At 39.0% G+C, this 123,896-nt stretch overlaps 4 protein-coding genes across 4 annotated transcripts; 1 reads left to right on the top strand and 3 right to left on the bottom strand.

The window, feature by feature from the left end:
- Positions 1 to 8,136: 8,136 nt before the first annotated feature.
- Positions 8,137 to 29,791, bottom strand: LOC135463548 (isocitrate dehydrogenase [NADP], mitochondrial-like). The gene is made up of 10 exons (XM_064740808.1): positions 29,703 to 29,791; positions 20,685 to 20,850; positions 18,924 to 19,084; positions 17,673 to 17,816; positions 16,516 to 16,652; positions 15,313 to 15,464; positions 13,237 to 13,349; positions 12,075 to 12,172; positions 11,039 to 11,131; positions 8,137 to 9,640 (listed from the first exon to the last, which is right to left on the bottom strand). Exons 1-10 carry the CDS (start codon positions 29,736 to 29,738, stop codon positions 9,562 to 9,564), a joined length of 1,179 nt encoding a protein of 392 aa, XP_064596878.1. The 5' UTR covers positions 29,739 to 29,791; the 3' UTR covers positions 8,137 to 9,561.
- Positions 29,792 to 32,106: 2,315 nt separating this feature from the next.
- LOC135463534 (NAD(P) transhydrogenase, mitochondrial-like) lies at positions 32,107 to 53,523 on the top strand. The gene is made up of 17 exons (XM_064740791.1): positions 32,107 to 32,201; positions 33,583 to 34,247; positions 36,558 to 36,745; positions 38,570 to 38,725; positions 39,547 to 39,751; positions 41,663 to 41,730; positions 42,487 to 42,649; positions 42,987 to 43,058; positions 44,472 to 44,702; positions 45,075 to 45,251; positions 45,652 to 45,759; positions 46,772 to 47,017; positions 48,081 to 48,269; positions 49,632 to 49,783; positions 50,369 to 50,633; positions 51,033 to 51,244; positions 51,635 to 53,523. Exons 2-17 carry the CDS (start codon positions 33,614 to 33,616, stop codon positions 51,785 to 51,787), a joined length of 3,219 nt encoding a protein of 1,072 aa, XP_064596861.1. The 5' UTR covers positions 32,107 to 32,201; positions 33,583 to 33,613; the 3' UTR covers positions 51,788 to 53,523.
- Positions 53,524 to 57,570: 4,047 nt separating this feature from the next.
- LOC135464190 (uncharacterized oxidoreductase YtbE-like) lies at positions 57,571 to 69,636 on the bottom strand. The gene is made up of 7 exons (XM_064741695.1): positions 69,569 to 69,636; positions 65,493 to 65,675; positions 64,842 to 64,970; positions 64,329 to 64,436; positions 60,470 to 60,688; positions 58,400 to 58,547; positions 57,571 to 58,243 (listed from the first exon to the last, which is right to left on the bottom strand). Exons 2-7 carry the CDS (start codon positions 65,666 to 65,668, stop codon positions 58,184 to 58,186), a joined length of 840 nt encoding a protein of 279 aa, XP_064597765.1. The 5' UTR covers positions 65,669 to 65,675; positions 69,569 to 69,636; the 3' UTR covers positions 57,571 to 58,183.
- Positions 69,637 to 76,470: 6,834 nt separating this feature from the next.
- LOC135463631 (putative extracellular sulfatase Sulf-1 homolog) lies at positions 76,471 to 118,053 on the bottom strand. Its single transcript, XM_064740976.1, is given in 20 exon segments — positions 76,471 to 77,059; positions 77,939 to 77,996; positions 78,910 to 79,030; positions 79,369 to 79,511; positions 81,897 to 82,174; positions 83,156 to 83,301; positions 84,110 to 84,264; positions 86,314 to 86,418; positions 88,771 to 88,933; positions 91,098 to 91,278; positions 92,196 to 92,258; positions 93,297 to 93,422; positions 94,093 to 94,268; positions 95,472 to 95,622; positions 96,122 to 96,217; positions 96,863 to 97,088; positions 97,870 to 97,923; positions 97,926 to 98,108; positions 100,738 to 101,187; positions 117,894 to 118,053. Coding segments are annotated over 19 exon segments (2,745 nt in total). The 5' UTR covers positions 100,949 to 101,187; positions 117,894 to 118,053; the 3' UTR covers positions 76,471 to 76,950.
- Between the last annotated feature and the right edge of the window lie 5,843 nt (positions 118,054 to 123,896).

The following is a 123,896-nucleotide window of genomic DNA, read 5'->3' as shown; positions in this document are numbered from 1 at the left end:
AAAAAAAGGAATTTTGATATATCTATGGCTGTATATATATATATATATATATATATTAGCAAAGTTAAATTGGCTCTTAAGTTGTTTGAATTATTTTATATGGTGTGATGTACCTGTAAGTGAAATGGGGCTTAAATTTCCATTCATGCTACATGTGTGCAAGGTTGAAAATTTGACCGTTGAAGATAAGGGTGGTGTATTTAATTAATTGAAGGAGCCTCCGTGGCTCAGTCGGTTAGCGTGCTAGCGCAGCGTAATGACCCAGGAGTCTCTCACCAATGCGGTTGTTGTGAGTTCAAGTCCAGCTCATGCTGGCTTCCTCTCCGGCCGTAAGTGGGAAGGTCTGCCAACAACCTACTGATGGTCGTGGGTTTCCCCTGGGCTCTGACCAGTTTCCTCCCAGTATAATGCTGGTCGCCGTATAATGTGAAATATTCTTGAGTATGGCGTAAAACACCAATCAAATAAATAAATAAACAATTAATTGAAAAACATGAACAAGCTACAACATATAGTGCTAGTTTTTCATACCTGATTTGTGGACACGCATCTCATTGTGTTTGCTGAATTAAGATGTGACTCTTATTTTAATATTAAAGAGCATGCCATATCTAGTATTGGCTGTAAACCTTGGCAAAACTCATACCCAACAAAAGAAAATGTGTTGTTTGAACTCTGTCCATATTTTTGTTCATTTATCTACTTCTACACAAGAAATTACATAATCCACTTTGGAAAGTGCCATATTTTCTATTACAAGGGAAGGGGAATTCATGAAAGGAGTTTCTTTGGGGGATGGGAGGGGATTTTGGGGGCTGTTTAATTGAGTGCATTCAAGAGCTGTTTGTTTTTTCTTGTGGTTTATTTTGTGTGGTTTCATTCACGTGTGTCCTTGTGGGTTAATTCTGTATGAAGGTTTTGCAACATACCTAAGTTGTGTGATCAGAGTTCAATTCCAGCTCATGGTGGTATCCTCTCTGGTACTTAGTATCCATCTCATACTTAGATAGGGTTGCCAGAAATCTGCGGATTGACGTGGGTTTCCCTTTGTTTTCTCCCAACATACAGTACTCCTGGCCAAGATGAAATATTCCTGAGTAGGACATTAAATACCAATCAAATAAATCAAAGGAAAATGTTTTGAAATTTTAACCAGTAGATTTTGGGATTGTATGAAAACACACAAAGATGTATGAAATATATATATTTATTGTGCTATATACAGAATTGTATGAAGCTGTCCAAGTCTTTGATATTATACGTTGATATTTTGTTTTCAGTTTTTAAGATTCATGTCTTGCTTATCACTACTCTTCATTGGATTGTCCAGATATATAAATTGTCTGTCTACAGTAGCTAGTGAAGAAGGTGCAGAGTTGACAACCTTTCAAAGCTTTGTGACAGAGTCAGCATTTGATTTGTGAAGTATTGTTGGCATTGGTATGTAACATTGACCTGCAAAATTCTTCTCGGTGTTTACTGAGGTTCGTCTCCAAAATGGCGATCCCTTCTCCTTTTTAGAAGCAAAAAAGAAGTGTAAATTATTAAATACATATATATTGTTTCATGGCTTAACTGAGTGACTTAGCATTGCAACAAAATAGACTTGTTCTTCAGTACCTGCCATCATGCCCAGACATTGCCAAGTGAAGTGACATCATTACATTGCTAGTGTACATAAACATTGCCAAGTGAAGTGACATTATTACATTGCTTATGTACAAAAACTTTCACATTGCCAAGGTACATAAACATTGACATTGCCAAGTGAAGTGATTATTACATTGCTACTTCACAAAACATTGACAGTGCTGAGTGAAGTCTGACAGTAATACTTGTTGATTTGAACATCAAGCAATGCTTGTGACATTCCATGCAAGACTTACATATAAAGAGCAATGCAGTTAATCTGTCCAAAGGATACTAAATCGTTAGTGATTTTTGGAAGATATGTTGTAGATGATATCAATTCATTGTCAGCCAGTTGGTTTCCTGGTGGTTGTATGTTTCAGTGAGCATTTGATTTGTTAATGATTTCTTCAGATCTGCAGGGCAGGTTTTATATGAATTATCTCCCTTTGTTGTGAAAATTGGACAAGTTTTGAATATGGCAGTAATAACTCTGGTAATCATAAAGTAAAGTCAGCATTTAATTTGTTAATGATTTGTTTAAAGTTCTTCTTGAAAAAAAAATACTGTTAATGATTTGTTTGAAATTCTTCTAAAAAAAAAGGTGTTAATGATTTGTTCAACGTTCTTCTTGAAAAAAAAATACTGTTAATGATTTGTTTGAAATTCTTCTCAAAAAAAAAAGGTGTTAATGATTTGGTTGAAGTTCTTCTTGAAAAAAACTTTGAAATGCATCATTGTAAGCCTACACTCCTGATATGAGTGGCCAATTTTTGTGTCGAGGTTAAGACCGCTGATATTGTGAGTGTGGCGTAAGCCCTACATGTACCTGTGTTTATTTCATTAAGATTGTTCGACCAGACACAAGTAAGCCTACACTCCTGATATGAATGGCCAGTTTTTGTGTCGAGGTTAAGACCGCTGATATTGTGAGTGTGGTGTAAAAAAGAGGTATGGTATGCATGTAAGCCCTACATGTACCTGTGTTTATTTCATTAAGATTGCTCGATCAGGTGTCTGATTTCATCATGATTTTTGATGTCATTAGATCTTTATGTGTATAGGGTAAACGCACACATATTTTAACCCAGTTAGTGCCTTGAGGACTATGGCAGGGTATATATTTCTTCATAAGACATGTTGCTGCTACAGTTATACCAATGGATGGCAGTCCATGGGTACAAGATTTTATTACCCTTTATAGATTATGATGCTGAGTTTTGGTTTACAATATTTGCTTTCTTTGAAAGAGTGTTGATTAATTTTTATTTGTCTGCAAGACAACAATGCAAGAAAATCAGGGATCGGGGTTGGAATTTAATGGGGTTTTTTTTAAAGAATTTAATGAAAGTGCGAAAGGGTAGTATTCATGGTTAACACGAATTGGTTACACTGTAACGCTGAAAATTGTGTTAGGGGCCTCAGTGGCATTGTGCTTAGAGTTCTAGCACAAGACAGTGATCCAAGAGCCACCCACCAATGCAGTCGCTGTGAGTTGAAGCCCATCTTATGCTTGGTTCCTCTCCAGCCCTTTGCAGGAAAGTCTGTCACCAACCTGTGGAGGGTTGAGCGTTTCCCCCGGGCTCTGCCTGGTTTCCTCCCACCATAATGCTATAAGCAAAATATTCTTGAGTATGGCGTAAACACGAATCAAAATAATTAAATACCGGTAAACAAAATTGTGCTAGGTCTTCATGTGTCAATGGGGAGGCGGTATATTTTTTACACCTGTGAGGTGGTGCTACAGTGAAGCAGCACCTCGAACCATTGTTACCTCAAGAACGGATTGTAGAGTAACGTCTACAAATGTATCAGTTTCTGTTGTAATGTCGTACTGTCTTTGATGTGATGTCATCATGATGAGCTGGGAAGGATCATTTGAGGTCAATAAAATGACATCAAGGTCTTTGCTGCCGTGCGTTGGACAGGTCCACCCAGTGGTTTGTGTCAGAAGTGCGAGTTCATGTTGGTGAGTTGTGACAGGTACATGTGACAGACTCTGCTGCAGCGCGCTATCCATTGTATCAATGGAATTTCAAATGTCAACAACCAAGGAAAATTTAAAACATCCGTGAAATAAGTGTTATGACTGTGCTTTGAATGTGTCCAAGAATGTTGTCTGATGCTATGTAAAATTTCTTCTTTTTTCCTGAAATATATCTGTAAGAAGAATATGTAGAGATAGACGTATCAGTATCAGAGACAACATTTTCTATGTATATTAGAAGGTAATGAGGTAATTTATTCCTGCAATTTCAAGTCTCCCTTTAGTGTTGAACTATAATTGCCATTATTAGCACAGTGGAAATTTTTATTGTATGCCAGTTATCAATGTTTTGTATTGAATTTTGTATTTTTATTTGTGGAGAAACAGTGTAACCAGTTAGATGTATTTGATTTTGTAAAATTAGCAGTGCAAAGTACACTTATTGTATGGTACACTGAAAGAAATGGCTTCCTTTGTTAATATTGTGTGTGTGTGTACAATCATATGTAGTTGCATATGTAGTTTTGCAACATTTGATTTTGTAGATTAGCAATGCAATGTACAGTGTAGCTCACTACGTGAAATAGCCAATCATTTTTAATTTTTTGCGTTAATGATTTCATGTTTTATTGGGACTCTTTCAAGTCTTTATATATGTAAACCTACCACGTGATTGTTTTGATTGAAATTGAGATTGTTTTTAAGAAAGCATTAGGCTTTTTCTTTTTGCTGATATATCAAAGCTGTATACTGAATTAATAAGATTTTGTTGTTGTTGTTTTCTCCCACTCTTACAATCCAAATTTTGCTTGCATGCAAATTCAGTACAGTACTTAAGTTATGTAAATACAATTTCTGAGGATTGGAAAGGAATGTCTAGATGTTAGAGTTCGCGCTGTACAACTGTAAAAATGGCTAATCATAGCTGTCGTACAGCTGTTAAAAGGTTCCTGAATTATAGTAATATTAATCTAACAAACCTTAAAAACTAGGATATCATCATACTGTGCAGGAAGAATGTTTCAACCCCAGAACTAATATTTGATAAAATTTGCCTTCAAAAATACTTTTTTTTTCTGGAGGGGTAAATACATTCCAAAAGAATTCTGATTTAGATGCCTTTGAAGAGCTAGGCATCATAAAGATACATCTGTGATAATCACTTATGTAGGTCAGTGGTATGGTAATAGTGACATACTAAGTATCATATGATTTGTGAAATTTGTGAAATCAGGACTAAATATTGTTACAGTAATTGTGTAACCCAAGATTTAGTTAACTGCTGCATTGTATGGAACTGATGTATGTTGTGATTGACATTTGGAGTTAAAGGGATACAAAATCAATTCTGATTGGCTGGTGTGATACAGAATCGATTCTGATTGGCTGGTGTGATACAAAATCAATTCTGATTGGCTGGTGTGATACAGAATCGATTCTGATTGGCAGGTGTGAGAGAGAGGAATGTCCAGGGTGTGCTTTTCCTTAGCTGAATTTCAGGTAAGATTTATTCAAGTGTGACCAAGGCTGTATGGTTTAACCCAGGAAACCCTATCTCCACTGTCAGCCATTCAGTGTCAGTTTTGTACCCCCTTAAGCCATTTTCATTCAAGTTGGCGGACTTCTAAACTCTCAAAGCTTACATATATTAAGGAGAATTTCAAAAAAGGCTTGACTGAACCTAGTTTGAATGTAAATTTCAGTTATTGCTCAAATTGTGGTTGGTATGTGTTATTTGGGTCTATGTATTGGAGGAAAATGACAGAATTTTGTACAATAAATATATTCTATCATATGGAAATATATTTTGTACATCTTCATTTGTAAAGAAGGCTGTATTTCACTCAAAGGTTAACATTTTTCAAGGAACCAATTCTCATCCACGATAAAGGGGTGATAGAGAGTGTTTTGTGAAGTCTGATTAATCAATTTCTTGCCAGAAAAACTGTGCGCATTTTCACCTTGATTTTTGAGACAAATCTACATTGGTTGGGTTGGCCAATTTCAGGGCTTCCAAGAAAGTATAGTTTTATCAGTCTGCACAGAATAATGCCTTCAGAACATGCTTGAATTAACACCTTGCGAACATGCAGACAGGTTGAAGAATTACAGTAAGTATGATTTTAAGGCCTATATATGCTTCTGAACGTGCATTTTTTACATTTCCAAACTTTAGGCGAAATACAGCAGCCGAAAAATTTGAACCAACGTGATTCATACTCAGGCAAACGAGTGGAGCATGCTTGTCTTAAGAGTCATCAGACACATTATCAGGTGTTCATTTTGATCTCAGACACAAGGTGTTTATTTTGATCTCAGACACAAGGTGTTTTCAGTTTGATCTCAGACAAAAGGTGTTTATTTTGATCTCAGACACAAGGTGTTTATTTTGATCTCAGACACAAGGTGTTTTCAGTTTGATCTCAGACAAAAGGTGTTTTCAGTTTGATCTCAGACAAAAGGCATTTATTTTGATCTCAGACACAAGGTGTTTTCATTTTGATCTCAGACACAAGGTGTTCAGTTTGATCTCAGACACAAGGTGTTTTCAGTTTGATCTCTGACACAAGTTGTTTATTTTTATCTCAGACAAAAGGTGTTTTCAGTTTGATCTCTGACACAAGTTGTTTATTTTGATCTCAGACACAAGGTGTTTTCACTTTGATCTCAGACACAAGGTGTTTATTATGATCCCAGCCTCAGGCAATTGAATAAACATTCCATCCCTATGTTCTCAGGGCCTTGGTGGCAATGAGGTGTTGTCGGTATTCATGTAGTCTGGCATGAAGCTCGCAGGAGATCCTTGGCTTCCACCATGATATGACCAGTACAACTTGGCCAATTGTTAACTCTGCCCATTATATACTGGCTGCGGTGTGAGAAATTCTTTAGGGTGTCGTTAAAAAGTAAATCAGTTACCACCAATCAGTTGGTGGTTTACTCCGAATCGTCGAATTTCTTCAATCTTGGCGACATGCTCCTTACAGCGCTTGCATCGCTCTCTATGTTCACTTTTCATCACTGCTACCAATAGCAACTTTTGTACAGAAATCTTGAACAATGTTGAGGTCACTGGGGTCACGGTGAGGAGACAGAAGGTCAGAAAACACAAACAATCCACCTCAACCTTTGTTTCCAAACAATAATGCTTTTTACACATAAATTCTCTTTATCTAAAACATGTATAACATGATTCTGAACCAAAACATGAAACAGTTGTATTGATGAATGCTAATTAAATAGCTGGGCGCGAGGACATGAGGTGAGGTTCCATGGGCTCCAAAGGTCGAGCTTGGTGGCAATGGTGTTAATTGAGCATAGAGAGCGGCACATGTGCCGTAAGGAGTATGGTCTTGTGGAGCAGTCATACCATGCACCAGGTGTAATATCCATGGCAACATATAGTGAAGAAATACATCACCATTGAAGCAGAGTTGTGACAGCTTCATAAGACAGGCCCCAGGACAAATAAATTCAGATTGTTAGGCCATGATTAAAGAAATGTTTGTTCAGGGTAACCTGACCAACCATCCAAAATGAAACCCTGAATCTTACTGGAAATCTTTTTTTTTTCCTTTCATTGTTAATTTGTTAAAATCATTAACTAGCCCAAAAAATTTCTACTTTTCTCACAGCATCAAATTATCTTCGAGTGACCCTGATGCGACAGTATACGGACAATGGGTTAGCCAGCACTTGGCCTTACCTTTCTGCTAAATGCACATGACCAGACTTAGGATTGAGAACAGGGCGCCGTATTTATCAAGTGACTTTAGTCATAAATTTCAATTCCTTAAAAAGCCACACTCAGAACAATACGAGTTCAAATTGTGATTAGTACATTGTCCTGCAGTAAAGAATCAGTGTACAAATTTACACATTTCTAAATGAAAGCATTTTATTTGTAGCTGTGTTTGAATGTTTAAGTCGTCCGACGTTTGATAAACACGAGCCCTGTGCCCAACTGTATGAAGACTTCTTAACGCTACGAGCTTAACAGCCAAACGAGGGGTCCAGATCTCCAAGTTATAAGTGCAAGTGTTTGACTGGTCTTAATTCTCAGGATAGATTTCGGATTTCATTTGCCATGGGTGCATTCAGCCAGCAGCTTGTGTGTTTGATTTATTTATTTATTTATTTGATTGGAGTTTTATACCGTACTCAAGAATGCTTTACTTATATGACGGCAGCCACATTATGGTGGGAGGAAACCGGGCAGGGCCCGGTAAAAAGCCACAACCATACGCAGGTTGCTACAAGACCTTTCCACATATGGCCGGAGAGGAAGCCAGCCTGAGCCGGCCTTGAACTCACAGCGACCACATTGGTGAGAGACTCCTGGGTCATTAGGCTGTGCTAGCACGCTAACCAACTAAGCCACGAAGGCCCCTTGTGCGTCTAAATCTTGTCACGTTACACCAAGTATTCTTCATTTGGCCTCTAACTTCAACACTTTTCTAACAGTGACACGATTTATTCGTTCATAGTTATCTGATGGAAGAAAGAGTCAAAACATAACATTCTGAAATAACACCAGTTTATTCCAGATCTTCAGCTTTCAACCTGCCATTACAGAACACTATTTTCTCAGCACTACTAGTACTTCTGCAGATGCAACCGTTTCTCAACACTGTTTTAAGGACACTTTTGCATCAATATAGGTCTGTCCCAATCACCTGAAAATCCCACTATCTCCCCCCTCCATCCTCATCTTTGGATGATCTATCACAAAATAAACTTGCTGAAAATTGTGCAATAGGTCAGGTTAGGTTTGCAACAATTATTTCCATTCGATCCCAATTTCTCTCCGTAACAATTTCATAATAAAGTTCAGATTACATGTCCTTGAACCATGCAGAGGTCATCCTTTGGATTTGGAGCATATTTAAAACCAGAACCTTCCAAAGATTGCCACAAATTCATTAAACTGTGGCAGCATCCTGCACAACACATCTTGATTAATACAATGCTACAGGTACTGGATTTCCCATGAACACTTGTCTGGATCATTTGTAAATAGAGGTATCTAAATATTACAATGTCTGCTTTCATGTTTAACATATTTCAGCACTTGATTAAAAATTACTTTTTTCTTCTAGTGATTCTGAAAATATGAAAACATGAGTGACAAGCTGCCTATAAAAAGGAGAATATAAATACAGACCTGAAGCTTGATTCACGCAAGATAACCACCGGTAACGCTTTAAAAACGAAACCTTGAATTGGCCAAAAACACTCAAATACAGCACACTATATGATACATCATACAAAAACAAGCTCTGTACAGCATTGAATACCAAACTTATTCACACTCACCTTCCCACCCTGTTCAGAAGAAAAATGGATAGGCCAGTTTCCATAACAACTAAGACTACATAATGGAGAAGGTACATGTCTACCAGTAATGTAACTGTGAGCACAAACCAGCCTTGACTGACCAATCAATGGCCACCTTTGAAGAGAAACCTTTCCTGATTGGTCAGGTGAAACTGGTGACAATGTTTTCAAATAACCACAAGCACTGTATTTTCGTTGTTTATAGATTTCAATCCGATCAGTCATGCATATTTTTAAGTAGAACTTGATTAAGTTTGCTGGTGTTGCGGGCCCTGTAGACAATTGTCAAGGCAACCATCATTCTTGAGACCTTGCTCCTAAGGGAACTGAAACAGTTCCACCTACAGTAACAACAAGACAATGACAATGAGAAAAAATGAAAGTTTAGGGAATCTTTCTTCTGAGATTACTGTGTCATCGTGGCCAGCCTCAGAATGGAGCGAAGACCGTTACGTTTCTGAGGTTGACGGTGAAGCGAGCACTCTGGTTAGGCTGATACAGATTCTGTGCAGGAAGTAAAGTCTACAGGTTAAAAATTCACTACAATGCACCCGGTTTGTCCAGACTAAAAAAAGAAAAAGAAACAAGTTGCCTAATGTTTTCTATCATCACTTGTTTTGACGATCAAACTCCTCTCGTATGGCCCCAAGGAAATCCATGGTGTTTAGATACTGGTCTGGTGTCACACTGTAAAACAGAAAGCAATGCCATCCTCACTCATTCATTTCACAACCATGGGGTTACATGCCATTTTTACATTTTTTTTTCTTGTGTATTTTTTAGCTGAACACAGAATAACACGTGATAAATAAGCAAAGTATCTCTGAAGAAATTCATTTTGACGATCTCAATATTTTGTCTTTAAGTCATCTGCAGGAGACATTTGCCAAAGTATTTAAATCGTCAAAATGAGACACTTTGCTTATTTATTATGCTAAGCTGTTCAGCATATTAACTAGAATCACACATGAGCACATCAATATATCTTACATCTAAACGAACAAGAAGTATAGTTATTTATTTGCTTGGTGTTTTACGGCGTACTCAAAAAATTTCACTTATATGACGCCCGCCAGCATTACGGTGGGAGAAAACTGAGCAGAGCCCTGGGGAAACCAAGCGGACCCAGGTTGAAACCCACGACCATCCGCAGGTTGCTGCAGAACCTTCCCACATACGGCCGGAGAGGAAGCCAGCAAAGACCTGGACTTGAACTCACGGTGACCGCATTGCTGAGATGCTCCTGGGCTATTGTGCCTGGCTTGCTTGCTAACCAAACATCGTCAATGGAGGCCCCACAAGAGAAATCTAGTACATCTAGTACAGATCACTGGCAAGTAACCTCAAGACATCAAAACAAATGGCTTGTAATCTCAAAACAGGACACGTATCACAAAAAAACAATTCAAGAAGTAATTATTTTTGACACCCAATAATACTGCAAGTCCTTCCATGTTATTCTGTGTGATTCTTTGACAAGTGTCCATTTAGCATTAAATATTCTAAACGTGTGATAATGTTGCAAATACTGATATTTCAGCTTTTGTAAAAACATAAAGTTGCTGTTTTAAACTTGTTTTGATATGCAGTATATGACTGAAGGAAACTAGAGCTCCCAGAGCTCATTGTCAGCTACCAAACAAATTTCCTAGTTGGAAAATAGCATAAGCTGGATTTTATTTATTTATTTGATTGGCAGGCTGCCGACAAACGTTCCCACGTACGGCATCATGAGCTAGACTTGAACTCACAGCGACCCCATTGGTGGGAGGTTTCTGGGTCATTGGTATGCTAACCACCTCGGTAATGGAAATAGCATAAGCTGGATTTGAACTAGTGATCGTAGTGCCTAGAGTCAACAATATTTGCTGACATACAAACAGCACAAAGCGGATTTAAACTCGTGATCTTATTGCCCAGGAGCTAATTGACTGCAGCAAGAACACCCGTTCAGTCCACTAAGAACCTGAGAGACTCAAACCTCCGTCATACAAGTGAAATATTCTTGAGTACAGCATAAAAACATCAATCAAATGAGAGACCCCTGAGGTAAAGAGAAGACTGGTTTATTGATCAATGAATTACTTTTTGATGCCATAGATGCAGCCTGCCAAATCCTTTGTCATCTTTCCGCTGTGAACAGTTTCCACACATGCCTTCTCCAGACCACCAGCGAATCTGAAAAAAGAAAAAATAAATATGACGAAAGAATATTTGATATTTTCGTAATGACTTCCACTCCACCAAAGTCCAGTGTAAACTGGATTGAAGTCAGATGTTCTGTTCCTTTAACTGTGCATTGCAGTCTGAATAACCTGGTCACGTTTGTCTCGTGTAGACAAGGCAGTATGTGAACAAACAATATAAATCTCTTGCTGTGATAGTACTCATAATTCTGTACACACATTCTGTAATATCACCTAAACTTTTACGTCAGATTATAAGCAGCAAAGAAACCAAGGTGAAACTGGCTTCTGTTCGTAAAATTACACCTCTAATAAAGAATTGTTTACATTTGTTTTAAATTTATTTATTTATTTATTTGATCGGTGTTTTGTATGCCGTATTCAGGAATATTTCACTTATACAACAGCGGCCAGCATTATGCTGAAAGGAAAACGGGGACAAAGTTTAAAAAGAATTTATATGCCATTCTGTTCTCGTGATGATGCATAATGCAGAATAGCATTTAAAAGTCAACACCACCATGCACATTGACATCATCAAAAAAGCAGCCCTCTTAGCAATTCTAATTAGTCACAAGAGATTTCTGTCACTCAAGCAGGTAGCTATTTCTGTTGACATCATATGAACCCTCTTTCCCCATTCAACCATGTGATAAGGATGACACATGTTTCCAGTTTCTCTAATATGGTGGATCCCATAATCTCCAAGAAATTTACCAAGCACTTCAGAACAAAATGTTTGTGGCTGCTTTCATCACTATTCTAAAGTTACATTATTTGTTGTATTTTCTTCTCAACAGAGGATTTGTAGTTGGACGTCTGGTATTCCGCGCAACTTTTCAGGACATCTGCATTATGACACTTCCACTTTCTGACCCCTCTTGTCTATGTAAGTGAAACTTTTCACTTGGATAAATCAACAACCAGTCACTTACTTGATCAGATCGTTGTTGTTGTCAAGCTTTCCACGATGTTCCAATCCGCGAGTCCATGCGAAGATACTGGCCACTGGATTGGTACTGGTTGGGTTGCCCTGGAAACGCAAGAACCAACAGAGATAGAGAATAGAGAAATACAAAATGAGCAAACATCCCATCACAAATGAACAAATATCCCAATACAAAATGAGCAAGCTTTCCAATACAAAATGAGCAAGCACCCCAATACAAAATGAGCAAGCATCCCAATACAAAATGAGCAAGCATCCCAATACAAAATGAGCAAGCATCCCAATACAAAATGAGCAAGTATCCCAATACAAAATGAGCAAACACCCCAATACAAAATAAACAGGTATCCCCACACAAAATGAGCAAGCATCCCAATACAAACTGAGCAAGCATCCCAATAAAAAATGAGCAAGCATCCCAATACAAAATGAGCAAGCACCCCAATACAAAATGAGCAAGCACCCCAATACAAAATGAGCAAGCTTTCCAATACAAACTGAGCAAGAATCCCAATACAAAATGATCAAGCACCCCAATACAAAATGAGCAAGCATCCTAGCACAAAATGAGCAAGCTTTCCAATACAAACTGAACAAGCATCCCAATACAAAATGATCAAACACCCCAATACAAAATGAGCAAGCATCCCAATACAAAATGAGCAAGCATCCCAATACAAACTAAGCAAGCATCCCAATACAAAATGATCAAACACCCCAATACAAAATGAGCAAGCTTTCCAATACAAAATGAGCAAGCTTTCCAATACAAAATGAGCAAGCTTTCCAATACAAAATGAGCAAGCATCCTAGCACAAAATGAACAAGTATCCCAACACAAAATGAGCAAGCTTTCCAATACAAAATGAGCAAGCATCCCAATACAAAATGAACAAGCACCCCAATATAAGATGAACAATACAAAATGAGCAAGAATCCCAATACAAAATGAGAAAGCACCCCAATACAAACTCAGGAAGCATCCCAATACAAAATGAGCAAGCATATCAAAATAAATGAACCAGCCACCGCCATAAATGTACAATCTAGATCAAAACAAACCATTTCAATTCAAAATGATCCATTTTGATAAGCATTACAATGTGTTTTCCCCTTAGCTGAAAACCAACATTTCTTATTTTTATTACCTTTTGATGTTCTCTGTAATGTCTTGTGACAGTTCCGTGCGCAGCCTCTGCCTCAATCGTCTTTCCGTCGGGGCACATCAACACACTAGTCATCAGACCCAGCGACCCATAACCTGGCAACACAACAGATCAGTATAAAAACACTATCATTTTTCACACTACACCGCATGCCATTCACTCGCAGAAAAACTCCACTATACACTATGCCAAAAAGGACGACGTGTTTGACAGATTTGACCAGTAATCTAGCAACAAAACACATTCATGTAACAATATTCTTCCTACATGAGTGCAAACTACACAGGATACCACTAAATCACATGATACCTTAAATTATTACACCCCCTGTAACTGACTGGATAAAACCAAAGCACCTAGGGTTCAACAACAGTACTTAGTATCGCACCCGATGACAACAACTGTAAAATACCAAGCTCAACTGTGCTGCATCACATTCATGTTTCTTCGTGACGCGAGTTCCACACCATTTGTAATCCATTTCAAATGTCTTCTATTTCAGTCCGTTTGTACATTCTATCTGGTTGAGAGGAAATCAACTTGCTGTCACGCCTTAGATCAATGTGTGTAATTCTGTATAACACAGTGCAAAAGTGAGTGTACTACTTGTGCTGAGTACTAGTGTTACTGTAGTCAATACAGATAGGGAGTTGTCACCCCTTTGCGACTTCGTTCTGTGACGTAGGTGCCATGAAAACGACATCGAGTGTCTTTTGGTTGTCACGGCAGCTCAGAACTTGGGTTGTTGCGAGGTTTTGAGGATCCGTGGTGGTATGTATTTCTCAGGATTAGCTCAGATAATGTTTTTACTCTGTAAACATGTTTATTTTATGTTACCTAAGTGTACAATGAGTGTGAATCTGCGTAGAAGTTGAAGTTATTGATAACTGACAGGAGATGTCACAGTTTGTCCACTTTTTGTGACTTTAATGACGTAAATTCAGATAAACGATTGTGCGCTAAATATAATATCGTTCTTTGTTTTTAGTTTCACGTGTAAGGAGCTTTTTGAACCGGATTGATGTATAGTTTTGTGGAGCGTGCGAATTTGCTCAAACGGTATACCTACACAACGAATAACAGTTCTAATAAAGCAGCAGTAATCAACCCATGGATTGACTTTGTCATTTCCTCATTGTGAACTCACAGCAGCATTCGTCGCACACTGATGCGGTAGCTGCTGTCATAACTAGATATACATCAACTGCCTCCAGCCCAAAAACTCATGAATCACAAACATACTCTGCATCATGCAATCATATTAGACACCACACCAAACAGACATTACCAGTGACCTGTGTTTGGGTATGTTTTTTTTTTTTACGTTGTAATTCAAATTATACCATTTGTACGACAATAGTGGAGGAGGAAACTTGATTGGTAAGCAACGAGTAAACTATATCACAATGTCTGAACTCAGTGGAAGGAAGGCCATCTCTAGCCAACTACGACCAAGGGGGTCGTGAAGATCTTCCCTCTTTGTTTCGGTACATGCAACTAACTACTTTGGGCACTATGTTTTAGTCTGGGAGTCTGAACCTTTTTCACTTATTGTAATAAATATTGTGTATTTACAAGGCAATACCACCACCTCCAGCCTTTTGAAAGATTACAGTTGCTCTATCTGGGGTCAAAATGTATCTGGGGTTTTTCAAGTTCTTCAGACCCATGACCTTGGCAAAATTCAAGGTCATCAAACATGACTTAAATTAAAAGTCTGAAATAAAATGAATTCCATTCACAGATATTGCCATACAGTATGGAAATGGATAAAATATATCCAATAATAGTCATTTATGTGTCTGAAATTGTCATATTTGCATGATACACATGCATATTTGTGATGACTGACCTGAAACACTGCCAAATGTGTTGCCAAATAGGCTGCTGGTAGACAACCATGTCGTCTGTTGACAATCACAATGCCCGTAGACAACCACTCTCTCTGTTGACAATCACAATGACTGTTGACAATCACAATAACTGTTGACAATCACAATAACTGTTGACAATCACAATGCCCATAGACAACCACTCTGACCAGTGGCGCTGACCCACCTTGAGCGACGACATCAGATTGCACGTCACCGTCGTAGTTCTTGCACGCCCACACAAATCCGCCGGAAGACTTGATGCCCTGGGCAACCATGTCATCAATGAGACGATGTTCATACCAGATCTTGTTCTTCTCAAAATCACCCTTGTACTTGCTGCCAAAAAAAAATTCAATTCAATATCATACAGAATTAAAATTATTTCAGCTTCTAGTGAGTAAAACAAATCTTAATGCAGGGTAATGAGGGGAGAGGGCAACTCAACCCACAGGTAAAGGACCAAAATGTCTATGACCAGCCACAAGCAATCCAGATTTTGACAGCCGACAGCAAAATGCGACAAAAATTCACACCCATTCAGCACTTTGAGATCACATTATATTCTGTGAGCAGGGCTTTAACAAAAGTTTTCATAATAAGGTAAGGCAAGTGTTGTGAAGATATCAAATTTTCTTCAGGTATTTTTTTTTTCTTTTTTTTTTTCAAATGTAGGTACTAACAAATGTCTTTCAATACATGGGCCACACATTTACAAAACCTCCATGCAGTACAATGTGGAATGGAAGAAATCCTCAAGGAAAATTAAGAAAGTTGTGGTACCACAAAATGTGGTAAATACATTATCTTGCATAGCTTTGCATGAACTGACCAATCAAGAGCATGTTAAGTTTGGGTCAACCATGCAAAAACATATTAGCTACTGTGTAAAATCTACCATTTAAAATATTTCATTTATTTGTTTATCTGATTAGTGTTTTATGCTGTACTCGCATATTTCACTTATTCGACGGCGGCCAGCATTATGGTGGGAAGAAACTGGGCAGAGCCCACTGTACTCGATGTTTCACTTATACGACAGCAGCCAACATTATGGTAGGAGGAAACTGGGCAGAGCCCACTGTACTCAATGTTTCACTTATACGACAGCAGCCAACATTATGGTGGGAGGAAACTGGCCAGAGCCCACTGTACTCAATGTTTCACTTATACGACAGCAGCCAACATTATGGTGGGATGAAGACAGGCAGAGCCCACTGTACTCAATGTTTCACTTATGTGACAGCAGCCACCATAATGGTGGGATGAAGGCAGGCAGAGTCCAGGTCAGACCTATGACTATCCACATGTTGCTGGCAGACCTTCCCAGCCGGTATGTCCAGCCAAAAAAAGATTTGAAAAAATCTGATTGTTAGAAAGGGCCACAAACCTTTGGTAAATCTCCTCAAATATGTCCTTGAAGCGTCCGTCATAACGTTTCAGGATTGTGTTCTTTGTGCTCATGTAGAGCGGCCATTTCTTCATCAAAGCATATTGCATACAACTGTGTGCAAAGCCACGAATTGACTGAAACAACAACAACAGTTATTCTTGTTAAGAAGGTTTGGTCATGGGCTGCACTGTTCAGCAGTAACAAACAAACATCAACAACATCTCAAAGATACATACATGGTCAGTTGAAATAATCTCTTTTAAACAAAATATAATAATTTTTTGTGCAAAAATGCAACTGAGAATCTTTGGATTCATTACATACATTTATTGGTTTCATTGTTTTCTTACTTGTAATTTACAAAAATCTGGGCACATTAGAAAATCTGGGCACAGTTTCAAAATCAATTGAACAGTGTGCGTTTTTAACTGTTTCCTTAAATCTGAACCATGATTTCTTTTTTTTTCTTTTTACAAAAATGCAACTGGTAATCTTTCAGGCTTCATTATGTGTGTGGACAGTGCCATCAATATAAAATCTAGTTTCCACTCAGTTAAGAATGCAAACACTGAGCAAAATTACCTCTGAATAATGGCAATGTGAATTTCAAAGACATCAAGTTTGCAGTTGATGATCGAAATACACATGATCGTCCTATTTCAAACTGTGAAGTGAAGTAATTCTTCAAATTCCTTCTTGATTTGAAAAAAACACTATCATATAAAGGGGGATAACTCTAAATTTTAACATGAACTCATTTCTGTTCTGCTCGCATAACTACAATCAATGTGAATTTTTCCGTACATTTGTGGTTAAAACCAAAAAGATTACTGACCGAAACACAATGTCACATGCCATCACAGGGACCTATAAAATGCCGAACAGAAGGTCCTTGACGCAATTTTATTGACATCAAATCTTCCTTTCCCAGCTCATCATAATCACATCACATTGAAAACAGTATCATGATACAATGAAGACTGATACATTGTAGATGTCCCGCTACAATCCATTTTTGACGTACTAATGGCATAAAGTCCTGCTTCACACTCGCAGGACCTCGCGGGATTAAAAAATATGCCGCCTCCCCATTCAAGAAATAATACAGGAATATCATACGTGTGGTAGATAAGTGCTCGTCGCTATTTCTGTACCTCATCTGTGTTGTACATTCCCATGCCGACTCCGCCTTCTTTGAAGTCAAACACCTTCATCTTTTTCACCTCGCCACCTTTGGCAGGTGTGAAAACCATCTCAAAGGTTCCAGGCTCGGTCACAACAAAGTCTGTGGCTTTGTACTAAAGAAAGACAAACAAAGGTCAAACTATAATATAATAATGAAGTCAAGATATCACCACGTAAATGTAACAAAGGTTTCACAAGCTTTCGATCCACATGCTGGGATCATTATCAAGCGACTAACCTCTTTATTTGAAAAAAATATAAATGGTATACAGTGTAATGTTTATGTATACAGGAGCCAATCATTGGTAGTGTTTACCCGTAACCTTGACTTCACTGATAATATTGAACCCACGTAAAACTAGGAGTCTTAAGTAGTATATATAAAGCTCCAACTGTTAACAAAAATACTTGAGAAAAGAAAATAACCAATCATTCAAACAAAACTGAAGATGGAGCAATATTTATATCTGCTTATTGATCTGATTTGGCAATAAAAATAGACTAACTTAAATGACCTAAAAATTCGACCACAAAAGAGCATTTTTGGAGGAAAATAAATGTCATGAGATATTACTTCTGGTGCTAAAATTTACACTTTCCCAGCAGGATATCACTGTACATGCAACTTTCAAACACCTCTCAAAGTACATTTCTAAAACCAACAGAACTCCCAGGTTCTGGGAAAATGTGAAACTGAGTCATCAACAAAATTTTAGGTCGTTTAGGGTACTTAAGCTTCATGAAAGAGTAGAATTGTATCAGTCTAGTGCTCAAAACATGCAAGAAGATTTACTCTCATTCCTCTACCTTATAGCTCATTAACAAGCAACTTTCAGAGCAATTTATGCACATTTTTAAGAGGATTTTGGAGAACTACATTGGCTGGATTGGGCCTTGTCACGCTTTACAAAACAATCTACACAAAATAATGCATTCAGAACATTCTGAAGAATTACAGTACCATTTTACAATGCTTACAAACTGGTCTAACGGTATCCAAAGACAAACATAAATGACACAGCATTTCATCTGAACCTTGCAATTTCATTAAATCTTATCCAACATTCCTACATGTTTAACAGAAATGTCCAGAGCCAATTACTATTACCAACGTAAAATTTGTTCATTTATTTTTGGCTACAGGAGATCAATAAATCCCGTTTTTTCGCTGAAACAAATTGTTAACCAGCTAAATCTTCTTTGACATGATGCTGCTTTACCTGGTCTCCATGGGCGTGTCTGCCAATGATGATGGCCTCTGTCCAACCAGGGACAAGACGGGGAATGTTCTTACAGATAATTGGCTCACGGAACACTGTTCCTCCCAGGATATTTCGGATTGTGCCATTTGGGCTGAGCCACATCTTCTTAAGGTTAAACTCTGGAGGAGAAAAAAAAAGTGCTAATATAAGATTCACGTGTGGAAATCAAGATTACAAACAAGATCATTCAAACCCCACTGCACTGAAGTGAAAAGGAAAAAAGTCAGTTATGAAACAGTTTTCACTGTTGCTGAATTAAGCTTGCAGCTTATTTGTCCATTTCACTGAGAATACTGTGAATCCACTTTATTCAAAACTATTTATATTTATTCGATTGGTGTCTTACGCCATACTCAAGAATATTTCACTTATACCACGGTGGCCAGCATTATGGTGGGAGGAAACCGGGCAGAGCCGGGGGGAACCCACGACCATCTGCAGGTTGCTGACAGACATTCCCACTTACAAGAACTATTCATAAGTAGCTATCCTAAAGTGGAAAATCTTTCACCTGTCCTCATTTCTCAATCTTCACTTTGAATAGCAAATGCATTCAAACTGAATTCTATGAATAAAACAGTACACCTCAAATGAAAGCTTCACACGTGACACAAAGCTTCACATGACAAAGCTTCACACATGACATAAAGCTTCACACGTGACAATGCTTCACATGTGACAAAGCTTCGCATGTGACAAAGCTTCGCATGTGACAAAGCTTTGCACGTGACACAAAGCTTTGCACGTGACACAAAGCTTCGTGCGTGACACAAAGCTTCACATGTGACAAAGCTTCACACGTGACAAAGCTTTGCACGTGACACAAAGCTTTGTGCGTGACCCAAAGGTTCGCGCGTGACCCAAAGCTTCACGCATGACACAAAGCTTCACGCATGACACATAGATTCACACGTGACAAAGCTTCGCACGTGACAAAGCTTCACACGTAACAAAGCTTTGCACATGACACAAAGCTTCACGCATGACACAAAGCTTCACGCGTGACACAAAGCTTCACACATGACATAAAGCTTCACACGTGACAAAGCTTCACACGTGACACAAAGCTTCACACATGACACAAAGCTTTACATATGAAATAAGTTCAAAATTTGGGCATTAAGAAAATAATGGTCACACCTGTAACAATTCAAGCGATTAGATGGTAATTTCTGGAATTTTACAACTGAATATACTAACTGATGTAAAGCCATGATCAAGAATGTTTCATTTACATGTATACGGTGGGAGAGGGTTTTCTGGAGAGGAGGAAACTATAGTGCCCAGAGAAAAACACCAATCTGTGGCAAGGTTACTTACAAACTTTCCTACGTATAATGGCAAGATTCCCACCACAGTTAGTGTTAAATGTGTATGCCATGGTGGAACATCTCCAACACACTTCATGAAAGACCACATGAACATAAAAAAAAAAACACCAACTGCCACTAACACCTAGTCACCTCAAAAATATTTACTTTAATTCCTCAACCTTTTCGCATATGAAAGAAATTTTCAGTGCAATTTATGCTCATTAATAATTAGATTTGGATAAAAAACTACATTGGTTGGATTGGCCAATTTGAGAACTTCAGAAAAAGTATAATTTTATCAGTCTACACATAATAAAGCCTTCAGAATAAGCTTCAATAAAAACCTTGAAAACATGTGAAAAGGTTGACGAATTAGAGTTTATTTCATATATACTAGTCTACTGACCTTTGACCCTTTCCTCATCTGGAGTGATGGTGGCACATTTGATGCCAACACTGTGTTCTTTGATGGCATTGGCTGCGTCGATGGTCACCTGATCGTCAGTGGCATCTCGGTGAGGCAGTCCCAAGTCGTAATATTTACAATCAACGTTCACGTATGGGAAAATCAACTGGAACAAAGGCCACATTTCAAACCATAAGTCATTGCATTATATCATAGCATTCTGGAATTCATGAAAAATAACAGCAATGGAAAAACTGAGTACAGTGGAAAACTAAAACTGCAAGTCCATGTGGAGGCTGCTACACAGGACATTACACACAATACGGCAAAACTACACAAATGCTGACTGGGTGATTTTTGGTTCATTCATTGTATTCATTGATTTTGTTAACTGATTTTCTCTATAATTTTTGCACCCATACATGTACATGTATAATGGTGGTCATGTTTATGAAACGGGATAGCTCAGAGTAAACTAGCAACTAAATCATTTTAACAATACAGCATATTAAAGTGTTCAACCGCTTAGCAAATTTTGCTTAAAGGACTTGATGTGCATATGATTGAGTGAGCGAGTGCTTGGGGTTTAACGTTATACTTAACAATTTTTCAGTCATGTGTCGACGAAGGAGTCCTTAGAATGCATGTAATGTGCCTCTTTGTTGCAGGACAGATTTCCACCACTCTTATCTAGTGCTGCTTCACTGAGATGACACTGACGGCAAGAAAGCCGAGTCACCTGAGCCATTATTTTGATAGACGTCAATCAGTCATTGCACTATCCCCTGAACACCAAGCAAGGAAGTTACAGCTGCCTCTTTTAAGGTCTTAGGTGTGACCCGATCCAGGATTGACCCTGGATCTACCGGCCCTGAAACGGACGCTCTACCAACTGTAGGGGCCCGTTAATGTGCGTATGAACCATTATGGATAACAGTCCCATGGTTTGGCAGTACTTAAATGTACATGTGTACTGGCCTATTGTAAATCAAGCCAGAGTTTAAACGCTCTGCAAGCAAGACTCTAAAATATATGGAGTCAATTGGTAAGAGCAATTTGGGTGCTGCGAGAGTCGCAGAGGATTTACGACTGTTTGATATGCCTGGTGCATTTGTCAACTGTAATGTAATTGTATGTGGAAAAGCGCGCCTGTTTCTGCTGCACGCTCAGACAGGTATATATGGTTACACACACAAGTGTAGACGATGTTTACCTGACAAATTTGTCAATTGCCATCTTCAGCAAAAAGCAATAAAATTCTCTGACCCAAGGCACGAAACTACAACCCTGAATCACTGCACTGTGTAAACGGAAATCTTAGACTTACACTTATCTGCCTAAGGGCGGATGTGGATTAGCTAATGTGCCACTGTCAGTTACACGGATACCTATCCAGGTAAAAGCACGAAAACATGATGTGCATGATCCTGTGAGAACAGGATTCTGTTTTTGTGCATTGAAGCATTTCAAGTTTTGTATACAACTGTAAGCTTTCTAGTTTTAGAGCCATTTTTCAATGTATTTTGTCTCTATAGTGTTTCATATTGATCCGTAATGAAATTTGCCCCACAGAATGATAGTAATTAGGGCAAATGGAGAAACCTGTCAACATTGATGTTTATCTACCTTGTCAAGTTGAGGTCTTTTAATTTTAAATTAGCATTTTTTTTGACATAACATGTTATAAAGGTGCCTTAATTCGTCAATGACTTTGAATTTGAAAAGGAGTATTTTTTTTTGTACCATAAGCAATACCACATGTACAACTTCAAAAGGTGAAGGCTGTCTTTATTACTTTGAAAATAAATTAGCATTTTTACACTGAATCCAAAGTTCTCACTAATTACAACATGCATGTAATTGTACGTGTCTGTCGCAATTAGCAAATATGCAGAATTTAATGCAGGTACAAGCAAGCCTCTAAGGACACGCGGCAATTCTGCTACATATATTACACACATCCTTAACTCCACAGAGGATCCCTGATCCCTGAAATCATTAACAGTTGTGCATACACAGCTGTTTCTCAGGTGTACGACAAAGGTATTGCCTCTATAGCTACACACATCTATATGGTGCCTGTCCCAGACCACATGTACATGCATAACCCACATTATCACACACTCCAGATATGTTCTATTGATAGATACCCCACTATCAGGCCCGATCGAGTTACGCTATGCCCTTTGCGTTGCCCCAGAATGCATTATAGAGGTTTAAGGGGGCGTATGATCAACTGCCCGTTAGCTGAACACGGCAGGTATTGACTAGACGCACTACTGTTTTACAGACCTGCGGGTTTCAGGTCCCGACTTACTACATGCGTACTAATTAACAGCAAGAATATTATTCATACCTTGTTCAAATTATTTTTTTTCCCTTGATTAAATTTCAATTTATCATATTCATAAATATGTGCACAAGATAATATGCATATAAATGCATATACACCAGCAAGATTTTTTTTGTTTTTTTGTACACCTGCAGAATATTACTGTAGTCGTACCAGAGATGCCATATGGTAATATTCACAGTCACTGTTCTCATTTTATTAAATTGGCATAATACATCACTTTGGTTCACTAACTGCCACATAAAGATTCCCTTAACTACATCAAACTTTTTAACTGTAAAATTAATCTCTGTGATAATTCACAGAAATGCATCCTACATACTGTACATGTGCCTTTCGTGTTATGGCAAGCTTCAATCTGAACAGCCTTATGAAGTACATGTAGGTAAACCAGCCCAGGCTAGCACATTTATAGTAGGCTGGAGAGTGACAAAAAGTCAAAGCTTTCTCAAAAATCCAACATAATGACTTCATTCTTTCCAAGAAGATTTCCTAAACAATTTGCACTCAACCTGCACTCAGAGAAAATAAAGATTTGTATACAACATAGATGTACGAAAATTAGGAACACTACGGTCGCGTCTCCATGTACGTGAAGGTGTACACAGATCTTGTCTGAGGTACATATAGACGTTAGCAATACAAAGACAAACCCTACACCGGGAGTCTATAGCCTTAGGTCACATGAACACCAGTGAAATATATGGAGACACTCAATCGACATCTGAATGACCTTCATTTATCCCAGACGACCTTGGGACAGACAAGCCATGCGGACCAACTGTGCAACATTATAAATTAAAAATTTCCAGCACATTAAAATGACTAGTACCTGATCTGGTTACTTGTTGATGAACATCTATACCGTTGCAAACTTTATAGCAGTAATTTCTGAATACAGTATATTCATTAACCATGTGCATTTATTAATACCTCAAGTATACTGGTATATATACTTGTATATACAGGATATCTCTATATAGCAGCACACAGTGTATAGATAACAGCTGTATCAAGCACCCAGGGAGTTAGCCAGAAATGCGAAAGAGGGTCTCTGTAAAGACAGAGAAATTTTCTTCCAGTATGCTTCTGAATGCAAATGTAATTGGGTGAGTGAGTGAGTGCTTAGGGTTTAGCGTCCTACATACATAAGGAATCCTTAGAGTGCATGTAATGTGCCTCGTTGTTGCAGGACAAATTTCTTTTATCTAGTGCTGCTTCACTGAGATGACTTACCGAAGGCAAGCAAGCTGCCCTACCCAAGCCACTGTTCTGATACTATTCAACCAATCATTGCACTATCCCCTTAATGCTGAACAACACGCGAGGAAGCTGTAAGGTCTTAGGTTTAACCCATACCTGAGAGATGAAATCTCTATTTCTCCTGAGAATGCATACAGAGAGAACCTTGTGAGGTCATGAGCAGCACCGGTATTCAAATCCCATGAAATCGTGAGAGAAAAAATGGATTCTTCGAAAGGGGTGAACGGTTTCAAATGGCTACTTTATGGTGGATTTGCACCTTTCGATTATTTATTGCAACACTTATTTCCACACGTACTCTAAGGTAAAACTATTCTGGGCAATTTTTAAGACACATATGGAAGGAAAGAAGGACCTTGGCTGTGACAACCTCACATATGTAATAGTTCAGCCACATCATGGCGACAGACGGAAGGAAGACAAGAGGATGTATGTCCTGCTGAAATCACTTCATACCGTGTGCATGTATACTGATGAGCAGTGCTGCATGAAACTGCAGAATCAAGGCTCAAGAGATACATGTACCATCTTGCAGCTCTCGTAATTTCTGCGATGTCATCTAGACCGTTCATCAGTAAAGAACATGCACAGCAATTCCAGTGTTCTTGTATGCGCATGTTCTAAAACAGACAACACACATATAGCCTAATTTGTACACTGACGGACAGGAACCATTATGCTAATTAACTGATCAATTTATTATCTACATGCAGTATTCAACAGGGATTTATTTCTTTATTATTTATTTGATTGGTGTTTTACACCAAACTCATGGGCCATATCCAGAAAAACACTAGAAGTTCCGATCCCAAACTTTATTAGTGACTATTTGTGACTGTGCATAAAGAAATTTTAAAAATGCAACTCAAAACGATGCTTTCCAAGACCGTTTAAGTCTGTGAATGAAAGAAATTTACATGAAAACTTACCTTTTCAATAGTAAACCATCATATTTTTGTTTAATTTACTTGTTAGATTTAATACAGCGTGTTTAGATTGGGCAGCCAACAGTTTGGGAGCCCTGGACTTCAACTCAGTGACAGCGGTAGCAAGAGGAAAGGAGCAACAGGTAGTTATTTAAGATGATAAAGATAATAAATGTACAGGTCTTCTCCATAGCAAACTTTCTGTGCTTTCAACAAGCCTTCAGTTCAAGTATTTCTAAATAAAATACTAGAACGAACTACTTTTCCGGACTTTGAAGGACTTGTCTACCTTTATCTGCTAACACCTACCTGTACACCGATTACTTTAGATTACCTACATATACATCAGGTACAGATCAGGTTTAGTCTGGTTATATTCTGTTTTTATCAAAGACTGAAGAATCCTTGTGAATGTAGCTGTCCCACATATCTAAATATCAAGATTATCAGTTGGAAACTACACAAAAGGAGCATCCAAACACTGCCAGATGTTTTGTTTATCTTGTACAATCCATAATTTATCCACCAATATCGAGAAGATATTATTTTTTTTCTACTCAATGGTAATTATAACACTAAAATAACTAATTTTAAAAGTGGTAAATGAGCAAATCTGACTTAAACTTACAAACTTACATCTACGTGTTAACTGGTCAAACATACAATTTCATTCATTTATACTTATTTCACGGCCATTGTTTTATGGCCATATATTTGACTTATAGAATGATCATCAGGATTATGGTGGGAGGAAAGTGGGCCTAACCTGGGGGGTGGGGGAGAGGGGGTGGGGTCATGAATGAAACTTACATCTACATGTAAACTGGTCAAACATACCATTTCATTCATTTGTATTTATTTGACTGCTGTTTTATGCCATATATTTCACTTATACAATGGTCACCAGGATTATGGTGCGAGGGACGTGGGCCTAACCTGGGGGGTGGGGGGGAGAGGGGGGTGGGGTCATACAGTTTGAGTATAAACAATTTGCATGAACAGAAGATTAAACAGCTTTTCTACATACATGTACTAACCTCAGCAGAATTTTAGTCTGTACAATCTCCACGTCTAAATAGCAAGATTTTATCAGTTGAAAACTAAATAAAAGGAGCATCTAAACACTGACAGATGTTTTGTCTATCTCGTAAAATCCACAATTTATCCACTGATATCGAGAAGAGAATCGTGTATCAATTCGCTGAGATATAATTATTTGCTTAGTGTTTTCAACCTGCAGATGGTCGTGAATTTCCCCTCAGGCTCTGCACGGTTTCCTACCACCATAATGCTGGCCGACGTCGTATAAGTGAAGTATTCTTGAGTACGCAGAAGTACGTAAAACAAAAGTCAAATAAATAAATAAATAAATGCTTGGTTTTTCAATATTACAATATTTCAGTGGGCCAATACAATGCTGTCTCAATGGAAAACCATGACAAGACATCAAACATGACACTAATGTGCAAGTTGACACCAGGCAGACCTGTACTTGATCTATCACCTAAATTACAGTATGCTGGGCATAAACTAACGAATGACAAAACTGGCTAATTTCAAAACCTAAAACGCCTAACCAGAACTGGTATTGAACTCTGGTCTCTTGTTCGTAAGGCAGCTGACTATCCGGTCCAATAGTTGGACACACTATGAAGTAAGCGAGGATGTACATGTATCTATGACAGCTACCCTAATTCTTCAACTTTTTCAAACACTTCGACTTTTTGAATAATTCCGAGACAAACATGGGGTGTAGAGAAGTAATTTACACAGTTTTATGAAGTCCCATCTTTCGTGACACACAGGACTTTCAGTGTCATTAACACAATACTTGTATGCATACACATGTAAATTCCATTGAGAAATGTGCTTTAGTGGTTGAAAAAGCTGAAGACTTGCAGGCTAGATACTTTACTCCTCAACAAATCTTGGCAAACACTGATGGCTCAAAGCTGCAAGCCTGACAACTTGCTTTGCTGATGACACATGATCGTGACAAAACATGCACTCTGTACACACCTGGGTTTGACCCCAGTTTTAACTTTGCCAACATAGTTTATTTTAATGTTTGACCTCAATTGCACCCGGTTGTCAATATTTGGAGGCATTGCTTAAGCCTTAAAGGATGTGTATGAACATGTCAAAAAACAATTAAGGCACGTTCAGGGGGTTTTTGTGAAAGAACTTGAGATAAAAATGGATTCCAACATCTATAAATAAGTGTGATCATTCAGATTTTGAGTTGGCTGCCAAACAGTTCACCTCTATGAGAAGCATGAATGCAAAATTTCAGCTCAATACATGATGTACTGAAACATTTAACTGAAATATGAAAAAAAAACCAAAACAGACGTGACGGTCATGAATTTTATCGCTTACGGTGATTAACACACATGCAGAGCATCAACTATGGAAAATCTCCTTTACGTTACTGTGCTTAATACATATATGCAAAAACCTAAGGGACTATTTATTTATTTAATTGGTGTTTTACGCCGTACTCAAGAATATTTCACTTATACCACGGCAGCCAACATTATGGTGGAAGGAAACCCGGCAGCACCCAGGGGAAACCCACGACCATCCTCAGATTGCTGACAGACCTTCCCACTTACGGCCGGAGAGGAAGCCAGCATGAGCTGGACTTGAACTCACAGTGACCAACTGAGCCACGGAGGGACCCCCCCCCCCCCCACCACTTAAGACACTAAGTTGTGAATTTTCTAATTTATATAATTAATATACAAATGGCACATCAACTATAGAACATTCACCTCATGTTATGTGCTCTACATGTATGTCAACTTTGAGCTCAAAACTTTTTAAGATAACCTCAAAGCATTTGCCCTACCACTGACTTTCACTGTTTCATTAAATTCAAACGGTTCTGCTCTAGAGCAGAGATAAAAATGAATAAATACTGGTCATGTCATGCTACATGAAGACTGACCCCGTATATCTTAAAAATGATCTAAATTAGGCACAGATAGTTATCTATGTTTCACAGTCCAATAAAAACATGATTAATATCAGTGCTTTTTTTTCCCTTACCGTTTGACATACTAGAGCTACACTATAATCATTATTTGAAGAAAATAGTATAAAATCAATAAAGTTTTTTTAAAATTTCCCTCTTCCCAAGAGAGGGTTTGAACTCACACCTCATATGTGTCCTGGTTGGAGTCACACTCCTTAACAATGAGTAAGATCCACTCACTCTCAAAATGGAGCTACACGTATGTTCACAAAAACTTATCTGGGCATGGGCACTTTCACCCCTCTTTCACAATACCTGATCTTTACTTTGTACTTTACTTTAATTTTTGAGCTAAAAAGTCATGAACAAGTACAGCTAAGTGATTTGACACAAAGTTACCAAAACCTGTCATATGCATGTACACATATACTAAAGTCCCATTGTCAATCCTAGGTCCTCTTTCCTGGGATGGATTATTTTTTTTATTTGTTGAAATTACCAAACTCTCAGGGGCTACATGCAACTGAACCGGATGCTGTTTGACAGGAGGCTAATACTGTGTCAGCTGCTACATCATAACTAAGGTAATTACCTGTAAATAAAGTTGGTGGGAGGTACAGGTATAAGGTGAGTATTACCTTGAATCGGGGGCAACATTTCATCGGTTATGTGTTTGGCTAAACCAGTGTCAGATGAGATTGGTATTGAGACTTAAAGTCTACTTTCACTTTCAATGCCTTCAGATTATAGTTTTAAATACACAAGGTCTCAGATGTTTGATATGGCCAATTACTGGATTCATTTCCACTATGATTTGACTTTTCATTACATTTGATAAATACATGTGACAGAGCCTGTTCCCTGACTGTTCAACACGTGGGAGGACAAATCTGAATGCAACTGATCAATCTAAATGATTTTATACTAACTGTAAAAACTGTAAAAAGCATTATGCTGGCCATCATCGTATAAATGAAATATTCTTGAGTTCGGACTAAAACTCCTATCAAATAAATGAGTAAATAAATTGCAAAACTACAGTGTATATCTGTTGGAATTTCTGACAGTCCACTCTTATTTACATCTGATTATATATGCACTACTGAGTGAAAAAAAAGGCTTGGGGTTTAACATCCTACACATACTTAACAATTTTCAGTCATAAGACAACAAAGGAATCCTTAGATTGCATGTAATGTTGCACTATCCCCTTCATGCTAAATGCCAAGCAAGGAAGTTACAACTTCGTCTTTTAAGGTCTTAGGTGTGACTCGAACCAGGATTGATCCTGGATCTACTGCTCCCGAACCGGACGCTGTACCAACTGTGCTATTGGGACCGGTCAAATAAGCACTACTCAAAGATTTAAGAATATGAAGTTTGAAGATGTCCTCAGACATTACTTCTACTCATCTGCAAGCTTCATGGTCACATTCAAATTAGTAGAATTAGGATAGATTTCGCAGATTTCTCCATTTTTTTTTCTCAATATAACTCACCTCATCCTTGATTTTCTCCCAAATAATTCTGGTCATCTCATCTCCGTCTAAATCTACGACAGGATTTTTCACCTCGATACGCTTCTGGGTGGAGTCTGGAGGTGGAAAATATGGGGAAAAAATTGATCAACCTACTACAGCAATTTTATCACTATATAAGTTTACTGTTTTCTACATTAAAAATAAAATTCACTTTTTTTAATGCTTTCTAATACAACAGTGAAATATACAGTGATGTTGAATAACATTTAGCAGTAATTTTCGTATCTTACAATTTAAAGGGATGGTGAATCATTGCTGACTAGCTGTTGTGAGAGGCAAGAACATGCAGGCTGTCCTTGGACTAAGTTGAATTTAAGGTATGGTGCATTAACTCATGCAACTTATTGTAATGAGCCTTTAATAAAGCCTTTATGCTTTATCCCTGGGAATCCTATTTTTGCTGTCAACCAATCACAGTCACTTTAGTATGCCTTCAACGCTGAGTATTTAAAAACCATCTTTAGGGGCAGTAAAGACTGAAACAATCTTATAAATCATATAAAACTATCAATTTCCACCTTTAGATCCAGATATTAAGTTTTTTTTTTAATTTCATTACAATAACTTCATTCTTGTTTTAGATAAAAAGTATACACTTATATACAATGTTCTTATAAAATGTCACAATAATTTCTCTATCCTTTTTTATATGTTTGTAAAATGCACATTGCTGCATACATATGCAATGTTTTTTCGATTTTCAACTTCGTCATTGTTTATTGTTTAGTCAGTGCTTGGGGTTTAACGTCGAATTGTTTATTGTTTAAAGGGCCTAAATGCAAAACTTAACAAACTGTCAACTTATCTGTGTTACTCTCTCTAAATTAAGTTTTCAATTTAGTTTACAGTTTGAGCATGAACAATATATATGTAGATGAAACAGCTATTTTACACAGCCTCAGCTGAATTTTAGTCTTTAAAACATCAACGGTGTTTTTCCGTATTATGTCTGCTACGTAATAAACAACATAAAAATCTCTCCTCAAGCCAGACTAAACTAGAATATATTTATTTGTAAAAATAAAGCTAACATGAGGTAGGTTGTATGCTCTGGAACAACAATCTTCTACAATATGTGATAATATTTAGGCTATCTGAAGTATTGCTCATGCTTTATCACCTTGTTGAAATGTATCATTATAATTCATTGAAATGTCCTTTCTCCAGGTCACATTTTCATTCATGCATGTATTTACAGAATATAAACATATCAATGGGCCTACATCATCAGCTAGCAATAAGTTTGCACCAAACAGCATGTTCAACAGTTTAACCAGCTCCAAATCTGTTTGCTCACTACTTGACTTGTTTATGTTTCTCCTCAGTGAATAGTGACAGCTGCGATAACACTATTTTAGAGATAAACATCATGAACAATTATTTATGATTTTCATAAAATACAGTGTTAACTGAATTAATAATTATAAGCGGTTGCAAATGTACAGTAGGTGCACATATAGCACCAGCTGAGAACAACCAAGTTTTCTTTTTCTTTATTTTTGCATTTTAGTTGTCACAATTGGATAACCTTGGAATCTTTTTCCGTAAATACAATTTAAATCCATTTACGGTTTTGCAATTTGTAAGGACACGGAAATCGTCTTAAACTCTTGAACCCAGCAAGATAAGATAATCCCATCGGTCTTAACTGGTGATCGTGCTAATAAGATTGACATAATCCCATTATAACTGGCGTGTTACATCCCCGTAACACAGTTGGTGGCGGGGGAAAAACCACTGGCGTACTTTAAGGGACACAAACCAACGTCAGAAAGATAAAAACCGACTAATTTTGTCATGATGACGTGCATGATCGACTTTCAGAGCTCGCAGAGAAAAAAAAAAGATGCATAACTGCCATAAGAATAAATTAAGGAATAAAATACGTAAAAAAACAACAATGAACCACGGCGAAATTTTACTCATTGTAGTCAATACTCACATTCTCTTTCCTGGCTCGGGCTTGCGGCAAGTGGAGATGTAAATTTCGGCAGAGAAGCCGGCAACCGGCATACTGTCCTCAGAGCATTTGCAACTACGTTCGCCATCTTCCACGTCTTTGCTCGAAAAGGTAGTAAGAAGTCTGGAGCTAGACCATATCGATTTCGCAAGGGGGGATAAGCGCTATAAGAGGAACCCTCAATTTCCTGCAAACATATACCTAGTTATGTTTTCCTCGATACTACAGCATTGTAAAGAAAACCAAAATAATGTAGGTCCAATCCCACAAAATATATTTGTAAAGAAACGTTTTGTTTAACTGGGGTTTTCATGATTAACCGTAAACCCCTCTGAGGTTTGAATAGTTTCGTCTCTTGACCTATATTTCTAACTTCGCCGGGTCGCGCGCAGAGCATGCTGCAGGCTCTCTGGTAAATGTGCCGAGTTGGCACTAACTTTTTACCACGCTAGGGGGACCTCTGGGATAATATTTGTCCAAAGAACAAGCTAACAGTCGTAAGTTTATCAAATAATGCAACAAATTATGCCTGACTTTGCTTATGACGTATGTAAATTCGAGCTTTATCCGTACATCTGTCTTTGTTGACCTCAGCTTCACGCTCGCCGGCTGGAAAAATTCAAGGTCTTAGTTGCAGAAGAATCTGTACATTGAGCCCGATCAACCAAGGTTACACGTTTGATCTTGTCCGCCTAAAGCATTCACACTAACTCTGTGTGTTCGATTGATCACGACGGACAACAGTTTGGCCGCAAAATGTGCAAGCCTTTTTGCATTTTTGACCTGGATAAAAAATGTATGTCTTCCGTCGGATATTTGTTACTTTCACCGGAAGTTGAAAGTTTCAACGTTCACAGTTTGCATCCACGTCAAGACGCCTACTGTAGCTTATCAGTTTTAGTGTAAGACTGACACAAATATAGTTGTAATCTTCTGTTTTTCTAAACTCGTGCGTCGTCATCCCCTTTTTTTTTATACCTGGAGTTATCACCGAGGCTTTAAAATACAGGCCCTGGCTTCAAATTCTTGATGTTAAACCTCTAGATTCAGGAATATTGAAAGGCTCTCTGCTACATACATGTACATAAAGGTATACAAGCCAACTATCTCAGTGTTGCTGTGTAGGGGGCCTCCCTGGCTCAGTTGGTTAGCATGCTAGCGCAGCGTAATGACCCAGGAGTCTCTCACCAATGCAGTTGCTGTGAGTTCAAGTCCAGCTCATGCTGGCTTCCTCTCCGTACGTGGGAAGGTCTGGCAACAACCTGCGGATGGCCGTGGATCTCCCCCCACCCCCACAGTGTTGCTGTGGTGAAGGAATTGTGACTTGTAACCTGTCTCTGTACGGGCTGTGATTACATATACTACCACAACCCTGTCTTGTTCCATACACTTGCCTTGAACACCTCTGTACTTCTCTTGCTGGCTTCAGTATAATACTGTATGGCACCAAATAATTTGTCTGTTGGTAGTCCAAGTACGTTGTCTCAGCAATGAAATCCTGCTAGGTGTTCCCATGTGTCGTCACTAATAAATCCACACAAGCATGGAACTAGTGGAAACTGGATAAATTCCAACTCCAACCGCCATGTCCGGATCCAGCTCTTGCTGCTTCATCTGCAACAAGTGAAGACGTTTGTCTGGTACCTGACAAAGGTCGGTGGTGTATTCCGGGCAATGGATCTGGTTTCCTTCCATCATAAACTTAATTGCAGTTAGCATGCATAAGTGAAAAGTTCTTAAGCACGGCGATAATCATTCAATTAGTATTTTAATATATATAATAAGACCTTTGTGCTGTTTCAGAGCAGCTTGTGTTTTGCTGCCGCAGCTTAGAAAAATCTTATTAATGAATCCCTTTGTTGTCTTTTCCCTATGCAGTTCTAGCCCTTAGTGACTGGGTCTTGCAGACATGAGTCTGGCACGGTTGCACCATGCGGTGCTGTTGGCTGATAGCCTGGGCAGTCGCGTGAGCGGACTGGGGTTGAAATGTCGAAGAGGGCTGAAAACAGCTTCCCGGATTTACCAAGAAGCTCAGGTGAAGGATGCGGAAATCTCAATCCCCGGAACACCCTACAAAAATTTGACGATTGGTGTTCCGAAGGAAATCTTCACAAACGAGCGGCGTGTTGCCCTTATTCCTGCAACCGCCGCGACTTTGACCAAGAAAGGATTTTCGGTAAACGTTGAGGAAAATGCCGGAATTGAGGCAAAGTTTCTGAATGAGGACTATGCAGCAGCAGGCGCCAATATAGTAAATAGAGACAAAGCTTTTACGTCTGACATTTTATTAAAAGTTCGGGCACCAGAGACGAAAGAAATTGAATTCCTTAAACAGAATGGCACTCTACTTAGCTTTTTGTATCCAGCCCAGAACAAAGAGCTGGTGGACTTGCTAGCAAAAAAGAATTTGACCGTATTCGCCATGGACTGTGTACCTAGAATCAGTCGCGCCCAGGTGTTTGACGCTCTTAGCTCCATGGCAAACATCGCAGGCTACAAAGCTGTCATTGAAGCCGCTAACAACTTTGGCAGGTTTTTCACAGGTAAATATTGTGCATGTATTTCTTTCTGTCCATAGTTATCTAGAAAATGCAATGATTCTTCAACATTTTAGGTTTAAAGATAAGGGGATGTCCTGTACAGTGTTCTTACTTTCTCTTGTCTGTTTTTCTTAGTTTTATTCAGAACTACTTTTCTAATTTTTCATGAGCACTGCATTATACAGTAAAACCTGGTTTTATCTACCTAGTGATGGATTCCTTGATCACGTACATAATTAGCTCTCATAATGCGGCTTCTTTCACATCTGTCATATTTTCTTGATCACATAATCAGATAGTTTACTCGCATCAGTGATTAAATTTCCTCTTTGATTTCTTATCACCTACACAAGGGGGAAGGAATAAGCAGTCCCCATTCACCAATTACAACTGTAGGGACAATTTTGGCGAGTGCCTGGTGTTCCTTTGGTCTTTGTTCTGGCAAGTAAAGTGTCAACAATGTTTATTTATTTTTCATGAATTTCAAGCAAGGATATGATACTTGCTCTAGTGTGGATTTAAGGTTACAACAACAGCGCAACCCACCATCAGCCGCAGACATCAAGTTGTCTGAGCTATCGAATGCCTGAAATTAATCTCTGTCAAATTTCTCCGATAGTCCATAGTAAAAGAAATGCTGATGCGACATGCTCATTTGAATCGTTTGTAGCAGAGTGACGTTTTTGTTAGCACAAAAATCCATGCAGCACCGATGAAATCCGCTTAACCAATACCTTATGAACCTCCAAATCAGAAGAGTGCTGAAGATACAGTAGTTTCGATTGGCACGTGGCTTTTAACTTTTTTTTGTCGCGCTGGGCGGTGTGAATGAAGTGAAGATTGATTCCATTTCCTCTTTATTCATTACGATTAAAAAAAAAAAAAATTAGCAGGCTGGTGAGGTATTTGTTGCTTAATGGAGATTTGAACACTGAACTCAGAGAATATGATTTCACAAAATGTCCTCTTTTCAGAGAATTATTCACACACGTCCACAATTGTCTTTCCGCTAGTCAATCACCTGACAGACTTTTAGCGGTTCAGTACCTTGTATTGAATTCCATCCTTCTGACTGAATTATAACAACGCACGTAGAAACTGCCCTTGGTTATTTTCATGCAGATTTTTAAAAAATATAGGGCCTATGAGAGTGCCCATGGGGGCACTCTCGCATATGCCGGAAGTCAGGGCTAGAAAACACTCCTTTCACCCAACGTTTACCTGCGAAGGGAATGTACCACCAGAGCTCCAACTCTCATCTCCAGTATGTGAGCGAGCACCCCCGTGCAGCATTCCGAAGAGCTTCTGTCTTTCACAGGCCCTACGGAATGGTTAAAATTTATTCCACTATGTAAACAAGATGAAGCTCAAATTGTCATCATCTGTATTATCTGCTGTGTTGTGAGTTTGATAACCATCCTCTTTCTCTATACAAAGATCAGATATACTCAACATATTGTCACAAAAAGAGAAAAATAAGTTGTGGTCCCAGTATTGTGACTTGGCCCCAAGACAATTTCAGATTAGGGACCAAATAGCCACTGAACAAATTTCTTATTGTTTCACCCTCTATACTGTTACTTGGTGTTTTCTTTTATCATGGTTTCCTTTTTTTATGATTTTCTTGTAACCTGGTGTAGGTCAGTGCCTGGTGTAGGTCAGTGCACGGCCCGGCGTGGGTCGGTGCCCGTCCCGGTATAGGTCAGTGCCTGGTGAAGTGCCCGGTGTAGGTCAGTGCCCGGCCCGGCGTGGGTCGATGTCCGGCCCGTTGTAGGTCATTGCCTTGTGTAGTGCCCGTTGTAGGTGAAGTGCCCGGTGTAGGTCAGTACCCGGTGTACTGCCCGGTGCAGGTCAGTGCCCAGTGTAGTGCCCGGTGTAGGTCAGTGCCTGGTGAAGTGCCCGGTGTAGGTCAGTGGCCGGCCCGGCCCGTAGTAGGTTATTGCGTGGTGTAGTGCCCAGTGTAGGTGAAGTGCCTGGTGTAGGTCAGTGCCCGGTGTAGGTCAGTGCCTGGTGTAGGTCAGTGCCCGGTGCCTGGTGTAGGTCAGTGCCCGGTGTAGGTCAGTGCCTGGTGAAGTGCCCGGTGTAGGTCAGTGCCTTGTGTAAGTCAGTGCCTGGTGCCCGGTGTTTTTCAGTGCCTGGTGTTTTTCAGTGTCTGGTGTAGTGCTCAGTGTAGGTCAGTGATTTATTCGTTCATCCATTAACCTGACCACTGCCCTACAACTGACAATTCTTGAGCAGGGCGTGAATCCAATCAATCAATCAATCGTTTTTCTTGGCAAAAAAAAAACACATTGGTTTACCTTTGTTTTCCAGGGCAAATTACTGCAGCAGGGAAAGTACCGCCAGCCAAGGTCTTGGTGATCGGTGGGGGTGTAGCTGGACTCTCGGCAATTGGAACAGCCAAAAATATGGGAGCCATTGTGCGAGGATTTGACACAAGGGCTGCTGTGAAGGAACAAGTGGAGTCCTTTGGAGCTGAGTTTCTCAGTGTTGAGGTTGAGGTTAGTGGGTAAATTAATGCCAGCAACTTCACTGTATGTAGCATGTTGAATATCATACATGTATCCGTTGTACATGGCGGCCCTAACAAGTTGGACAGATTATTTACACTTTTCATTTCAAGACTAAATTACTTTAGAAGGTCAATAAAATAGTTCCATTTTTAATAATGTGTTTTTTTTCAATGAATTGTCAACTGAAGTTTTAATATACAGGGTGTATATTAACCTCAAGCACCATCTAGCTTGAGGTTGAATGCTTGAGCTACAGAGCGGTGTGTTGCCCCATCTCTTCCAAACATAAAAACTAATTCAGCTCTTTCTTGTACTGTTAGTGTATTAGTCATAATTGACTCTGAAAGAGAGAAAAAAAATTTAGAATCAGTATTAAATCTGAAGAACAGAAAAAAAAATGAAAATCAGGATGTTGCATGGCTTCTGGGACACCCTGTATTGTGAATCCTGTTTTGGCATCCAACCTTTACATTTTATGAATGTCGATTTAAAAATGTCTTGACTTCTGAGATAACAGATTCTGAGCTAAAAATTGAGGTTATTGTGCATGATGCATACCATTCAATTGTGTAACTTTTTTCTCTCGGAGCTCCGTGCATATTAAAACACAGAAAACCTAATAAGACATGTGTTACCACAGCTAAGCGTTGCCTGACCCCAGGATGGGAAAACAATCTTAAGCCTAGCTTAATGTAAAAGAAAGCTAAAATATGAAGTAAGGTGCATGTAATGGACAACTGAAAACTGTGCACAAAAATATGTTTATTTGTATTTTCAGATTTTTTTGGAAACCTTGTGATGTCAGAGTTCCTCTGATAGTATTGTCTATATAGCCCACCTTAGCATTAAAATGTTTGTCTGCCTCTTTTTGCAAAAATCTAAAAAAATGAATGTATTTTTATGCAGAGTTTTAAGTGGTCTATTTAGTGATACCTACTTCGATTTTTATGGGTGTTTTCCTTTTTTACAAATCTTAACTTGTGGTTTTAGTTTTAAGCTTAGTACATGTATGGGTTACTCTTTTCCCTAGTTGTTAGAGTGCTAGCGAGACACAATGGCCCAGGAGCCTGTCACTAATGCAGTCTCTGTGAGTTCAAGTCCGGTTTTTACTGGCTTCCTATGCAGTCGTATGTGTATTGGTTTGCAGCGTGCGAATGGTTGTGGCTTTTCCCTGGGATCTGCCCAGATTCCTAACACCTTGATGTCAGTCACTACTGTACAAGTGAAATATTCTTGAGTTTCTGTTCTCTCATGTTTCTCAAGGCAAAAAAAAAAAAAAAAACACACTTCCAGCAGACAAAGTGTTATGAAGTTTTTAAGGCAAGGAGAATAAGACATGTTGTTCATTAAAAAGCATTGCACATAAGATGTATCATTGATATTAAACCACAGTGGCATGCCCAACCCCCTTTCCCGAACAAGTTGTGAACAAAGATGTGTATTTCCAATTCTTCTCCTGCACTTTTCCGACAAGCAAGGAATATTAAAATAGTCTGCTCACTCATATACACTGTCACAGTTTCCATGCAATTAGTGCTCCGAATTTGATAAAGGTTAATGTTCAGTGCAGCGCAGCTTCCCTTTGTCATACCTCGGATCAACTGAAAATAAAAAAAAAAAAAACAGCCTGACATGTGTAGAGGTTTAGCGTAGACATGTTTGATCATTGGTTTTTATGCAAAAACTGCTTAAATTATTGTCCAATTTTCATGATTTTGATGAAATTGTGTGTACAGATTTGAAAACAAGCTTGATCCATGTTTTGCATATTTAGAATGGAATGTAAATAAATTTTCTGACTTGCTTGCTCAGGAATCTGGAGAAGGTACTGGTGGTTATGCTAAGGAAATGTCCAAGGAGTTCATCGAGGCAGAAATGGCCCTGTTTGCCAAACAGGCCAAGGAAGTGGACATCATCATTACTACAGCCTTGATCCCTGGGAAACCAGCACCTAAACTTATTACAAAGGTCAGTGTGGGAAATCGGCACCTAAACTTATTACAAAGGTCACTGTGGGAAACCGACACCTAAACTTATTACAAAGGTCACTGTGGGAAACCAGCACCTAAATTTATTGCAAAGGTCAGTGTGGGAAACTGGCACCTTAACTTATCACAAAGGCCAGTGTGGGAAACCAGCACCTAAACTTATCACAAAGGTCGGTGTGGGAAACCAGCACCTAAACTTATCACAAAGGCCAGTGTGGGAAACCAGCACCTAAACTTATCACAAAGGTCGGTGTGGGAAACCAGCACCTAAACTTATCACAAAGGTCAGTGTGGAAATCGCCCCCTGAACTTATCACAAAGGTGTGGGAACCAGCACCTAAACTTACCACAAAGATCAGTGTTGGAAACCAGCCATGATCTTTTCATCAAGGTCAGTGTGGGAATTCCTTTCATGGAACTCACGAGAGTTTTGAACTTTGAGAGCAAATTTTCTAAAATAATGTATACTAAAATTGCACGGATTTGGAAGGGTAGTTTGGTCTAAGGCACATTTTTTTATAATTTTGACAAAATGTAATGCAGTAATTGTAGACAAGTATTAAACTTGTAATTTTTTTGGTGTTATGTTAAAAATTTTACAATTGATAAATAGTTCACATACATGTAGAAATATTAATTATTTGGAAAGTTTGTGGAAATTTTCCTTTTGAATAAATGTGAATGTTTTTATTTATCTCACATGGGGAGAGTTTTTTTTTTTTTTGTTTGGAACATCTCTGCTGAGGATGCCATGACTACACAAATTCTAATCCACTTAATTTATTACCCATGATTCATCAGGCAATGGTGGAGTCGATGAAGCCAGGTTCAGTCATTGTGGATTTGGCGTCAGAAGCGGGAGGAAATTGCGAGACGACCAAACCAGGCGAGCTGTACCGTTACCATGACGTCACCCACATTGGCTACACAGACCTGCCGAGTCGTTTGCCGACGCAAGCCAGCACTCTGTTCTCAAATAATATCTCCAAACTACTGCTCTCGTTTGGTTAGTTGACACAATTGCTTCTTTGTCTCCTAATTCCTCAACCTTTTCGCATACAAAAGAGCATCTTTTAGTGCAAGTTATGCGCATTTTTAGTTTGATTTTGGAGACAGAGCTATGTTGGTTGTATTGGCCATTTCAGGGCTTCAGAAAGAATATCAGTCAACACAGAATAAAGGCTTCAGAATATCCTCGAACAAACACCTTGAAAACATGTGAAAAGGTTGAAGAATTACAGAAGATTGTATAAGTGTACATTGTAATGTCGCATAAGTGTTTTACCTCTAGTAAAGACGATTAGACAAAACATAGAAAGCTAACCAAGGCATTGGATAGATGGAATGCAAACTTCAAATCTGACTCAAAGTCAGTTTGAGTTCGTCATCCTCGTGTTGGCTTCATTTGCGGTTGTACATGTGAAAGCGTTTCTGAAAACTGCGGATGTTTGTGGGTTTCCCTGCGAACGCGGCTTCCTCCCATCATCATGCTGGCTGCCATTATGTAAGTGAAATATTCTTGAGTACGACATAAAACACCAATCAAATAAATAAATCAGGAGGTTTGTTAACTGGATATGCCAGGCTCATGTAAGTGTCTGGCCAAAGTCTGTGGTTAATTTTGGGAGCATTGTCTCCACCACCCACAAACCAAACTGACCTGGAATCAAACCCAGGTTGGGCCATACCTAAGACAGGCACACAGCACTGAGAGGTTCAGCCGAGGACAGCTAGTCACTTTTTTTCACTTGTAGAGATGAATTTAATTGCCTGCGAAATAGGCTGACAATATAGGGAGCATTAATTGCAGGCACAGATTTTTCTGTTGATCGTGATCAGTAGGTTATGTCAGGTGATCTAGTAAACCATGTGACACAAATAAAATGTCACAGGTTAACACAATTCCGCATTGTTTAATTGGTCAGTTAGATTGTCTTGATCGCTGAAATTCACTGGAGCGGACACACTGCGTGGACAAGGTGAATTCTGTGCCTTGGCCGGCGCGAACACACTAATTCTTAGGAATTTACAAACTAGACCTGTATGAGCAAAATAATCTGTCTAGAGTGTCCCAGGCTTTAAAGCAGGGAAACTGGACTGGTTTGCCCAGACCGGATGGGGTATCCCGTTGGGTGTCTTTGGCATGATACTTCAGTCGAGGCAGCACTTTGGCGTCATGGGCTTACCCTGCCACAAGAAAGCACAATATATATATATATATATATATATATATATATATGTGTGTGTATATATATATATATATATGTATATATACACACACACCTAATGATTTCTCTTCATCATATGACTGAAAAATCTTTAGTACGCCAAATCCAAAAGCATACGGCCATACATACATATACATGTATGTACATACATACAAAGCTGACTCTCTCACCTAAGGGGGAAAATTTTTGAGTAAGGCATTAAAACACTGGACAATAAATGGATGCTATATAACCAGCTCAAAGAACAACATTGATAAGGCCGTGCCATTTTTAATTGTTTTATGGGCAGAATAAATTTTTTTTCAGTGTTGGAGGGGGTAGAATCTTGAAATCCTGATTATCAGTTCTGACAATTCTTTATATTGAAGACACATTTATATGTACATGCTTAGAAAAACCTGGATAATCATTATAAATGGAGATTAGACAAAATGATGGATTTTTTTATTTATTCCATCCTGGCTCTCAGTATCTTTGTGAGCAGAAGGCTGCACCCTGGAAAAGTAGCCAGCTACCTGACACACTTGAATGAGGTAAAATAGGAGCTTGACTTAAAAAAGTAGGCAGTTGACTCTAATGACCGGAGTGCACTTCAGAACTTGGTTCCCATGCGCAGCATGGTTTCACAATGTTTGGTGAAATTATAACCAGATTTGCCCTATGATTGTTTGTGTTATTTTGTTGATCAGGTGAGAAGGATCACTATTATCTTAACATGGATGACGAAGTTGTTCGAGGATCAATTATTTTGCACGAGGTATGAATGTAACTGTCTGGCTCTATTTTTGTGACATCTCTCAGATTTGGGGCCACTGTAATTCTTGAACCTTTTCACACGTTTGCAAGGTGTTCATTCAAGCACATTCTGAAGGTATTATTCTGTGTGGACTGCTAAAAGTTATCCTTTTTTTTGAAGAAATTGGCCAATTCAACCAATGTAATTTTGGCTGCAAAACCAGCTTAAAAATGTGTATAAATTGCACAGAAAGTGGCTGTATTGAATGCGAAAAGATTGAGGAATTTGGTTAATTTGATTCAGCTTAAGCCAGCTGTCCTGTGAAGGCATACGTGCTTGAGAGGACCTGTTAGCGAAAATAGGAGAAAGCATTTATATACCTCTCCGAGTACACTGTTTCACCCGCTGGGTGGGACAGTTGTGGGAATGCCATTGTTATTTGAAACTGAAGTACATGTAATTTATTGACTATGTATTATTTGTGTGTGAAGGCCTTGAGGAAGAACAGTTTCCTTGTAAATTGTAAATAAGCTATTATGGCTGTATTTCACCTAAAGGCTAGCTATTCTTTCAAGTGACACATTTTGCTTGATTCTTATTGAATCATCACCTTATAGGGCCACTTGAGAGTTTTTTTTTGAGAATTTGATTAATTTCTTATCAGAAAAACTTACTTGTTGGCATCAAAAATGCTTTATTTTAGAGTTCAAACTTACAGTCTTATATAATATTCTTGAAATCAGCCATGTGACATTCCTGATGTGTATGGGTGTTTAGGGTAAGATGATGTGGCCTCCCCCGCCCCCAGCACAGGCCCCAGCAGCAGCCGCACCCACAGCCACAGAGGTCGCCAAGAAGGAACCACCGCCACCCCCCAACTATTTTGCGGCAACTCTGAAAGATTCCTTCATGTACACAGCGGGTCTCTCCAGCATGTTAGGTGCGTATATGTTTGTGTATTTATAAAACAAATAAATTTTCCCTGCAAGATAACCTGTCTGAATGTGTGCCAAAAATTATAGTTTTCAAACTGTTGATTTTGTGACCCATGAATCGTTGTATTGGCTCTCCAGTTCATTGTTGACATCCTGTGAAAAGAGCAGACGGACACAAAATTTTGTTGAATCACCCTCCTTTAGGTCATCTTTGTCAGATATTTTTTAATGCGCTATGAAATTTGATGTTTATCTTCAAACACCTAGCCAGCATTGTCTATACTCTTGTACATTCAGGTCTACTTGTGAATATGAAAGATCAATTGTGTTTGTTGTTTTCAGGACTTGGAGTTGCCTCCCCTAATGCTGCCTTCACCACCATGGTAACCACATTTGGTCTGGCAGGAATTGTGGGTATGGAATAAATATTTTCTTGAGACTTTTAGAAAATTCTGTTTGTGATTCCAGTTAAAGTTATGAAATGATTGAAAATTAGTTTGTGAAAACTGAAATGTCAGAAATTAATTGTACTTCACTTTTGCCTTTGATCTTGCAGTTTGTGGCCTTTTTACCCTGTCTGTAACAGCCCATGACCTTCAGCATTGACCTGAGGGTTGATGTCATTACTATGTATACTGAGACTAAGGTGTCATGTCTGTTGTCTTCGGCATATTGTTCCATTGAGGCATCACTATGAAAATGTTGGCATAGGGATTGCCCTGCTACAAGTAAAACTGTAGCATATGTAAATTCGCGTTCACATGTTGAGATTTGTCGAATCTAGTTGTCTGATTCAAAAATAGGACCATCACTATTTCACATGTCTTGTAGAATTTGACAAATTGCATTACCTGAACATGGTTTTATAGAAAATAGAACTTTCTCTCTTTTTATTCAGCTAGTTGGATTTCAGCGAGTCAGTACAACAGATCGCTTTGTGTGAACGCTGCTTAACATGAATAATGGACTGTGTAAATGAAATAAAACAATTTCTGGCAGTAGTGGTATAAGGCCTCCCTTTTCTGGCAGTAGTGGTATAAGGCCACCCTTTTCTGGCAGTAGTGGTATGAGGCCACGCTTTTCTGGTAGTAGTGGTACACGGCCACCCTTTTCTGGCAGTAGTGGCATGAGGCCATTCTTTTCTGGCAGTAGTGGTATGAGGCCACCCTCTTCTGGCAGTAGTGGTATGAGACCACCTTCTTCTGGCAGTAGTGGTATGAGACCACCCTTTTCTGGCAGAAGTGGTACAAGGCCACCCTTTTCTGGCAGTAGTGGCATGAAGCCATTCTTTTCTGGCAGTAGTGGTATGAGACCACCCTTTTCTGGCAGTAGTGGTATAAGGCCATCGTTTTCTGGCTGTAGTGGTACGAGGCCACCCTTTTCTGGCAGTAGTGGTATGAGACCACCCTTTTCTGGCAGTAGTGGTATGAGACCACCCTTTTCTAGCAGTAGTGGTATGAGGCCATTCTTTTCTGGCAGTAGTGGTATAAGGCCATCCTTTTCTGGCAGAAGTGGTATAAGGCCATCCTTTTCTGGCAGTAGTGGCATAAGACCATCCTTTTCTAGCAGTAGTGGTATGAGGCCACCCTTTTCTGGCAGTAGTGGTATGAGACCATCCTTTTCTGGCAGAAGTGGTACAAGGCCACCCTTTTCTGGCAGAAGTTGTACAAGGCCATCCTTTTCTGGCTGAAGTGGCACAAGGCCATCCTTTTCTGGCAGTTGTGGCACAAGGTCATCCTTTTCTAGCTGCATGTATTTGTCTGTTTGAAACTTGACCAACTCCTCAACCTTGTCCTGTAATGTTTCTCATTTCTTGCCCCTCCGCAGGATACCACACAGTCTGGGGAGTGACACCTGCCCTCCATTCACCTCTGATGTCAGTCACTAATGCCATCTCTGGTATCACGGCCGTGGGAGGTCTGTTGTTGATGGGGGGTGGGTACCTGCCCACAGACACAATTCAGACTCTCTCTGCGCTGGCAGCGTTCATCTCCTCTATCAATATCGGTGGTGGCTTCCTTGTCACACAGAGGATGCTGGACATGTTCAAACGGCCAAGTAAGTATATAATCTGTACACTTTGATCACCTGAAGTTTGGAACATTTCACTGATAGTGCCTTTTTTTGTGATTATTTTGTGCGTTTAAAAGAGGGCTTCCATGGCTGAGATTGTTAGCACAACAGTACGACGCAATGACCCAGGTCCCTCCCACCAATGCAGTCGCTGTGAGTCCAGCTCATGCTGGCATCCTCTCTGGCCGTTCTTGGGAAGGTCTGGCAGCAGCCTGCAGATGGTTGTGGGTTTCCCACAAGCTCTGGCCGGTTTCCTCCCACCATAAGGCTGGCCACCGTTGTATAAATGAAAAATACCAATCAAAAAAATGAATCAAATAGTACATTTATAACCACAAATTTTTCTCTGTTCAACAGCTGACCCTCCAGAGTATAACTACCTGTACGTCATTCCGGCCGCCACCTTCCTGGGCGGTTACGCTTACGCCGCTCAGGGTAACTACCCAGACATCCACCAGATGGCGTACCTGGCCGCATCACTGTGCTGCGTGGGCGCACTGACTGGTCTCTCCTCACAGCAGACCTGTAGGATCGGTGAGTTGGTGATTCTTGATCAATTGTTGTGAGTGACTTTGAATGACCTTCAGCCATGTTTAGATAGTTGATATTTCAAGGTTGATCAAAGTGGGGTGACTTGATCTCCTGGAACAATCTTTGTTATCATTTTCCTGCTAAGCGAGACTTGACTGATTAATCTTAGTATTGTTACCTGTATGGCTGGCTATTCATTAACATATAAAATTTATAGGAAACATTCTGGGCTCTATTAATTTGCAGTTTTACTTGGAAGTTTGTTTGTCTATCTGTATTGAAAGAAACACAATGATTAAAGATACACAATAACATTGTATAGATTTATGACAATAGTGGCACCTAGCTACCTGTGTGAATCTGATCTCACCTGTAAAGAGTTTGATCTGTCTCACCTGTGCAGGTAACACCCTGGGTATGATCGGCGTGTCGTCTGGGCTGGCAGCCACCCTGGGCATCTTGAAGCCTGACCCTGAGCTCCTTACCCAGATGGTTGGCTGTATGGGTTTGGGTGAGTTAAGTTAAATTTAGTTTGCGTATTTTTAGGGATTTATCGTACTACTTCTATTGCTGTTCTTTCCAAGATGAGGATGAAGACAATCACAAAAACAGATTTGTTGTGGCTTTGGGTAGTTGGAGATTTGATGTGTGTACTGAGAAGAAAAAAAACATTTTACAGCACAAGTGTTACGTAAATACAAGCGTAACACAGCATTGACAGTCAGTCCGTGTTTCCACCATGCTTTATATTCTTGAAACTACCATAAACCACAGGCAGTTTTGTTGTGCTGACCAGGGCGTCAGGGGTCTAACATAATTACCCAGGAGCCTGCCACCAATGTAATCGCTGTGAGTTCAAATCCTTCTTATGCTGGCTTCCTCCCCTGTCATGTGGGAAGGTCTGTATGCAACTTGCGGATGACCGGGTTCTGCCCGGTTTCCACCCACAATATGCTGGCCAGCGTCATATAAATGAAGAAATCTTGAGTACGGCGAAAAACACCATATAAATAAGTTATTTTACAGATTGAAGGTGCAATGGTTTGTTTGTGTTTGTTTTGAAAAGAACACTAGAGACTTTAAGTGTTGAGCAATCAAATTTCTGTGACCTGTGCAGCCCCAGGGTTGGATAGACATATGACAGATAATTGCATGCAGTTTTCCTGGGGTATGCAGAATCATAAAAAGTACAAAAATGATAAAAAATGAATAGTGTCTGATAATTTTTTCATGTCAGGGAGTTGACTTTGGCTTTGGTTTAGTTCATCATCACCATGATAGACATGATATTTGTCTGTATTGTAAAGAATATATTGATGCATTACTCTGTCACTTGTATTCTATGTAGAAGTTACCTGATTTTCTGGTAACTTTTGGGGACTCCCACAAGGGCAACCAGTTTTTGAAAATGAACAAGCCCTCAGTGCAAATGTCTCAGAAAGCGAAGTTCCTGCTCTGATTAGGCGTCTTCATCTTCGTACACATGAATTGTCATTTATCTTTGGCTTTCTTTCTTTGTCTAGGTGCTGGTATTGGGATGACCATGGCCAAGAGGATGGAGGTGACAGATCTCCCGCAGATGGTGGCTCTGTTCCACAGCCTGGTGGGTGCTGCCGCGGTCATCACCTGCATAGCTAACTTCCTGGCTGAGAACCCTCACTTTGCCACAGACCCCGCGGCTAATGTGATGAAGACAGCCCTTTTCCTCGGCACATTCATCGGAGGGGTCACCTTCACGGGGTCACTGGTAGCCTTTGGAAAACTCCAGGGTATGTGTAGACATTTGTGACCCCTTGATATCCAAATTGGGTGTGTTATTGTAGAAGCTCCGGGTAAAGTAGACAGATTTACCTCTCTTTATCCCCTAGGTTTCGCCTGTTATAGGGGAATCTGAAGGTAAATTGTTTGAATTTTTCTGCCCCTTTATCCTGTGGATTGGGTTAAGCGTTCAGATTTGCCATAATCTGTGAGTTGGCCAGATATCTGAACAGCTTGGGGTAAAGTGTGCAGATTTGCCTCCCCTTAATCTGTGTTGTTGGCAAGTCAGGAGTCCAGGTAAGGTGTGCAGATTTGCCTCCCCTTAATCTTTGTTGTTGGCAAGTCAGGAGTCCAGGTAAGGTGTGCAGATTTGCCTCCCCTTAATCCCATAAGTAGGTCAGTTATGGTTACACAAGCGCATTGATATTAGTAAATTTGGGAACTTCAATCTGCAAAATATATATCCCCTGACTTTCGCGTGATACAACGCCATACCTAGCATGATCACCATTATTTTGAGCTATAGTTGCTGAGAAGTGCATTCATAGCATTTTGTTACCTTGGTAAACCCCAATGGTGTGGAGAGTAACACTGGCAAAAAAGTTTTCAGTTCTGTCCAAAACAACAAAATTCTGATATGTTTTAACTAGGTGTAAAATGACTGCAGAAATATATAGTGCATGAATAACCTAAAATGTCTGTGGCAGTATTACCCAATCAGTGGCCCTTCACACTTCGGTTCAGAGGCAAATCTTGGACACAGTTGCATGAATTGTGCACGTGTAACCTTATGGGAACAACCTGGAGTAAAGTGTGTTGATTTGCCTCCCCTTAATCTCCAGGGTGGGCCTGTTGTCAGAAAAGCCCAGGGTAAAGTTGACAGATATACCTCCCCTTGATGCCTGGATTTAGCCAGTAACCAGATTAGCCCCTGGGCAAGTGTGTAGATTTACCATTTGCTTTCAGTGATATTTTAAGCAATAGCGACTTTTCTGTTTTATAAAATATTTACAGTTCCTAATTATTTTTTTTTTCAAATGTTGACTGGTATTTATTGATTTTTTTCCTGACCAGGCCTGCTGAAGTCTGAACCTCTTCTCCTGCCTGGCAGAAATCTGCTAAATTCCAGCATGATGATGGGTAATGTGGGTGCCATGGGATACTTCATGATGACCAATGAGCTCTCACCTGGCCTGAGCATGCTAGGAATTACGACCAGTTTGTCGAGCATCATGGGAGTAACGTTGACGGCCGCTATTGGAGGTTTGTACGGCTATTTTATTTGTCAGGTTACCTAAATAACCCAATAAATAAGGCAGATGTCAAAAAATATTATTTTTGGTGCTGAAACTTATAATTTTCCAGTAGAATATCAGCCCATGTTCCAAGCAAACCTCAAAACACATTTCTAACAAAAAATAGAACTCTCAGAATCTGGCAAAATGGACAAGTTAGTTATCGAGGAAATTTATGGTCCATTAGGGTAATTTTTTTTTTTTTATTACAAAACTAGTATGAGCCTGTTTCACAAATTTTCTTTAGTTTTTTTTTTTTGCTACAGTAATATATGCTTGTGAAGTGCTTGACTTCACTTTTGTTGAAAAACGCTCTGTTTTCTGTATTATTTTCGCGATTTGAAAGACTTAAATTTATTTATTTATGTAATTGGTGTTTTATGCCGTACTCAAGAATATTTCACTTATACCACGGCGGCCAGCATTATGGTGGGAGGAAACCCACGACCATCCACAGGTTGCTGGCAGATCTTCTCACGTACAACCGGAGAGGAAGCCAGGATGAGCTGGACTTAAACTCACAGCAACTGCATTGGTGAGATGCTCTTGGGTCTTTTGTGAAATCGGGAACCTGGACATTGAAGGTATGACTTGACATTGTCAGAGTTACATCCCTTTTTGACGTGACATGGGTCCTTAATAGCACAGAGAAACTGCACATTAGGTTTTACCTTTGTATGCTTGGAATTTTAACATATTTTCAATTTTATGCTATTTTGTTTGAAGTAAATTCTTTGCTGACGTAAATTTGTCGACCATATTAGTTTTTGAGAGTGAATCAGATAAGTTTTTATTGCCAGGTGCTTACATGCCTGTGGTGATCACAGTTCTGATTTCAGATTATGCTGTTTTGTTGGAAGTAAATTCTTTGACGTAAATTTGTCGACCATATTAGTTTTTGAGAGTGAATCAGATAAGTTTTTATTGCCAGGTGCTGACATGCCTGTGGTGATCACAGTTCTGATTTCAGATTATGCTGTTTTGTTGGAAGTAAATTCTTTGCTGAAGTAAATTTGTCAACCATATTAGTTTTTGAGAGTGAATCAGATAAGTTTTTATTGCCAGGTGCTGACATGCCTGTGGTGATCACAGTTCTGATTTCAGATTATGCTGTTTTGTTGGAAGTAAATTCTTTGCTGATGTAAATTTGTCAACCATATTAGTTTTTGAGAGTGAATCAGATAAGTTTTTATTGCCAGGTGCTGACATGCCTGTGGTGATCACAGTTATGATTTCAGATTATGCTGTTTTGTTTGAGGTAAATTCTTTGACGTAAATTTGTCGACCATATTAGTTTTTGAGAGTGAATCAGATAAGTTTTTATTGCCAGGTGCTGACATGCCTGTGGTGATCACAGTTCTGAACAGCTACTCTGGCTGGGCCCTGTGCGCTGAGGGTTTCATGTTGAACAACAACCTGATGACTATCGTGGGAGCCATGATTGGATCATCGGGTGCCATTCTGTCCTACATCATGTGCAAGGTGAGTCTGGAGTTACCTCCCTTCGTTTGAATTTATTTGAGTAGGGAACATTTCCTTTTTAAACAAGTTGCTTTGCTTGTAAGCTTGTATCTATTTAATAGAGATCCAGGCATTTGCAAAACATTTTTTTCTCGCGCAGACACGGCAGTGAAAACATTGCCTGTATAGCACATAGAATTAGAGTTAGCCTCATTCCTCAACCTTTTCCCTTATGAAAGAGCAACTTTCAGTGCAATTTATGCCCATTTGTAATTTGATTTTGGAGACAAACTACATTGGTGGGATGGGCCAATTTCTAGGCTTCACAAAAAATATAATTTTATCAGTCCACACAAAATCATGATTTGAGAATGTGCCTGATTGAAGACCTTGCAAACATGCAAAAAGGTTGAAGAATTACTCTCTCAAAAAGTTAACTTTTCTGATATGAAAAAATGTCAAAGTACAGCTTTTGGTGATGAAACTTTTATTTTCAAGTAGGATATCACACTACCATACATTCAAACTCTTTTCTAAGATCAGTAGAATTCAAGAACGAAAGTCAAGGATGAAAATTTAGGTCCGTTATTGTTGTTGTTGTTGTAGGCCATGAATCGCTCACTTCCCAATGTGATTCTGGGAGGTTATGGCACATCAAGCACAGGTAAGGGTGAGGCAATGAAAATCACAGGAGAACACACTGAAGTGAACACAGAGGGTGCTGTTGACATGATTGTCAATGCCAAGGACATCATTATCACCCCTGGTTATGGTCTCTGTGTTGCCAAAGCCCAATACCCCATCGCAGAAATGGTTGATCTTCTGACCAAGAAAGGGAAAAATGTTCGCTTTGGAATTCACCCAGTTGCTGGTATGCACAAGAATTTTTTTCATCATATGGCATCACCAAATTTATTTTGTGTTTTCTCTCCAACTGGAAATGAAAAAAAAAATCAAATATGGGGGAAAAAAATAAGTGAAACTTCACCGTTTTTTGTAAGATTTTGATATTTATACGAGTTTCATGTTTTTTCAAAGCTTTCAGTTTTGCTTTCATTTTGTACAACCTACTCCAAGATTTGAAAAAGTCTATTTCGCTGGTAAAACAACAATTTAAATTTGACTAGTCTAATTAGCCTCCTCTTGTGAATACTTTGTAATTCAACATGAGAAGGGAAGAAAATAGTGTGAGCTGTGCATCTTTATCTGCCCCTGTGTGTCTGTTTGGATATTTGTGAAGATTTGAGTGAAAATCAAATTCTGTTAACAGGACGTATGCCTGGTCAGTTGAATGTGTTGCTAGCGGAGGCTGGCGTTCCTTATGATATTGTCCTAGAGATGGATGAAATCAATGAAGACTTCCCAGCAACGGATCTGGTTCTTGTGATCGGAGCCAATGACACTGTCAACTCGGCTGCAGAGGATGACCCCAACTCCATCATTGCTGGCATGCCAGTGCTCAGAGTTTGGACAGCTGAACAGGTTAGTTGTCTCCCTTAGTCAGACCTCTTATGTGTCTTTTGTGAATGAAGATAGTTCAGTTATAAGGTGATAAGATTTCTGAAAAAAAAATAGTAGTCATCTGTGATAAATTAAGCATCTATTCTTTTGAGGCTTCTGATCCCCGCTCAGAATTTAGATTGACGGTTTGTTTGTCAAAGACTCCAGATCTTTGGCCATCATAAGGTAGAGTTGTGTGAAGATTTTCAGAGGCCTTCCATCCGTAAGTTCATGTGTTCAAATCCAGCTCACAACTTTTTGAGGAAATTGTCACTTTGCAGTTGTTTCTCCAGGTACTGAAGGGTTTCTGCACAAAAAAGGTAGCCAAGGGAGGCAATTCATGTATTCATTCATTCCTTCCTCTCCTCGCAGGTGATAGTGATGAAGAGAACGCTGGGCGTTGGGTACGCTGCCGTGGACAATCCAATTTTCTTCAAACCCAACACGTCCATGTTGCTAGGCGACGCCAAGAAGACCTGCGACGCATTGTTAACCAAAGTCCGCGAACATTATGAAGGTCACTAACTACTGTAGTCCTAGGAGATAAGCATTATTATGAATTTGCTTAGATGTATTATTTGTCTATTCAAGATGGCCTCCACTGAAATTTTTATTCTCTGTAGTGGAAAAAAAAATACATACGGTTTCCAGTGGAACGGAATTGGGCGTGATACACGATGTACCAGGATGTAGTATTTATGACTTTGCCACAAATGGCCCTTTTCATTTGTCCGTACAAGAATTCCCATACAATTGGTTGTGGCGTGTTTTTACAAGCAAGTCCTAATTATGACTGTTAGCGTTATTGTTTTTGGTTTTCGTTTGTTTTTTTTTTGTAAAAATTGACAAAAGCTTCATTTGTAAACAGAGGATGTCTTGTTGGATATGGGTAGAAGTTCTTGAAAATTTGTTTGACACATCCACAAATTTTTGGGCATGGTTACAAGATGGAAGCATTAATACTTACGTCATCTCATGTATGACGCTGAATCTTGCAAAAGTACGACACATTGATGCATCACCACGGCAGCAAGAACCTGTAATAGTTGAGCATTGGGTTGATGCTATGACGCTCAATTTTAGAAGTATTATGCGAAATGGTCAGGCAAGTTTCAGGCAGGAGTAGTGGGGACAGGTAATGGATTAGTGTGATCAATTTCACAGAAAGTGAAACTAGTGCTACTTTTTATTGGCGACTTTGAAAAGACGAGCAAGTGTGGTCTCACCACTTTCAGTGTCTCAAGTTTAATCTGCAGTTTCGTTAGTTTTTTTTTGTTTTCTCCCTGCTTTTTTTGTTGTTTTGCCTTTGCTTTGTGTTCATATTTATGTTAGATTTGAAGAAGAAAAAACTCAGTGCTGGTTGAAGTCCTCTGAGCTCTATAGATTTTGAGAATTTTACGCAATATTTGTTACAAAGATTTTTATGGGCTACTTACAAAAAACACACATATCTCTTAGGTCTTTATGATCTTATTTTGTCCTCTAATCATCTCAAAGTGCTATATTTTATGCATAATTATTAGCAATGTCTCAAATTCAGCAGAATCTGTCTTGTGCTATGTGTTTTGCTCCCTCCATTGTAATTTATGTGGTTTTGTAACTTGCCTTGTATCAGTGTGTTCTTTTGCTTTCTCCAGATAAAGTAAAATAGCCAAAGATGTCGTCTCGACGAAGGCTGTTTTTTTATGTGAAAGTTATTTTGTGCTGTGACTTTTGTGTTGAAAACTGTTTACTGTGCTGAGAGCTGTGCCGAGTCACGTTGTTCAAAATTAAAACTGCGAAAGTGAAAACGTAAAATCCAACGGCAAGAAGGGAGCTAACTCTGACAATATCACGTGTCCGAGGGTTGTCAAGGTTTGTTCTGCCAAACGCTGTGAATGAATGTTTAGACTGAAATCGACAATTAAAACAGAGCCTAAAAGTTAACATTAGGAATTGTCACGTGTTGTAAATGTCTTTAATAAAGAGCTTTATCCAGGTAGGTGTGTGTGCACCAGTCAAAATCAGTAATGAATCCTGAAGAGGAAGTTTAGACGGAATGTACATGTAGTTTGGTAGGTGTGTCTCATTTTGATCCCCAACACGTCATGTCTTTTATTATGCCATGCACGATATCATACCATGCCCGATATCCCACACAGTTGCCGTTCAGCTTCTTATGTAGTCTGATTTGTCCATTACTGGAACGGGGGTGGCTATAATCGTGTGATACTAGCTGTAAAACACAAACAAAAAATAGCGAAATAAATACATTTTAGGCAAAAAAAGGTATTTGTTTTGTTTCATAGTCCTGATTGTCAGAACGGTAGTTATTCTGTATTTTAGCTCGCCATTAGGCGGTAAGAAGAGGTATTATGAGAGCGGGGACCAGAAGCTTTCGGTGGCAGTGTCCGTTTTGTTCGGCCAATCGTAGGGTTGCAGTGGCTACCCATAGTACACAGATAGCCAACCGTCGGTCTCCATTTGCATATCAAAGACCAAGAAAGTTGTTTTACCTCATGCTCAATATATCCACAGCCATTTACAGGGCTGCAGTTGCCACCCAGAGTACATGGATTGCCAAATGCATTTTGGGGTTTGCATGTCAAAAACCACCGCTCAGTGTCTTTTTACCACCGCAGTGAGGGTATATTTACAACTGCCCAGTCAGTTGAGCTACCGGTATTCTCTGAATGCCTTGTTAGGTAATTATGTTGGTATGTAAAGTTTTGGCCAAAAAAGAAGAAAAAAAAAAGAGTAAAAAGCCCCTTCTGAATGAATGTATTGGTGAATTCCTGGGGATGACTCTGTAACTTCGTTTTACTATAAAGCAGTATATATTTGTTTTGCCCTCTAAATGGATGGGGCTGTCTTCGTGTAAATTAACTTTTGCTAAATTGATTCGCGAGAACTGAACTGTTGCGAAGTGTTATGCAACCCAACCAAGTTGGTGACACTCATCTAATGGTCTAGGTAGGAAGGTCAGCACCAACCTGCGGACGGTCGTGGGTTTCCCCCCGGGCTCTGTCCGGTTTCCTCCCACCATAATGCTGCCTGCTGTCGTATAAGTGAAATATTCTTGACTACGGCGTAAAACACCAATCAAATAAATAAATAAATCTAACGGTCTACTGACTTAACAGTCAGTTGATCTCTATGGTATCTCTGAGTATAGGATAATGTAATGCCTCAAACTAATAGATGAACCACTGCGTTCACGTATTTAACTGAGGTTTTAACCCTGTTCTGCTTGTTTTAGTTCAGTTTAAAAGCCTTAGTTCCTTGCACCACTACCCGAGGCGAACGTTTTGAGGATGTAATGTTCAGAGCGTCCTCCCAGAAGTCTGCAGACCCGGGATCAAACACACGTTATACCAAAGACTTGGTACTTGCTGCTGCCTAGCTTGACGCACAGCACTGAGAGGTTAGAGCAAGGAAACTGGGCTGGTTGGCCCGATGCCAGTATAATGTGAATGGCTGGGGCGTCATGTCTGGTGTTCGGCATGGTACACGTCAATGGCAAGGACTCGCCCTGTCACAAGAAAACACGGCACACGTGCACACACCTGGGGATTCGCCATAATCATACGACTGAGAAACTAAAGCACCACGTAGAACCCCAAGTTAACATGCATAACACTTGTTGGCGTTAGTTATTCGTGTCGCTTACCACGAAGTCCTCTGTGGCTGAGCGGCGGATTGGTTTACAGTTGATGCATGATTATATATGTAGTTCTATGCGAGGACAGCCAGGTTCCCTCAGCTCGGGGACTCCGCTATTATTTGTTTACTTGTGTGTTTGTTCGACAGTTGTTTATTGAGGTTTAAGTAAGTCCATCCATCTCGAGGGGTTTTCTCTTATATCTGACAGCGGCCAGTTTCATGTATTGGCAAAGAAGTTAAGCGGAGTCCTAAATCGGCAGGTCTTCTTTCATCTGTCAGAGATTTTCTAACCTAAGCTGGGATCGAACCAACACCTCCAACGTCCTATTGAGATTGAATGACTCCTACTATATATCTATTTTATTTGATTGGTGTTTTGCGCCATACTCAAAAATATTTCACTGGCATGAGGGCAGCCAGCATTACGGTGGGAGAACATTCGACATAATAACCTTTTTTGTCTAATAGAATTAATTAAACATAGAATTTAACATAAGTCATATTTAACAGAATAATCTGCTGCAATAACAGACTACATTCTAGCTTCACTCAGGCAACAAACTCTCTATTAAAACTAACAGATGAAAGTTTTTGAGTGCATATCATACTTGTTCCTGTTTAATTAAGACCAATGAGAAAACAATTTGATACATTCTGGCAAATATATCTCTGAGGATACATAAAATCTCAGGGATCAAACTTAAATCAAATTTGGATCAAAGGAGTAAATGCGATAAAGAACATACAGGCCTATACTTGCCGAATATGTTCAATGCCCTCCAAATCAAATTACTATCACTATATACAAATAAACTGGATACATACAGTTCTAGATAAACGCACAGCATAATATCCCATTGCTTATCCAAGATGACAGCTATATGATATAGATATATAAACCCGTAGAAGCCTTTTGCGTCCAGCAACCCTATGTTATACCTAATTCAACATTAAAATCACATTATTGTCAAATTTTCAGTGGTATAATTCAACATTATACCGCAATATACACATACAGTACCTTATTCTTCGACAAATGTCATTTTGTTTCTTTCTGAACAGAAGCAAATTATGTTTTCTTCAAAACATCAGATCGGGCCATTTTTGGTCAAAATTTACGACCTCTTCACAATGTTTAGTTATTGGTAAATGGATATTGAATTTTGGACATATTTGTCTTAAGATAATCTCCATGAGTTGGACAAAATTTTGATTTCTAAAGCCAGAAAATAATCTTTTAGATCGTGTTTCAAATACAGTAAGTTACCTTTATAAGTTGGCATGACAATGCAGCCTTTAAGCCTGTGACATCTCTTACCATGAATTTACATGAAATGGCAATCGACTTGGTCCATAATCTATGGTCCGACTCAGTAGACAGCTCCCGGAATTAAAAGAGAATATTTTGGAAGATTTTCTGTCTTTACCAGCCTGTCTTCAGAAGGCTTCAAAGAGCGTCTGGGGTGGCCGAAATGCTCAAATCGAGTGGACAAAAGATATATTCTGGAACAAAAGGACAATGGGAGTGGACTATATGATCGATGCCTGGATCCAAGCCATGCAGTACTCGGTTAAAAGGAGCCAGGGAAATATTGTACTCTGTATATCAGCGATTTCAGCCAGCTGAAATTGACTTCGTGTTACAACATAAAATGTTTTCTACTACCAGTAAAAGTTTCCTTGTAAATCGATAGTTATAAATTATTTTGATCCATCCACCAATGAAATTCGAATGCAGAGCACGTGACCTTCATACAGGTCATGCCTTCTCCACATTCGTTCAGTAGTCAAGCCTGCAATACAACGTCCATAGTTCTTCATTGCTGGCTGTTCAGCCCCTCTTTATGGCAAGTGTGACATGCCAACAGGACATAATTCTTATATAATTTTCAAATCAGATCATTTCTATCAAAATTCAATTCAGCATAATTCATTTGTATTAATTTTAAATGGAATTTCATATTAACTGTTTATTCAATGTTGGATTTATTCTTATTTTAAAGATTATATCCTTTCATCAAACTGTCACACAAATGGCCTTAGTCGACTCCTCTCCGTTGTTATCTCCCTTTGTTCCTTTATGTATGGAACACAAATATATTTTCATGTCGTCATGCATGCAGCTCAAGGATTGAATGAATAAGTTATCGCTCTTAATTGGAGTTGTAGCTAAATGTGATTATGCTAGAACAAAGAAGTGTAAATGATTGCGATGTTTCATCGCATAGAGCACAAGTTCACATATCATAATTGCAGACAGACACATCATAATCACGGAAAGACAGGCCAGAGCGCACGAACTCGTTTCGCTTACACTGTAGCTTAAAATCCATCTCCTATATTTATTTGATTGGTGTTTTACGCCGTACTCAAGAATATTTCACTTATACGACGGCGGCCAGCATTATGGTGGGTGGAAACCGGGCAGAGCCCGGGGGAAACCCACGACCATCCGCAGGTTGCTAACAGACCTTCCCACATACGGCCGGAGAGGAAGCCAGCATGAGCTGGACTTGAACTCACAGCGACCGCATTGGTGAGAGGCTCCTGGGTCATTACGCTGTGCTAGCGCGCTAACCGACCATCTCATATATATATATATATATATATATATATATATATATATATCAGATCGGTGCGCCTTCCACCGCTGTTTCTGTGTTCTGGTATAGTACAGTTTCAGATATGTTTGAGTGTCCATTTAGCTTACGTATTTACTTACGTATGTAACGGAGATTAAAGTTTCGCCCAAAATGGTTTTGTGGAACAGGGCCTGAATATTTGCGCTCTTTCCACTTTTATATCTCTTCCAGCATTTGATATTTGGGGTCCGCATTCTGCACGGAATGAATTCTTCTCCAGCACTGAATGTGTTGTGTTGTAAGAAATTGTTTATACCGTTCAGGCTTATACCAGTTAACTAAATTCATTATTTTTGTTTAATATTCTCTACCTGGAGGGCTCAAAGTATTCATTCCCACAATGCACTTGCAGTTATTCTTCTGTACGAGCGGATCTAACACAGACCTATGTCCTGTGTCATGTTGCATGTGATCTATTAAGACATGTTCGCACAATAAAAACATCTATTTTCTTCAACCCTCATGAATTGATTAAAATGTAGCTCAGTTAACCAGTGGATACAGCTTAGCCCCGTGAGTTGATCATTTGATTAGAAATACAGAACATTCAACGACAGGGGTATCACAACTGGTCACCCGTCCCGAAAGGTGAAAAAAGATTTGATGTCGTGGTACATGATGTTTGTTCGAGTCCGCACTACCCCTGCCAGGGACTGGTCGTCGGGTTCCACGTGCAGGACCACTGGGGGAAGGAATTCTGAAAGTTACAGAAAAATATAGTAGATAGTTCTTGTGAAGAAATGCCAGCAATATAGGATCAAAAACTGTTCAGTTATATTAATGCACATTAAAAATATACTGGTGCTATAACATTATTATTATTTACGTTAATCAGCAAGCATATTTTACCTACCAGTTTATTCATATCGTCCACACTAATTGACCAATCAAACACTTGCGCATTCTCCGTGATTCGGTCAAGATTTCCTGATTTGGGGATTGTGACTATTCCTCTCTGGACACTCCACCGTAACAGGAGAGCGGCTGGGCTTTTGTTATACCTGTATAGAATTTCAAACAAGGACAATACTTATTATTACAAGATCAGTAAATTGTATACAGAGAAAGACAAGAAAACGTCAGAATACATTAAATTGAACATTAAAATCGATTTTCCTTTCTTTCTCCATGCATGCTGACATGTTGGGATCGACCCAAGCGGCTGAGGTCTTTCAGCATCTTGGGGATGGTCGTAGGTTTCCCAGAGCTCGGTTTCCTTCCACCATAAATGCTGGCCGCTGGTCGTATCAGTGAAATATTATTGAGTATAGCGTAAAACACCTGTCAAATAAATACCTAAATAAAAACAGTGATCATGGTCTCTTGGTTTGGCGACCAGGGTCCCGTTTTACAAAGCTGTTGCAGAACTACAAGTGCATTTACCATGGTGACGTATCTCTTCACTGTATGTTACCAGATGGACGCAATTTGCGACTCCTTCGTGAAAGAGTCCCCCAGGGGCCGGTTTTACGAAGCAGCCGCAAAATGTGCCTGGCATAACGGCCATTATCAACAGGTAGTGAAGAGACACATTATCACGGTAAATGCGCTTGGTGTAGCGTTACGACAGGCTTTATAAGACGGGCCCCAGAACATAATATTTGCTGAGTTCCGGTAGGCCTACTGGGCTGCCTTATACAAAGCGTGCGTAATTTGCGGTTGACTCAGTTGTTATGGCAACGTATCATTTCAGTACTGTGTTACCATGACAATTACACTTGCGCAACTTTGTAGGACGGTTCCAGATCGGCCCGTTGTCAGTTTTCTTTGGCTGGGTGCATGAGTTGCCGTGTGTTGTGTAGTCCAGCATGACGTTCCAATGAGGTTGTAACATAAACCTCTCAACTGCTTACACGGATATTGAGTCATGATATGACAAATGTAGGCTAATATTGAGAGCAACTGGTTTTCTTTTTCATTCTTTTTATTGTTATTCAACGCCAATCTCAAAAGTTCTTATATACGACTGCGACAAGTATATTTGTGGATGAAACCAGAATTGACGACGTAACTCATGCTCTGAGTTTTGACAACTAGCTATACCGCCCTAGTTTCCCACGATATTTCCACGTGTGACATGTATCATGGACCTATATGTGGAGGACAAGTGTCTCCCGCGAGCTTCATTGGAAGACTGCATGAGACCGCAGAGTCGACCCACTTCCTGCCACCAAATTTCCAAAATCAACTGCATCAAACGGAATCGTCAAAAAGTATTCACAGACATGCATGTTATGGAGGATATTGCACAGTGAAGGTTGAATACCATAGTTGAAGAACAATATTTTATGGCATTCAACGTTCACGGTGCGATATACTTTTTATCATTTATATCCTGACATTTTCCTCTACATGTATATAAATGCGTATCAGTTTATCTGTTACATCCGTGAAAAAAATAAGCAATGTGCCATCTTCGTCGTATTTCTGATTCTATTCGTACGCTCTGCAATTTCGTTCACGTCCGCGCTCACAAAAGCTTTTTACAGTTTTAAACGCTGTCTGTAAGTAATTATACATTCTACAAAGGTGCTTAATGCTAATGCATTATATGCATTTACGTAAATCAAGCACATAAAGAATTTCTACCTCTTTTTTTTTTTTTGCGAACTATATATTGCGCGTCCACGAAGATTTCACGGCAGACGTGAAATCCAGACATGAATGTTGCAGACGGCATGTACAAAAGTAGTTCCGGCAAGGTGAACTATGGGTCATGGGTCAAGGTCTCCAGCAGCGTAATAGCAAACTGTAACAACAAAAATGATATCTAACTAGTGAAGATATCATTTTTATCAGTGAAGGAAATACTGGGATTTCAATGATGTATAAATAATAATAACCCCAAACAACCATCCAAACACATATTTGACCAAACCAAAATTATGCAACGTCATTCACACCTTGTACTTTATATGCTTACTTTTTGGCAATGTCAACCAGGCTTGGTTCTTGTAACCTTTGACCTTTTGTCAAAGGGCTGTAACCCATGAGAGTGATCTCATTGTTCTGACAGTAACTAGCGATGTCAGCTTTCTGTTGCCATGGGTGGAGCTCTAGCTGATTGACAGATGGCGTAGGAAGCCCCGCCTCTTTCAAACCTTCCAAGTGGTGGACGCCAAAGTTTGAAACCCCACAAGATCTGGAAAAAAGTAGGCATTATTTCAAACCATAATATTGCTATATTCCACACATACTTTCATTTATGCAATCTGAACAACATTTTGTGCAAAACATCTAAAAAAAAAAAAAAAAAGAAATTGAGCCGATATGTGTATGCAGTCCAGCTTTTAAATGCCCATGTTTCTGACCAACCATGCTATTACAAGTCTAACCGTTCTATATAGCAATGGAAGCAATATAAGAATGGAAATGCATTTCATAATATTTTACCTAGAATTACAATACCCAATCTTTCAAGTGGCAAACATTTCCTTTGCCAACACGAGCAAAATCAAGTTTGGCCGTGGTTGCCAAAGAATGGTTGCCAAACTCAGTTAAACATATATATTGAGATTTTTGGACAAGCCCGTTCTAGAAAGGATTTATTTCCTCTTCAGAATAGTTAATTACGAATTAAGTGTGATCTTGGTGTACATTTGAAGAAACGAAGCACTACAAAATAAGATTATAATGACATAGGTAAGCACTAAGTTCTTCGACGAGGCAGCCAAAGGCCCCATATACTGGTTGTTTGATAAATCCATACATTGGTTTACAAGCGGGGCTTTTGTTCGCTTCGGCGGTGGCGAACATCACTATATCACTACATCATTACAATACCTGATGCTGAATAAACAATCATTTTTGTCTTCATTTTGCCTTCTTTTTTTAAAAAAAAAAAATGCCACGATTTTATATTGCCAACAGTCAAACAACAACAGCGCTATTGCATCCCCGAAATCAACTCAAGAATAGAGAGTTTTTCTTTAGGAATACTTCCTTAATTAATTCAAGCTATTATTCTCAAACATAATGGCAGATTTGTTGATGAAAGATGACATTTTAGCTCAATCTGGTTCGGGGGAGGGGTGAGCTAGAGGGCCGAGCAGGACTACATCAGCAATTTTTTTTGCAGCCAAGAAATAACAAAAGACATAAATTTGATCTTTTGTAACATTTAGGGCATTTTTTCGCTGCTGTGTTAACGATTGTTAACTTGCAAACATCAAACGAAACTGCAAGACTGTTGATTCTTTCAGGGACTGTCACACTCCCATTAATCTGCAGGCTGTCATGGATGTTTAACTAACATCTTGCTTCTTAATTTGATGTCTTAATCGCATGGTGACTTTAATTACGGAACCCTCGGTATTGGCAGTTATTGGTTCGTTGTAAGGTCAAGCTGTCCGGATAGAAGAGTAGATTTCTCTTCTCATCCGAAAAACAAAGTAAAGTGGTTCAGCCAACTCGCTGTGAAATATAATTGTTTGTGGACGTTTTCACGTTGATGCTACATGTAAATCTGTCAAGTGCAGCACTTTTTAATTAAGAAGAACACTCCTAATATGAAGGGTTTGTCATTGTACGTTTTCATCAACTGCTACAATCCATTTCTCTTTCTCTCCTGCACTACTTCTGGAGGGATGACTGATTGAATGAAAATTATGGCTTAACGCCGCTATTTCTAGAGGAAAACTCCTCTTTGTGTACAATTTAGAGCTTCTAATGCACGACTGTAGCACCAAGGTCGGTCTCGTGTAGGGCAAAGATACTTTGGTCAAGGTTTTGGATTGCTGTTCTCAGTATGCTGGTATATGCGCCAAGCTGAGCAAACTGGATAGGAGGCTCCTTTATTTTCGTCCTTTAGAGAACAACTGCATCTGCATGATAATCCTTGAGACATCTTTGTCTGCTTTTCTGCTGGGAAAGAGTACGCGCATAATTTCATCTCTAAAGAGCTTTTATCTTGAGATCTATCAAACATCGTTTTGGGTGAAACCTTCTGGAAGTAGTTGGTGTATCACTAGAAAATCTTCTACAAGTGAAAATTACGGGTTAATCACAAGCACCTTCGGATAGCAGTCATATCTTTTGTCAAGTCTTTCGAAAATGCCACTGAACTAGCAGTCATGTTACATTTTTATAATTTGTCCATGTTCAAATCCTGTTGAATGATGTTGCCTGATGTTGCCCCATGTCATGGAAGAATGTTTCACAAACATGGAAGAATGTTTCATAAACCTAATCATCTAGGGATATCAAGGATTCAGAGTCATCATCAAACAATGAATGATCCCTGCCTGCTCCATTCACATAGTAGTGCCTTTATCAACGACTGAAACATCTGTTAAGACATAATTTGCATCATGGTCCATCCAGTTAATGCATTTATGGAACAAGTATATCTGTACAATTTAATGTTGTAGTTTTGCAGTCTGCATTTATCAACCTTATGCGATGTCACTGTTCACAAGATGGTCAGAAAATGCCACTGAAATAGCCAGTCTTTTAAAGGCAGTTTACTAGGTTGTAAAAATGTGAAAAAAATATATATATTTCGTCTGGCATACATTTCACAATTTTTTTTTAACTTCAAAGTAAACATTTACACTCGGCAAAGAGTATTACGGAATAATTTAGTTCTTAATCTTAGTGTTTGATGGAACATTCAATTACCAGTATCTGTGATTGAAAATCAAAAAATCTTATCCAAGGTTTGATCAGATATTGTAGTTTTCAGACATGTAGATCACTAGTAAAGAAATGACACGAACGTTTTACTTACCTCAGCTAATCTATCTTAACCCACCGTAATAATGGGTGTTAATAAAAAAAACAAATACACACCTGGGGATTTAAGCTTTTGATAAACTGCTGATCAACCCAGCTGAAAACCTTGCAGCTCTTACATGTAAAATGTACCGGTACACCTGATAGTGTACATGAAATATAGACAAAATATGGGCAGCTGAATTTTCTTTGCTTCACGCACAATACAAACCACCCTTTTAAATTGGTCTTATTATATTATTAACTGAGAGTTCACGATATACTGAGGTTTCTCTTGTAATTTGCGCAACACTTTATACATGTTATAAGGTAATTTTTCATTTTATCAAAATGTGTGATGAAGCTGCCATTGCGGAAAAGCTCAAATGTTTTGATTTACTTCTTCTGACCCTATAATCATGTTAGTATCTATTAGGTTTGGCCACCTCAGGTGGTACCAATATCATGTCCGGCTCATGGAATATTTATCAAATTATGTAGATCAAATGATAATAAATGATATGTAAATAATATTGCAAAAACGATATGTAAATAATATTGCAAAAACGATATGTAAATAATATTGTAAAAACGTGTACACAAAGAAACACTTGTGTACACACAGAAACCCTTGTCTTGTATGAACACAATATTGTGTTGTTTCCAACAAAAGTCTTGTGTCATATTTGAGCAACTCTTAGACAATCTTGTGCTGAATTGACGCAAAGTCTTGTTTGTGTTTTACGTGTATACTTCACATTTTTAACACACGTTTGTGATTGGGTAACACATTTCTGAGCTGATTAAACAACACATGTTGCTGTGTTAGATTTCAATACAACTGTTTTTTTTATTTTTTTATTTTTTGTTCATGTTAAAAAACAAAATGTTTTTGGCTTGCATCTGACATTTTTACTTTAAGCCGTATGTGTCATTTTCAGGCTATTTAGAAGTGTACAAAGGATTATCTTGGTAATAAGTTATTATAAAAAAAAAACATTGTTATGCACGTTGTATACGTGTGTTCGTTTTATTCAGGTAATAACAATTAAAGAGCCAAATTAACTTACTTGATAAGACCTTGTTCTTTGAATTCCATCATCGCCCGGTAGGTGTCGCAATTTTGACCACCTAGCGGCGTATGAATAAGGTAAAGATCAATATAACCCAGTTCCATCCTTGAAAAAAGAAAAAGAAAAAAAAGAAAGAAACCGTTCTGAGATCACAAAATACTGTTTAATCTATACGTTCCACAGAGCGGACATTTAATATGGTTCTTTATCATAAATCATAAAGAGAGCTGTTGTGATGGAATTAGGCAATTTTGTGCCTGAAATATGACCGCTTATTTAGTTAAACTGTGTGATCATCCAAATGACTTCATGTATCCATCTAATTTTCATCCATTACTTATAGTCCTTGTTTGTTTTAATATTATATATCCTATTACATCACCGATTTGTGACTAATCCACAAAATCGTATACATTCTTTTTAATTCATTTCATTATAACAAAACGTTTCCTAACGGAAACAAAAGCACACAAGGCGCCTTGCACAGGAATCGAACCAGTGACCACTCACTTGTTGAGAGCGTTCTGGACCGTTTTCCTGCACTGGTCATATCCGTGATCCCAGATCTTGCTGACCAAAAAAATATCCTCTCTCTTCACTCCAGACTCACGGATAGCTCGTCCCACATCAGCCTCGTTACTGTTCCGAAGAAATCAAGTATGGTGCTTTGAAGTCAAAAAATTACACTGCAACATGTCCCGGCACTACGCCATATATAGCTATAGCCCAAAACATAGTAAACTTTGCTATATCATTCTTTTATTCATTCTGAGTGATTTATTACCGAATTTCACCTGATCCAGGAGCTGTTAGGATTTTTAATGTCAAATTAAGTGCTCACGTTGTATTCTCTATTTGAAGAAATCAATGTCTCAAAATAAACTATAAATACCTAAATCATAAAACCATGCAAAATGGGTACAATCATACTTTTTCTTCAGAACATAAGAAGGTGGTAATGCTGGCTTCCTCTCAGGTCGTACGTGGAAAGGTCTGCCAGTAACCTTCGGGTGGTCGTGGGTTCCCGCAGGGCTCTGCCACCATAATGCTGGCCGCCGCCGTAAAAGTGAAATATTCTTGACTACGGCGTAAAACACCAATCAAATAAAATAAACTTGAAAGACGCTTGTTTTGCCTGACTGCAGCTTCTAACACACCCACCCGTAGAACTCTGCTGTGTCAATCATCCTATATCCGACTTTCAGGGCGTGTTTTACAGCTAGCTCCGCCTCTCCTCCCACCCCTGGTTTCAAGAGGTACGTCCCCAGTCCAAATAAGGGCATAGACACCCCATCATTCAGCTTGACGGTGGAACTCAAACTCTTTGCAGAAGTCATAATTGACCTGTGTCAAAGAAAAATTTTATTCAACACTTAAAACAACTGATCACCTTGCAGACTTCAGTCATAACATCACTCTGACCTTGACACCAGGCTAAATAACCGGTATCTTCCAATTCAGAGGGGGCCTCCGTGGCTCAGTCGGTTAGCGCGCTAGCGCAGCGTAATGACCCAGGAGCCTCTCACCAATGCGGTCGCTGTGAGTTCAAGTCCAGCTCATGCTGGCTTTCTCTCCGGCCGTAAGTGGGAAGGTCTTGTAGCAACCTGCGGATGGTCGTGGGTTTCCCCCAGGCTCTGCCCGGTTTCCACCCACCATAATGCTGGCCGCCGTCGTATAAGTGAAATATTCTTGAGTACGGCGTAAAACACCAATCAAATAAATAAATAAATCAAATTCAGAGTACGAGGTGATGAAGACTTGAAAGCCATGGTTTTTCCATCAAAGGGATGCAGAACCGATTCTGATTGGCTGGTGCGAGAGAAAGGCAAGTCCATGCTATGATTAACTGAAGCTGAATTCTAGGTATGATAAATTAATCAAGCATGACCAGGCCTTGTAGGCTTTAACCCAGGAAACCCTATATCTCCACTGTCAGCAAATCATCGTCGATCCCGTTTCCTATATGCACGCAAGCAAGGCTCACATCAGCGACTATAGCGTTCTCGATAAGTAACTACTCTAACAAAATACCTCGCCTTTGTTAGATCAAATGTTACAGGCTTTTCCATGATCATGTCACTCATGTTTCTTTGAAACAAAAAGACCTTTTAATTTCCATGCAATTAGTAGGTCTACTTATTGTAAACGCGCTAAGCAAGTAAAAACACAAACATCAAATACATGCACAAATATCTGCATACGGGAGCATTTCTCACGTTTATTTTCTTTCTTTTCTTCTTAGTTTTACATTTTTTTCGTCCTTTATTCTGTAAATTGCAACAAGTAATTTGCGAGTTGTTTTTTCATTTTCTGTCACATTTTTTCCTTACATTTCTCACCGGCCAAGAGTGCTTTCACACGGGTAAATGACAACACAGTAAGCATACCGGTAGGCAAAATAATACTTGGGAGCAATACATGCTATATTCCTCCCAGATAATACACAGACGTACAGTCACCGCATACATATTTCACACGTTTTATTTTTAATTCAACATACAGATGGAATAATTCATAATTTGCTCTATCATCCGCCTAATTACATTATACGCATAACTCTATTATTATATTTTACATTCATTCGCCGAGTGACCTGTATAGTGTTGTGCTATATAGACCACAATATCTTCATTTATAACATTACGAAATGCAACGGTGTCATGCCGTGGATTTCAAAATTATACCTTGATTAATTGGAACATCATATCTGGTGTCTTCGGCATGGTGTTTACAGTGAGGCAGCAATAAAAATACGACAACAGTGTCACGAGAACACGAGGAAGAAAAACGTGTGTTTATGTACAGATTTTGGTTGCGTTAATTCTTAATAGAATTTATGTTTACATGAACATTAATGAACATTTACAGTACTTTTTCTGTAAACAAATTTTATTATATCATAAGCAACTACTATGCGAGGCGGAGAATGTCAAGAAGCATGACTCGATAGAGGGTAATTTTCACAATACTGTACGTTTGCTAATTTTTGGCAATGCAAACTTAAAAGGTGTGTTTAAGGATAGCCTATATTAAGTCAATGTTAAGGTATTCCATCTGAAAGACTTCAGATGAATTGAGGGTAAGGATTATAGGCCTACACATACACACATACATTAAGAGATTCAAAGAAACACGTGAGCTATTGTTCTGTTTATATACAATATATATATATATACAACGCATACACAACAGTGGTGTACTCATGTCAACGTCTAGGTCGCGTATCAGTAGGCATGTATGGTGCACGCACAAACCTCAGGTCAACGACAACAAGGTACCAGTCAGGCCGGTTGTACGAGACAGAATGGGATTTATTAAATCTGAAATCCAAACTTGTTTTACATAAATCATTCTTGTTTATACATGACTCCAATGTCAGACTTAAAGAAGACAAATAAGCGAGAGAAAAAAAACATGTATTAGACCTACATAATAATATTCCCTATGCCTAGATAGATTCCGTTTGGTATGTGACCATGCAGGATATTATCCTCCAGCACGAAAATTATATAATTCTATAGTTTACTCGGTATTTATACTTGAGAAATGAAAAATACACAAGGACACCATTGTCATTTATCGTAGCCGAGCATGTTTTTGCTTCTGTAATTTGTGAGCACAAATTAGGACAAGCTTAACGGACAAAGAAACAAAAACTAAGCATGCAAAAGTTTTAGCATATACGCAGTAACGAATGTGTTTCGCATAATGGAGCTTTTACGTGGCCTAGTGGTTAGGGTGCTCGCAAAACAAAATGACTCAGGAGCCTCTCACCAGTCCAGCTCACACTGGCTTCCTCATCGGCCGTTTATGAGAATGCTGGTCGCAGTATAAATGAAATATCCTTGAGTTTTGCGTAAAATACCAATCAAGTCAATCAATAAATCGATAAATCAATCAATCAATCAGTAAATCAACTACACGTTTTCAGAGCCACATGTACGTTGTAACACCTTATACAACATTACCACATTGCAGTATAAAGGCGTCGAAACTTTAGCCGTGCTACAGCTTCATTGCATTGTATGTACTTAGCAATTACTAGTCTCTACCAAGCAGCAAAACAGCGTCCAAACTTCTACAGTGTTACGTATGTAGCCACATTATATTATAACTACTTCTGCAGCAGGACCACCATGTAGTATAGCACTTTCAAGAATTAAACAGTGTTATTGTTATATTACATTGTAACTACTTACACAGCATTGCTGCAATTCATTATAGCATCGAAACTTCAACAGGGTTATAGTTATATTACTGTTACAGAGTAACTAATTATAGAGCATCACTACAATTCATAACAACATCAAAAGTTCAACATACTGTAGTCATATTACATTGCAACTACTCATACAGCATCGCTACAATTCATTGCAACATCGAAACTTCAGCAGTGTTAGAGCCACATTTAGTACATTGTAACGCCGTAAGTATCAATGCTACCATGCAGTATAAAGGCGTCTAAAGGTGTCTACTTACTACTTATGCAGAATTGCTACGTTGCAGTGTAACACTTTCGAAACTTCAACAGTGTTGCCATGTAGCATCTAAACATCAACAATGTCACAGTTACATTACAGTTTCGAAACTTCAACAGTGTTACATCTGTAGCTACATTACATTGTAACTACATGTAAATCACTGCTGTCACTCAATAGAAGAGCGTTAAAAATTAAGTTCAGCATTGATACAGCGACATTACTTTATAACTACATGTACAAGATTGCTGCCATGCAATAGAACAGCTTCAGAACTTCAGTTCAGTTACATTACTTTGTAACTACATGAGCAGTATCTTTACCATGCAGCGTAAGACTTCCAAAACTTCAACAGGGATACAGCTACAATACATTGTAGCTTCCTGTGCAACATCGCTGTCAAAATAGCAATAATTAACATATCCACTTGTATGTAATAAATGTGCATAAAAAACTGATGTTAACAATGCAATTATAACATAGTTGGTGCTGTTACAGCGTAGCAGAAACTGTTACTGTGTTACAGTTTAATACGTTGTACATGTATTATACTTGCTTATGCATAATTGCCACGAATTAACAATTGTTGGGAGTCTTATTTTAATTAGTATAAGAACCTCGGATGATGTTTAATGTATGATGTGTGTACGAATGCATTCAGATTACTCTTATGTACTCCATTTGTTGCAGGTCTAAGAGAGACAAAACTTCAAAACCTAGGAACTGGGACTAAACTCGTCATGCAGGTTAAGAACTTACCTGTAGAGGAATTCGGTCAACTGCCACGGATAAGTATGCGCGTCGTGTTCTCTCAGCTTCTATATATTTATTTCATGACCCCGTATCACCCATTCAGGAGTAAACAATAACAAACACCGCCCCCCCCCCCCCCCGCTCTCCCCCATGGCTCCTTCAAGACCCAGATAGACTTGGGGCATCCATTCTCATCCAGCAGGAACGGTCAGTAACGCTGAAGATAGTATCTCTGAAATAAGCAGATTCCGTCTTGAATCAGAAAAGGTACACTACAAAAAAATAAAATAATAAAACAACTTGTTAATGTTAACACAAAATTCGTTGCCTGAGAGATTCTATAATGTATTAGGACAAAATATTGTGTCATGCCCATCATGATATCCAGTTACAACACAATACATTCTTCAAGTCGACTTAACAGAATATATGTGCTGGATCTAAGAGAATAAGCCATAACCGAATAAATCTTCTACATTTCAACACGATCGCCACGCCACGGTATAACTGCAATATTGTCAAAGGTGTGATAAACCATTATCGTTCATTCAACCCTTCATTCAACATAATTGCGAATGCAAGGGTTTTTTTGTTTTGCTTATTTTTTTGTTGTTGAAAAATGGCTACCGTTTATGGCAGAGTTATTACCGCTGGTGTGATGTTCCTGTAGGGTAAGTTTGAGGGTTATTTTGACAATGCGGGCTGACTGCCTCTGAAGTATATACAAACTGTGCAGAGAAAAAACTGGTCGCTTCAGATCTTTCTAGCACGTATCTAATTTCCTTGAGGCGGGAATTTGCTCAAGCGTACATACATTGTATGTACAACAAAGATAAACGCAGGCTACGAGGAAGCTTTATACATAGTAATAGATCTAAATAGAAACTCTCGTAACAATGGATATATGGTTTTGGCAATTGTATTTCATACGTTTGCAACTGAAAAGTTACCTTGTGTTGCATACCAACGAACACATATACGCCGATTAAGCTGGATATTCGCAAGGATATAGTGTAAGAAATCAGCCAAGCCAGACTTATATGTATATGTGGATTGGTGTTACCTGAGATTTGGTCATTTCAGCATATATTGCCAATATGAACTATGAATCAAGGCGCTGAATACAAACTTTTTGCTCAACTGATCCTTTGCCTGGCCTTCAGTCAAGACATTTATGTGTACTTTGAGTTTTACGTCGTACTCAACAACTAAATTTTCATTAGATGTGCGTAAATATATATATATACTGTGTCTTCTTGCGGGTGGGCGAGTCCATGCTGCCAAAGTGTAGCCGTCACTGAAGTATCATGCCGAAGACTCCAGACATGACACCCCACCCAGTCACATTATACTGACACAGGACCAACCAGTCATGTTTCCCTCCTCTACCCTCTCAGTGCTGAGCGCCAAGCGAGGCAGCAACAAGTGCCATTTTTAAAGTCTTTGATATGACCCGAACCAAGTCTGATCACGGGTCTTCCAACTTCGAGGCGGACGCTCTAACTCATGGCCACCGAAGCAGTCCAGTCAGGAAATTCAGGACAAGCGGTCATTTCCGCCACAGATAACCCTGGACAACGTCATATAAGTGAGCACACATATGTGTGAGTACGGTGGTGGTTTACTCCGGGCACTCCCGACCTGTTTCTCCACAGATAACCCTGGACAACGTCATATAAGTGAGCACACATATGTGTGAGTACGGCGAGTGGTTTACTCCGGGCACTCCCGACCTGTTTCCTTCAATGATAAACCATGATTAACAACGTCTTAATCAGTGGAAGTGTGACTTTAACCAAAACTTTTTCACAAAACCAGATATATAAAGCTGAATTTACAAAACTTAACTGAAATTATACTACCACAGCAAAGAATTTGTTGTGAATCCATACATAATGAGCTGCGCCTAGATTTGACCTCACGGTGATTGCATTGGGTTGCGGATTTCTAAAATCTTCAGAAAGAACAACACTTAAAAACGGTAAAATATTTTCATCAATTTATGGAAAGAGCAGAAAGAACAGTATGCGGATGAAAAGAGAGATTTCAAATCCAGTAGATAGGCCTACATACAGGGTTGAGTGAACACAGTCAGTTGAAAAGAAACAATTCCAAAATTTCACACAAATCATAACCCAGTTTTGTTAAAAAGATACAACAGAATTTTGCAAACACTGCACCGTTTGATGACAACTAATAAATTAGTTCCAGACATTTATCTCTTACACATCTGGCTTAAAAAGTCAAAATCAGAGCAGGAAAAAACTCTGTAAAAGTAAATTCTGCAGTAAATAATCAGTGTACAAACTTCCTGGAGTAAATCATTTTAGTTGTGGCTGGGTTTGAATGTTTTTGTCTTAAGACATTTGATAATTATAACCCCAGGACAATCAACACAGTTCTGATGCTTTCTTACAAAATTAGACTGTTATGAATTTCCTTCATTGTGAGAGAAACCAGTTTTTGAATTCATGATTTATATGCCTGTTCTGCTAAGCAGTCGCAAACTACGCCTGGCGCAATTTCCATGACAACATATACAGGGAAGAGATACGTCACCATGGCAGCACTGCAACAGCTTTGTAGAACAAGCTCCAGGTATTAAAATACTTGTCATTAACATTTTTTTTAAAACTTCAGTCCAGAAAACTATCTACATCATTTCTAATGACAACGACAAAGAAGAGAAGATACATCCTCAGTGCATAGTACAATGTGAGCCCATTTTATTTAAACTGACAGTAGAGATGACAGACCAACAAGAACAAACAGTCAAATGCAAATGCGACATTTGGTAAATATTGGTAAAAATGGTAAATATGAGAAATGATCACCCACTTGTATACATCTGCAATATCTGATATACTAGAACAGTTCTCGCATCGAGTACCAATGTTGACAGATTAGGCGCGGGATACAGGTGGAGACATCAAGCCATGCTATAATGTTATCTGAGATTATTTCGTTTCGGATATGTATACGAGCTATCAGGTTTTGATCAAGAGAACTGAGTAGACATTTAGTGCAGAACAACAATCATTAATAAAAGGACAAACTTGATGTAAATTAAAATCACTTGATGACATATCTGATTCAGTTACTGAAGATTTTGTTTGCCCTACTCATAAAGGTTTGAGGAAGTTCCCTGCTGATATTTGATATTGTCTGACTTGATAGATTGGTATTTAAGTATGCGAATATGTTTTCAGATAAAGTGATTGGGTATTCAGGTATGCCGATGATTGTTCAGGTGAACTGGGGTCGAATTCACACAGGAATTGTTTGGTACTTAAAGTTGAAATTTTGATACAACTGTCTTCAGTTAACAGGTGTCTTTTGAGGAGGTCAAAACCTAAATTCATTTAGCCCACATATAAGCTTTAAAATCGTATTTCAAATTTTGACTCAAGTCAGAAATGACCAGGTAGAATTTAGAATCTGCTCCAGCTGTGGGTTGTTGATGGGTATTTTAAGTCACTAAAATACACCATAGCTATTAAAGTGAATACAGTAGTGTCGTAGAATCTGGATGAAGATTTAAGCAGGTTTGTGGGTTACTGGGTTGTGCATGTAGAAGAACGATTGGGATTAATAGAAGAGTGGCATGATGCATGAATGAATGGATGGGTGGGTCAGTGGGTTGAGCTGTATATTCTAAATGTGCCGCACATGTTAGGTTTTGATATGTGCAGTGAGCCGCAATAAAATGGTGACCACAAACCATGTGGTAGGCATAGGTGAAGAGGCAGCGTGGCTGATTTATTTATTTGATTTGTGATTTACGCGGTACTCAAGAATATTTCACTTTTCCGATGGCGGTCAGCATTATGGTGGGAAGAAAACGGGCAGAGCCCAGGAGGGGAAACCCACGACCATCCGCAGCTTGCTGGCAACAACATGGTTGGGTTCAGAATTGCAATAATAGTCAAGACATATACACGGGACAGTACAAGGCAGCAATGGAATTGGCTGAGTTTGCCAAGTTAACATAAATACATCCATAGGTCACTGTATGCTAAAAAGCACCGCATAACACTAAACAATTATCTATTTATTTGATTGGTGTTTTACGCCGTACTCAAGAACATTTCACTTATACGACGGTGGCCAGCATTATGGTGGGAGGAAACCGGACAGAGCCCGGGGGAAACCCACGACCATCCACAGGTTGCTGGCTGACCTTCCACGAACGGCCGGAGAACACTAGGATAAAACAAGGGTAAATGTAAATGTTTGTCAGAGTACCTGTTTAATAGAATTAAGATATATGTACTAACTTCTTAGATCCCACACACGCCACTGGTAACATTTTAATTCCAAAGTTGGCATCCAAATATTTCTTGTATCCAAAAGATGGCATTAGACCTTGTGCATTCTAATGCTTGCATTAGACCTTTTGTATTCCAATGCTGGCATTAAACCCTTACAATTCCATAGTACTGAGCCTTTTTAATGTAAATGCTGACGCTGCAGCATTTTAAATCCTGGAACTCGAATTTTTGAATCCAAAATTGGCATAGGCGCTATTTTGAAGCTTTAAGTTGGAATCTAGACCTTTTCGAATTCCATATTTGGCAAAAATACCTACTGATTCTTAAAGTTGACAATGAAGTTTTCTTGAATTCTAAAACTAGAACGACTAGTAAAATCCTACCTAAGTGACACATTACATGTAAAAACACTGAATTGATTGAGGGTAATTCTAAACACTACACCATGTGGAGTAAAACACATTTATATGATAAAAAACGCAAACACTTGATGTGGTGTTCATCTAAAATGGTGAGGGTTACAAAATATCAATCATGTCTTCCTAAATATGTTTGGATTCACAATTGATGCAACATGTGAGAAAACGAGGGCAACAAAATAACCTACAGGTATACTACAAAACAACACAGTCGACATACTGACATATTGCCTTTTCGGGATCTTGGACTATCTTCACGCTATTATAAGGTTTACAATTTATATCAAGGAAGTATATAAACTCTACATTATTGCCCATTGGCGATTAAATCTAGATTTGCTAACATTCATATCTAAACATATCTTAATAATCTATAATTGCCAACAATGTCACACTAATCCCGAGTAATTAATTCAAGAATTATATATATATATATATATATATATATATATATATATATATATATATATATAGATGGACAACAGTCATTTTAAAACCATAGCTAATTATCATATTAATGCTGGATGTGTGTTTTTGATTATGTTACAAAAAGCCATATCATATTAACTTGCATGGTTAGTTTTTTGGTGAACCTACATGTAGGTCAGGGAACGATTCCTCATCATGAGGGACTTCGAAAACTCCTTCCTGCTTATAACAAAGCAGTCCAAAGCTATCGTTTGAGTACTCTTGTCTTTCATGAACGACGTCACACTTTTCAGTGTGTGTGCCCATGGGAGACACTTTGTACTGCAAAAGCACTTTCAGTGTTACAACAGATTTTCAGTGTGTGTGTGCTCATGGGAGACACTTAGGTACTGCAAAAGCACTTTTAGTACTACTACAGATTTTCAGTGTATGTGTTTTCATGGGAGAAACACTTTGGAAGTGCAAAAGCACTGTTAGTGCTACAACAGATTTTTAATGTATGCATGCTCATGGTAAACACTTTAGATATTGCCAAAGTATGGTAGTGTTACAACAGATTTTCAGTGTATGTGTTTTCATGGGAGAAATACTTTGGAAGTGCAAAAGCACTTTTAGTGCTACAACAGATTTTTAATGTATGTGTGCTCATGGTAAACACTTTAGATATTGCCAAAGTATGGTAGTGTTACAACAGATTTTCAGTGTATGCATTTTCATGGAAGAAACACTTTGGAAGTGCAAAAGCACTGTTAGTGCTACAACAGATTTTTAATGTACGTGTGCTCATGGTAAACACTTTAGATATTGTCAAAGTATGGTAGTGTTACAACAGATTTTCAGTGTATGTGTTTTCATGGGAGAAACACTTTGGAAGTGCAAAAGCACTTTTAGTGCTACAACAGATTTTTAATGTATGTGTGTTCATGGTAAACACTTTAGATATTGCCAAAGTATGGTAGTGTTACAACAGAAATCAGTTACTACAATACAGACATCTTTATGTAGCTTGTTAAATTTCCAATTACCTAGAGTAAAATTTCAATTATTGTAATCAAGCTAAAGCTGACTTTAATATGAACTTTATCACTGACAAAGTGCTGTGGAACATCTGCAAGGCATTCAAATTTCGTTACGATATAAAATTCAGATTAAATTTTGTGACACCTCCGTTGGTCTTTCCTTCTCAAATTTCCCTTTTCCAAATTGAAATTTGCATTCCCATGATATCTGCATCATAATCTTGCAATAAATTTATCAGATGCATTTTAGCCAGTTGGTCAATCCAGCGGTATTCAAAATAAATGACCTATCAACTATCAATATTTTTCACATGGTATCCATCCTCAAACAGCCAAGTTACAGAAAGTGCTTGCATTGCTTATATCGTGTCAAACACTATTCCGAACTCAACACGTCCATATTATAAATACGTTACAAAGCAAAATGTTTTATAATCTATTGTTGTGCATTAAAATGTTGCCTACATGAAACAAACCAAGACAGATTTCCTCAAGACAAAAATACATAGTACATTGCTAGTACATTGCCAGGAATAATAAATGACGATGATCAAAGAGTAATGTTAAATGTGTAAAGGGCATTACCATCATAAGTTACAGATACAAATACAAGAACACTTTGGTGGTTCTACATGTGTGATCTTAAAGTCAAGGCCAAGCATGCAATAAAACAAAGACAAAAAAAAAAAAGAAAAGCAAGGAAACTGAAATCTTCAATGGAGCCCTCACCCACCTCCACTCCCCACTCCACTCCCCTCCCTATACCCCCAAAAAACGAAATCATGAATGTTTCACAATATTAAAATTTCAAACAATTAAACATCAAGTCTTTCAGAATTTATAAATATGCAAATGACTTCTTGGCTCTCTTGTTCTTTGTGTCTCAAGTAAAATATTATGCCATGAAAACAAAATTCTGTCCACATTTAATAATTCATCACAAATAACAATTATTTGTTCATTTAACAAATATGAAGCTAACAAAAGTCTGCAATGCTTTGTGTCTGTAAAAACAGCCCCACCTAGAGAAAAAAAAAAGAAAAGAATTAAAAAGCAAAATTTAACTGAATTAAAAATGCACTTCTTGATGGGCGAGACAAATCGGTGGAATCCAAGCTTGTTCAAGATTCAGTAACGATATCGTGAACACAGACCCATGTTCGGCAGCTGTTCACACAACACAGAGTTCATGTCGAACAACACAGTGAAAGTAGCTTGTTACTAATATCACTAGACGATCACTGTAAGAATTATCTCCCAAAGTTCCGAAGAGCTCTTTTGTGGTCTGAGAAGCTTTCAGACCATATTCCTGAGTCAGAGCGATGCCATCGTCCATTGTACTCTGATCTTGAAAATGACCTGGAAAACAAAAAGGAAATAATGCGAAAAAAAAACGTAAAACTACTAAACATATGCGAATGAAAACATCAGCATTTGTTGGTCAAATTCAAGGACAAGAGTGAACGTTCAAGCAACAGTAGTTCAGAATTTATTTCTGTTTTCTTAAATAAAGGAATAAAACATGTACAAACATGGACAATATAATCTACATCGCTTGATATGGCAAATTTACTCAACTTAAAGCTTAAAATCAAAATTTAAAACGCTTTATAAATAATCTGTGGAATAATTTTTCCCCACTGCACCTACCCCAATTCTTCAACCCTTGTAATCCCCTCTGCAACCTATATTTTGACATATTTAGGGAGAGCTATGGTGTGTTGAGAAATATTTTCCACAGTTTTGTGAGTGAGTGAGTGAGTGAATGCTTGGGGTTTAACGTCGTACTTAACAATTTTTCAGTCATATGACCACGAAGGAATCCTTAGGGTGTATGTCATGTGCCTCCTTGTTTTGCAGGATGGATTTCCACTACTCTTTTATCTAGTGTTGCTTCACTGAGAGGCCTTAAGGCAAGTAAGCTACCCCGCCCAAGCCATTATACCGATACGGGTCATCGAGTTGTTACGCTATCCCCTTCATGCTGAACGCCACACAGTTTTGCGAAGCTTGTGTTTTTAATGACACAAACAGATCATTTTTATCACTATTATCATAATATATGAATGCAGAAATTCCACTAAATAATGTGCTGCAGAGCTTGAAGATTTACAGTACAATTAGTTGGGTTTCTATCTAGCCACTCCTGAGTGCAGCATTAATCATCAGTCAAATACATACAAATCTTATAAGAGATTTTCCACTGCTACATGTATAAAATAATTAAGAAGATCTTACCGTCCATGAAGACTTCCTTTCTCATGTCGATTGTGGTGCCTATGGTGCTTTCCTTTACCTGTAACAAAGATTACAATACAGGTAAAATTTTTTACCTTACTTTGCACTTCTTTAATACAACACACTGGGGGTTTTCTAGAATTGATAGGACTTGATACATTTGACATCTTCTGAGTTTTATTGAACCCATTGAAATCTCATTAACAAGAAGTATGTGATAGGTTCAGGCCATTTAGCACTTCAATTGATATAGGAGCTCAGAACAAACCTATTCATTTTGAGCTGTCCTAATTGACCTACAATTTTGGCCACAAAAGTGTATTTTGAGAGGCCGATAAATGTCACAAAATATTAGTTTTGGTGCTGAAATGTTCACTTTTCCACTAGGGTATAATCTTACCATCTAAACAAACCTTAAAGCACTGTTCTATGATCAACAGAACTCTCACAATCTGGAAAAATGAGCAAGTTAGTCATGGACGAAATTTATTATCATTTAGTGTATTCCATGTTTACAAATCGGAATGGCTATTGCATCATGGAAGAAGAAATCGATCCTTCACATTTAGAGTGAGTGAGTTTGTGCTTAGGGTTTAACGTTGTACTTGACAATTTTTCACTCATATGACGACAAAGGAATTCTTAGAGTGCATGTAATGTGCCTCCTTGTTGCAGGACGGACTTCCAACGCACCACTGTAAATCTTCAACCTTTTCAACCACTAAAGCACTTTTTTAAGTGGAATTTATACAACAACTGTCACGAAAATGACACTAAAGATGACTTATTTGTGCCCCTTAAGATGTAAGCCTCATAAATCTGTGTAAATTATTTCACTACACCCCATAGTTCTCTCAGAATGCTTCAAAATACTGGTTGCAGAGGTGGTTGAAAAGGTTGAGAAATTAAGGTACATGGACATACATATTAAAACCTTGCCAGTGTTTCAGTGTACTGATGAAACTGTTTACCATTTTTCTCCCTGCTTCGATGACTGCATTGTTTCGCTCCCTTACACACTCGCAGTTCATTTAGCTGTTCGTGAAGTTGTTGTAAAACTCCGTAGTTCAGATCATGGACGGCGTTCCGCAGCTGAAAATGAAAGTAAATGTTTCTTCTTGAGAGTATAAATCTAAACACGTAGTTCCCATTTCTTCCACGAAGAACTAATAAGGAACTTGTGCACTCATATGTACTTATTATTATTTTTGTTCTTCACACTTAATAGTGGTGTACAGGTAAGTGTGCTCATCGAACACCTACATGTACCTGTATGTAATACAAAGTTAGTACAACATCACAGGAGAAAACGGTGTGTTCTTCTGCGATTGGGACCTTTTGTGTAGCTTGTCCTCAAGTCTCCCATTATTCAGTTCTGCAAGCCAAATCATTAAAGACGTACAGGCTAACAAATAGAAATGATTACAAACCTGATGAGGGTCTTCGGTCATGTTGTAAAAGCTGATGAATTTGGTAATGAATTCACAGTAGAGGAAGTTGTGGGTCTCATTGATGGTCCTTATACACCAATAGGTACAGTTACCAGAGTTAGGGCAAAAACAGAATGGGCCATCTGGAAGAAGACAAAGACAAGGTATTTACAAAATTTACAAAATTCGTCAGCTTGTAGCTGACCAGAGTTAGAGCAAAAACAGAATGGGCCATCTGGAAGAAGACAAAGACAAGGTATTTACAAAATTCGTCAGCTTGTAGCTGACCAGAACTTTCATCATTATCTTGGACATGCCAAAAGGTGATTCCTAGTAGCTACAACCACAATGTTACAATACCACTTACCAACACTCCCATTGTTTCCATACATCTCAAAGACATCCTACAATGCCCCACAACAACCATAATTCTTCAACCTTTTTCAAGCACCTCTAAAACCGATATTTTGAAACATTCTGAGACAACAATGGAGTACAGAGAAATAATTTGCACAGTTTATGAACCCATAGTAACACAAACAAATCATTTTTATTGCCATTACAACAAATGTATTCATAAATTCCAGTGAAAAATGTCCTACAGTCTTTGAAATGGTTGAAGATTTACAGTATGTTTCAAACTGGGTCAACTATCTTTTAACTGCAATAAGATCATAAACTCTTATCTAAAATATCCTAAAACTGTTGAGGGACCTCTGTGGCTGAGGTGGTTAGCATGCCAGATCATCGCTATGGCCCAGAAGCTTCTCACCAATGCGGTCGCTGTGAGTTGCCTCCCACCATAATGATGGCGCTATGTCCCAGAAGCTTCTCACCAATGCGGTCGCTGTGAGTTGCCTCCCACCATAGTGATGGCGCTATGTCCCAGAAGCTTCTCACCAATGCGCTCGCTGTGAGTTGCCTCCCACCATAGTGATGGCGCTATGTCCCAGAAGCTTCTCACCAATGCGCTCACTGTGAGTCCAGCTCATGTTTACCTCGTACTCAACAACATTTCACTTATACGACCTTGGCCAGCATTATTTTGGGAGGGAACAGGAAATATGGGGAAACCCACAACCATCCACAGTTTCAGCAGAATGTATTGTGACATTTCTTTGTCTCCAAAAACGCACTTCTGTGGACAAAATTTTAGGTCTTTTAGGGTGTATCTGAAGACTTACATGCATGTATCCCATGCCGTCCAAGACTCTCAACCATCCGATACATTGGAAGACTTTTACCATCCTATGTGGCTAAAGGCTTTTACCCATCCAATCTGGCTAAAGATTTTTACTCATCCTATGTGGCTAACGGTTTTTACCATCCATTAATATCCAAGACTTAGCCATCCATTAATGTTCTGGATTCTAACCTATCCAATATGGCCAACGAATATCTATACCTATCTAAAATGGCTCAAGACACAATTCCAGTATAATGTTGTTCTCCAATGCTTTTTGTCCAGTGTAAAACAGTTCATATAGGACGATTTAGCAGTGTTCACGACTAATGATTCTTACGATTCCTGTATGTTGGCTTCTCCAATGTTTGTTGACATGTGTAAGGCATTTTATACTGGACACCTTGCCAGTGTACAACAGATCATGGCCAGCATGACCCAAATAACTTACAGTTCAAGTATGGTGGAGTTCTCCAATGTTTGTTGACATGTGTAAAACAGTTTATACTGGACACCTTGCAACGTACAACAGATCATGGCCAGCACGACCCAAATAACTTACAGTTCAAGTACGGTGGAGTTCTCCAATGTTTGTTGACATGTGTAAAACAGTTTATACTGGACACCTTGCCAACGTACAACAGATCATGGCCAGCACGACCCAAATAACTTACCGTTCAAGTACGGTGGAGTTCTCCAATGTTTGTTGACATGTGTAAAACAGTTTATACTGGACACCTTGCCAACGTACAACAGATCATGGCCAGCACGACCCAAATAACTTACCGTTCAAGTACAGTGGAGTTCTCCAATGATCGTTGACGTGTGTACAACAGTTTATACTGGACGACTTGCCAGTGTGAAACAGTTCATGGCCAGCACGTTCCAAATAACTTACCATTCCAGTACGGTGGAGTTCTCCAATACTTGTTGACATGTGTAAAACAGTTTATACTGGACGACTTGCCAGTGTACAACAGTTCATGGACAATATGATCCAAGTCACTTACCATTCCAGTGAAACATTTCATGTAGGACGATTACCTCGTGTAAAACAGTTCATCACCCAAAGACTCAGTTCCAGTATAGTATGTACTCCATGCTCAGTCATGTGTAAAACAGTTCATATAGGACAAATGACATTGGTAATGACCTTGCTGGCAATGCTTAAAACATTTCATGTAGGACAATTTACCAGTGTAAAACATTTCATGTAGGACAATTTACCAATGTAAAACAGTTCATCACCCAAAGACAAATTTACAATTCATCACCCAAAGACCAATTTACAGTTTGTCACCCATCACCCACAGACCAATTTACAGTTCATCACCCAGACGCTTACCGTTCCAGTATGGTGGTGTCTTCCAGTGCTTGTCGTCATGTGTAAAACAGTTCATATAAGATGACTGACAACCATGGACCTTCTTCTTCAACTTTCGTCTCCTGCGCCTGAATTTGTCTTTTCGATTCCTTGAGTTTTTACGTCGGTTGAAAGTTTCCATGCCATCTTCTCCAAAAATATCAACCTCGTCTTCCTCTTCGTCTTCTCCATCTTCAAAATCATCATCTACCCCAGGAACGCCGTACTCGACCTCGTGCTCCTCAAATTCCTCATCTTCCCTGAGAAATTTAAAGTCGCTGCTTATCAGCAAATTATAAACATTGTATTGAACGTCTGGCACTTTACCTGACAAAACAGAATTTGAATGTTTCCACGTCCTAACTTTGACTTCTGAGGCACTATTATTGTAAACGGATTGCAAAAACACTGGGTCTGGTAATACACTTTTGCTACTTCACGCAATAAATGAATAAAAAATCACAAATATACAAAATGTGAATCCCACAATGCTTGTTTTTATCTGGTCATACAGTATGCCTGGGCCATCACAAGAGTTGGCTTCTCCCACTATGATAAATCTATAGCTGTGGCATGGGTTAATATTATTCCTTGGCTGTAGTGCATCAACCTCATTATTCCCTGGCTGCAATGCATCAACCTCATTATTCCCTGGCTGTAATGCATCAACCTCATTATTCCCTGGCTGTAATGCATCAACCTCATTATTCCCTGGCTGTAATGCATCAACCTCATTATTCCCTGGCTGTAATGCCAATTTCACTTATATGATGGCAGACAGCATTATGGCGGGAGGAAACCCGGCAAAGCTCTGGGGAAATCCACGACCATCTGTAGGCTTTTGACAAACCTTCCCATGTACGGCCCGAGAGGAAGCCAGTATCAGCTGGACTTGAACTGACAGCAACCGTATTGATGAAATGCTCCTAGGTCACAGCGCAACCACCTCGGCCACAGAAGCCCCAAAGTACACAATAAAGAAAAGTTTTAGATGTCTTTTTGCTTCAGAAGTTTCCTCAGAGTGTAAAACAAGCCGTCTACAGGAAAAATACTCAGGATAAGGAGCTTTAATCAAACTATATCTCAAGATCACTGATTTACTACTTCGATAAATGCCTAATCTTTTCTACCAATCGCACAAAATTTCTAACTGACCTAGGCATGACCCTCAAAACAAATACACCAGAAAGAACCCAAGACCTTTAAGACGCAGATTCGAATCACAAGTCTGATAGGCTTACCCTTCCCTCTTGAAACACTGGCATTCTCCATCTTCATTCTGATTGGTCAATGCCATCTCCCTGGTTGGCTCGTCCAACATATCATCCAGATGGTGGACTGAAAATTCTTTTGCCGGACGTTTTTTCTTCAAATGTTTCCGAATTCCCTGAGTAAAAAGTATCAAATATCCAAAACATTTGTGACGGGATTAATGTTTCTGAATCGATTAACATTTGGTGGCTGCTTTAGGCCCAGCCCCTGGATCACAATGTTATATTTAGACTCAGTCAAATTTCAGTCATCATACTTGGTATGCTCCTTTACATATTTTAGCGGAAATTTGGTTTGCAATAAAGTCCTCAGAATTTACATTGTCAAGCAAATATATTGACCTTGTTACATAAGAAATAACAACTGAAAATGGGATTTGAAATCTTGACTTAAGATCACTGGTGATCCCAGGGACAGGATTGTAACAGGTACTTGGCATGGTACAATGTTTTCTTCTGGGTGCTGCCTGCTTTGTTCCACTCATGAACTTGACCAATGTTCAACTATATAAGCTGAGTATTTATTAATTTATCTGACTGACACATAATACCCAAAATACTCTGAGTTTTTCACCCTTATTACAATGGTGGTCACTTTTATGCGTGGAGGAAACCAGAGTGCCCAGAAAAATTCACCAACCTTGGCGAGTTACTGATAAATGCTCTCAGCTTTGACGTATGTCACACTCGTTGAAAGCAAATTGTCTCCTGAAAACTTCATGCCAAACTGCATGAACATCATCCATCACTTTTTTGTCACCCAAAAAAGAAGTCCCAAGATCTCTGGAAACAAGGTCACTGAATACACCACCTGTCATCATTACCAGGAAACACATCAATCAATGAATATCCCACACTGAAATAACTATCTTGAGACCAGTGAAAACACTAGCTCTAGTACACTAAGGGATCCAAGCTGCACACCTTGAGATTCTCAAGCTTCTGTTTGTAAAACTGTATCATCTCATCCACTCTGTCTTTATGGTCCTTCCAGGCTACCACACTTCTGTACAGCTCCCGCTCACACTGTACACTGTTGTTTGGCAAAACTCTACATTTTTCCATGTAACCCTCTAGTCCTGAAACACACGGCAAGCTATATAATTACACAACTGATACATGTACATGAAGCAGTCACCAAGCAATGATGAAATTCCTGAAAATAAAATGTCACAGAATTTTGTAGTCCGGAAACAAAAACCATGTTACAAGAAACTCCTCCAGCCAAAATATCATGCGATGCAAGAATCTCGAGTTTCAATGTAATATCAAGGTCATGTCCCTTTGTGCCATTATGTTGTTGCTTTATGACACAGTAGGGCAATTCATGACCCAGTTTCCTACATGACCCAGTTTACTACATCTACATGTACATGACCTACTTAGCTTCATGACCCAGTTACCTTCATACCTCAGGATTGTGTCAATGTAATACAACAGGGTAAATTACCACCAAAAGCCATATCAATACAAAAGCTGATCCATTTTAACTAAGGCGTATATATACAATAATGAAAATTAACCACCTAAGTCTGGGGTTTATCAGTGCTTTCTGCATCATTTGTGTTAGATCGCAATGGTGTCTCCTTGCAACAGTCCACTCTCCAAAGTGGCCAATCCAGTATCGTATTAAACTCCTTTATGGTGAAGACACCAGACTGAAACATGAACCCTATCATGAACCCCCTAATCACGAACCCCCTAATCATGAACCCCTATCATGAACCCCTATCATGAACCCCCTAATCATGAACCCCTATCATGAACCCCTATCATGAACCCTCTAATCATGAACCCTATCATGAGCCCCTATCATGAACCCCTATCATATCTTCATCATAGTCACAGTAGACCAACACTGAGCTGATCTGTATATGGCCTATCACCAACAAAAAGTAATAGCATCAAGATGGCCATTTCACCCCTGGTCTTGTTAATACAGATGATATCAGATACAGTGGATAGCACGCTGGTGCAGCATAATGACTCAGGAGCCTCTCACAAATGCGTATTCTGTGAATTCAACTTCAACTCATGCTGGCTTCTCCTCTTGTCTTATGTGGGAAGGTCTGTCAGCAACCTGTGGACGGCTGTGGGTTTCGACCGGACTCTTATATTTGAAAGCTCTGATATTAAACACCCAATAAAAAACGAAGTATAAAGATAATGCTACATGTAGCTTTAATTATAGAATCTTTATATGGCCTTTATGTTACTCATGACCCAGTTTATTTCATGACCCAGTTTATTTCATGACCCAGTTTATTTCATGACCCAATTTACGACATGACCCAGTTTACTACATGACCCAGTTTACTACATCTACATGTACATGACCTACTTTGCTTCATGACCCAGTCACCTTCATACCTCAGGATTGTGTCAATGTAATACAATAGGGTAAATTACCACCAAAAGCCATATCAATAGAAAAAGCTGATGCAAAACCAACAAAACAATGCAACATTTTTCTTTCATCAAATGCTTCTGGCATAAACAGCATACCAAAATGCCTTTTAATCAAATCTCAAGAGTTGTAAAAAAAGCCGCAAATTCCAGCCACCATAGCAATGTCATGCCAGTAAAATGCAAACAAAACCTACATAAACAACCACAATGCCTGGAGTTCTGTCAATGGAAAGGGCAACTGTTTTAAAAACAAATACACTGTGTTGGCATGCACTTGTTTCAAGCCACATGCTATATTTACAAACAGATTTGTAGCAAGTTTTCAAGGGCACCTAATCCTATGTAGCACAACAGCTCTTTTAATACTGTGATACATGTTTTATGTTCATACTGGTAGAGCTGTTTGCTGTTGACTTATAACCAATGGCACTGAATCGTTTTCAAGGTCGAACAGTGAACAGAAAAATTGTCCAGACATTTTGTAAATAAATGCTTGACACAACACTCCTTGATTTGATCTCTTGCACTAGGTAATGGCATACCGTACTGACACAAACATCTGATCAATCTGATATGTGATCCAGGCTCAAACAATATATATATTTATACACAAATGAACTTGACATTCTCTTGAGATTAGAAAGGTTCAAGGTCACCCAACAAAATCAACCAATGAAGCCCACCACAGAAGCACAGCCAGAAATGGTTCAACTTCCTACCTACAGGGGGCGCTGTGAGACGGGTTTCACGGAACGGAATCTGGGCAGAGTTGAAATTGTGATGTATCAGCGACCGCCTTTTCCGAATTAAATTAGCACGAATATCTGTCACAAGAATAATTGGTCAAACAGACTTTCATTATAAAGTTCTTGGTCTTCCATGAAAGTTGCTCCTTTTCCTTGATGTTAACACCGTCAAAATCCTTCTACCAAACCTTCATCATATTCACAGAAATGATTCAGGCTTTTATCCAATATACATGAATAAAAAAAGCTGAAAATTGAAATTGTTATCACTGGACCTCTGAAAACTTTATCTGGAATTGCTGTCTCTTTATTCACAATTCAAAAGAGATTTAAACACATTTTCACCCTTGAATTTCACGTTTATTAGATTAACACTGTACAAGACATCTGTGCAAACTTGGCGCTGTTGCAAACTCAAAAATTTGTGAATTAAAATACATGTAATTATTTTTAAACAAATCTAAATTCAAAACAGCAATCATGTATAGACTTGCATGTCATTTTGGAGCTGTTGTTTACATGTATCGGTTCATGGAACCGGAGTGCCTCTTCCTAAATATTGGTGACTCCGGTGACTCCAGTGACTCTGGCCCAAACTGAACTGAACATTGTTCTGTTGTAATGCACGAGAAGCATGTTTCCAGTCTGACAAACTTTGATAAGGAATAACTGAAATTCAAGCTTGATAATTGTTCCCAACATTTCTGAAAACTACTCTTCAGAGAAACTGGTAAAATCTCCACTGATTATTGTACACATCATACATTAAGTACTGCACCATGGTTACTTGACCCAAGTACATTTATTTATTTACTTGATTAGTATTTAAAAATATTTCACTTATATGACAGCGACCAGCAATATGGTGGGAGGAAACCGGGCAAAGCCCGAAAGAATCCACAGGTGGCAGATGGACCTTCCCATGTGTGACCACATAGGAGGCCAGCATGAGCTGGACTTGAACAAACATGCTAACATGTTAGCATGCTAACACCTTGGCCACGGAGGCCACCTAACATTGTTAAGGAAATTGAAATTGTTGTAATAAATATGAAAGTGAACATAAAGTCTGCCACTATATATACATAGAACAAATGATATAGGACACAGTTATCACAGAAAAATACATGAAAAATTTGATAACGTTTTGAAAGCCAAGAAGATGAAATTTAGCTTTGGGGATATGGATGGCACTGTCGGACAATTCACTCCGAGTAGACATGTTGTAGAAGCCCTTATGAACTTGGACAATCAGTAGTACTGAAAGCATCACATAATAATTGGCAGTCACATCTAAAAACCTATAAGCTCTCGATTGTCAGAGTGGTTTCTTATAGTGGATAGACAGATATCAATGCTATAAATTCAATTTTGCAGTTAGTTTAAGTGTTAAAATGATGAATTTTGGACTACACATTTATCAGCAGGAAACTGAGCAGGAAACGGCTGCTCATGTCACAATGCGTACATGTTGGGCAGGATACCACAGTAACTTGTCAGGGTGAGCTGGCAAGAAAACTGCCCCAGGAGAGTGATTTTGAAAAATAATACTGTGACGTTGCATTATTTTTCCACAGCAAAGTCAGATTTATCACGAAAATATCTTCCAAAAATGTGAATGAAAGAGGCTGTTATCAATCAGCTTGGGTCCTCGAACATCGCCCTGACCAAGTGCCAAACTAAGAGAAACACGGGCCCTTTAAACACGGAACAAAGCTGATAGTGTTTGGTTGGATATCAGGCATTTTTGTCTGTATTTTCTCGTCAGATCGTTTAATACAGATGGGTACGGGAGATTTCCTAGGTTTTGTGACTCTAGATAGCTGTAATGTGGCTAAATGGCATCACCAAAAAGGAGTGGCTAGGTACTGACGACTGTTTGCTGTTTATTTTGTTGGTAAGTGGTGTAGAATTTTTAAAAGTATTTTTGGAACATTTCTGGAATACTACTTTATTACTTAATTCAGCTTAAGTGGAAAACCTTATGATCACTTTAAAGATATTGCTTGCTAAAGTAGTAACCATGTTTCAATGTAATGCATCCCCCCTCATGCCCTCCCCCCAAAGGGTACATTTTTCTATTTAATTAGTGTTTTATGCCCTACTCAAGAATATTTTTACTTTTATGACCAAGTCTGGGGAAAACCCACGGCTGTTGGCAGGTTGCTGGAAGACCTTCCCATTTACGGAAGCCTGCATGAGCTGGAGTTGAACTCGCAACGACCGCATTGGTGAGCGGCTCCTGGGTCATTTCAGCCATGGAGTCTCTCCCCCAACCCCAACTGAGTAGACGTCAATATATTTTATAAAATGGACAATAATGAATACAGGTCTCCAAAAGAGTGTTTTAAAAAATGTCAGGCACTTACATTTAAGCTTGGACATAAGCTTGTAAGTTTCAAGGAACTCCAAATAAATGTTCGTTAATACCTGAGTTGTGGAGAATGCCTGGGCCGTCAAGTGGCTCCGTCATGTTGCTGAACTCAGGGCAAATACAGGTGTCACTCTGGATTCTCAACTTCCTGTTCTCTGTACTCTCACCACACCTGGACAGGTGCAAATCTCCTGACTCTAACGTCCTACACTCGAATTCCTGTCCAGAAGAAAACCAAACAAATAAATTTTCGGGTAGTGTTAGCGTTAAGAAGGATTAAGATTTGCCATAAATGAAATACCAGTCTAGACTGTTTTCAAACTCGGACTTTCAATCTATTTCTGTCGATTTATTTATTTACGTCTTTATTTTTGTTCTTGGCAAAGAAAAAAAATAACAGATCTCAAGACATGGGGCACAAATTACGAAAAGGCTATAAAAATTTTGCTGCTAATGATGAACATTTTATTTTTAAAATGCTTATTAACACAAAACAATTACTTATAACACCTACATATTACTTTGATGTTAAACATGAAGGAAAACTTTAAACCTGCAGCCCGTCACAATATCCTCCCACAACAAACTACAAAGGATGGATTCATTATTGCTCAACATATAGTTTTGAGGGAAAACTCTGTCCACAATATTAACAAAACAGCCAAACATGGTCTCATAACCTGAGAAACATTGAATCTGTTTTCAAAATGATTCGGTGAAATATGGCAAACATCTCAATGTGCTGACATTTTAAAGACGTCTTATTATTTGACACCAACTTTAGTTTGTTGTTTCACTGGTAAGCCAACACTAAAAATCCACAAAAAGGAATAAAAAACTGAAAACCCAGCTTTTACTTTGTCAAATCTTGATACTTTTTTATGATTTTTTTAAAGGTTTTCCGGTCAAATCAATGTCTTCAACAGGAAAACTTGCCAGGCATAGTTTACAATTTCCATAACTCAGTCGTGTTTTTCTTTTCATACCCTCCTTCGACACTGAAGAAAGATTTATTCTGCCCATAAAACAACAATTAAAATTGGTGTAGCCTTAAACTGAAGTGAATCCGCTTGTGTACAGATCTGGTGTGGCCTAAAAATCAAGTGAATCTGCTTGTGTACATACCTACTTTGGCCTTCAAATGGAGCAAATCTGCCTGCATACATACCTGGTGTGGCCTTAAAATGGAGCAAATCTGCCTGTATACATACCTGGTGTGGCCTTAAAATGGAGCGAATCTGCCTGTGTACATACCTGGTGTGGCCTCACACTGAAGCTAATCTGCCTGTGTACATACCTGGTGTGGCCTTACAATGGAGCGAATCTGCCTGTGTACATACCTGGTGTGGCCTCACACTGAAGCTAATCTGCCTGTGTACATACCTGGTGTGGCCTTCAAATGGAGCGAATCTGCCTGTATACATACCTGGTGTGGCCTTAAAATGGAGCGAATCTGCCTGTGTACATACCTGATGTGGCCTCACACTGAAGCTAATCTGCCTGTGTACATACCTGGTGTGGCCTTACAATGGAGCGAATCTGCCTGTGTACATACCTGGTGTGGCCTCACACTGAAGCTAATCTGCCTGTGTACATACCTGGTGTGGCCTTCAAATGGAGCGAATCTGCCTGTGTATACACCTGGAATGGCCTTACAATGAAGCAAATCTGCCTGTGTACATACCTGGTGTGGCCTTCAAATGGAATGAATCTGCCTGTGTACATACCTGGTGTGGCCTTAAAATGGAATGAATCTGCCTGTGTACATGTACATACCTGGAGTGGCCTTAAAATAAAACAAATCTGCCTGTGTACATACCTGGTGTGGCCTTAAAATGGAACGAATCTGCCTGTGTACATGTACATACCTGGAGTGGCTTTAAAATGGAATGAATCTGCCTGTGTACATGTACATACATGGAGTGGCCTTAAAATGGAGCTTTTCTGCCTGTGTACATGTACCTACCTGGTGTGGCCTTAAAATGGAACGAATCTGCCTGTGTACATGTACATACCTGGAGTGGCCTTAAAATGGAACAAATCTGCCTATGTACATGTACATACATGGAGTGGCCTTAAAATGGAGTTTTTCTGCCTGTGTACATGTACCTACCTGGTGTGGCCTTAAAATGGAATGAATCTGCCTGTGTACATACCTAGAATGGCCTTACAATGAAGCGAATCTGCCTGTGTACATACCTGTTATGGCCTTCAAGTGGAGCGAATCTGCCTGTGTACATACCTGGTGTGGCCTTCAAATGGAACGAATGTGCCTGTGTACATACCTGGTGTGGCCTAAAAATGGAACGAATCTGCCTGTGTACATGTACATACCTGGTGTGGCCTTAAAATGGGACGAATCTGCCTGTGTACACGTACATACCTGGAGTGGCTTACACGGCGGACGATACTGATCTTGTTGACACATCTTCACCAGCTTAAACTCTCGCGGGGACAAAATATTCTGAAGGTTGGAATTCTCAACATCAAACTCTGACAGTCTACTGAAAATTCGCCTCTTTTCCGCTTTAATGATACCCAACAGCTTCTTTCTTGTGACTTTCCTATGAAGAACATCATAATTAGAGAAATGTTACCAAATTGTCAAATTAATATCTTAATTATACATTTGCGTCCATCTAGACAGTTGACGCAGACACAACATATAATCACTAAAAAGTACAAAAAGAACAAACTTGTTCTAAGGAAATATTTCAGTTTTCTAGTGAACAGCTTTTCTACACCAACTTGCTATGCCAATTTCACAGTATAAATGCAAGTTTTTTTATTTAATTATTTATTTAAAAAAATTTCTGCCAGGCTAAAAGAATAAGAAAAAACTGTCATGTGTGCCAGAAGAACTAATCAGTGCTCAGAGGACACAAAGCATTTTAATACACAGTTTAAACTTCTTGGACTCAAGGATGACATAGATTTGGTGGAGAGGCTACAAAAGTGCTCGCTAGTAGATAACAGGTGAATGCAAAACTTCAGCTCAATACATAAAGTACTGAAGTCATGAATTTGGCAACTTACAGTAATTAATATGCATACAGATCATCGACGATGGTACAACCCCTGTCGTGTCATTGTGCTTTTCACATATGTAAAACCTCAGTTGAATACATGCAGTACTTTTGGAGACGACAACCCCCAACATTTACCTTAACATTGGTCCTAATACACAAATCACTTCACTGGTGAATTTTGTACTTTATCGTAAATAATATGCAGGTGCCCACCTTGTGTTATTGTACTCCACATGTATCTAAAACCTGAGTTCAATACAACGTACATAAAATACTTTCTAAAATCCCTCCCCCCCCCCCCCCTCTTCATCTTTCCCTCTCACTGAATGTCGACGCTCGGTGTAGGACACAAGCTAAGAGTATGAGTACAGGCAAGCTAAAACTGGGTGTACATGTATTTTGAATCAGATTTGAATGCTGATCTGTTAAGGCCACGTTACAGTCACACTCACCCTCTGGTCAAAAGGACACTGTCTCTCCAGCCCTTCTTAAAACGATTCAGCTTGAACCCATTTCTGAAAGAAAAAAGGGTTTACGCGTGTGTTATTTTCACAAATGTTTTGCATGTGAACACGCATTTATCAAACAGCAAAGTTTGATGTCAAAAATACGACAAATGTCTGCCGGGAATTTCCATTTCCAAAGTCAAGCTGGAACACCATAGTATATATGTATCTGTTAACCACTCGTTTGGTCAGTCATCTGGAGAACACCCTAACTTTAATTCTGATTGAACAATGTACATGTAGTCAGCCTTGACCATTAGAGCATACCCACTGACCTCTAGTTTGGTCAACCAGTTGGACAAGAGTGACTTTAACACAGATGTAGAATGTACATTTAGTCAGCCTGGACCACCACAGCATACCTGCTGACCTCTAGTTTGGTCAACCAGTTGGACAAGAGAGACTTTAATACTGATGTAGAATGTACATGTAGTCAGCCTGGACCATTAGAGCATACCCACTGACCGCTAGTTTGGTCAACCAGTGGGACAAGAGCGACTTTAATACAGAAGTACAATCTACATGTAGTCAGCCTGGACCACCATAGCATACCTGCTGATCTCTACATTGGTCAACCAGTTGGACAAGGGACTTTAATACTGATGCACAATGTACATGTAGTCAGATTGAACCACCATAGCATATATGCTGACCACTAGTTTGGTCAACCAGTTGGATAAGAAACTTTTATAAAGAAGTACAATATACATGTAATCAGAAAGGGCCACCATATAGATGTAACATACCTGCTGAGCTCCAGTTAGCTCAATCAGTTTGACAAGAGCATTACTTTAATATCTGTTCACATTTTATCCTGTGCAATAATTTGATCTCTGGTATTGATGTGGTCAATAAAGTAATTCATCTGTTGTCAACACAGACCATACATGTGGTTTTACCTGATACTGGTGTGGTCACTGTAGACCACCATAGTTTACCTGGTGACTTCTGGTTTGGTCAGTGGTTTGAGGATACCGGTATTGACCCTAGCTTATCGGTTTTGGAGTAACACTGATGTGGTCACAATAGGTCACCTATTTAGTTTACCTGGGGGCTTCTGGTTTGGTCAATAGTTTGAGGATGGACTTTCCGTCCATGTGGTCAGGGATTTCCACCCCAGCCATGTCCAAAATCGTCGGAGCCAGGTCAATATTGGCAACCAGGTTTTTCAATCTGAAAATAAAGAAATGCCAAATTTTATGGCTGTACATAACTAGAGAGTCTCAAACATTTTATATCTCACCTATAGTAGCAAAGTGTATCAATCTGACTAAAAATTTACGTCCCTCAAGATTTTAAAAGTCACTAAGAAAAGTCTGAGTGAATAATAACAAAGCTGTCTATGGGCTTGGGAAGGCTACGGTGTATGATTCCACTAAGCCATTTCTGACTTCTGAATTTGAGGTGTTGGAGCTATAAATTAAAATTTTGACCATCTCATTAATGTTACCCGAAGACAAAGTGTCAAAATTTAAACTTTCAGCACCAAAAACTAAGCACTGAGGGCAGATTTTTAATTTTGACTTTAGTCAGAAATGGCTTGGTGGAAATGGCCCCTGATCATTTTAAACTTTTGACATGGTATTGGTTCTGGGCAGGTTATCAATATTTCTGTAATATTTGTGGAAAAGTAGCCAGCAACCTGGCAGAGAACAAAATGAAATAAATTAGGAGCTGTGGTCAATGTAGATGACTACCTGCTCAAAATTTTACTTAAGTAGAAAGCTGCAGGTAGCTGGTAACGGTCTTCAAATAAAACACCTGTGAAATCACAAGATGAGTGCCTGTTTTTATTACTAAAGAACGCTGGTCTGTGAGACCCTGTAGGAACTTAAGGTCTTACTTAGTCCCTGGGGGTACACCAGGCCCGCGGATGAACAGTGGCACCCTGACATCAAAGTCATAGGGCATAGCCTTCCCCTTGACCAGTCCAAACTGGCCCAAGTGATAGCCATGGTCGGAGGTGAACATAATGTAACTGTTGTCTAGCTCTCCCAGGCTTTTCAGCTCTCTGTGAATCTGAAATACAAACAACATTACACATTATAGAGCAGTGGGAGGGATTGCCTATGTAAATCAGAATATTGTACAGCTAATACTATCTTCCAGATTTCTTTAATGACATGAAAAGCAATATTTCAGTCTGGATTCACTATCACTGTGAATGAAATGGTTGGAATCCTGCCATATTAAGACCACATCTTTACTGAAATCATTTAACTTTTGAACCCAGCAAAGCATGGAATCCCACTCTTGTTTGCTTTATTTTCTTAAAGGAATGGTAATTTCTCCCTACTCCAATTACACTGCATTTGACTTATGAGCTTTACTACGAATTTCATTTGAAACAATTACTCCAAAAATCTGCTACAGCCATATTAAAAAATGGCCATAAGTTGATTTCTTTGTTTAGTTCAATGGTACAGCCCCAGTTTACAACTGTCTATGTACCTGTATAAAGCAGTCTCCAGCCCAATAAAAATTGGATGTTTTCACAGCATTAGAGAGTTCCATCCCATCAGCAAAACCCTTAACACTTCAACTGTTTCCACAACTTTCCTACCTTTCGGATTTGATTGTGTTTATAAACTAGCCAGGGCGCCTCCTTGGCTGAGGGGGTTATCACGCAAGCACACCAAAAGGAGCCTACCACCACTGCAATCGCGGTGAGTTCAAGTCCAGTTCATGCCGTCTTCCTATCCGACAGTAAGTGGGAAGGTCTGCCAGCAACCTGCAGATGGTCGTGGATTTCCTCTGGGCTCTGCCCGGTTTTTCCCCACCATAATGCTGGTCGCCATCGTATAAGTGAAATATTCTTGAGTACGGCGTAAAACACCAATTAAATAAATAAATAAAGATTAAGTTGCCTCTGATATGAGTTTGGGATTGCAAATATCTTTCTTACATGCACAGCGCTAGCGCAGCATAATGACTCAAGATTCTCTCATCAATTCGGTCGCGGTGAGTTCAACTCAAGCTTATGCTGGCTTCCTCTCCAGCCGTAGGTAGGAAGGTCTGACAGCAACCTGATGGTCGTAGGTTTCCCCCGGGCTCTGCCCGGGTTCCTCCCACCTTAATGCTGGCCGCCGTCGTATAAGTGAAATATTCTTGAGTACGGGGTAAAACACCAATCAAATAAATAAATAAATAAAATACATGGACAGTTGTAACTACCGTTTTCTTTTCCTTTAGATTCTGTCCTGGATAAGTAACCTTTCTAACCTTTTCCACCAGGTCATCCACCGACTGTAGGGTCTGTAGCCGTTTCTGTTGTAAAACATCTGTAAATTTCTGATGGATTGGCTCCATTTTGCCCGTGAGTTTCAGTAACCACTGCTTGTCATCATTGGGGGCGTAATTCCAGCTCGGAGTTCTGATTAGGAAAAGAATATTTATTTATTTATTTGATTGTTGTTTCAAATGATAAATTTTCACTTTTATGATGGTGGCAAGTTTTATGGAAGGAAACCAGAGTGCCCGGCATAATCCACCAGCCCTTTGGCAGGTTACTGATCAACTTTCCCACAGGTGACATAGGTAGACGACAAGTGGTCTTATAGTCTTGTGGTTGGATAGTCCCAATATCCCATCATAACAGTACTGCCTTTTTGAAATACTCCCCAGTATATTTCGTACCATGTGTTGAGGTATCCAGATTGCTAATTTTTACACAGAGTTTATATGTAGAGTAAATATTTACATGCACTTTTGTGAGATGGTAAAATGCTCTAGAATATTCAAATAGTAAAGCACCTACAGCAGCACAAGTAACCCATTTATCAAGTGTCTAATAATACTTTGTTCCATTATTTCACCTCAGTTCAGAGAGTCAGATCCATACATATATACACTGTCTTTTCTTGCAAACTCACCTATGGTCTGTGTTATTAAAAAACATATGCTGGTACTGCGGGGCTGCATCTTCTGGTCCATGGGGGGCCGGTACACTCAGAACCATCATAACTGGTCTGGACACAGCAAACACAAAAGGAAATCTTAGGTTTGATTGTTGGTTTGCTTTGAGGTTAAGGTTGCTTTCAAATTTTTTCTTTTAATTTGAACAACTTGCAAAAGACAGTAAGAATGGCAACCTGCTATGATGTAATGAAACCAAACTAACCTGAGCTGTCTTCCACAACCTTTGTTCAATCCAATTTTTTCAGTAGGTTTTTCACAATCAGTATCATCTATTCTAAACTTACACGAGATACACAAGAAAATCTTGCAAAATTTCTTCATATAATTTTGAGAATAAAAGAACTCAGCCTTCATGTTTTCCCACAAATGCTAACTGCTAAAGTCCTGCATACAACAAAACTATGTCATCTGCTCCTCCTACCCACACAAGGTTGTTTTTTTTTGTTTTGCTTGGTTGTTTGGTGGGTGGAAACAGGGCAATGCCTGGAGGAAAGTGAATCAGACAGCTATACTGGCAGGCTTTGCCACGCAAGGCCAGAGTTGAGCCGGCAGGAGCCGGAATCGAGCTTGTGGCCTCATTGGTGAGAGGCTACAGTTATCGCCAGGTGAGTGCCTGAGACCACTCAGCCACTGAGGGCCCACCCATAGAGGGAGACAACTCTTACCAGACCACAAACATGTCATCATGTCCTTACCTGTTCGGGAAGTACTGCTTACTCTGCTTGAGGAATGTCACGCTGTCATTCGCTATCAGATCGGTGAAGTAGTCCTTGTAATAATTGTCGTAATGTTTGATGGTTTTACCGTTAAAGTTTATCGTATAATTATAAAATCGTGAATTTTTGACCAGTCCCACCCATTCTCGCCAGCCGGGTGGTATATAGCTCCCATTATACTCGTTTAAATATTTACCAAAGTAGCCTGAAAATAAAGCAAAAAAAAAAACTTGTCAAAGGTGTCGCACACATCCTCCCCCCTCATTTGCCTTGCTGGACTGGTTTTTTTTTCACACAGTAACAAATATTCTTTAAGTATTGCCGACTTGAGAAGTCAAAGTCCATAACAGGATAACGACAGCCATTGTTTTGTTGAAAATGGACAAAATTGCCCGAAACTTGAGCTTGAATCTTCAACTATATATGGTAAGCCAACAATGCACATGCAGCTACCCTAAATAACCCCAAATTTCGTCCACGAAAGTGCATTTTTAGAGGTAAATAAATTAATTTTGGTGCTGAAACTTACAAGTCCCCAGTAGAATATCATCCCATGTTCAAAGCAAACCTCAAAACACCTTTCTAAAATCAACAGAACTCTGAAAATCAGGGGAAAAGTGCAAGACAGTAATGAATGAATGAATGAAAAGGGTAGTTACAATTCAGAATAGGGAGCTGTTTTCAAAACAGTCCAGAAACCTGTATCACCAGGAGATGTTAATAACATGAATGCATATTCAGAAAAACCACAAACATGTACCCAAATTCTTCAACCTTGTCAACACCCACTGTGGCCAATACCATGTGAGAACTATGGGGTGTAGTCGGACAATCTGCACACATATATGAACTTTGCATCTTTGTGAGACAAACAAATCATTTTTGTGTCTTTTTCATTCTAAGCATTTATTTTACTGAAACAAGGGCTTTATTGGGTTGAAAAGGTTGAAGATTTACAGTAGACACACAAGCCAATCTTCACTTACCTGTTCTGTAGCCCACATTGCTGAGGTAAGTAGCAAAGTTCTTTGTCTCGTGGTCTGTTGCCAGAGGATAGAGGAGCAGTTGAGGTTGTTGGTGTAGACATTGTGGTTATGAGGGTACATGCCGGTCAGGAAGGAGCTTCGGGACGGACAGCACATGGGCGTCGTCACAAACGAGTTGACGCAGCGAGCCCCGTTATCACCCAGGATTCGTAACATTTTTGTCATGGTGTTAACAGATCCTGAAAGCAAGATGTCCTCTACATAAATATAGTTATAACTACAACTTGCTAATACACAGGTTACTTTTCATATTTTTTCTTTATACGTATATTTATTTGTTCATTTGATTATGGTTTACCCTAATTTTTCAAACTTTTCACAACCGCTGCGACCAATATTTTGAAACATTGAGAGACCTATTGGGTGTAGGGAAACAATTGCTCAGTTTCATGAAACTTGCATCTTTAGTGCCTCAAACATATAATTTTAGCAACATTTTCATAATAATTGTATGCATAGATTGCACTGATAGAGGATGAAAAGGCTGTCGATTTACACAGATGCCATTCTCAACAAGTTCACTTATACACATGTGTGATGGCAGTAATTATTATAAGTGAAGGAAACCGAGTGTTAGAGGTGGGGGGAAACCTTTGGGCTATAAGTGGAGAAAACCTTTGAGCTATCAGTTTCAATAAGTGGAGGAAACCTGAGTGTTACAAGTCGAGGAAACATTTGAGTTATAAGTGGAGAAAATGTGAGTGTTGTAAGTGGAGGAAACCTGAGTGTTATAAGTGGAGGAACCTGAGTGTTATAAGTGGAAGAAACCTTTGAGCTATAAGTGGAGGAAACCTGAGTGTTGTAAGTGGGGGGAACCTGAGTGTTATAAGTGGTTATAAATGGAGGACACCTGAGTGTTGTAAGTGGGGGAACCTGAGTGTTATAAGTGGTTATAAATGTGGTTATAAATGGAGGACACCTGAGTGTTATAAGTGGAGGAAACCTGCCAAGAGCACAAACATACGTGTATGCAGGGTAAGATACACACTGTTATAACCACAGACTTATTTATAAACACGGAAATATGATTTAATTCCTTCACATACATGTACACTGTGTATGGTCAATGCCTTCACAACATCAGGAAATATCATCATTCTTGCTTCGGGAGCAGTAGATCCAAGGTCAATCCTGGATCGAGTCACACCTAAGGCCTTTGAAGAGGAAGTTGTAACTTCCTCATGTGGCATTCAGCATGAAGGGGGTAGTGCAACAACTGGTGGACCCGTATCAGTATAATGGCTCGGGCGGGGCAGCTTACTTGCCTTCAGTAAGCCATCTCAGTGAAGCAGCACTAAGCGATGGAATCCGTCCTGCAACAAGGAGGTACATTACATGCACTCTAAGGATTCCTTCGTCGTCACATGACTGAAAAATTGTTAAGTATGACATTAAACCCCAAGCACTCACTCAATCGCTCACTCACCCACTATCGTCATTCCCTTTATTATAATTTCCTTCACGAATATCCTGATTTCCTTGATTAATGTTACAATTTCCTCCACGGTTCTGATTTTCTCCACGATGGAGGCAAGCTTGGCAATACTTTTTAAGTCATGGTTGGACAGAATGGCCAATCTTCACTTTGTTTAAAAAAAAAAATAACAATTCTATTTACATGGCACTTTTGTCCTGTAGAAAACAGTCAGCTCCTGTCAAAATACTATTTGGTACAGGACACTGTTCTTGTTCAGCTGGTTATTTCCAGGCTTGAAAGGGAATGAGATTCAAAACATAACAGCAAGATATCAGATAAAGAGAATGGTAGTGTGTAAAGTCACAAATGTTGACTCGGAGTTTTTATGTTTTCTGACATCACTTCCTGTCTCATCATCCTGACTCAGTGACCAGTAAAGTTACTTGGAGTGGCAGGGATGTAAAACAAATGTGAGATTGGCGCATGCGGTGTAAGGAGCATGCAATCGTAGATATATAAGCTTATTGAAATTTTTTATACGAACGACGATGCCGCTTACATGTTTATTGGAGATGTGCTATCATAAATGGATACATTTTACAGAATAATTTCCTGCAACTAGAAGATAGTGCAAAATCATTGCTGTGAAAGACAAAAACAAGACTAAAATCGACGAAACTGAACTGGGAAAAGGACACCGACAACCCACATGTGATCCAACACAATTTCACAAGCCTATTCAAACCTATAGAAGCCTACAGAAAAATCACAGCTGACTACCTTTGAATGTGTCTGGAAATACATGTAAGTTGTTAAGCAAGTTACCTGTACATCACAATTCATTCATTTGATGTTTATTTGATTAGAGTTTAACACTGTTTCAAGACAACATGTATTTCTCTCATTATTGCAGAAAACCAAGCCCATTAATGACAGCCTTTAAGTATCGTATCAGCCATGCCACTGGGATTTATTTTATTTATTTATTTTTTTGATTGGTGTTTTATGCCATACTCAAGAATATTTCACTTATACAACGGCGGCCAGCATAATGGTGTGTGTGTGTGTGTGTGTGTGTGGGGGGGGGGGGGGGGGGGGGGGGGGGGGGGACCGGACAGAGCCCGGAGGAAACCGACAATCATCTGCAGGTTGATGCCAGACCTTCCCACGTACAGCGCACCACCCGGAGCACTGGGATCAGATTCACCAAGAACTCATTAGCTGTGAAAAAAATGGCAATCTAAGTGAATGTGATGTGAAGACAGCTGTCATTTAATTAAAATTGTTTTGGAATAAAATTCTGAAAAGTGTCGTAATTCAATGTACCTAAATTTTGTTGTTTTTTGAGAAAATTCACAAAAATTCCGCAAACAAGGGGAGACAACTCTCACCTAATATTTCATCTTGGTCATCCGTCATCACCACAATAATGTTTGGTTTCACACTTTTTGGATTATGCTGTTTCCGTACCCTACGATACGAAAGTCTGGCTTTGCTCTCGTCTTTGTGTTTGTACCGAGATCTCGACTCCGCTCCATCGTAGATTGCACCGGCTAGTGTCACAAGAACAATCCACGATGTGAAACGCTCAAAATTCATCATGAAATACAAGTTCCAGTCAAACTACTGCTTCTTCGCATTCACATTCACACTGCTCACAGCCACAGGTTTATCTTCATCATTTTTTCTTCATCACTCTTCCATGGTGCTGTTAAGTTCATGGACACATGGACAGTAATCGAGGGCTCCACAAATGGATCAATGATCGCTGTCCGCCTGGGTGTCTGTTCGTTTGTCTGGACGGATGATTACAAATTAAATCCAAACTGGACGTCTGCAGTCTGAAATCAGAAGGAGATCAACATGTGTCAGTACTGTTGAATGATGAATATTTACATAGGCTTGTAATTAGTCATGCTATCAATAAAGTTTCTTTTGCTGGTTTCGTGGTACATATTACTTGTGGCACTTTGTACTGGTCTCTACACAGGTGCTTCAGTGTTGGAAATCAACTCCATATTGAAGCATTCCCTGAGGATGATTGCAGACAGACGAATGAAAGCATGTACCCTCTACTGCACAGGTGTAATATATGTATTTTAATGTGAAATATACATACATGTAATAAATAATTTACAGGTGTGCTTTTTCAAAGACAACCATCAAATTCTGCATACATTTTAGCTGTCAAGTGATAGACTGATCTAATTCTAAAGATAACCACACCTGCTTAGGTAAAATCGTGTAGGTAAATATAAAATAGACATCAGGTCATCGTTAGTATGTCAGTGTCACTAAGTTCAAACAAACAAGAGCAGCTGTAATATATGTCCAAGAACCATCTTAACCCCCCTAAGAAAACAAATCAACCAATCTGTTGCCATGAAAACCTTAAATGAATTTGGAACTCACCTTTATATCTGACTTGGCATGATCTATTTGTCAAAACATAGGGGGATGACAGGTGGTACCTGTATGTGTACATACACATTAACCCTGAAGATTTTTCCCAAGTCACAACCTTATTCATGTTTTATAAATTAGGATACCTCTAGTGTTTATTTTCAGTCGCACCCGTGACATGAAAAGTTCTGTGCAAACTTAACAGCTGGTACTAAGCCGACTGTACTCTGTGACCCAAGTTAGAATTAACTCATTAATTAGCTGTCAGATTTGTACAATCTGACTCTGCAGGGTCTCACTTTCCTGTTCATGCATTCAAACACAGACAATCTTGCTTTTTCTCCAGGGCTTTAGACTACCCTAATTCGAGAAAACTATTTTCTCCTCCTCTACATCAGTGATTAACAGTTTCAGCATATCCAAAATTCTGAGCCTACATGTACATGTATTTTTCTTAGCCTATCAGCATGCCCAACAAGGTTTCAATTATACATCAAAGTGTACTAAACGCCTTCAAACAAATGAATATGGAATATATTTTCAATTATGTTGTGAGTAGACCAACAGCTGATACATTTTACTTTTTTTTTTCTTTCCTTTTTTCCCCCCACTTAATTAGTATTTAAATGACACACCCTTTAAAGCCCCCACTTCAAACTGTGCTGTATGATCATACCCACATGAACATGTGCCCTGAGCTCGATAACATGCAATCTGACTGAACTCAGATCATGTACTAGCTTCTTGCTAACTTCATGGTAGATCTGAGGTAACACCAACCTCAGTAAAGTTAGTTACTGCTTCAGTGGCCTAGCGGTTAGAGTGTCTCGAAGTCGACAGGCCCCTCGATCAAACCCAAGTCAGGTCAAACCAAAAAAATAGCACTTGCTGTTGCCTCGCTTGGCGCTCAGCACTGGGAGGTTCTAGCAAGGAAACATGACGGGTTGGTCCCGTGTCAGTATAATGCGTCTGGGTTGAGGTGTCATATCTGGTGTATTTGGCATGATAATTTAGTGGTGGCAGCACTTTGGTGGCATGAACTTGCCACGCCACGCGAAGATATAGTATATTTGAGCAAACACATGCCTAATGACTTCTCATCGTCATATGATTGAAAAATTGTAAAGCACAATTTGACTGAGACGCCTTTGATAAGGCGTTTCAGTGAAGCAGCACTAGATAAAAGAGCCGTAGAAATCCGCCCTGCAACACGGAGGCACATTACATGCATTCTAAGGAATCATTTGTCGTCACACGACCCAAAAATTGTTAAATACGACATTAAACCCCAAGCACTCACTCACTCACTCTTAAATTAACGTATCAACAATCTCACTGAAGTCAAGATCTGGGTCCAGTTTCACAAAGCGGCGTACAAGTTGTACGATATTCTGGGCCATACTGAAAATTTTACAAACAGTATTCGATCCTGCTTCGCTTGGAACTCAGACAAGAAGGTTAGAGCAAGGAAACATGACTGGTTGGCCCAGTGTCAGTACAATGTGACTGATTGGGATGTGAGGAAGTCATGTGACTGGGTGGGGTGGGGTGTCATGTCTGGTGTCTTCAGCATGATACTTCAGTGGTGGCAGCACTTTGGCGGTATGGCCTCACCCTGCTATAAAAATATATACACACTAGGAATGATTCCTCATCAACAAACAACTAAACCTCCACATGAAATACCGTTTCATATCCAAGGTTTAGCCTAAATGGTTCACACACTATGTAATCACAGAGAGAGATACCATGTGGCACCAAAAGGCATAACCACCTAAATCATATGTGAATCTTCCTAGACTAACCTAAGAAACTTCTCCTGAATGAACAGCTTTTCCTGTTATCCACACGATATAAAAGATGTCAGTTTTCCTAAAACTTCTACATTCACATAACTTATCAATAGAGTATGTAAATTAACAAAAACAAAATCTGGCTGATGTTCTTCCATTATTCCCCTTCCATTATTCCCGTGTATGAATGAAAAATCTTTGTGACTGTCTATCACGTTATCTTGAGCACACAGTTTTTCACTTAATAATTACTAATTCTGAACATTTTTGAAAGTTGCAAATCCAGATATTCTTCACTTTGTTTGAAAACTATTAGATGCATGGTAATACTTTTTACTAAAAGTTCTGAAGTCTATTGTCGGCAAATGAAAACGTATAATTTCCCATAAATCTCAAATGTCTTATAAAGCACTGAGAACAATCAAATTTCACACAAATTTAGGCATGCAAACACAAAGCACAGCTGCATGTACCACTGCATCCTTCAAATGTCACATTTGTCACAACTACACATACTGAGCAATGTACTAGTCACTGTAAGGTCAGAGTTCACAAGCAATAAGGAGTCAGTCTGGTGGAATAATTAGTGGATGAATTTTGTTTAACACAAATGACAGGGCATTCTAACCAACCCGGACGAATGAATGCAGTTTAATCAGGAACCATTCGACAATGTAGCGAAAACATCAAAATGTAAATGAGATAAGAGCAGTACAATGGAGACCAGAATGGTTATGGGCGAAAAATAAAATGACAAATGAGCTGATTTGTGGATGGTTCCAACTGGTCTCTTCATTTTGCACTAACAGTCCAGTGGGGAAAATGTGTCTGAAATAGCCATTTAACAATGTCAGGGGGCTGATGAAGAGTCATGGGAAAATTCAAAATAGATGCCTTGTCTCATATCCCTGTCACCCCCCTGCCTTTCAGTGGAACACCCTTTTGTCAATGGTAACACTAACTTTTGAATAGGAGATCACCTCCATATCTTATTCCAAATGGGGGGTGTTTTCTGACAAATGGTTGCTAACAACTTGGGGGCAGATGGTTAGAGAAGGGGTAGGGTTGTTGATAAATGGTTTTCCTTCCAAGCAGGTTCCACAGAGTTGGTTTTGATGACAATCTGTAGCTGAGCCAAGCTGATCTACACTTGATATTGGGTTTATTTCCATCCTAAAAAACACTGACATTAGCCCATTTTTTCGCCTAATGCACACACATTTTTTTCAAGCATTCCTGCTCCGTTAGGCAATTTGTTATCCTAATTTTGGCCGTGTCATTTCCGACAGCTCACCATAAACTTGTCATAGTGCACCAAGTTGAGCAAAGGCCACATGTGAAAAGAAAGAAAAAAAGAACAAGAAAAAGAAAACAAAAATAATACATCCTGCAATAAATATGCACCATTGTCAAGCCTGGGAAAACTGCAAAGCATGACACATCATTTAAGCCAGTAATAAATGGTCAGAGGAAGAAATGGGAATTATCCAAAATGACTCAAAGTTAATCACAATAATTGGCATAAAAAGCAATTTACAGAGCCTTTCTTGCAGACTTGAAATAACAACATGTTCTGTAAATGTACATGTATAAATGACAAATTCAAGCTGACATTTGGACTTGAACTTTCAAGCACTACCATGGATGAACAAATTCATTTGACCATCTTATTGTCCCACAGCCCCTAGCATGACAAACTGCTTCAATCCAACTTTACCAACACCCTGATAATACCTATGTACTCTGTCCTCAAAATGAATATTCTGAAACCTGAACAGATTGGGCTAATAATGAAGAAGTACTGACCTAGAATTTCATCCATGACTTAATCCATCATGACAGTTCTGCTCTTCTCAGAAAGCCCTGCTCTTCTCAGAAAGCCCTACTCTTCTCAGAAAGCCCTGCTCTTCTCAGATGGCCCTACTCTTCTCAGAAAGCCCTACTCTTCTCATAAAGCCCAACTTTTCTCAGAAAGCCCTGCTCTTCTCAGAAAGCCCTGCTCTTCTCATAAAGCCGTACTCTTCTCAGATGGCCCTACTCTTCTCATAAAGCCCTACTCTTCTCATAAAGCCCTGCTCTTCTCAGAAAGCCCTACTCTTCTCAGATGACCCTACTCTTCTCAGAAAGCCCTACTCTTCTCAGAAAGCCCTACTCTTCTCTGAAAGCCCTACTTTTCTCAGAAAGCCCTACTCTTCTCATAAAGCCCTACTCTTCTCAGAAAGCCCTACTCTTCTCATAAAGCCCTACTCTTCTTAGAAAGCCCTGCTCTTCTCAGAAAGCCCTGCTCGTCTCAGAAAGCCGTACTCTTCTCATAAAGCCCTACTCTTCTCAGAAAGCCCTGCTCTTCTCAGAAAGCCCTGCTCTTCTCATAAAGCCCTACTCTTCTCAGATGGCCCTGCTCTTCTCAGAAAGCCCTGCTCTTCTCAGAAAGCCCTACTTTTCTCAGAAAGCCCTACTCTTCTCATAAAGCCCTACTCTTCTCAGAAAGCCATACTCTTCTCATAAAGCCCTACTCTTCTCAGAAAGCCCTACTCTTCTCATAAAGCCCTACTCTTTTCAGAAAGCCCTGCTCTTCTCAGAAAGCCCTGCTCTTCTCAGAAAGCCCTACTCTTCTCAGAAAGCCCTACTAAAAAGGCTTGTTTGGAAGATAGGACGATATCACACCAGAGAAAAAAAATGCAGGAAAAATAATATTTGTTGACCTTTGTTCAATGTTCATTTTTGGGTGAAGTTTTATGGCAAATTCAGTGCTCTAATATCTGTATCTCGCAAAAAAATTCTACCAACCTGGTTTTGTTCTTTGTTGCAAACATTGTATATACATACACCTGAAATGTACTATTTTTTGGTTTCATTTTGAAAACTAGCAATATGCATATTTAGTTATCAACAGTTTGGGTGAGCGAGTGAGTGTTTGGGGTTTAACGTTGTACTAAACAATTTTTCACTCAAATGACCACAAAAGAATCCTTAGAGAGCATGTTAGTAGAGTTAGTAGAGTGTTCGCTTCGGGAACAAGAATGGTTTGGTGTCAGATGAATACTAATACTGTAATTACAATGCACATAATAAAGAGATTTAATTATCATTTTACTGGTGCTTAACTAGCATAATCCTATGAGACTGAAAAATCTATCAACATGAGCTTTATCCTAGGCTGACATAACCCTATATTTGCTTTTGGAAATGTCTCAACACAAACACCTTTATTTGAACTTGACACGAGTTTTATCTTTCACTTGAGCTGAGAATTAGAATTAACGCCATTATAGATTTGTATGTCTCAATACAATTTAATCTGTTTGTTGAAATTATCTGCAGGAAAGGCTCTGACAATCAGTTATCATGAATACTGTAAATCTTCAACCATTTGACCTTCAGTGGAATATAATTATGTATACAACTATTATGGAAATGACACCAAGAATGGTTTATTTTTGTCACTAAAGATGCAAGCTTCAGAAAACTGACTAAATGAAAACAGAGTATTTCTCTACATGTGCCTCATGATGGTATTAGAGCCCACAAAAGTTAAGCACCAGTCACTGCTGTGCATAAAAATGAGGGCAATTAATGCTTTTCCTGGACTGACCCTGAGTTAACTTGTTGTGAGGGTGATGAGTGCAATGTACCTGAGGCCAATATGATTACTGCTTGGACTAGAAAAAAAACAATCTCATTTATACAACCTGTGAGAATTATGGAAAATAGGGCTGTAATGGATTTTAAAAAATGACGTAACTGTTTGAAATAAGTGGACAGACAGACAGATAAACTGACAGACAAACAGACAGACAGACTGACAGACAGACGGACAGACAGACAGATAAACTGACCGACAAACAGACAGACAGACTGACAGACAGACGGACAGACAGACAGACAGATAAACTGACCGACAGACAGACAGACGGACGGACGGACAGACAGACAGATAAACTGACAGACAAACAGACAGACAGACAGACAGACTGACAGACAGACGGACAGAAAGACTGACAGACTGACAAACAACAGACAGACAGATACACTGACAGAAAAACAGGCAGACAGGTAGACTGACAGACAAACAGACAGACAGACAGACAGACAGACAGACGGACGGACAGACAGACTGACAGACAAACAGACAGACAGATAGACTGACAGACAAACAGACAGACTGACAGACAAACAGACAGGCAGATAGACTGACAGACAAACAGACAGACAGATAAACCGACAGAAAAACAGGCAGACAGGCAAGACATACAACAGCTTACACCACATACATGTATTTGCTATAGTTTCCATCTGATGACCTATCTAACCAGATGTACCCCAAGTTCCCCAACTCTTGTTTACATTTGTTGGAAAAAAACATTTAGTTGATCAGATGGTGAAGTGTAATGCTGAATCCAGCCACGGAAGGCGTGGGCCTTCCAATGTTCAAATTACAGCTCTATTTACAAACATCATGGTTTTCTGTAAACTGGTAAATCATTTACGAGGTATATGACATTATACTGAACATATTTACAGCTGCTTCTCTCAGTAGTATTTATAGGTATAGTATGGGGGAAGGGCAGGATGTATGGAGGGTTGTGAGAAAAATGTAAAGATGGGGGTTGAGAGAAACAACAGAGGAAGTTTCACATTTCAAGTAACTTAATGGACAAAATGATGTCAAAAGAGGATAAGCAAGACACCGGTTCCAACAATTATAGAAACATCATATGGCATGTACCGTGCCAATATTCTGACATTTGGATTACATATCATATCTTTGGGCACAGGAGGCACGAGGCACGGGGCACGAAGCACGGAATAATCCTCAAGTACATCTTTAGTGACACGAGCAAATCATTTTTGTTGTCATTTTCATAATAACTGTTTGCATAAATTCCACCTAAATAAATGCTTTAGCGATTGAAAAGGTTAAAGATTTACCAATTAACAAGTGACATCTTCAAGATCCGTTATACTGGTTGATGATGTGATGGTATTTCAGGGGTAATTAGCTTGGGTACTCAACTGTGAAGCTTACCTATTGGCAAAAGAACGCTGACTATTGCCTTGTGAATGTATTTACATTACTTAGAGTATGTGAAGTTGCTTCGCCTGATCTGGTAATCACAGCACAGACTCTGCCGAAACTCATGTGACCCTGTACTGCCCAGCAAACACCAAGAATCACTCCAAGAGATACAGTATGATAGCAATTATACCTGAAATCATGTCTTTAGTTATTTGATTGGTGTTTTAAGCTGTACTCAAGAATATTTCACCTATGCGATGGCAATCAGTATTATGGGTGAGAGGAAACTGGGCAGAGCGTGAAATAATAAAGGAGGGGTACTGTTGACAGCTTTATGTCAAGTTGCCAGTTAACCCTGTAACACCCATAACTACTGTGACAGCAAGAACCTGTCTTGCACAAGATGTTTCATAAGTCAGTCTCTCTGCAAAAAAAAGTATAATTTAATATAAAGAAAGGAGGTATTTATATAATGTCATAAATGTAAATACATATGTTCATGTCAACATGTCATCTACAATCCAATTCACAAATCCAACCCTGAAGCATATATACAAAACACCTGCAAATTTCTACACAGAAAAAAAATGAGCCAAAACCACTAGAAACCTATGAAACTGTCCTTGTTTTATAAAAATTGTTTTTAATAGCTGTCATCATCATTTTAAAATCTTGGCATAAATACTGAACAGGTGTAACCAAAATTAATTAATGCATTTATGAAAGCAGCCAAAACCACACTGCCTAATTTGATGCAGACTGAGAAAATTAATTTGTCTAGACAAGCCAGTTTTTTTCTCTTTTTTAAATTTCTTTAAACTGAGGTTAATATCAGTGAGTTCACCCAATGCATTATGATTTTAATATTTAAATGCTGAAAACACTTATTCTGATCCAGGCCTCAAAAAAAAAAACAAACTGAAAATTCCTTGTCCCAGGAAGGATCCTGTGTGACCCGGCAGTTGATTGCCAAGTGTCTTAAGTTCCAGAGAAAAACATATTTTTGTCTAATTGATTTCAACTCCATCGTTTTATAGGATCAATGAAAGAATTTTAACTGTAGCTGACACTGAAAGTTGTTTTCTATTTGCCATGTAACCCAGTTGGACAATGGGTCACCTTCAGAGCGTGTAAGTACATGTACATGTAAGCCATAAAGAAAAATAACTGTGAGAAGAACTGTGGTAGCCATGACACCAAGGTACCAGTACTTGTACCTTTGTTCACAGACTGTTTTTGGTATTTACACTGACACATGCCTGGATTAAGCATCAAAGAGTGAAAAGAAGGAAAATAATTAAGTTGGTGTACAATGAGTTCTTCATGATTAGTTGTGGTAACCTCACAAAACAGTTTCAAAGACCATTTTTTTTTTTCAAACCAATTCCTACTTCAAGAGAATTGGCCACGTTCTAATTTGCAGGATATAAGTGAATGCTTGCCTTCATGTTATTGACTTCCCCATGCATCCTGACCTCAAGTTGATAATTGCTCAACATGACTTATATCCTCTGTTCTGGCAGACCAGCTGCACTCATGGCTGCAGGGCTTCTTGTTATCTTCACGGCTCTGGATGAATGAAAATTCTCTGATATCTTCAAGAGCGCACAACCAGAAAATGCCAAAATGACAAATGCAGACCAGGCTACTGGTTCTGTGGGTAATGGTGAACATACACATAGTTCCCTTCAGACTTCTTTAATTCTGAGGAACTCTTTCCTGCCTTTAACTGGCCTATAAAGCTGTCCAAAGCTGCAAGTATGTGCTTGTTTGTTATTTCCCGTAGAATGTGACACTTTTAGGTGTCTGTGAGGTCATAAAACATTTAGGTAGCACCTTGTCTCTCTTTATTAGACTAACAATAACAGATTCTTTGTTCCCGCCACAATAATTTGGAAAATTGATGCAAGAAGCAGAAAAATTTCCATCTTTTTATTAGCTTTATTTCAGTTATATTTTATCATAATGGCCCCTCTTGTGACAACACCTGGGGAAGAAAATGAAATAATGACTTCTGAAGCAGGGGGTAAATGACTGTAAACAACAAATCACGCCAGATACAGTATAGACCTTAATAAAGGACTTTCACAAAAATCAAACAGTCAAAAACCAGACAGAAATCAAATGTAATTCTACTGCTGCTGAATGTTTTCAACCCCCCCCCTCCAAAAAACATTTCCTCTGTCAAGATCAAATATGAATTTTCCAGTTTTCCAGCATCCAATCAATATTGAGCTCACAAAATGACTTTTAGTCAATCATTTGTTACATACCAAAATGAAAACATTATTCAGTGGACTTGTAGAGAACAAGACTATTTTATTGGACCAGTAAATCCCATCCCTTGCTTCATAATTTACTCACAAATTTTTTTCCATGTGATGTGCTTCCAGTGAAAAATGAGAGTGGAGAGACTCAGAAATTGAATGTCTAAGGCTGGGATTGAACCTACACCTGGCATTCACACTGTTTTAATCCCACTGAGGCATGATTCACTCCTCACCACAAGATTATCGCCTTTGTCAACACAGGTAGCACCCAGAAAGTGTTAGAATCATCATACAGATTAATTGGGATTGTTGTTAAAAGCTTTAATGTCAATACTGCCATTTTGTGGAGTGAACATCAAAAGGTTTACAGCACGGTGCACATTAACACTGTTCCATTGAGAACTATCATGCCCAACAAAGACACAGTTTTCAATTTCCAGGCATACTTAAGCCAACTCTTGATGTCACTTCCCCATCCTGCAGGCGGCTGAAACTCCTCAACAAAAGCTTTATGCGACACGGTTGATTTCACTGATGGGCTCAGATGATGAACGTAATGGTTTCCACCGGCTGTTGTTGTTAGGCACTAATGAATCGGCATTCAACCTGAGCATCCATTCAAGATTTAGTTTTAATTTATTTCATTGTTTAGTGCAATACTCATGAATATTTCACTTGGGAGTTGGGATAATTGTGGGGTGGGGGTGGGTGAGGGGGAGGTGGAGGCTCACAAGTGTTGATGGGTCAACTGGAGTCCACAAATTAAACCACTAACCTCTGGCAAGTTAGTAAACAAACTTTCCCACCTGAGATGTACATCTGCAGACAAGCAGTTTTCAACTTGCTGTAATTCTTCAACCTATCTGCACCTGTGCAAAGTGTTTATTCAGATATATTGTTGAGGACATTATTCTGTGTACACCGATAAAATTATCCTTTCATCAAAGTATAAATGTACGTAAGCTGCGATGAAAGATGTACTTTCATATGCAAATTAGGGTAACATTAGACAGATCCAACTGTCCAAACGCACCACCGACTAGTCTAAATGACCTAAAATTTTGCCCACGACTAACTTGCTCAATTTTACCGTATTCTGAGAATTCTAATGAATTCTAGACAAGTGCTTAAAGGCTGGTTTGGAAGGTTTTATGATATCCTGCTGGACAAATATATGTTTCAGTTCCAAAAATGATATTTTATGACATTTATTTGCCTTTACAAATGCACTTTTGTGGGCGACATTTGGGGTCATTTAGGCTACTCACTGTCGCCAAGACCCCATGAACTGAGACCTTGGGAAATTCACTCTCCAAAACGCCCAAAGCCAGGATTGAACTCGTTACCCCAGAAGGCTCCTCACCGATCTAGCTGCATGGCATGCAGGAGCGGGACTCCTGAAAGCTTGAGGAAGACAGGGCGTACATGGAAATACTCATGTTTCCTTTGTGGTACCCCACCCCACTATACCAACATGTTTTCCTGTCACTTCAAATGGTCACAGCTGGAAATCTGATTAGCTGAAAACTAGTGCCATCCACTTAAAAAATTTGATTTCTGTCCTGTTTCACATGAAAAGACAGTTTCATGAGATCCTTACCACATGGCCCCTACACTAAAGTGCATGGAAGTTGGGTAAAAATGGCCTTAAACTATAGTCTGCTCAAAGCCTCCGTGGTCAGTCCGAAATTATGTAGTTAACAGAAAAGAGTTACTGTATGTAGTAGCATTAAAGTTTAAGTAAACTTTAACTCTTCTTCATATGAAAAAATGTCAAAGCAGTCAGAAAAAAACTAACTGAATTACACTGACAATACAGTAGATTAGAAATGTCTTCTACGAAGATTAGGAATGAAAGCAAACCTCAAAAAAATTCTCAGCAGTCTTAAAAAAAAAAGTCTGGGGAAGCATGGGCTGTTCATTCAGTACTAGGTCAACACTCTACGCGGTTTAACAAGGGACAGCTTTTTCTAAATGTCAAACAATCACAAATTAGAGTAGTGCTGTGCACATTGTCCACAATGTTTGAATTGTCCGACACATTAGTGTGTGAGGGATCGTGAGTACAAGGTGTAGTCTCAGTGGGATAGTTCATGGGTACCAGGTTCATCCCTCCCAGAAATGCCAGAAGGACCGTTTGACTACACACCTGCTCCTGTCAACCCTTCCCTATTTATAATGGATGCTGAGTGTAAAATGAGAATGTTTACTGTCACTGTCAAAAAGTTTACATACACAAAGGTATTAAAAGTTAAATACAGGACCTAAGGTATCCAGATGTTGACTTTTTGATCTGCGCCTCAATGCTTCGATAGGTGCTGCCAGGTATCAGAAATGGCCCTTCCATATATAATCTCAGCAATACCCTAATCCCCAGGTAGAAATCGAAAGAGAGAGGAGGCATAGGTACACTCTTCAAAAAGAAAGGAGAAGGGCAGCACTGATGTCAGTGGAGTAAAGTGACTGGGGGTTATATCAGATATGAGAAGTACTATGACTATGGTGTACATGTGTGATGTCAGTAGTCAGATACATGGAGTGATATCAGATATGAGTAGTGTGATGATGTCAGTGGAGTAAAGTGACTGGGGGTGATATCAGATATGAGAAGTACTATGACTATGGTGTACATGTGTGATGTCAGTAGTCAGATACATGGAGTGATATCAGATATGAGTAGTGTGATGATGTCAGTGAAGTAAAGTGACTGGGGGTGATATCAGATATGAGAAGTACTATGACTATGGTGTACATGTGTAATGTCAGTAGTCAGATACATGGAGTGATATCAGATATGAGTAGTGTGATGATGTCAGTGGAGTAAAGTGACTGGGGGTGATATCAGATATGAGAAGTACTATGACTATGGTGTACATGTGTGATGTCAGTAGTCAGATACATGGAGTGATATCAGATATGAGTAGTGTGATGATGTCAGTGGAGTAAAGTGACTGGGGGTGATATCAGATATGAGAAGTACTATGACTATGGTGTACATGTGTGATGTCAGTAGTCAGATACATGGAGTGATATCAGATATGAGTAGTGTGATGACTGATGTATGATGTCAGTAGAGTGAAGTGCACAGGGTGATATCAGATGTAAGAAGTGTGATGACTATGATGTACATGTATGATGTCAGCAGAGTCAGATGCATGGATTGATATCAAATATGAGAAACTTGTGTAATGACTGTGATGTATGGATTGATACCAGATACAAGACGATGTCAGTGCTCGATGTCAGGTGTCAGTAGAGTGAGATGCATGGAGTGATATCAGATGTGAGAAGTGTGAAGACTGGGTCATATATGTAATGACCCAGGAGTCTCCCACCAATGTGGTCGCTGTGAGTTCAATTCCAGCTCATGCTGGCTTCCTCTCCGGCCGTACGTGGGAAGGTCTCCCGGCAACCTGCGGATGGTCGTGGGTTTCCCCCGGGCTGTGCCCGGTTTCCACCCACCATAATGCTGGCCGCCGTTGTATAAGTGAAATATTCTTGAGTACGGCGTAAAACACCAATCAAATAAATAAATAAATAAATAAATCATTCACATGATCAAAATGCAAAATTCAGAGGTCTCAGAGTCAACTAACCATTATTATTAACGATAAGTTAATCAATTAACCAGGTGTTCAAGACAAGAAAGTTGTACGAAACTGCAAAGCCTATTATAACTGGTTAACTTGAGGTGTTTCATGGATGCTCATCTACATGTCTGTCACAGATTTTGTATATTCACAATAAAGGTTCTGCTTTGGAAATTTAACTAACTGAAAACTAGTGTCATCCATCAAAAAAGACATGCCTTTTTATCAAGGGAGATTTTCATTTCCATCCTGTATTGCATGGACAGACAGTTTCACATGATTCTTCCTATGTGGGACATACATGATTCTTCCTATGTGGGACATACATGATTCTTCCTATGTGGGACATACATGATTCTTACTATGTGGGACATACCTTAAAGTGCCAAATTGAAAACAATGAACGTCTTCCTCGGGATGCTTTCATTATATGACCCAATGAGGAAGAAAACGTTACAACTTTTAACAGCACTAATAAAATTTAAAAGTTTATCTTTGTCAGAATGAGAGTAAAATTCATAAAGACGCACGCAACATGATCACTCACAGATGAACACGAGGATACAAATATACCTCTACCTACACATTTTAAATTTTCATGTCAAATTGGCCACCATAAGCAACAATTTATCGTGACAAATTAAAGATCATTAAATATCAACTTTGTCAACATTCTCCTAAATGCACATACACTGTACATATACAGGTACCTGCAGGAAAAACAAAAAGGTATGGTGTATGTTTAATAATCAGATGCGCATAATAATTAGCTTTAGAATAACCACTGAAATGTCAACATTTTTTTCATCAAATTCACAAGAATGCAAATTAGTAACGTAATTAACTCTAACAGCTGAGAAGTTAACATTTTGAAAAATTTTAATCAGATGCATTGGCACACACACACACATATATATATAAATATATATATATATATATATATATATATAGCCTTATGATGGTTGATGTCTCAAAATGTACTTCAGTGTTAGTGCACAGCTTCACACGAGAATGCACAGTGCCACTGCTCGTTATAGTCAGCTTTGTTAAAAATGCATTCATGGGCAATATTAAAATGCTAAAAAAATAAGGGACACAAAGTCGCCTAATTTCTAGAGTGTGGTGAAACAGATGTCTACAGGATGACAATTTAACCATTGCCATGTGAAGAACATACTTCTCCTGAATGGAGCCAAGGATAGGTCCTCTAAGGTTATTTAGTGCTGAGCCAAGCCCATTTTACATGCATATGTAAATATGCTATATATACATAGAAAAGCTAAGTACCTGGATGAAATTATAGACTTGTTTTGTCGTTCTTGAAACAATCTACTCAAAGAATAGCATTGACTGATTTTTTTTTTCTTCCATATTCTCTTTCAAATATATTTCTGACATTCTTGCAGGATTCTGACATTCACACAGATAGTTATGTTATCATCTTTCCTCAAAATGTATAAAATAAAACTGTTAACAAGCAGTAAATGTTAGGTACAAAGCCAATGGGTATTTATAGAATTATATGAAGTAATAAGTTAAAAAACACTGAGCTATTTCATCATTCTTTCTGAAATCAATACAAATCTGCTTCAATTAGTGCACTGTATAGTCTAAGTCAAATGAAATGATTTCAGATCCTTACTTTTCTGCATAATAAAATAATAAAAATTCTGTAAAATAATAAAATTTCAAGCAGTCTCACTCTCGGAATACAATTCTTTTTAATTTGGTAATGTAGTGCAGTGTAATGTACACACGCCTAAAACTTACGAATCATCAGTCTAATGACATTTCACCTATAATCTAGCATTTTTGAAGTGACAAATTTTATTGGATTTCTGATTCATTCATCCATCTTATATCGGATCACTTAAGAGTTTTTTTTTTTTTTTTTCTGATTCAATTCCTTATCAGAAAATCTTAAGTGAGATATTTGAGGCCGTGAGCATCTGGGTATTTCCCATGTTACTCCCACCAGCACATTTCACTTGCACAGATACTGCAGTGAAATTGTCTAAACAACACAGAAGCTAGTTAATGCACAACTCCGATTCACGGCCTCATAAGTCCAAAACCAGGCTTTCTTAAAGTTCACAATTTACATACAACAATGCTATGCAGATTGTCCTGTTGTCTAACATACTATAATTTCCGGTTACTATCAGAATAGCACCAATGTTGTTCATTTCCCTACAATTTATCGTGTTATCTTTCACCTCGTTGTCTGTTTGCCACTGCCTCACACCAGTGATGTACTAATATCTGGATGGGCGCGGCTTCCTACTCTAAATTTTTATGTCACAAACAAGGAAACATAGATCCTCAATGGCCGAGATATTCTACAGACAGTCAATGTTTACTTGTCTTAAGCTTAGGCTCAGTGTAAAGTAAATGTTCCATATCAAGATGACTGACTGACTGACATACCGATAGACAGAGAGACTTATAGAATGAACAAAACCAAGAAATGATAATTTAAATTAACTGAGGCTTTTATGAAATTTTGGACGTACATTTATCCACATTTCCCTGACACATGCAGACCATATTTCTGAATATGCCTGGCCAAAATTAAGTAATATAAGAATAGTCTTCTTGTCAATTGGTGAATACACCTTTTGAACCTAAAAAGAACAGCTTAGTGGAATTATACAGTGTAATGTTTATGAGGTACAGCTAGGGGCCAACATGTCCAAAGCCATTTCTGATGAGTCAAAATTGAAATGCAGTATGTAAGCGTATATTTAAGACTTAGAAATTACAAATTTCTGACCACCTCATGCATGTTATCTTTAAGCAAATGTGTCAATGTGTCCAGCACCACAAACTAAGCGCTATAAAGAGGTTTTACATTTTGACTTTCTGAAAAGGCTTTGTGGGATCTGACAAAGAACATAGTTAAAAGTAAATTTTGTGACAAGAATAATGTTCAAAATGTCCAAGTTCTCTTCACCATTTCAGAAATCTGTCAGGATAACAAGTCTCCTGGGGTTTGGAGAGCAGCAAAATACAAAACCCAACAATCTGTCAGGATAACAAGTCTCCTGGGGTTTGGAGAGCAGTAAAATACAAAACTCAGAAAAATGCCGGGATAACAAGTCTCCTGGGGTTTGGAAGAGCAGCAAAATACAAAACATAATAATCTGTCAGGATAACAAGTCTCCTGAGGTTTGGAAAGCAGTAAAATACAAAACTCAGAAATCTGTCGGGATAACAAGACTCCTGGGGGTTTGGAAGAGCAGCAAAATACAAAACTCAGAAATGTGTCAGGATAACAAGTCTCCTGGGGTTTTGGAGAGCAGCAAAATACATAACTTTAGGTGAGACATTAACCTCTTCTTGGAAAAGTGCCCCCCCCCCCCCAACAAGTGGCACATGGGGCCTAGGACAAAATGGGTCAAATTGCTCTGCCACATGTGAAGAGCTCAGCTGAGGTCTCATGAGGAGGAGGAAGGAAAAAAGGAAAAAACCTACCTAAAACGTCTGTTCAAATGCCAAGTTTTACAGTAGCACCAATTCCTCTAACAGCCTTCTCCGCTTGTGAAGGCTTTGTGTAGCCAGTGACCCTCTCTGTTGCGTGAAAACGTAACGGGAAACAGGGGAAAGAAAAAAATGATCATGGGAAGTTGTGTCTAGACAACACTGGCTGTCCCTTTAAGGCTATAGGAGTGCTGTCTGACCAGCTGGGTGTAGTGAGGCCTACTTACAAATATATGCTCTGTAAGGAGATTGCTTGAAATCTGCTCACTCAAGCGCACATTTTGTTCTGTCACATGTCTGGCTCCAGTACAATAGTACCCATGAAATGGCTTCTTACATAACTATTTACAATTAACTCTGCACAATGGATAAAAAACAGACAAATTCTTCATCCATGCAAAATTATGTTACACAACAGGGATAATCCATCTTCATCAGATATACCATTAAAAATAAAGTAAACAAAGAATTGCAACATACCATGTCACTGGTTTAAATAAAAAAAACTCATTTACTCTGTGTTAAAATATAAAACCTTGTCACACTATACAAACATACGTACAGACTTGCATTAGTTACTGGTACTGTATTTCACCTAAAGTTTGGCCTGTAAAACCACTACCCACTGTAAAACCCACTGTACACCTACTGTATGCCCTCTGCATACCCACTGTACACTCACTGTGTGCCCACTGTACACCCACCACTTTATAATTAAACCCCTGAGTTAAAGCTTGCTAAATTATCATGTCTGAACTATGTAATTAATATTTTGATTACCGTAAATGTATATACCATATTTTCTTTACCACTATCCTGATAATGATTTCGGATCTGTATGATACATGTACGTGTTAGATATAAACCGTATGGCCTACCGTGTTTCACCTAAAGTTTGGCATGTGGAAATAATGCTCTTTCATAAAGGCCTTATAATGCTGCCTTTGATGCCCACACTTTTTGCTGCTAAGAAATTAATAAAACTCCTAATTATAAGGTGGATGAATTGATCAGAATTAAGCAAAATGTGTCAAATGAAAAATACAAAACATGAGGCGAATTAGAGTAATTACTGGTCACTCAATAAGACAGCACTTCAAGGTGTCAGTCAGACAGCTGTATATGCCATAAAATGTATATATGTGGTAACAGAGTCTAACTGCGTCTAACAAAATCACTACATGAATAACACATTTAATGAGTACAAGAACAAAATCAAGATGACATCACATATATGGGCAGGTAGGCAATTATGATAATTAATTTATCATGCAGACGAAAACACTGCTATCATTTCTATAGCACTCCACCAGAAGCAATTAAATCACAACAAAAGACAGAATTCATCCCTGAATACATTATGACTATTTCCAGAGCAAGTGCACTCTGAATCTGAGGTGCAATGTACACATGATCTTGTATGAGAAAGTGTGCATTCTTCAACTGCATCTAAATTTGATTTGATTGGTATATTACGCCGTACTCAAGAATATTTCACTTATACAACGCCGGCCACCATTAGGGTGGGAGGAAACCGGGCAGAGCCCCGTGGAAACCCACGACCATCCACAGGTTGCTGGAAGATCTTTCCATGTACGGCCGGAGAGACAGCCAGCACGAGCTGGACTTGAACTCACAGCGACTGCATCAATTGCATCTAAATCTAAACAATCAGATCATCTATGGTGTTATCACATGCAAGTGTGATGTAAATTCACATACTCCTTACTATGCATGCGTCGCTCTCTACCTTTCGCTTTAAATCACTAACACCAATAACAAATTCTGTACAGAAATCTAGAATACAGCCAAGGTCACTGGGGTCACCAAAGTGATGTCAGAAAACACGAACAATCTGTCTCATCCCTTGCCTCTAGTAATACTTTATAAACGTGCATTCTCTTTACCCAGAGAATGTGCAACATGATTCTAACCGACACTAAAAACAATTTTATTCATGAAAGCTGATTAAATAGTTCTGCGGGAGGGCACAAGTGATGAGGCTAAGCCTAAACAAGCCTACGTGTCTGTCACAGGCTCCAAAGGTCAAGCTTGTCTATTGGTGGCAGTGATGTAAAGTGAAAGGTAGAGAGCGATGCAAGCGCTGTAAACAAGCATCATACAGTGTCAATCAATTATGAACTCATGTACTTGCAAAGTTCAGATGTCAATATTACCAGAGAGTGATTTCATTTATTTGATTTATTTATTCGATTGGTGTTTCACACCGTACTCAAGAATAGATGTTGTACTTATATCACAGCGGCCAGCATACGGTTGGAGATAACTGGGCAGAGCCAACGGAAAAACCCCACAACCATCCGCATGTTGCTGGCAGACCTTCCCACATACAACTGGAGAGGAAGCTGGCATATATGAGCTGGACTTGAACTCAAGTGACTGCATTTTCGCTGGGCAGAAAGTTTTGTGGGAGAACTTAGTCAAGAAACAAAATCATTAGTTTTAGGCAGCTAGGATGTTTTAATAATAAGATCGGGTAATTGAACAGCAAAGATCATTTCAGTTTTTGTCCATGTTTTTTCATTTTTTTCCTGTCAAAATGAATTGTTTTGTCCAAATATTTCTTCCTATGCACAGCAATAACCCACTGAAGGTTGAACATGGGGGTGATAACAGGTGTTTTTCAACACTTTTTTCCCACCTTAAGGGCATTAAAATGTTCAGGTAGAGAATTTGCCCCAAGTAAGAATAGAAATAAACAATTTCTTGCTGTAATATGTGTTGGTATACTAATTCCTCAACTTTATACACCTTTTCAATTTGATTTATATCAAATTAAATTTTAAATATAGCTGCTAAAACATATAGCTGCTAAAACATATAGCTGCTAAAACAGCGATGCCGGGATTCAAGCTGGCATCTATGGATTGAACATGCATGGGCTTTTTGCAACCACATGTACAGCTTCAGTTCCAACTCAATCTCATAGGCCGTTTTTCTGAAGAAAACTCTTTCCCAATTTTGTACAACATCTAAAGTGGCTGCTAAGTCCCACACTCAAAAGTTTCCAAAAGTTAAGGCACACAACTTCAGGTGCCTACCTAAACATAATCAACTTTCATATATGTCTGATTAAACAAGAAGACGTTCCACAATTTTGGATAGAATAATACTAATAATTCACACGGATACAATAAGGAGTCAAGCCTGAATCGATCCAGGCCTATCTGCAATTATAAAATATGATACCATCAGCCTACACAGAATAATGTCCCCAGAATATACTTTAATAAAAATCTTGTGAACATGCAAAAGGTTTGAAGAATTACAGTATGAATTTTATCCAATAGTATTCACTATCTGATTGTGTGAGTCAGTGTTAGGGGCTTAACGGTGTACTTAACAATTTTTCAGTCATATGGCGATGAAGGAGTCCTTAGAGTGCATGTATGTGTAATTTGCCTCCTTTTTGCAGGACAGATTTCCACCACTCTTTTATCTAGTACTGCTGCAATGAAAGGAAGTCAGCCACCCTACCCGAGCCATTATACTGATACAGGTCGACCAGTCATTGCACTATCCCCTTAATGCTGAACGCCAAGTGAGGAGTGAGTGAGTGCTTGGGGTTTAACGTCGTGCTCAACAATTTTTCACTCACATGACGACGAAGGAATTCTTAGAGTGCATGTCATGTGCCTCCTTGTTGCAAGACAGATTTCCACCGCTCTTTTATCTCGTGCTTCACTGAGACGCCTTACCAAAAGCAAGTAAGCTGCCCCGCCCGAGCCATTATACTGGTACGGCAGTCAAGCAGTTGTTGCACTATCCCCTTCATGTTGAACGCCAAGCAATGAAGTTACAACTTCCTCTTTTAAAGTCTTCGGTGTGACTCGGCCCAGGATTGACCCTGGACCTATCGCTCCCGAAGCAGACACTATCAGGACCGGTCTATCCACTACCTGTGACAAATATATCACACTACCTACTTGTACTACACCTAAGATTGAGATTGAGTCACATGGCTAAAAACTATCACAGATGGTCTGATATATTAAGTGTACCAAACCTTTATACTTTTTACTGAATGATCTCTTAATCAAATGTGTTCAGTAAGAATTTTTAAAAAATACCACCGATACATAATAAAATACAGTATACTTGTAGCAATATCAAGTTAGGTGAAAAAGTTAATTTAAAGTACACTTGATGTGCTTTGATGTAGATGCCTCAAGAAAATTTATAAGCTTTACTGCAATTAAATTAATCAGCACACCTTTGTAACTCAGTGTGAATCAAATTAGCATATTGATGAAGTAAATATGATAAATGCATTGCCTCAGTCAAGCAGAAATGAATGTTCCAAAGTAAAATTCCAAAAGCGTTTGAAAAGAAAAGCCATCTGGTTTTTCACCTTAAACCGGGAAATTTGTAATTAAAATTATATGCGTTCAAAGATCATGAATGTCACAAAAATAAATAACCGTGACATATAAGAAAAAAAAATGAACATGTCATCCTGTTGCAAACACATTTAAGAAAATCCTTTATGTAATCTTGATAACACATCTAAATTGAGACAATTTTCTGCAGCCACATCATTACTGCTGAGTATTATAGCCCCAAGCCATATTCTATAATCAAATGGTTCTGTCACGCAGGAAACAGCATGCAGATAACGTACAAAAAATTACTATCCATTTACAGTGATCATAGTGATACTACTGTAATTCGCATGTTCGAAAGGTGTATATTCAAACATATTCTGTAGGCACTAGGCATTCTCCGTAGACTGATAAAATTTTACTTTTTGTAAAGCCCTTAAATTGGCCAACCCAACGAATGAAGTTTTGCGACCAAAATCAAATTAACAATGTTCATAAATTACAGCAAAAGTTGCTCTTTCATATGCGAAATGTCGAGGAACTTGGCTGCATGGATGTTATGAGAGGACAAATGAACTCTCCCCCACTATAGAAATATGGTACCACATCAGTTAATACATGTGTCTATGTAAATGCCTGTGTAAATGTGTATCACTTCACATGTTTACATTACCATTATGATGAGTCAATGAAGCCATCTGCTTCCATTTGCCGTAACATGTACACATGCCTGTACAATGCTGTACATGCCTGATCATGATGGTGTCGGTAATGGTGCTGTCGGTAGTAATGATGTGGGGTCAATGGTGCCCCGCCCTTGTGTCAATTCACTCAGTTAAGTCAAGATGTTGGGATGAGTGAACATGGTGTGGTGGCGTCAGTGGTGCTCCGCCCGGGTGTCAATTCATTTAGTTAGGTCAAGATGTTGGGATGAGTGAACATGGTGCAGTGGCGTCAGTGGTGCTCCGCCCGGGTGTCAATTCACTCGGTTAAGTCAAGATGTATGGGATGAGTGAATGTGGTGCGGGTCATGATGGTATCAGTGGTGATGGTGGTGTCAGTGGTGATGGTGATTTTAGTGATTATGATGGTGTCAGTGGTGATGGTTCTGTCAATAGTCATGATGTGGCATCAGTGGCACTCTGCCAGGGTGTCAGTTCCAGTTAAGTCAAGATGATAGGATGAGTGAGCGTGTTGTGGTCATGATGGTGTTAGTGGTCATGATGGTGGTGTCTGTGGTAATGATGTGGGGATCAGTGGTGCTTCAGGTGTCAATTCACTCAGCTAAGATGTTGCGGTGAGTAAATGTGGTGTCTGCGGTGATTATGGTGTCAGCAGTGATGGTGATGTCCATACTAACGGTGGTTTAAGTGATTACATGTATGATGGTGTTAGTGGCAATGGGAATGTCAGTAGTGATGTGTCAGTGATGAATGTGGTGACTACTATAACTGGTGGTGGAACAGTGGTCATATGGTGTCAGCAGAACTGCAGTGATAGTGGTGTCAGTGCTGATGGTTGCTTCAGTGATGATGGTGGTGTCCATGGTGATGGTGATGTCACTGATTACGATGGTCTTAGTGAAGATGGTGGTGTATGCAGTGATGGTCGTGGGTGGTGTCGCAGTGGTCATAAGTGTCAGCAGCGGTGTCAG

The sequence above is a fragment of the Liolophura sinensis genome, chromosome 3, assembly GCF_032854445.1.
Source record: "Liolophura sinensis isolate JHLJ2023 chromosome 3, CUHK_Ljap_v2, whole genome shotgun sequence".
NCBI lineage: Eukaryota > Metazoa > Mollusca > Polyplacophora > Chitonida > Chitonidae > Liolophura > Liolophura sinensis.
This window is presented reverse-complemented; position numbering and strand designations above follow the sequence as displayed.

What these genes read in the sequence shown, in the direction of transcription:
- LOC135463548 (XM_064740808.1), bottom strand. Translation starts at nt 29,738, where the DNA reads ATGACCAGAATTATTTGGGAGAAAATCAAGGATGAG. An exon ending in GGGAGAAAATCAAGGATGAG is followed by an intron (nt 20,851 to 29,702) that starts GTGAGTTATATT and finishes CCTTTGTTCCAG; the next exon opens with TTGATTTTCCCATACGTGAA. An exon ending in AGATGAGGAAAGGGTCAAAG is followed by an intron (nt 19,085 to 20,684) that starts GTCAGTAGACTA and finishes TTTCTCCTCCAG; the next exon opens with AGTTTAACCTTAAGAAGATG.
- LOC135463534 (XM_064740791.1), top strand. Translation starts at nt 33,614, where the DNA reads ATGAGTCTGGCACGGTTGCACCATGCGGTGCTGTTGGCTGATAGCCTG. An exon ending in CTTTGGCAGGTTTTTCACAG is followed by an intron (nt 34,248 to 36,557) that starts GTAAATATTGTG and finishes TTTGTTTTCCAG; the next exon opens with GGCAAATTACTGCAGCAGGG. An exon ending in GGTTGGCTGTATGGGTTTGG is followed by an intron (nt 45,760 to 46,771) that starts GTGAGTTAAGTT and finishes TTCTTTGTCTAG; the next exon opens with GTGCTGGTATTGGGATGACC.
- LOC135464190 (XM_064741695.1), bottom strand. Translation starts at nt 65,668, where the DNA reads ATGACTTCTGCAAAGAGTTTGAGTTCCACCGTCAAGCTGAATGATGGG. An exon ending in GACACAGCAGAGTTCTACGG is followed by an intron (nt 64,971 to 65,492) that starts GTGGGTGTGTTA and finishes TCTTCGGAACAG; the next exon opens with TAACGAGGCTGATGTGGGAC. An exon ending in CTGGTTGACATTGCCAAAAA is followed by an intron (nt 58,548 to 60,469) that starts GTAAGCATATAA and finishes AATTCTATACAG; the next exon opens with GTATAACAAAAGCCCAGCCG.